We start from the raw sequence: 144,179 nt of genomic DNA on the forward strand, positions 1-144,179 counted from the left end.
CCGTGAAATTATGAAAAATTTACTTCGAATTTTCAAAATAATTTACTGAGGACTTACTAGGAATTTACTGAGTAATTAATTGAGAACTTACAGAATAATTTACTGAGAATTTCTTGGGAATTTAATTAGTAATTTAGAGAGAATTTTCTGAGTAATTTAATGAGAAGTTACTGAGTAACTTATCGAGTAATTTACTGGGAATTTACTGAGTGATTTACTCAGATTTTACTAAGTTAGTTATTTAGCGATTTACTAGGTAATGTTCTGAGTAATTTACTGAGAATTTAATGAGTAATTTTCTGAGATTTTATTGTGTAATTTACCGTGAAATTATGAAAAATTTGCTTCGAATTTTCTAAATAATTTACTGAGGATTTACAAGGAATTTACTAAGTAATTAATTGAGAATTTACTGAATAATTTTCTAGGAATTTCTTCAGAATTTAATTAGGAATTTACTGAGAATTTACTAAATAATTTACTGAGAATATACTGGGAATTTATTAAGAATTTTCAAAGTAATTTACTTTATAATTTACTGAGAATTTTATGAGTAATTTAATGAGAATGTACAGAGTAATTTACTTAGCAATTTACTGGGTAATGTTCTAAGTAATTTACTCAGATTTCTTGAGTAATTTACCGTGAAATTATGAAAAATTTCCTTCGATTTTTCTAAATAATTTTCTGAAGGTGTACTAGGAATTTACTGAGTAATTAATTGAGAATTTACTGAATAATTTACTGAGAATTTCTTGGGAATTTAATTAGTAATTTACTGAGAATTTACTGAGAATTTATTGAGAATTTTCTAAGTAATTTACTTTTTAATTTACTGAGAATTTTCTGAGTAATTTAATGAGATGTTATTGAGCAATTTACCGAGTAATTTACTGGGAATTTACTGAGTGATTTACTCAGAATTTACTGAGTAATTTATTTAGCGATTTACTAGGTAATGTTCTGAATAATGTACTGAGAATTCAATGAGAAATTCACTGAGATTTTATTGTGTAATTTACCGTGAAATTATGAAAAATTTGCTTCGAATTTTCTAAATAATTTACTGAGGATTTACAAGGAATTTACTGAGTAATTAATTGAGAATTTGCTGCATAATTTTCTGAAAATTTCTTGGGAATTTAATTAGGAATTTACTGAGTAATTTATTGGGAATTTATAGAGTGATTTACTTAGCAATTTACTGAGTAATGTTCTGAGTAATTTACTGAGAATTCAATGAGTAATTTATTGAGATTTTATTGAGTAATTTACCGTGAAATTATGAAAAATTTACTTCGAATTTTCTAAATAATTTACTGAGGACTTATAAGGAATTTACTGAGTAATTAATTGAGAATTTACTGAATAATTTTCTGAGAATTTCTTGGGAATTTAATTAGGAGTTTACTGAGAATTTACTAAGTAATTTACTGAGAATTTACTGGGAATTTTCTATGTAATTTACTTTATAATTTACTGAGAATTTTCTGTGTAATTTAATGAGAATTTACTGAGTAATTTACTTAGATTTTATTGATTAATTTACCGTGAAATTATGAAAAATTTACTTCGAATTTTCTAAATAATTTACTGAGATTTGCTCGGAATTTATTGAGTAATTAATTGAGAACTTACTGAATAATTTACTGAGAATTTCTTGGGAATTTAATTAGTTATTTACAGAGAATTTACTTAGTAATTTACTGAGAATTTACTGGGAATTTATTGAGAATTTTCTAAGTAATTTACTTTTTAATTTACTGAGAATTTTCTGAGTAATTTAATGAGAAGTTACTGAGTAACTTACCGAGTAATTTACTGGAAATTTACTGAGTGATTTACTCAGATTTTACTAAGTTAGTTATTTAGCGATTTACTAGGTAATGTTCTGAGTAATTTACTGAGAATTCAATGAGTAATTTACTGAAATTTTATTGTGTAATTTACCGTGAAATTATGAAAAATTTGCTTCGAATTTTCTAAATAATTTACTGAGGATTTACAAGGAATTTACTAAGTAATTAATTGAGAATTTACTGAATAATTTTCTAGGAATTTCTTCAGAATTTAATTAGGAATTTACTGAGAATTTACTAAATAATTTACTGAGAATATACTGGGAATTTATTAAGAATTTTCAAAGTAATTTACTTTATAATTTACTGAGAATTTTCTGAGTAATTTAATGAGAATTTACCAAGTAATTTACTTAGCAATTTACTGGGTAATGTTCCAAGTAATTTACTCAGATTTTCTTGAGTAATTTACCGTGAAATTTTGAAAAATTTCCTTCGATTTTTCTAAATAATTTTCTGAAGGTGTACTACGAATTTACTGAGTAATTAATTGAGAATTTACTGAATAATTTACTGAGAATTTCTTGGGAATTTAATTAGTAATTTACTGAGAATTTACTAAGTAATTTACTGAGAATTTTCATTGTAATATAATGAGAATTTACTGAGTAATTTACTTGGCAATTTACTGGGTAATGTTTTTAGTAATTTACCGAGATTTTATTGAGTAATTTACCGTGAAATTATGAAAATTTTACTTCAAATTTTCTAAATAATTTACTGAGGATTTATAAGGAATTTACTGAGTAATTAATTGAGAATTTACTGATTAATTTTCTGAGAATTTCTTGGGAATTTAATTAGGAATTTACTGGGAATTTTTTAAGTAATTTACTTTATAATTTACTGAGAATTTTTTGTGTAATTTAATGAGAATTTACTGAGTAATTTACTTAGATTTTATTGAGTAATTTACCGTGAAATTTTGAAAAATTTACTTCGAATTTTCTAAATAATTTGCTGAGGATTTACTAGGAATTTACTGAGTAATTAATTGAGAACTTACTGAATAATTTACTGAGAATTTCTTGGGAATTTAATTAGTTATTTACAGAGAATTTACTGGGAATTTATTGAGAATTTTCTAAGTAATTTAATGAGATGTTATTGAGCAATTTACCGAGTAATTTACTGGGAATTTACTGAGTGATTTACTCAGAATTTAGTAAGTAATTTATTTAGCGATTTACTAGGTAATGTTCTGAATAATGTACTGAGAATTCAATGAGAAATTCACTGAGATTTTATTGTGTAATTTACCGTGAAATTATGAAAAATTTGCTTCGAATTTTCTAAATAATTTACTGAGGATTTACAAGGAATTTACTGAGTAATTAATTGAGAATTTGCTGCATAATTTTCTGAAAATTTCTTGGGAATTTAATTAGGAATTTACTGAGTAATTTATTGGGAATTTACAGAGTGATTTACTTAGCAATTTACTGAGTAATGTTCTGAGTAATTTACTGAGAATTCAATGAGTAATTTATTGAGATTTTATTGAGTAATTTACCGTGAAATTATGAAAAATTTACTTCGAATTTTCTAAATAATTTACTGAGGACTTATAAGGAATTTACTGAGTAATTAATTGAGAATTTACTGAATAATTTTCTGAGAATTTCTTGGGAATTTAATTAGGAGTTTACTAAGAATTTACTAAGTAATTTACTGAGAATTTACTGGGAATTTTCTATGTAATTTACTTTATAATTTACTGAGAATTTTCTGTGTAATTTAATGAGAATTTACTGAGTAATTTACTGAGATTTTATTGATTAATTTACCGTGAAATTATGAAAAATTTACTTCGAATTTTCTAAATAATTTACTGAGATTTACTCGGAATTTACTGAGTAATTAATTGAGAACTTACTGAATAATTTACTGAGAATTTCTTGGGAATTTAATTAGTAATTTAGAGAGAATTTACTTAGTAATTTACTGAGAATTTACTGGGAATTTATTGAGAATTTTCTAAGTAATTTACTTTTTAATTTACTGAGAATTTTCTGAGTAATTTAATGAGAAGTTACTGAGTAACTTACCGAGTAATTTACTGGGAATTTACTGAGTGATTTACTCAGATTTTACTAAGTTAGTTATTTAGCGATTTACTAGGTAATGTTCTGAGTAATTTACTGAGAATTCAATGAGTAATTTACTGAAATTTTATTGTGTAATTTACCGTAAAATTATGAAAAATTTGCTTCGAATTTTCTAAATAATTTACTGAGGATTTACAAGGAATTTACTAAGTAATTAATTGAGAATTTACTGAATAATTTTCTAGGAATTTCTTCATAATTTAATTAGGAATTTACTGAGAATTTACTAAATAATTTACTGAGAATATACTGGAAATTTATTAAGAATTTTCAAAGTAATTTACTTTATAATTTACGGAGAATTTTTTGAGTAATTTAATGAGAATTTACCGAGTAATTTACTTAGCAATTTACTGGGTAATGTTCCAAGTAATTTACTCAGATTTTCTTGAGTAATTTACCGTGAAATTTTGAAAAATTTCCTTCGATTTTTCTAAATAATTTTCTGAAGGTGTACTACGAATTTACTGAGTAATTAATTGAGAATTTACTGAATAATTTACTGAGAATTTCTTGGGAATTTAATTAGTAATTTACTGAGAATTTACTAAGTAATTTACTGAGAATTTTCATTGTAATATAATGAGAATTTACTGAGTAATTTACTTGGCAATTTACTGGGTAATGTTTTTAGTAATTTACCGAGATTTTATTGAGTAATTTACCGTGAAATTATGAAAATTTTACTTCAAATTTTCTAAATAATTTACTGAGGATTTATAAGGAATTTACTGAGTAATTAATTGAGAATTTACTGATTAATTTTCTGAGAATTTCTTGGGAATTTAATTAGGAATTTACTGGGAATTTTTTAAGTAATTTACTTTATAATTTACTGAGAATTTTTTGTGTAATTTAATGAGAATTTACTGAGTAATTTACTTAGATTTTATTGAGTAATTTACCGTGAAATTTTGAAAAATTTACTTCGAATTTTCTAAATAATTTGCTTAGGATTTACTAGGAATTTACTGAGTAATTAATTGAGAACTTACTGAATAATTTACTGAGAATTTCTTGGGAATTTAATTAGTTATTTACAGAGAATTTACTGGGAATTTATTGAGAATTTTCTAAGTAATTTAATGAGATGTTATTGAGCAATTTACCGAGTAATTTACTGAGAATTTACTGAGTGATTTACTCAGAATTTAGTAAGTAATTTATTTAGCGATTTACTAGGTAATGTTCTGAATAATGTACTGAGAATTCAATGAGAAATTCACTGAGATTTTATTGTGTAATTTACCGTGAAATTATGAAAAATTTGCTTCGAATTTTCTAAATAATTTACTGAGGATTTACAAGGAATTTACTGAGTAATTAATTGAGAATTTGCTGCATAATTTTCTGAAAATTTCTTGGGAATTTAATTAGGAATTTACTGAGTAATTTATTGGGAATTTACAGAGTGATTTACTTAGCAATTTACTGAGTAATGTTCTGAGTAATTTACTGAGAATTCAATGAGTAATTTATTGAGATTTTATTGAGTAATTTACCGTGAAATTATGAAAAATTTACTTCGAATTTTCTAAATAATTTACTGAGGACTTATAAGGAATTTACTGAGTAATTAATTGAGAATTTACTGAATAATTTTCTGAGAATTTCTTGGGAATTTAATTAGGAGTTTACTAAGAATTTACTAAGTAATTTACTGAGAATTTACTGGGAATTTTCTATGTAATTTACTTTATAATTTACTGAGAATTTTCTGTGTAATTTAATGAGAATTTACTGAGTAATTTACTGAGATTTTATTGATTAATTTACCGTGAAATTATGAAAAATTTACTTCGAATTTTCTAAATAATTTACTGAGATTTACTCGGAATTTACTGAGTAATTAATTGAGAACTTACTGAATAATTTACTGAGAATTTCTTGGGAATTTAATTAGTAATTTAGAGAGAATTTACTTAGTAATTTACTGAGAATTTACTGGGAATTTATTGAGAATTTTCTAAGTAATTTACTTTTTAATTTACTGAGAATTTTCTGAGTAATTTAATGAGAAGTTACTGAGTAACTTACCGAGTAATTTACTGGGAATTTACTGAGTGATTTACTCAGATTTTACTAAGTTAGTTATTTAGCGATTTACTAGGTAATGTTCTGAGTAATTTACTGAGAATTCAATGAGTAATTTACTGAAATTTTATTGTGTAATTTACCGTAAAATTATGAAAAATTTGCTTCGAATTTTCTAAATAATTTACTGAGGATTTACAAGGAATTTACTAAGTAATTAATTGAGAATTTACTGAATAATTTTCTAGGAATTTCTTCATAATTTAATTAGGAATTTACTGAGAATTTACTAAATAATTTACTGAGAATATACTGGAAATTTATTAAGAATTTTCAAAGTAATTTAATTTATAATTTACGGAGAATTTTCTGAGTAATTTAATGAGAATTTACCGAGTAATTTACTTAGCAATTTACTGGGTAATGTTCCAAGTAATTTACTCAGATTTTCTTGAGTAATTTACCGTGAAATTTTGAAAAATTTCCTTCGATTTTTCTAAATAATTTTCTGAAGGTGTACAACGAATTTACTGAGTAATTAATTGAGAATTTACTGAATAATTTACTGAGAATTTCTTGGGAATTTAATTAGTAATTTACTGAGAATTTTCATTGTAATATAATGAGAATTTACTGAGTAATTTACTTGGCAATTTACTGGGTAATGTTTTTAGTAATTTACCGAGATTTTATTGAGTAATTTACCGTGAAATTATGAAAATTTTACTTCAAATTTTCTAAATAATTTACTGAGGATTTATAAGGAATTTACTGAGTAATTAATTGAGAATTTACTGATTAATTTTCTGAGAATTTCTTGGGAATTTAATTAGGAATTTACTGGGAATTTTTTAAGTAATTTACTTTATAATTTACTGAGAATTTTTTGTGTAATTTAATGAGAATTTACTGAGTAATTTACTTAGATTTTATTGAGTAATTTACCGTGAAATTTTGAAAAATTTACTTCGAATTTTCTAAATAATTTGCTGAGGATTTACTAGGAATTTACTGAGTAATTAATTGAGAACTTACTGAATAATTTACTGAGAATTTCTTGGGAATTTAATTAGTTATATACAGAGAATTTACTGGGAATTTATTGAGAATTTTCTAAGTAATTTACTTTTTAATTTACTGAGAATTTTCTGAGTAATTTAATGAGATGTTATTGAGTAATTTACCGAGTAATTTACTGAGAATTTACTGAGTGATTTACTCAGAATTTAGTAAGTAATTTATTTAGCGATTTACTAGGTAATGTTCTGAATAATGTACTGAGAATTCAAGGAGTAATTCACTGAGATTTTATTGTGTAATTTACCGTGAAATTATGAAAAATTTGCTTCGAATTTTCTAAATAATTTACTGAGGATTTACAAGGAATTTACTGAGTAATTAATTGAGAATTTGCTGCATAATTTTCTGAAAATTTCTTGGGAATTTAATTAGGAATTTACTGAGTAATTTATTGGGAATTTACAGAGTGATTTACTTAGCAATTTACTGAGTAATGTTCTGAGTAATTTACTGAGAATTCAATGAGTAATTTATTGAGATTTTATTGAGTAATTTACCGTGAAATTATGAAAAATTTACTTCGAATTTTCTAAATAATTTACTGAGGACTTATAAGGAATTTACTGAATAATTAATTGAGAATTTACTGAATAATTTTCTGAGAATTTCTTGGGAATTTAATTAGGAGTTTACTAAGAATTTACTAAGTAATTTACTGAGAATTTACTGGGAATTTTCTATGTAATTTACTTTATAATTTACTGAGAATTTTCTGTGTAATTTAATGAGAATTTACTGAGTAATTTACTGAGATTTTATTGATTAATTTACCGTGAAATTATGAAAAATTTACTTCGAATTTTCTAAATAATTTACTGAGATTTACTCGGAATTTACTGAGTAATTAATTGAGAACTTACTGAATAATTTACTGAGAATTTCTTGGGAATTTAATTAGTAATTTAGAGAGAATTTACTTAGTAATTTACTGAGAATTTACTGGGAATTTATTGAGAATTTTCTAAGTAATTTACTTTTTAATTTACTGAGAATTTTCTGAGTAATTTAATGAGAAGTTACTGAGTAACTTACCGAGTAATTTACTGGGAATTTACTGAGTGATTTACTCAGATTTTACTAAGTTAGTTATTTAGCGATTTACTAGGTAATGTTCTGAGTAATTTACTGAGAATTCAATGAGTAATTTACTGAAATTTTATTGTGTAATTTACCGTAAAATTATGAAAAATTTGCTTCGAATTTTCTAAATAATTTACTGAGGATTTACAAGGAATTTACTAAGTAATTAATTGAGAATTTACTGAATAATTTTCTAGGAATTTCTTCATAATTTAATTAGGAATTTACTGAGAATTTACTAAATAATTTACTGAGAATATACTGGAAATTTATTAAGAATTTTCAAAGTAATTTACTTTATAATTTACGGAGAATTTTCTGAGTAATTTAATGAGAATTTACCGAGTAATTTACTTAGCAATTTACTGGGTAATGTTCCAAGTAATTTACTCAGATTTTCTTGAGTAATTTACCGTGAAATTTTGAAAAATTTCCTTCGATTTTTCTAAATAATTTTCTGAAGGTGTACTAGGAATTTACTGAGTAATTAATTGAGAATTTACTGAATAATTTACTGAGAATTTCTTGGGAATTTAATTAGTAATTTACTGAGAATTTACTAAGTAATTTACTGAGAATTTTCATTGTAATATAATGAGAATTTACTGAGTAATTTACTTGGCAATTTACTGGGTAATGTTTTTAGTAATTTACCGAGATTTTATTGAGTAATTTACCATGAAATTATGAAAATTTTACTTCAAATTTTCTAAATAATTTACTGAGGATTTATAAGGAATTTACTGAGTAATTAATTGAGAATTTACTGATTAATTTTCTGAGAATTTCTTGGGAATTTAATTAGGAATTTATTGGGAATTTTTTAAGTAATTTACTTTATAATTTACTGAGAATTTTTTGTGTAATTTAATGAGAATTTACTAAGTAATTTACTTAGATTTTATTGAGTAATTTATCGTGAAATTTTGAAAAATTTACTTCGAATTTTCTAAATAATTTGCTGAGGATTTACTAGGAATTTACTGAGTAATTAATTGAGAACTTACTGTATAATTTACTGAGAATTTCTTGGGAATTTAATTAGTTATTTACAGAGAATTTACTGGGAATTTATTGAGAATTTTCTAAGTAATTTACTTTTTAATTTACTGAGAATTTTCTAAGTAATTTAATGAGATGTTATTGAGTAATTTACTGAGAATTTACTGAGTGATTTACTCAGAATTTAGTAAGTAATTTATTTATCGATTTACTAGGTAATGTTCTGAATAATGTACTGAGAATTCAATGAGTAATTCACTGAGATTTTATTGTGTAATTTACCATGAAATTATGAAAAATTTGCTTCGAATTTTCAAAATAATTTATTGAGGATTTACAAGGAATTTACTGAGTAATTAATTGAGAATTTGCTGCATAATTTTCTGAAAATTTCTTGGGAATTTAATTAGGAATTTACTGAGTAATTTATTGGGAATTTACAGAGTGATTTACTTAGCAATTTACTGAGTAATGTTCTGAGTAATTTACTGAGAATTCAATGAGTAATTTATTGAGATTTTATTGAGTAATTTACCGTGAAATTATGAAAAATTTACTTCGAATTTTCTAAATAATTTACTGAGGACTTATAAGGAATTTACTGAATAATTAATTGAGAATTTACTGAATAATTTTCTGAGAATTTCTTGGGAATTTAATTAGGAGTTTACTGAGAATTTATTAAGTAATTTACTGAGAATTTACTGGGAATTTTCTATGTAATTTACTTTATAATTTACTGAGAATTTTCTGTGTAATTTAATGAGAATTTACTGATTAATTTACCGTGAAATTATGAAAAATTTACTTTGAATTTTCTAAATAATTTACTGAGATTTACTCGGAATTTACTGAGTAATTAATTGAGAACTTACTGAATAATTTACTGAGAATTTCTTGGGAATTTAATTAGTAATTTAGAGAGAATTTACTTAGTAATTTACTGAGAATTTACTGGGAATTTATTGAGAATTTTCTAAGTAATTTACTTTTTAATTTACTGAGAATTTCTGAGTAATTTAATGAGAAGTTACTGAGTAACTTACCGAGTAATTTACTGGGAATTTACTGAGTGATTTACTCAGATTTTACTAAGTTAGTTATTTAGCGATTTACTAGGTAATGTTCTGAGTAATTTACTGAGAATTCAATGAGTAATTTACTGAAATTTTATTGTGTAATTTACCGTAAAATTATGAAAAATTTGCTTCGAATTTTCTAAATAATTTACTGAGGATTTACAAGGAATTTACTAAGTAATTAATTGAGAATTTACTGAATAATTTTCTAGGAATTTCTTCAGAATTTAATTAGGAATTTACTGAGAATTTACTAAATAATTTACTGAGAATATACTGGGAATTTATTAAGAATTTTCAAAGTAATTTACTTTATAATTTACGGAGAATTTTCTGAGTAATTTAATGAGAATTTACCGAGTAATTTACTTAGCAATTTACTGGGTAATGTTTCAAGTAATTTACTCAGATTTTCTTGAGTAATTTACCGTGAAATTATGAAAAATTTCCTTCGATTTTTCTAAATAATTTTCTGAAGGTGTACTAGGAATTTACTGAGTAATTAATTGAGAATTTACTGAATAATTTACTGAGAATTTCTTGGGAATTTAATTAGTAATTTACTGAGAATTTACTAAGTAATTTACTGAGAATTTTCATTGTAATATAATGAGAATTTACTGAGTAATTTACTTGGCAATTTACTGGGTAATGTTTTTAGTAATTTACCGAGATTTTATTGAGTAATTTACCATGAAATTATGAAAATTTTACTTCAAATTTTCTAAATAATTTACTGAGGATTTATAAGGAATTTACTGAGTAATTAATTGAGAATTTACTGATTAATTTTCTGAGAATTTCTTGGGAATTTAATTAGGAATTTATTGGGAATTTTTTAAGTAATTTACTTTATAATTTACTGAGAATTTTTTGTGTAATTTAATGAGAATTTACTAAGTAATTTACTTAGATTTTATTGAGTAATTTATCGTGAAATTTTGAAAAATTTACTTCGAATTTTCTAAATAATTTGCTGAGGATTTACTAGGAATTTACTGAGTAATTAATTGAGAACTTACTGTATAATTTACTGAGAATTTCTTGGGAATTTAATTAGTTATTTACAGAGAATTTACTGGGAATTTATTGAGAATTTTCTAAGTAATTTACTTTTTAATTTACTGAGAATTTTCTAAGTAATTTAATGAGATGTTATTGAGTAATTTACCGAGTAATTTACTGAGAATTTACTGAGTGATTTACTCAGAATTTAGTAAGTAATTTATTTAGCGATTTACTAGGTAATGTTCTGAATAATGTACTGAGAATTCAATGAGTAATTCACTGAGATTTTATTGTGTAATTTACCATGAAATTATGAAAAATTTGCTTCGAATTTTCAAAATAATTTATTGAGGATTTACAAGGAATTTACTGAGTAATTAATTGAGAATTTGCTGCATAATTTTCTGAAAATTTCTTGGGAATTTAATTAGGAATTTACTGAGTAATTTATTGGGAATTTACAGAGTGATTTACTTAGCAATTTACTGAGTAATGTTCTGAGTAATTTACTGAGAATTCAATGAGTAATTTATTGAGATTTTATTGAGTAATTGACCGTGAAATTATGAAAAATTTACTTCGAATTTTCTAAATAATTTACTGAGGACTTATAAGGAATTTACTGAATAATTAATTGAGAATTTACTGAATAATTTTCTGAGAATTTCTTGGGAATTTAATTAGGAGTTTACTGAGAATTTATTAAGTAATTTACTGAGAATTTACTGGGAATTTTCTATGTAATTTACTTTATAATTTACTGAGAATTTTCTGTGTAATTTAATGAGAATTTACTGAGTAATTTACTGATTAATTTATCGTGAAATTATGAAAAATTTACTTCGAATTTTCTAAATAATTTACTGAGATTTACTCGGAATTTACTGAGTAATTAATTGAGAACTTACTGAATAATTTACTGAGAATTTCTTGGGAATTTAATTAGTAATTTAGAGAGAATTTACTTAGTAATTTACTGAGAATTTACTGGGAATTTATTGAGAATTTTCTAAGTAATTTACTTTTTAATTTACTGAGAATTTTCTGAGTAATTTAATGAGAAGTTACTGAGTAACTTACCGAGTAATTTACTGGGAATTTACTTAGTGATTTACTCAGATTTTACTAAGTTAGTTATTTAGCGATTTACTAGGTAATGTTCTGAGTAATTTACTGAGAATTCAATGAGTAAATTACTGAAATTTTATTGTGTAATTTACCGTAAAATTATGAAAAATTTGCTTCGAATTTTCTAACTAATTTACTGAGGATTTACAAGGAATTTACTAAGTAATTAATTAAGAATTTACTGAATAATTTTCTAGGAATTTCGTCAGAATTTAATTAGGAATTTACTGAGAATTTAGTAAATAATTTACTGAGAATATACTGGGAATTTATTAAGAATTTTCAAAGTAATTTACTTTATAATTTACTGAGAATTTTCTGAGTAATTTAATGAGAATTTACCGAGTAATTTACTTAGCAATTTACTGGGTAATGTTCTAAGTAATTTACTCAGATTTTCTTGAGTAATTTACCGTGAAATTATGAAAAATTTCCTTCGATTTTTCTAAATAATTTTCTGAAGGTGTACTTGGAATTTACTGAGTAACTAATTGAGAATTTACTGAATAATTTACTGAGAATTTCTTGGGAATTTAATTAGTAATTTACTGAGAATTTACTAAGTAATTTACTGAGAATTTTCATTGTAATATAATGAGAATTTACTGAGTAATTTACTTGGCAATTTACTGGGTAATGTTTTTAGTAATTTACCGAGATTTTATTTAGTAATTTACCGTGAAATTATGAAAAATTTACTTCAAATTTTCTAAATAATTTACTGAGGATTTATAAGGAATTTACTGAGTAATTAATTGAAAATTTACTGATTAATTTTCTGAGAATTTCTTGGGAATTTAATTAGGAATTTACTGGGAATTTTTTAAGTAATTTACTTTATAATTTACTGAGAATTTTTTGTGTAATTTAATGAGAATTTACTGAGTAATTTACTTAGATTTTATTGAGTAATTTACCGTGAAATTTTGAAAAATTTACTTCGAATTTTCTAAATAATTTGCTGAGGATTTACTAGGAATTTACTGAGTAATTAATTGAGAACTTACTGAATAATTTACTGAGAATTTATTGGGAATTTAATTAGTTATTTACAGAGAATTTAATGGGAATTTATTGAGAATTTTCTAAGTAATTTACTTTTTAATTTACTGAGAATTTTCTGAGTAATTTAATGAGATGTTATTGAGTAATTTACCGAGTAATTTACTGGGAATTTACTGAGTGATTTACTCAGAATTTAGTAAGTAATTTATTTAGCGATTTACTAGGTAATGTTCTGAATAATGTACTGAGAATTCAATGAGTAATTCACTGAGATTTTATTGTGTAATTTACCGTGAAATTATGAAAAATTTGCTTCGAATTTTCAAAATAATTTACTGAGGATTTACAAGGAATTTACTGAGTAATTAATTGAGAATTTGCTGCATAATTTTCTGAAAATTTCTTGGGAATTTAATTAGTTATTTACAGAGAATTTACTTTGAATTTATTGAGAATTTTCTAAGTAATTTACTTTTTAATTTACTGAGAATTTTCTGAGTAATTTAATGAGATGTTATTGAGTAATTTACCGAGTAATTTACTGAGAATTTACTGAGTGATTTACTCAGAATTTAGTAAGTAATTTATTTAGCGATTTACTAGGTAATGTTCTGAATAATGTACTGAGAATGCAATGAGTAATTCACTGAGATTTTATTGTGTAATTTACCGTGAAATTATGAAAATTTTGCTTCGAATTTTCTAAATAATTTACTGAGGATTTACAAGGAATTTACTGAGTAATTAATTGAGAATTTGCTGCATAATTTTCTGAAAATTTCTTGGGAATTTAATTAGGAATTTACTGAGTAATTTATTGGGAATTTACAGAGTGATTTACTTAGCAATTTACTGAGTAATGTTCTGAGTAATTTACTGAGAATTCAATGAGTAATTTATTGAGATTTTATTGAGTAATTCACCGTGAAATTATGAAAAATTTACTTCGAATTTTCTAAATAATTTACTGAGGACTTATAAGGAATTTACTGAGTAATTAATTGAGAATTTACTGAATAATTTTCTGAGAATTTCTTGGGAATTTAATTAGGAGTTTACTGAGAATTTACTAAGTAATTTACTGAGAATTTACTGGGAATTTTCTATGTAATTTACTTTATAATTTACTGAGAATTTTCTGTGTAATTTAATGAGAATTTACTGAGTAATTTACTGAGATTTTATTGATTAATTTACTGTGAAATTATGAAAAATTTACTTCGAATTTTCTAAATAATTTACTGAGATTTACTCGGAATTTACTGAGTAATTAATTAAGAACTTACTGAATAATTTACTGAGAATTTCTTGGGAATTTAATTAGTAATTTAGAGAGAATTTACTTAGTAATTTACTGAGAATTTACTGGGAATTTACTGAGAATTTTCTAAGTAATTTAATGGGAAGTTACTGAGTAACTTACCGAGTAATTTACTGGGAATTTACTGAGTGATTTACTCAGATTTTACTAAGTTAGTTATTTAGCGATTTACTAGGTAATGTTCTGAGTAATTTACTGAGAATTCAATGAGTAATTTACTGAAATTTTATTGTGTAATTTACCGTAAAATTATGAAAAATTTGCTTCGAATTTTCTAAATAATTTACTGAGGATTTACAAGGAATTTACTAAGTAATTAATTAAGAATTTACTGAATAATTTTCTAGGAATTTCTTCAGAATTTAATTAGGAATTTACTGAGAATTTACTAAATAATTTACTGAGAATATACTGGGAATTTATTAAGAATTTTCAAAGTAATTTACTTTATAATTTACTGAGAATTTTCTGAGTAATTTAATGAGAATTTACCGAGTAATTTACTTAGCAATTTACTGGGTAATGTTCTAAGTAATTTACTCAGATTTTCTTGAGTAATTTACCGTGAAATTATGAAAAATTTCCTTCGATTTTTCTATATAATTTTCTGAAGGTGTACTAGGAATTTACTGAGTAATTAATTGAGAATTTACTGAATAATTTACTGAGAATTTCTTGGGAATTTAATTAGTAATTTACTGAGAATTTACTAAGTAATTTACTGAGAATTTTCATTGTAATATAATGAGAATTTACTGAGTAATTTACTTGGCAATTTATTGGGTAATGTTTTTAGTAATTTACCGAGATTTTATTGAGTAATTTACAGTGAAATTATGAAAATTTTACTTCAAATTTTCTAAATAATTTACTGAGGATTTATAAGGAATTTACTGGGTAATTAACTGAGAATTTACTGATTAATTTTCTGAGAATTTCTTGGGAATTTAATTAGGAATTTACTGGGAATTTTTTAAGTAATTTACTTTATAATTTACTGAGAATTTTTTGTGTAATTTAATGAGAATTTACTGAGTAATTTACTTAGATTTTATTGAGTAATTTACCGTGAAATTTTGAAAAATTTACTTCGAATTTTCTAAATAATTTGCTGAGGATTTACTAGGAATTTACTGAGTAATTAATTGAGAACTTACTGAATAATTTACTGAGAATTTCTTGGGAATTTAATTAGTTATTTACAGAGAATTTACTGGGAATTTATTGAGAATTTTCTAAGTAATTTACTTTTTAATTTACTGAGAATTTTCTGAGTAATTTAATGAGATGTTATTGAGTAATTTACCGAGTAATTTACTGAGAATTTACTGAGTGATTTACTCAGAATTTAGTAAGTAATTTATTTAGCGATTTACTAGGTAATGTTCTGAATAATGTACTGAGAATTCAATGAGTAATTCACTGAGATTTTATTGTGTAATTTACCGTGAAATTATGAAAAATTTGCTTCGAATTTTCTAAATAATTTACTGAGGATTTACAAGGAATTTACTGAGTAATTAATTGAGAATTTGCTGCATAATTTTCTGAAAATTTCTTGGGAATTTAATTAGGAATTTACTGAGTAATTTATTGGGAATTTACAGAGTGATTTACTTAGCAATTTACTGAGTAATGTTCTGAGTAATTTACTGAGAATTCAATGAGTAATTTATTGAGATTTTATTGAGTAATGTACCGTGAAATTATGAAAAATTTACTTCGAATTTTCTAAATAATTTACTGAGGACTTATAAGGAATTTACTGAATAATTAATTGAGAATTTACTGAATAATTTTCTGAGAATTTCTTGGGAATTTAATTAGGAGTTTACTGAGAATTTATTAAGTAATTTACTGAGAATTTACTGGGAATTTTCTATGTAATTTACTTTATAATTTACTGAGAATTTTCTGTGTAATTTAATGAGAATTTACTGATTAATTTATCGTGAAATTATGAAAAATTTACTTCGAATTTTCTAAATAATTTACTGAGATTTACTCGAAATTTACTGAGTAATTAATTGAGAACTTACTGAATAATTTACTTAGAATTTCTTGGGAATTTAATTAATAATTTAGAGAGAATTTACTTAGTAATTTACTGAGAATTTACTGGGAATTTATTGAGAATTTTCTAAGTAATTTACTTTTTAATTTACTGAGAATTTTCTGAGTAATTTAATGAGAAGTTACTGAGTAACTTACCGAGTAATTTACTGGGAATTTACTGAGTGATTTACTCATATTTTACTAAGTTAGTTATTTAGCGATTTACTAGGTAATGTTCTGAGTAATTTACTTAGAATTCAATGAGTAATTTACTGAAAATTTATTGTGTAATTTACCGTGAAATTATGAAAAAATTGTTTCGAATTTTCTAAATAATTTACTGAGGATTTACAAGGAATTTACTAAGTAATTTGTTGAGAATTTACTGAATAATTTTCTAGGAATTTCTTCAGAATTTAATTAGGAATTTACTGAGAATTTACTAAATAATTTACTGAGAATGTACTGGGAATTTATTAAGAATTTTCAAAGTAATTTACTTTATAATTTACTGAGTAATTTAATGAGAATTTACCGAGTAATTTACTTAGCAATTTACTGGGTAATGTTCTAAGTAATTTACTCAGATTTTCTTGAGTAATTTACCGTGAAATTATGAAAAATTTCCTTCGATTTTTCTAAATAATTTTCTGAAGGTGTACTAGGAATTTACTGAATAATTTACTGAGAATTTCTTGGGAATTTAATTAGTAATTTACTGAGAATTTACTAAGTAATTTACTGAGAATTTACTGAGTAATTTACTGGGTAATGTTTTTAGTAATTTACTGAGATTTTATTGAGTAATTTACCATGAAATTATGAAAAATTTACTTCCAATTTTCTAAATAATTTACTGAGGATTTATAAGGAATTTACTGAGTAATTAATTGAGAATTTACTGATTAATTTTCTGAGAATTTCTTGGGAATTTAATTAGGAATTTACTGAGAATTTACTGGGAATTTTTTAAGTAATTTACTTTATAATTTGCTGAGAATTTTTTGTGTAATTTAATGAGAATTTACTGAGTAATTTACTTAGATTTTATTGAGTAATTTACCGTGAAATTTTGAAAAATTTACTTCGAATTTTCTAAATAATTTGCTAAGGATTTACTAGGAATTTACTGAGTAATTAATTGAGAACTTACTGAATAATTTATTGAGAATTTCTTGGGAATTTAATTTGTAATTTACAGAGAATTTACTTAGTAATTTACTGGGAATTTATTGAGAATTTTCTACGTAATTTACTTTTTAATTTACTGAGAATTTTCTGAGTAATTTAATGAGATGTTATTGAGTAATTTACCGAATAATTTACTGGGAATTTACTGAGTGATTTACTCAGAATTTACTGAGTAATTTATTTAGCGATTTACTAGGTAATGTTCTGAATAATGTACTGAGAATTCAATGAGTAATTCACTGAGATTTTATTGTGTAATTTACCGTGAAATTATGAAAAATTTGCTTCGAATTTTCTAAATAATTTACTGAGGATTTACAAGGAATTTACGGAGTAATTAATTGAGAATGTACTGAATAATTTTCATGTAATTTCTTCAGAATTTAATTAGAAATTTACTGAGAATTTACTAAATAATTTACTGCGAATATACTGGGAATTTAATTAAAATATTCGAAGTAATTTACTTTATAATTTATTGAGAATTTTCTGAGTAATTTAATGAGAATTTACCGAGTAATTTACTTTGCAATTTACTGGGTAATGTTCTAAGTAATTTACTTAGATTTTATTGAGTAATTTACCGTGAAATTATGAAAAATTTCCTTCAATTTTTCTAAATAATTTTCTGAGGATGTACTAGGAATTTACTGAGTAATTAATTGAGAATTTACTGAATAATTTACTGGGAATTTCTTGGGAATTTAATTAGTAATTTACTGAGAATTTACTAAGTAATTTCCTGAGAATTTACTTAGAATTTTCTAAGTAATTTACTTTTTAATTTACTGAGAATTTTCTGTGTCATTTAATGAGAATTTACTGAGTAATTTACTTGGCAATGTACTCGATAATGTTCTGAGTAATTTACTGAGATTTTATTGAGTAATTTATCGTGAAATTATGAAAAATTTACTTCGAATTTTCTAAATAATTTATTGGGGATTTATGAGGAATTTACTGAGTAATTAATTGAGAATTTACTGAATAATTTTCTGAGAATTTCTTTGGAATTTAATTAGGAATTTACTGAGAATTTACTAAGTAATTTACTGAGAATTTAATGGGAATTTTCTAAGTAATTTACTTTATAATTTACTGAGAATTTTCTATGGAATTTAATGAGAATTTACTGTAACAACCCTCACCTTATTCTTGTCATACTTGCATACATTCTTGCATGGTCTTGCTTGTCATGTTAATTTGAAGGTTTTATCTTGCCTTGATTCGTTTAAGTTGCTTGCATGATTTTGTTCCTTGCTTAGTGTGTGTGTGTGCGTAGCCGAGATCATCTTGAGCTTAGTCCACCTTTGACCCTTGTGCTTAGAACTATCTTGTGATCTTGTTCAACCCCATCTTCACCTCGGGCATTATTTGCCGAGATGTTTTGCACTTGAACCTTGTCCGCAGGCAGGTATGGCCTAGGCCGAGATGTGGTACACCCCGGCCAAGGTGTGGCACAGCTTAGTCAAGCGTCGTCCTCCCTAGCCGATGTTTTTCTATCCTATTGCTGGATCCTTGTTTTGAGCCGATGTCATCTTGTTGCCGATGTGTCTTACCCGAGCTTGCTGCATACGCCTTGTCAGAAACTTGTCTTGTCTATCAATCACCTTTTTGGAGCTGAACCAACCCGATAACGCCACGTGTCCGAGCTGACTGTTAAGGCAGCCGGCAGACCTAGAAACAAATCATTTTGTCTCAAATCCTTGTTTTAGAGAGAGAAGCTCTAGAGAAGAGTTCTTGAGTGAGAGTAGTCTTCCAAGCTTGATCTTCGTGGCTTGAACCGTTGGATCCGAGTTTTGAGGTTAGAATCTTGATCTCCTTTGGTTACTCTTGCTGATTATCTAGCTGCATTGCATGATCGGATTTGTTTTGCATGTCATGCATTGTTTTGAAGTTGGTTTCGGAAAGAGAAAATGGTTTTTCATGTGTTCTTAAAGAAAAGTCCCATTTTGATCGAATAGATTGGAACAAAAACCATGTTTTGTGTTTATTCTTGCATGACTCTCTTTAATGGGTACCCAGGCTCTATATTTTGAACTCTTGGCTTGAAACCTCAGATTTTGTGGCGAGTTTTGAACTTACATCCACATTCCTCATGATCATATCTTCATATTCTTCAAAGGAAAACCCAGGTTCCTCCTGACCTTGTTTAGCGGGACCTCGGCTTAGCCCCGGATGGTACCCAGTGTGTTTTCGAAGAACGGGAGCAGTGATTAAGCTCCCAGCTTGTTTTGTTTTGTCTTTGACTTGGATCTGGCAAGAGTGCCGAGATCATTTGCATGTATGTATAGAGCTTGCTTTAAGATGTGACTTGCCATGTGATTGTAGGTCCTTGATATTTGCTTTGAGTCTACACCTGAAGAACTAGGTGAGTGGTATTATTGATAAAGCTATGTTATACTTGTTTTGATAAATCTTGCTTGCCTTGTTTTGACAAAAGTATTTTTGTTAGCATGAATGAATAGCTCTTGTTTTGATGTGTCAAGTATACTCCTTGTTTTGATGCCATCTTTGAAAAGGATACGGTCCTTGTTAAATCGGGCTACGGGCCTAAGTAACATAAGTCCCTTGTGCTGGAGGACTCTAAACTTTCGCAGTACTGAGTACAAAAGGATACGGTCCTTGTTAAATCGGGCTACGGGCCTAAGTAACACAAGTCCCTTGTACTGGAGGACTCTAAACTTTCGCGGTACCAAGTGCACAAGTCCCTTGTATTGGAGGACTCTAAACTTTCGCAATACTTTTGACTAAACGATTACGGATCGTACAGCCTTGATATTTGATCGATGAATACGGTTCATCCCTTGCTTCGCCGATGTTATGATACTTGTGATACTTGATGATGAATACGGTTCATCCCTTGCTTCGCCGATGTTGTGATATTTGATCGATGAATACGGTTCATCCCTTGCTTCGCCGATGTTATGATACTTGTGATACTTGATGATGAATACAGTTCATCCCTTGCTCCGCCGATGTTATGATACTTGTGATACTTGATGATGAATACGGTTCATCCCTTGCTTCGCCGATGTTGTGATATTTGATCGATGAATACGGTTCATCCCTTGCTTCGCCGATGTTATGATACTTGTGATACTTGATGATGAATACGGTTCATCCCTTGCTTCGCCGATGTTATGATACTTGTGATATTCGATGATGAATACGGTTCATCCCTTGCTTCGCCGATGTTATGATACGTGTTTGATGAATACGGTTCATCCCTTGTCCTGATAAAGTTCGATTCGTTGTTTCGAAAGACTTCGGCTATATTCATGCTAAAACCTTTATTATTAGTATCATTCACTGAGTTTTGTACTCACCCCTCTATATATATGTAGGTGATGAGCAGGACGGCGGCGACGCCTAGTTCGTTTCGGATGTTTGTTTTGGATTCGTGCTCATGTCGGCTTACTTTTGTATTTACGTCGGCGATGCCCTGCCTTGCATGTCGGCAAATCTTGAAAATCATGCTTCTTGACTTGTATTCGTTGTGTATTTTGTATATGTCAGCTCGAGAAGCCTTTTGATCAAGATGTAATGTGTAATTTTACTCGTTGTATTCAAGTTGTAAATTTAATTGAAATGTTTGGCATTGCTTTTGATCTACGCACAGCTCTTATGGACCACTTGTATTTGATTTATTGCTTCCGCATTTGTGAGCCCCTATATCCATACTCTGATTGTGTTAAGTTTTGAAAAGTTGGCCTTCGGTAATTACGGATTACTGGCCATCACGGCACCAAACTACTAGGGGCGGTTTGGGGTCGTGACAGAGTGGTATCAGAGCGCACAAGTTCCTCAGTATACGCTAATCACACACTTTGAGTCCTAAAGAGCATAGGATTTCCCTTAGAAAGATGTTAGGGTTGCATCATGGTATTTGTTATTTGAACGAGGTGTGCATTGTCTTGATATGCTTAATTGTTGCTTGCCTACGGGGTTATCTGTTTAACTGTTTTAAAGTCATATTCTGCATACTCATAGCATTATGAGGAGAGGTAGACCACCGCTTGGCCGAGATCAACCCGAAGATAGAATGGACAGACTGGAAAGATTGGTTGAAGGTTTGGCCCGTGAGTTGAGGCAAACCAGGCAGCAGTTCGCTAGTGCTACGTCGACTCAGGCCGAGCAGACCAACGGCCGAAACGTAGTTCCACCTCCACCTCCGCCAGTGCCGCAAATTCCCCCGCAACCAGCCTTATATGGGGACGGCACGATCGCTTTGATCAGGGAGTTCAAGAAAATGAGGCCACCGAGATTCTCTGGAGGTATAGAGCCGATGAAGGCCGAGGCATGGGTTTTAGAAATGGAGAAGTTGTTTGAGATCTTCCCTAGCACCGACGCTCAGAAAGTGACGTTGGCAGCATTCACATTAGATGATGACGCTCGCAGATGGTGGATGATGGTTAGAGGAAGCAATCCAGACCTGACCTGGACCCGATTCTTAGAGTTGTTCTACAAGAAACATTTTCCCCTAAGTGTTCGAAACCGCAAGGCTACCGAATTTCATACTCTGACGCAAGGCAACAGAACAGTGGCGGAATATGACCGCGCTTTTACTGAACTGGTAAGGTTTGTACCTCACATGACCAACGACGAATATATGAAGGCCAGGAAGTTCGAGTGTGGGCTTCGTGGACCGATTCAAGACCGGGTCAACTTGCTTGATATGCCGACCTATGCCGAGGTATTGGACAAAGCCATTCAGGCCGAAGCTAATCTGAACCGATACCAGAACTCGGGAGAAAACCAGCGAAAGAGGCAGAACTATGACAATCGCCGAGGACAGCTGAGCACCAAGAAGAGAACGAACATGGGCAGTACTAGTAATGTAAGGCAAGAAGGGAGTGCTAAACCGATGTGTTTGGATTGTGGGAAACAGCATTTCGGGATTTGTCGACGAACGTCTGGAGCTTGCTATGAATGTGGCGATATGGGCCATTATGTGAGGGATTGCCCCAAAGCAAAGGCTGATAACGACAAGAAAGGAGAGAATACCTCGGGTTCCGTTCAGAAGGGAAATGCTGGGAAAGGACAGATGAGACAGGGCAGAGTGTTTGCATTAGTACCAGGAGACACTCAGAATGCTGAGACAGTAGTGTCAGGTACACTTCTAATTTGCTCCCAAGATGCTTATGTGTTGATTGATTCGGGTTCTACTCATTCGTTTATATCTACTAAGTTTGCCGAGAAAATTAATAGGGAACTAGAGCCCCTTGATTTCGTATTATCTGTGTCCACTCCATCTGGGAAATCTATGATTGTTGCATCCATTTACAGAGCATGTATTGTTGTGATTGAAAATGTTGAACTGTTAGTAGATCTGATGCCTCTAGACATAGCTCATTTTGATATTATACTGGGAATGGACTGGTTAGTCGCGAACAATGCATCTATTAATTGTGTTTCGAAAAGTGTCACCTTGAGACCCCCAAACCTAGCCGAGGTTATTTTCCAGGGAAAAGGGATAGTGCCCCCACCTTATTTGATTTCGTCCATTAAAGCCTATAAGTTAATTCAGAAGGGGTGCCGAGGTTATTTGTGTAGTATACTGAGTGGTCAGAATGGAAACGTTAGTTTAGCCGACATCCCAGTTGTGAATGAATTTTCCGACGTCTTTCCAGACGAGTTGCCTGGCCACCTAACCGATAGAGAAATAGAGTTTACTGTTGACATCATATCGGGAACACAGCCGATCTCCAAAACACCTTATAGGATGGCCCCAGCTGAACTTAGAGAATTGAAACTGCAATTGCAAGAGTTGTTAGATAAGGGATTTATCAGGCCGAGTACTTCACCATGGGGAGCACCTGTTTTATTTGTTAAGAAGAAGGACGGCACACTCCGTCTTTGTATTGACTATAGAGAACTTAATAAGGTCACCATTAAGAACAAGTACCCGTTACCTAGAATTGATGATTTGCTTGATCAATTGCAAGGAGCACGAGTCTTTTCTAAGATCGACCTTCGGTCTGGTTACCATCAGCTCAAGGTTAAAGCCGAAGATGTTGAGAAGACTGCTTTTCGAACAAGATATGGCCACTACGAGTTTTTAGTAATGCCGTTTGGAGTAACTAATGCCCCTGCTGCATTTATGGATTTAATGAACAGAATCTTCAAACCATATTTAGATGAATTTGTAGTTGTTTTCATTGATGACATACTGATCTATTCCAAGAGTGATATTGAACATGAAAACCATTTAAGACTTGCCTTACAGATTTTGAGAGAACGGGAGTTGTATGCTAAGTTTAACAAGTGTGAGTTTTGGCTTTCTACCATCTCATTTTTGGGTCATATGATTAATGAAGAGGGTATTTCAGTAGATCCTAGCAAAGTTGAAGCCGTAGTAAATTGGCCGAGGCCGACTAATGTATCCGAGATTCGTAGTTTTCTGGGTTTGGCAGGTTACTATAGAAAGTTTGTGAAAGATTTCTCAAGAATTGCAATTCCATTAACGCAATTGACTAAGAAGGGAACACTGTATGAATGGACTGAAGATCGGGAATCAGCCTTTCAGGAACTGAAGACGAGGTTAGTTACAGCGCCAGTACTCGTACTTCCATCAGGTAACGAAGAGTTTCATGTCTATAGTGATGCATCGCATAAGGGCTTGGGTTGTGTATTAATGCAAAAGGGTAAGGTTATAGCTTATGCATCTCGTCAATTGAAACCTCATGAGAAAAACTATCCTACCCATGACTTAGAATTAGCAGCCGTAGTATTTGCTTTGAAGATTTGGCGTCACTATTTGTACGGAGCAACTTGTTAGGTTTTTACAGATCATAAGAGCTTAAAGTACCTATTCACCCAGAAGGAATTGAATTTGAGGCAGAGACGGTGGCTTGAGTTGTTGAAGGACTACGATATGAAAATTCAATATCACCCGGGTAAAGCTAACAGTGTAGCCGACGCTTTGAGCAGAAAGTCAGATGGAAATTTGGCGTGTTTGACCGTGATGACAGTGGAGCCGACGATTATTAATGAGGTAAAGACAAAACAGATGGAGGATGAACACTTCAAGAAAATAACCGAGGAGATTGTCACAAGGCCGAGGTTAGGATATACCTTCGAAAATCAAGTGCTTAAGTTTGAAGGAAGGCTATGCGTGGCCGACATCCCAGAGCTGAAGAAAAAGATTTTGCAGGAAGCTCATGGTTCTAAGTTTGCAATTCATCCAGGGAACACTAAGATGTATCAAGATGTGAAGCAGACCTTCTGGTGGCCAAATATGAAGAGAGAAATAGCCGAATTCGTGTCCCAATGTTTACATTGTCAACAAGTAAAAGCAGAACATCAAAGACCAGCAGGACTTCTTCAACCTTTGCCGATTCCTGAGTGGAAATGGGAGCACATCTCCATGGATTTTGTGATTGGGTTGCCGAAAACACCTAAGGGTATGGATTCAATTTGGGTTGTTGTGGATAGATTAACTAAGTCAGCACACTTTCTACCCGTTAAGACTACCTTCAACGCCAATCAACTTGCCTTGCTATATGTGAACGAGATTGTCAGACTTCATGGGGTGCCGATGTCAATTGTTTCAGACCGAGATCCTAAATTTGTTTCTAGATTTTGGCAGAGTCTACAGAGGGCTTTTGGAGCCGAGCTGAGATTTAGTACAGCCTTTCATCCCCAGACAGATGGGCAGACAGAGAGGACAATTCAGACACTCGAAGATATGCTTAGACTTTGTGTATTAGACTTCCAAGGAAGTTGGGGAACACATTTACCCTTAGTGGAATTCGCTTACAATAACAGTTATCAAGCTAGCATTGGCATGGCGCCGTATGAGGCTTTGTACGGAAGGAAATGTAGATCGCCGACATGTTGGACCGAAGTCGGAGATAGAGCTCTGCTTGGTCCCGAATTGATTCAAGTAACAACAGAAAAGATTAAACTTATCCAACAGAGGATTAAAACTGCCCAGAGCCGACAAAAGAGCTACGCCGACCAGAGAAGGAATGAGTTAGAGTTCGAAGTTGGGAATCCCGTATTCCTGAAGGTCTCACCAATGAAAGGAGTTTCCAGATTTGGAAGGAAAGGTAAGTTAGCACCTCGCTATATTGGGCCATTTGAAATTCTTGAGAGAATTAACCCCGTTGCCTACAGGCTTGCTTTACCGCCAGATTTGAGCCAAGTCCACAACGTGTTTCACGTTTCGATGTTAAGAAAGTACATCCGAGATCCACTGCATATAATCGAACATTCCGAGATCGCAGTCAATGAGGATTTGGGCTACGAGGAGATGCCAATGCGGATTATTGGCAGACAAGTGAGGCAATTGAGAAACAGATCGATACCAATGGTAAAGGTCGAATGGAAGGAGCATTATGGCACAGAGGCCACATGGGAAAAGGAAGAGGATGTAAGAATCCGTTATCCAGAGTTGTTCCTGGAACAAGGTAATTCAAGTTTGGGGACCAAACTTCTTTAAGGGGGGTAGGATGTAACAACCCTCACCTTATTCTTGTCATACTTGCATACATTCTTGCATGGTCTTGCTTGTCATGTTAATTTGAAGGTTTTATCTTGCCTTGATTCGTTTAAGTTGCTTGCATGATTTTGTTCCTTGCTTAGTGTGTGTGTGTGCGTAGCCGAGATCATCTTGAGCTTAGTCCACCTTTGACCCTTGTGCTTAGAACTATCTTGTGATCTTGTTCAACCCCATCTTCACCTCGGGCATTATTTGCCGAGATGTTTTGCACTTGAACCTTGTCCGCAGGCAGGTATGGCCTAGGCCGAGATGTGGTACACCCCGGCCAAGGTGTGGCACAGCTTAGTCAAGCGTCGTCCTCCCTAGCCGATGTTTTTCTATCCTATTGCTGGATCCTTGTTTTGAGCCGATGTCATCTTGTTGCCGATGTGTCTTACCCGAGCTTGCTGCATACGCCTTGTCAGAAACTTGTCTTGTCTATCAATCACCTTTTTGGAGCTGAACCAACCCGATAACGCCACGTGTCCGAGCTGACTGTTAAGGCAGCCGGCAGACCTAGAAACAAATCATTTTGTCTCAAATCCTTGTTTTAGAGAGAGAAGCTCTAGAGAAGAGTTCTTGAGTGAGAGTAGTCTTCCAAGCTTGATCTTCGTGGCTTGAACCGTTGGATCCGAGTTTTGAGGTTAGAATCTTGATCTCCTTTGGTTACTCTTGCTGATTATCTAGCTGCATTGCATGATCGGATTTGTTTTGCATGTCATGCATTGTTTTGAAGTTGGTTTCGGAAAGAGAAAATGGTTTTTCATGTGTTCTTAAAGAAAAGTCCCATTTTGATCGAATAGATTGGAACAAAAACCATGTTTTGTGTTTATTCTTGCATGACTCTCTTTAATGGGTACCCAGGCTCTATATTTTGAACTCTTGGCTTGAAACCTCAGATTTTGTGGCGAGTTTTGAACTTACATCCACATTCCTCATGATCATATCTTCATATTCTTCAAAGGAAAACCCAGGTTCCTCCTGACCTTGTTTAGCGGGACCTCGGCTTAGCCCCGGATGGTACCCAGTGTGTTTTCGAAGAACGGGAGCAGTGATTAAGCTCCCATCTTGTTTTGTTTTGTCTTTGACTTGGATCTGGCAAGAGTGCCGAGATCATTTGCATGTATGTATAGAGCTTGCTTTAAGATGTGACTTGCCATGTGATTGTAGGTCCTTGATATTTGCTTTGAGTCTACACCTGAAGAACTAGGTGAGTGGTATTATTGATAAAGCTATGTTATACTTGTTTTGATAAATCTTGCTTGCCTTGTTTTGACAAAAGTATTTTTGTTAGCATGAATGAATAGCTCTTGTTTTGATGTGTCAAGTATACTCCTTGTTTTGATGCCATCTTTGAAAAGGATACGGTCCTTGTTAAATCGGGCTACGGGCCTAAGTAACATAAGTCCCTTGTGCTGGAGGACTCTAAACTTTCGCAGTACTGAGTACAAAAGGATACGGTCCTTGTTAAATCGGGCTACGGGCCTAAGTAACACAAGTCCCTTGTACTGGAGGACTCTAAACTTTCGCGGTACCAAGTGCACAAGTCCCTTGTATTGGAGGACTCTAAACTTTCGCAATACTTTTGACTAAACGATTATGGATCGTACAGCCTTGATATTTGATCGATGAATACGGTTCATCCCTTGCTTCGCCGATGTTATGATACTTGTGATACTTGATGATGAATACGGTTCATCCCTTGCTTCGCCGATGTTGTGATATTTGATCGATGAATACGGTTCATCCCTTGCTTCGCCGATGTTATGATACTTGTGATACTTGATGATGAATACGGTTCATCCCTTGCTCCGCCGATGTTATGATACTTGTGATACTTGATGATGAATACGGTTCATCCCTTGCTTCGCCGATGTTGTGATATTTGATCGATGAATACGGTTCATCCCTTGCTTCGCCGATGTTATGATACTTGTGATACTTGATGATGAATACGGTTCATCCCTTGCTTCGCCGATGTTATGATACTTGTGATATTCGATGATGAATACGGTTCATCCCTTGCTTCGCCGATGTTATGATACGTGTTTGATGAATACGGTTCATCCCTTGTCCTGATAAAGTTCGATTCGTTGTTTCGAAAGACTTCGGCTATATTCATGCTAAAACCTTTATTATTAGTATCATTCACTGAGTTTTGTACTCACCCCTCTATATATATGTAGGTGATGAGCAGGACGGCGGCGACGCCTAGTTCGTTTCGGATGTTTGTTTTGGATTCGTGCTCATGTCGGCTTACTTTTGTATTTACGTCGGCGATGCCCTGCCTTGCATGTCGGCAAATCTTGAAAATCATGCTTCTTGACTTGTATTCGTTGTGTATTTTGTATATGTCGGCTCGAGAAGCCTTTTGATCAAGATGTAATGTGTAATTTTACTCGTTGTATTCAAGTTGTAAATTTAATTGAAATGTTTGGCATTGCTTTTGATCTACGCACAGCTCTTATGGACCACTTGTATTTGATTTATTGCTTCCGCATTTGTGAGCCCCTATATCCATACTCTGATTGTGTTAAGTTTTGAAAAGTTGGCCTTCGGTAATTACGGATTACTGGCCATCACGGCACCAAACTACTAGGGGCGGTTTGGGGTCGTGACATTTACTGAGTAATTTACTTGGCAATTTACAGGGTAATGCTCTGATTAATTTACTGAGATTTTATTGAGTAATTTACCGTGAAATTATGAAAAATTTACTTCGAATTTTCTGAATAATTTACTGAGGATTTACTAGGAATTTACTGAGAAATTAATTGAGAACTTACTGAATAATTTTCTGAGAATTTCTTGGGAATTTAATTAGTAATTTACAGAGAATTTACTAAGTAATTTACTGAGAATTTGCTGGGAATTTATTGAGAATTTTCTAAGTAATTTACTTTTTAATTTACTGAGAATTTTCTGAGTAATTTAATGAGAAGTTACTGAGTAATTTACCGAGCAATTTACTGGGAATTTACTGAGTGATTTACTCAGAATTTACTGAGTAATTTACTTAGCGATTTACTGGGTAATGTTCTGAGTAATTTACTGAGAATTCAGTGAGTAATTTACCGTGAAATTATGAAAAATTGACTTCGAATTTTCTAAATAATTTACTAAGGGTTTACAAGGAATTTACTGAATAATTTTCTAGGAATTTCTTCAGAATTTAATTAGGAATTTACAGAGAATTTACTAAGTAATTTAATGAGAATTTTCTGAGTAATTTACTAAGTGATTTACTCAGAATTTACTGAGTAATTTACGTAGCAATTTACTGGGTAATGTTCTTAGTAATTTACTGAGAATTCAATGAGTTATTTACTGAGATTATATTTAGTAATTTACCGTGAAATTATGAAAAATTTACTACGAATTTTCTAAATAATTTACTGAGGATTTACAAGGAATTTACGGAGTAATTAATTGAGAATTTACTGAATAATTTTCTAAGAATTTCTTGGGAATTTAATTGGGAATTTTCTGAGAATTTACTAAGTGACTTATTGAGAATTTACTGGGAATTTATTGAGAATTTTCTAAGTAATTTACTTTATAATTTACTGAGAATTTTTTGAGTAACTTAATGAGAATTTTCTGAGTAATTTACTTGGCAAGTTACTGGGTAATGCTCTGGGTAATTTACTGAGAATTCAATGAGAAATTTACTGAGATTTTATTGAGCAATTTACCGTGAAATTATGAAAAATTTACTTCGAATTTTCTAAATAATTTGCTGAGGATTTACTAGGAATTTACTGAGTAATTAATTGAGAATTTACTGAATAATTTACTGAGAATTTCTTGGGAATTTAACTAGTAATTTACTGAGGATTTACTAAGTAATTTACTGAGAGTTTACAGGGAATTTATTGAGAATTTTGTAAGTAATTTACATTTTAATTTACTGACAATTTTCTGAGTAATTTAATGAGAATTTACTGCGTAATTTACCGAGTAATTTACTGGGAATTAACAGAGTGATTTATTCGAAATTTACTGAGTAATTTACTTAGAAATTTACTGGGTAATGTTTTGAGTAATTTACTGAGAATTCAATGAGTAATTTATTGAGATTTTATTGAGTAATTTTCCTTGAAATTATGAAAAATTTACTTTGAATTTTCTAAGTAATTTACTGAGTATTTAGAAGGAATTTACTGAATAATTTTCTGAGAATTTCTTGGGAATTTAATTAGGAATTTACTGAGAATTTACTAAGTAATTTAATTAGAATTTACCGAGTAATTTACTGGGAATTTATTGAGTGATTTACTCAGAATTTACTGAGTAATTTACATAGCAATTTACTTAGTAATGTTCTGAGTAATTTACTGAGAATTCAATGAGTAATTTACAGTGAAATTATGAAAAATTTACTTCAAAATTTCTAAATAATTTACTAAGGAATTTACTGAGTAATTAATTGAGAATTTACTGAATAATTTTTTGAGAATTTCTTGGGAATTTAATTAGGAATTTACTGAGAATTTACTAAGTAATTTATTGAGAATTTACTGGGAATTTTCTAAGTAATTTACTTTATAATTTGCTAAGAATTTTCTGTGTAATTTAATGAGAATTTACGGAGTAATTTACTTGGCAATTTACTGGGTAATGTTCTAAGTAATTTTCTGAGATTTTATTGAGTAATTTACAGTGAAATTATGAAAAATTAACTTTGAATTTTCCAAATAATTTACTAAGGATTTTCTCGGAATTTACTTAGTAATTAATTGAGATCTTACTGAATAATTTACTGAAAATTTCTTGGGAATTTAATTAGTAATTTACAGATAATTTACTGAGAATTTACTGGGAATTTATTGAGAATTTTCTAAGTAATTTACTTTTTAATTTACTGAGAATTTCTGAGTAATTTAATGAGGAGTTACTAAGTAATTTACCGAGTAATTTACTGGGAATTTACTGAGTGATTTTCTCAGAATTTACTGAGTAATTTACTTAGCGATTTACTGTGTAATATTCTGAGTAATTTACTGAGAATTCAGTGAGTAATTTACTGAGATTTTATTGTGTAATCTACCGTGAAATTATGAAAATTTTGCTTCAAATTTTCTAAATAATTTACTAAGAATTTACAAGGAATTTACTGAGTAATTAATTGAGAATTTACTGAATAATTTTCTAGGAATTTCTTCAGAATTTAATTAGGAATTTACTGAGAATTTACTAAGTAATTTAATGAGAATTTTCTTTGTAATTTACTGAGTGATTTACTCGGAATTTACTAAGTAATTTACTTAGCAATTTACTGGATAATGCTCTTAGTAATTTACTGAGAATTCAATGTGTTATTTATTGAGATTATTTTGAGTAATTTACCGTGAAATTATGAAAAATTTACTTCGAATTTTCTAAATAATTTACTGAGGATTGACAAGGAATTTACTGAATAATTTTCTAAGAATTTCTTGGGAATTTAATTAGGAATATTCTGAGAATTTACTAAGTGACATACTGAGAATTTACTGGGAATTTATTGATAATTTTCTAAGTAATTTACTTTATAATTAGCGGAGAATTTTCTGAGTAATTTAATTATAATATATTACGTAATTTACTTAGTAATTTACTGGGTAATGTTTTGAGTAATTTACTGAGAATTCAATGAGTAATTTACTGAGATTTTATTGAGTAATTTACTGTGAAATTATGAAAAATTTACTTCAAATTTTCTAAATAATTTACTGAGGATTTACTAGGAATTTATTGAATAATTTTCTGAGAATTTTTGGGAATTTAATTAGTAATATCTTGAGAATTTACTGAGTAATTTAATGAAAATTTACTGAGTGATTTACTCAGAATTTACTGAGTGATTTACTTGGAATTTACTGACTAATTTACTTTGCAATTTACTGGGTAATATTCTGAGTGATATACTGAGAATTCAATGAGTAATTTACTGAGTAATTAATTGAGAATTTACTGAATAATTTTCTAGGAATTTCTTCGGAATTTCATTTGGAATTTACTGGGAATTTACTAAGTAATTTAATCAGAATTTACTGAGTAATTTACTGGGAATTTACTGAGTAATTTACTCGAAATTTAATGAGTAATTTACTTAGCAATTTACTGGGTAATGTTCTTAGTAATTTACTGAGAATTCAATGAGTAATTTATTGAGATTATATTGAGTAATTTACCGTGAAATTATGAAAAATTTTCTTCGAATTTTTGAAATAATTTACTGAGGATTTACAAGGAATTTACTGAGAAATTAATTGAGAATTTACTAAATAATTTTCCAAGAATTTCTTGGCAATTTACTTGGAATGTATTGAGAATTTTCTAAGTAATTTACTTTATAATTTACTGAGAATTTTTTGAGTAATTTAATGATAATTTACTGAGTAATTTACTTAGCAATATACTGGGTAAGGTTCTGAGTAATTTACTGAGATTTTCTTAAGTAATTTACCGCGAAATTATGAAAAATTTACTTCAAATTTTCTAAATAATTTACTGAGGATTTACTAGGAATTTACTGAGTAATTAATTGAGAATTTCCTGAATAATTTACTGAGAATTGCTTGGGAATTAAATTAGTAATTTACTGAGAATTTGCTAAGTAATTTTCTGAGAATTTTGTATGTAATTTACTTTTTAATTTACTGAGAATTTTCTGAGTAATTTAATGAGAATTTATAGACTAATTTATCGAGTAATTTACTGGGAATTTACTGAGTGATTTACTCGAAATTTACTGAGTAATTTACGTAGCAATTTACTGAGAATTCAATGAGTAATTTACTGAGATTTTATTGAGTAATTTACCATGAAATTATGAAAAATTTACTTCGAAATTTCTAAATAATTTACTGACGATGTACACGGAATTTACTGAGTACTTAATTCAGAATTTGCTGAATAATTTTATTAGAATTTCTTTGGAATGTAATTAGGAATTTACTGAGAAGTCACTAAGTAATTTAATGAGAATTTACTAAGTAAATTACTGGGAATTTACTGAGTGATTTACTCAGAATTTACTGAGTAATTTACTTAGCAATTTACTGGCTAATGTTCTGAGTAATTTACTGAGAATTCAATGAGTAATTTATTGAGATTTTATTGAGTAATTTACCGTGAAATTATGAAGAATTTACTGCGAATTTTCTAAATAATTTACTAAGGATTTACAAGGAATTTACTGAGTAATTAATTGAGAATTTACTGAATAATTTTCTGAGAATTTCTTGGGAATTTAATTAGGAATTTACTAAGTAATTTACTGAGAATTTACTGGAAATTTATTGAGAAATTTCTGACTAATTTACTTTATAATTTATAGAGAATTTTCTGAGCAATTTAATGAGAATTTAGTGAGTAATTTACCGAGTACTTTAATGGGAATTTACTGAGTGATTTACTCCGAATTTACGAAGTAATTTACTTAGCAATTTACTGGGTAATGTTCTGAGTAATTTACTGATTAATTTACTGAGAATTTACTAAGTATTTACTGGGAATTTTCTGTGTAATTTAATGAGAATTTACTGAGTAATTTACTTGGCAATTTACTGAGAATTCAATGAGTAATTTATTGAGATTTTATGGAGTAATTTACCGTGAAATTATGAAAAATTTGCTTCGAATTTTCTAAATAATTTACTGAGGATTTACTGGGAATTTACTGAGTAATTAATTGAGAATTTAATTAGTAATTTACTGGGAATTTACTAAGTAATTTACTGAGAATTTAATGAGAATTTACTAAGTAATGTTCTGAGTAATTTATTTAGCAAGTACTTTAATGGGAATTTACTGAGTGATTTACTCAGAATTTACGTGGTAATTTATTTAGCGATTTACTAGGTAATGTTCTCAGTAATTTACTGAGAATTCAATGAGTAATTTACTGTGATTTTATTGTGTAATTTACCGTGAAATTATGAAAAATTTACTTCAAATTTTCTAAATAATTTACTGAGGATTTACAAGGAATTTTCTGAGTAATTGATTGAGAATTTACTGAATAATTTTCTAGGAATTTCTTCAGAATTTAATTAGGAATTTTCTGAGAATTTACTAAATAATTTATTGAGAATTTACTGGGAATTTATTAAGAAATTTCAAAGTAATTTACATTATAATTTACTAAGTAATTTAATGAGAATTTACCGAGTAATTTACTTAGCAATTTACTGGGTAATGTTCTAAGTAATTTTCTCAGATTTTATTGAGTAATTTACCGTAAAATTATGAAAAATTTCCTTCGATTTTTCTAAATAATTTTCTGAGGATGTACTAGGATTTTATTGAGTAATTGTAACAACCCTCACCTTACTCTTGTCATACTTGCATACATTCATGCATGATCTTGCCTTGTTATATTGCTTTGAAGGTTTTGTCTTGCCTTGATTTGCTTGAAGTGCTTGCATGTTTTTGTTTGTTGCTTGGTTTGTGTGCGGCCGAGGTCGCCTTGAGCTTAGTTCGCCTTTGAACCTTTGTACTTAGAACCGTTTTGAGACCTTGGTCGACCCCCACCTTCACCTCGGGCGTTTATTGCCGAGATGTTTTGCACTCAGTGAACCTTGTCCGCAGGCAGGTATGGCCTAGGCCGAGATGTGGTACACCCCGGCCAAGGTGTGGCACAGCTTAGTCAAGCGTCGTTCTCCCTAGCCGATGTTCTTGTTATCCTATTGCCAGATCCTTGATTTGAGCCGATGTCATTTCTTGCCGATGTGTCATACCCAGCTTGCTGCGTACGCTTTGTCAGAGACTTGTCTTATCTATCAATCACCTTTTTGAGTTGAACCAACCCGGTAGCGCCACGTGTCCGAGCTGATTGTTAAGACCGCCGGCAGGCCTAGAAACAAATCATTTCCTTGTCTCAAATCTTTGCCTTTAGAGAGAGAAGCTCTAGAGAGGAGGAAGAGAAGTTCTTGAGTGAGAGTAAGTCTTCCAAGCTTGATCTTCGTGGTTTGATCCGTTGGATCCGAGTTTTGAGGTAAGAACCTTGACCTACCTTGATTGTTGATATTGATCATCTAGCTGCATTGCATGATCGGATCTGTTTTGCATATCTTACATCGATTTGAAGTTGGATTCGGAAGAAAAAGATAGTGTTCATGTGTTTTGAAGAAAAATCTCATTTTGATCCGAAAGTTTGGAGCGAAAGCTACGTTTTTGTGTTTGTGCTTGCATGACTTTCTTGTGTGGGTACCCAGGTCTACGTTTTGAACTCAGGGCATGAAATCTCAGATCCTTGTAACAAGTTTTGACCTTGCATTCATCTTTCTCATGATCATGTTCATCATGAACTGCATGTGCTCCAAAGGGGAAGCTAGGTTTCCCTGACTTTGTTTTGGTTAAGGCCAGCGGGACCACACCTCGGCAAGGATGTGTGGGACCTCGGCAAAGACCTGGTTGGTACCCAGTGTGTTTTCATGGGGCGGGAGCAGTGTTTAAACTCCCAGCGTGTTTTGCTTTGTTATTGACTTGGATCTGGCAAGAATGCCGAGATCATTCGTATATATATATATATATATAGCTTGTTTTGAGAATGTGATCTGCCATGTGATTGTAGGATCTTGATCCTTGCTTTGAGCCTACACCTGAAGAACTAGGTGAGTGGTATTTCTAATAAAGCTATGTTACACTTGTTTTTGACAAATCTTGCTTTGTTTTGTTTTGACGAAAGTATTTGCTAAGCATGAATGAATAGCCTGTTTTGATGTATCAAGTTTAAGCCTTATTTCGATGTCATTCTTGAAAAGTCCCTTGTACTGGAGGACTCTAAACTTTCGCAGTACCAAGTGCAAAAGTCCCTCGTGCTGGAGGACTCTAAACTTTCGCAGCACTAAGTACAAAAAGGATACGGTCCTTTCTTGAAAAGACTATATTGTTAAAACGGGCTACGGGCCTAAGTAACACAAGTCCCTTGTGCTGGAGGATTATAAACTTTGGTAGTACCTTTGAATAAACGATTACGGATCGTACAGTCCTTGATTGATGAATACGGTTCATCCCTTGTTTCGCCAATGTCAGGAAGCATCCCTTGATACTTGTAATATTAGATTGATGAATATGGTTCATCCCTTGTCTTGATAAAGTTTGATGTGCTTGTTTTAAAAGAGACTTCGGCTATATTCATGCAAACCTTTATCATTAGTACCATTCACTGAGTATCCAAGCTCACCCTCTCTATATATATGTAGGTGATGAGCAGGACGTCGGCGATGCCTAGACTGTTTTGAAAGCTTATTTGGATTCATGTTTATGTCGGCTTTGTTTTTGTATTCACGTCGGCGCTGCCATTTATTTCATGTCGGCGAATCTTGAAAATCATGCTTCTTGGCTTGTATTTGCTGTATTTCGTGTATGTCGGCTCGAGAAGCCTTTTGATCAAGATGTAACACATATTTTACCTTGTTGTATTCAAGCTTGTAAAGATGTATGCCATTACATTAGATCTATGCACTGCTCTTATGGACCACTTGTATTTTGATTTATTGCTTCCGCATTTGAGAGCCCCGTGTATTATACTCTGATTTTGTCAAGTTTTGAAAGTTGGCCTTCGGTAATTATGGATTACTGACCATCACGGCACCAAACTACTAGGGGCGGTTTGGGGTCAAAACAGTAATTAATTGAGAACTTACTGAATAATTTACTGAGAATTTCTTGGGAATTTAATTAGTAATTTAATGAGAATTTACTGGGAATTTATTGAGAATTTTCTATGTAATTTACTGGTAATGTCCTTTGTAATTTATTGCAAATTCAATGAGTTATTTATTGAGATTATGTTGAGTAATTTATCGTGAAATTATGAAAAAATTACTTCGAATTCTCTAAATAATTTACTGAGGATTTACAAGGAATTTACTGAGTAATTAATTGAGAATTTACTGAATAATTTTCTAAGAATTTCTTGGGAATTTAATTAGGAATTTTTTGAGAATTTACTAAGTGACTTACTGAGAATTTAGTGGGAATTTATTGAGAATTTTCTAAGTAATTTACTTTATAATTTACTGAGAATTTTCTGAGTAATTTAATGAGAATTTACTGAGTAATTTACTGAGAATTCAATGAGAAATTTACTGAGATTTTATTGAGTAATTTACCGTGAAATTATGAAAAATTTACTTCGAATTTTCTAAATAATTTGCTGAGGATTTACTAGGAATTTATAGAGTAATTAATTGAGAATTTATTGAATAATTTACTGAGAATTTCTTGGGAATTTAATTAGTAATTTACTGAGAATTTACTAAGTAATTTCCTGAGAATTTACAGGGAATTTATTGAGAATTTTGTAAGTAATTTACATTTAAATTTATTGAGAATTTTCTGAGTAATTTAATGAGAATTTACTGCGTAATTTACCGAGTAATTTACTGGGAATTTACGGAGTGATTTGCTCGGAATTTACTAAGTAATTTACTTAGCAAATTACTTGGTAATGTTTTGAGTAATTTACTGAGAATTCAATGAGTAATTTACTGAGATTTTATTGAGTAATTTACCGTGAAATTATGAAAAATTTACTTCGAATTTTCTAAATAATTTACTGAGGATTTACAAGGAATTTACTGAGTACTTAATTGAGAATTTGCTGAATAATTTTCTGAGAATTTCTTGGGAATTTAATTAGGAATTTACTGGGAATTTACTAAGTAATTTAATGATAATTTACTGAGTAATTTACTGGGAATTTACAGAGTGATTTACTGAGAATTCAATGAGTAATTTACCAAGTAATTTACTGGGAATTTACTGAGTGATTTACTCGGAATTTACTGAGTAATTTACTTAGCGATTTACTGGGTAATGTTCTGAGTAATTTACTAAGAATTCAGTGAGTAATTTACTGAGATTTTATTGTGTAATTTACTGTGAAATTATGAAAAATTTGCTTCAAATTTTCTAAATAATTTCCTTAGGATTTATAAGGAATTTACTGAGTAATTAATTGAGAATTTACAGATTAATTCTCTAGGAATTTCTTCAGAATTTAATTAGGAATTTACAGAGAATTTACTGAGTAATTTAATTAGAATTTTCTAAGTAATTTACCGAGTAATTTACTGGGAATTTACTGAGTAATTTACTTAGCAATTTACTAGGTAATATTCTGAGTAATTTACTGAGAATTAAATGAGTAATTTACTGAGATTTTATTGAGTACTTTACCATGAAATTATGAAAAATTTACTTCGAATTTTCTAAATAATTTACTGAGGATTTACGAGGAATTTACTGAATAATTTTCTAAGAATTTCTTGGGAATTTAATTAGGAATTTTCTGAGAATTTACTAAGTGACTTACTGAGAAATTACTGGGAATTTATTGAGAATTTTCTAAGTAATTTACTTTAAAATTTACTGAGAATTTTCTGAGTAATTTAATGAGAATTTACTGAGTAATTTACTTGGCAATTTACTGGGTAATGTTCTAAGTAATTTACTGAGATTTTATTGAGTAATTTACCGTGAAATTATGAAAAATTTACTTCGAATTTTCTGAATAATTTACTGAGGATTTACTAGGAATTTACTGAGTAATTAATTGAAAACTTACTGAATAATTTACTGAGAATTTCTTGGGAATTTAATTAGTAATTTACAGAGAATTTACTAAGTAATTTACTGAGAATTTACTGTGAATTTATTGAGAATTTTCTAAGTAATTTACTTCTTAATTTACTGAGAATTTTCTGAGTAATTTAATGAGAAGTTACTGAGTAATTTACCGAGTAATTTACTGGAAATTTACTGAGTGATTTACTCAGAATTTACTGAGTAATTTACTCGGAATTTACTGAGTAATTTACTTAGCGATTTACTGGGTGATGTTCTGAGTAATTTACTGAGAATTCGGTGAGTAATTTACTGAGATTTTATTGTGCAATTTACTGTGAAATTATGAAAAATTTGCTTCAAATTTTCTAAATAATTTCCTTAGGATTTATAAGGAATTTACTGAGTAATTAATTGAGAATTTACAGATTAATTCTCTAGGAATTTCTTTAGAATTTAATTAGGAATTTACAGACAATTTACTAAGTAATTTAATTAGAATTTTTTGAGTAATTTACCGAGTAATTTACTGGGAATTTACTGAGTAACTTACTTAGCAATTTACTAGATAATATTCTGAGTAATTTACTAAGAATTCAACGAGTAATTTACTGAGATTTTATTGAGTACTTTACCCTGAAATTATGAAAAATTTACTTCGAATTTCCTAAATAATTTACTGAGGATTTACGAGGAATTTACTGAGTAATTAATTGAGAATTTACTGAATAATTTTCTAAGAATTTCTTGGGAATTTAATTAGGAATTTTCTGAGAATTTACTAAGTGACTTACTGAGAATTTACTGGAAATTTATTGAGAATTTTCTAAGTAATTTACTTTATAATTTACTGAGAATTTTCTGTGTAATTTAATGAGAATTTACTTGGCAATTTACTGGGTAATGTTCTAAGTAATTTACTGAGATTTTATTGAGTAATTTACCGTGAAATTATGAAAAATTTACTTCGAATTTTCTAAATAATTTACTGAGGATTTACTAGCTATTTACTGAGTAATTAATTGAGAACTTACTGAATAATTTACTGAGAATTTCTTGGGAATTTAATTAGTAATTTACAGAGAATTTACTAAGTAATTTACTGAGAATTTACTGTGAATTTATTGAGAATTTTCTAAGTAACTTACTTTTTAATTACTGAGAATTTTCTGAGTAATTTAATGAGAAGTTACTGAGTAATTTACCGAGTAATTTACTGGGAATTTACTGAGTGATTTACTCGGAATTTACTGAGTAATTTACTTAGCGATTTACTGGGTAATGTTCTGAGTAATTTACTGAGAATTCGGTGAGTAATTTACCGAGATTTTATTGTGTAATTTACCGTGAAATTATGAAAAATTTGCTTCAAATTTTCTAAATAATTTCCTGAGGATTTATAAGGAATTTACTGAGTAATTAATTGAGAATTTACAGATTAATTCTCTAGGAATTTCTTCAGAATTTAATTAGGAATTTATAGAGAATTTACTACGTAATTTAATTAGAATTTTTTGAGTAATTTACTTAGCAATTTACTTGGTAATATTCTGAGTAATTTACTGAGAATTCAATGAGTAATTTACTGAGATTTTATTGAGTACTTTACCGTGAAATTATGAAAAATTTACTTCGAATTTTCTAAATAATTTACTGAGGATTTACGAGGAATTTACTGAGTAATTAATTGAGAATTTACTGAATAATTTTCTAAGAATTTCTTGGGAATTTAATTAGGAATTTTCTGAGAATTTACTAAGTGACTTACTGAGAATTTACTGGGAATTTATTGAGAATTTTCTAAGTAATTTACTTTATAATTTACTGGGAATTTTATGAGTAATTTAATGAGAATTTACTTAGTAATTTACTGAGATTTTATTGAGTAATTTACCGTGAAATTATGAAAAATTTACTTCGAATTTTCTAAATAATTTACTGTGGATTTACTAGCAATTTACTGAGTAATTAATTGAGAACTTACTGAATAATTTACTGAGAATTTCTTGGGAATTTAATTAGTAATTTACAGAGAATTTACTAAGTAATTTACTGAGAATTTACTATGAATTTATTGAGAATTTTCTAAGTAATTTACTTTTTAATTTGCTTTCAATTTTCTGAGTAATTTAATGAGAAGTTACTGAGTAATTTACTGAGTGATTTACTCAGAATTTACTGAGTAATTTACTTAGCGATTTACTGTGTAATGTTCTGAGTAATTTACTGAGAATTTAGTGAGTAATTTTCTGAGATTTTATTATGTAATTTACCATGAAATTATGAAAAGTTTGCTTCAAATTTTCTAAATAATTTCCTGAGGATTTATAAGGAATTTACTGAGTAATTAATTGAGAATTTACAGATTAATTTTCTAGGAATTTCTTCAGAATTTAATTAGGAATTTACAGAGAATTTACTAAGTAATTTAATTAGAATTTTCTGAGTAATTTACCGAGTAATTTACTGGGAATTTACTGAGTAATTTACTTAGCAATTTACTAGGTAATATTCGGAGTAATTTACTGAGCATTCAATGAATAATTTACTGAGATTTTATTGAGTACTTTACCATGAAATTGTGAAAAATTTACTTTGAATTTTCTAAATAATTTACAGAGGATTTACGAGGAATTTACTGAGTAATTAATAAAGAATTTACTGAATAATTTTCTAAGAATTTCTTGGGAATTTAATTAGGAATTTTTTGAGAATTTACTGGGAATTTATTGAGAATTTTTTAAGTAATTTACTTTATAATTTACTGAGAATTTTCTGAGTAATTTAATGAGAATTTATTGTGTAATTTACTTGGCAATTTACTGAGTAATTTACTGAGAATTCAATGAGAAATTTACTGATATTATATTGAGTAATTTACCGTGAAATTATGAAAAATTTACTTCGAATTTTCTAAATAATTTGCTGAGGATTCACTAAGTAATTTACTAAAAATTTACTAGGAATTTATTGAGAATTTTGTAAGTAATTTACATTTTAATTTACTGTGAATTTTTTGACTAATTTAATGAGAATTTACTGCCTAATTTACCAAGTAATTTATTGGGAATTTACGGAGTGATTTTCTCAGAATTTACTGAGTAATTTACTTAGCAATTTACTGGGTAATGTTTTGAGTAATTTACTGAGATTTTATTGAGTAATTTACCGTGAAATTATGAAAAATTTACTTCGAATTTTTTAAATAATTTACTGAGGATTTAGAAGGAATTTACTGAGTAATTAATTGAGAATTTGCTGAATAATTTTTTGAAAATTCTTGGGAATTTAATTAGGAATTTACTGAGAATTTACTAAGTAATTTAATGAGAATTTACAGAGTAATTTACTGGGAATTTACTGAGTGATTTACTCAGAATTTACAGAGTAATTTACTTAGCAATTTACTGAGTATTGTTCAGAGTAATTTACTGAGAATTCAATGAGTAATTTATTGAGATTTTATTGAGTAATTTACCGTGAAATTATGAAAAATTTACTTCAAATTTTCTTAATAATTTACTGAGGATTAATATGGAATTTACTGAGTAATTAATTGAGAATTTACTGAATAATTTTCTGAGATTTTCTTGGGAATTTAATTAGGAATTTACTAAGAATTTACTAAGTAATTTACTGAGAATTTACTGGGAATTTTCTAAGTCATTTACTTTATAATTTACTGAGAATTTTCTGAGTAATTTAATTAGATTTTACTGAGTAATTTACTTGGCAATTTACTGGGTAATGTTCTGAGTAATTTACTGAGATTTTATTGAGTGATTTACCGTGAAATTATGAAAAATTTACTTCAAATTTTCTAAATAATTTACTGAGGATTTACTAGGAATTTACTAAGTAATTAATTGAGAACTTACTAAATAATTTACTGAGAATTTCTTGGGAATTTAATTAGTAATTTACTGAGAATTTACTGGGAATTTATTGAGAATTTTCTAAGAAATTTACTTTTTAATTTACTGAGAATTTTCTGAGTAATTTAATGAGAAGTTACTGAGTAATTTACCGAGTAATTTACTGGGAATTTACTGAGTGATTTACTCAGAATTTACTGAGTAATTTACTTAGCGATTTACTGGGTAATGTTCTGAGTAATTTACTGAGAATTCAGTGAGTAATTTACCGTGAAATTATGAAAAATTTGCTTCGAATTTTCTAAATAATTTACTGAGGATTTACAAGGAATTTACTGAGTAATTAATTGAGAATTTACTGAATAATTTTCTAGGAATTTCTTTAGAATTTAATTAGGAATTTACAGGGAATTTACTAAGTAATTTAATGAGAATTTTCTGAGTAATTTACTGAGTGATTTACTTATAATTTACTTTGCAATTTACAAGGTAATGTTCTTAGTAATTTACTGAGAATTCAATGAGTTATTTATTGAGATTATATTGAGTAATTTACCGTGAAATTATGAAAAATTTACTACGAATTTTCTAAATAATTTACTGAGGATTTACAAGGAATTTACGGAGTAATTAATTGAGAATTTATTGAATAATTTTCTAAGAATTTTGTGGGAATTTAATTAGGAATTTTCTGAGAATTCACTAAGTGACTTACTGAGAATTTACTTGGAATTTATTGAGAATTTTCTAAGTAATTTACTTTATAATTTACTGAGAATTTTCTGAGTAACTTAATGAGAATTTACTGATTAATTTACTTGGCAATTTACTGGGTAATGTTCTTTGTAATTTACTGAGAATTCAATGAGAAATTTACTAAGATTTTATTCAGTAATTTACCGTGAAATTATAAAAAATTTACTTCGAATTTTCTAAATAATTTGCTAAGGATTTACTAGGAATTTACTGAGTAATTAATTGAGAATTTGCTGAATAATTTACTGAGAATTTCTTGGGAATTTAACTAGTAATTTACTGAGGATTTACTAAGTAATTTACTGAGAATTTTCTGAGTAATTTAATGAGAATTTACTGCATAATTTACCGAGTAATTTACTGGGAATTTACGGAGTGATTTACTCTGAATTTACTGAGTAATTTACTTAGAAATTTACTGGGTAATGTTCAGAGTAATTTACTGAGAATTCAATGAGTAATTTACTGAGATTTTATTGAGTAATTTACCGTGAAATTATGAAAAATTTACTTCGAATTTTCTAAGTAATTTACTGAGGATTTACAAGGAATTTATTGAGTACTTAATTGAGAATTTGCCGAATAATTTTCTGAGAATTTCTTGGGAATTTAATTAGGAATTTACTGGGAATTTACTGAGTGATTTACTCAGAATTTACTGAGTAATGTACTTAGCAATTTACTTAGTAATGTTCTGAGTAATTTACTGAGAATTCAATGAGTAATTTATTGAGATTTTATTGAGTAATTTACCGTGAAATTATGAAAAATTTACTTCGAAATTTCTAAATAATTTACTGAGGAATTTACTGAGTAATTAATTGAGAATTTACTGAATAATTTTCTGAGAATTTCTTGGGAATTTAATTAGGAATTTACTGAGAATTTACTGGGAATTTATTGGAAATTTTCTAAGTAATTTACTTTATAATTTACTAAGAATTTTCTGTGTAATTTAATGAGAATTTACTGAGTAATTTACTTGGCAATTTATTGGGCAATGTTCTAAGTAATTTTCTGAGATTTTATTGAGTAATTTACCGTGAAATTATGAAAAATTAACTTTGAATTTTCCAAATAATTTACTGAGGATTTACTTGGAATTTACTTAGTAATTAATTGAGAACTTACTGAATAATTTACTGAGAATTTCTTGGGAATTTAATTAGTAATTTACAGATAATTTACTAAGTAATTTACTGAGAATTTACTGAGAATTTATTGAGAATTTTCTAAGTAATTTACTTATTAATTTACTGAGAATTTCTGAGTAATTTAATGAGGAGTTACTAAGTAATTTACCGAGTAATTTACTGGGAATTTACTGAGTGATTTACTCAAAATTTACTGAGTAATTTACTGAGAATTCAGTGAGTAATTTACCGAGATTTTATTGTGTAATTTACCGTGAAATTATGAAAAATTTGCTTCAAATTTTCTAAATAATTTACTGAGGATTTACAAGGAATTTACTGAGTAATTATTTGAGAATTTACTGAATAATTTTCTACTAATTTCTTCATAATTTAATTAGAAATTTACTAAGAATTTACTAAGTAATTTAATGAGAATTTTCTTTGTAATTTACTGAGTGATTTACTTGGAATTTACTAAGTAATTTACTTAGCAATTTACTGGATAATGTTCTTAGTAATGTACTGAGAATTCAATGTGTTATTTATTGAGATTATATTGAGTAATTTACCGTGAAATTATGAAAAATTTACTTCGAATTTTTTAAATAATTTACTAAGGATTTACAAGGAATTTACTGAATAATTTTCTAAGAATTTCTTGGGAATTTAATTAGGAATTTTCTGAGAATTTACTAAGTGACTTACTGAGAATTTACTGGGAATTTATTGAGAATTTTCTAAGTAATTTACTTTATAATTTGCGGAGAATTTTCTTAGTAATTTAATTAGAATATATTACGTAATTTACTTAGTAATTTACTGGGTAATGTTTTGAGTAATTTACTGAGAATTCAATGAGTAATTTACTAAGATTTTATTGAGTAATTTACTGTGAAATTATGAAAAATTTACTTCAAATTTTCTAAATAATTTACTGAGGATTTACTAGGAATTTACTGAATAATTTTCTGAGAATTTTTGGGAATTTAATTAGTAATTTCTGGAGAATTTACTAAGTAATTCAATGAGAATTTACTGAGTGATTTACTCGGAATTTACGGAGTGATTTACTCTGAATTTACTGAATAATTTACTTAGAAATTTACTGGGTAATGTTCAGAGTAATTTACTGAGAATTCAATGAGTAATTTACTGAGATTTTATTGAGTAATTTATCGTGAAATTATGAAAAATTTACTTCGAATTTTCTAAGTAATTTACTGAGGATTTACAAGGAATTTATTGAGTACTTAATTGACAATTTGCCGAATAATTTTCTGAGAATTTCTTGGGAATTTACTGGGAATTTACTGAGTGATTTACTCAGAATTTACTGAGTAATGTACTTAGCAATTTACTTAGTAATGTTCTGAGTAATTTACTGAGAATTCAATGAGTAATTTATTGAGATTTTATTGAGTAATTTACCGTGAAATTATGAAAAATTTACTTCGAAATTTCTAAATAATTTACTGAGGAATTTACTGAGTAATTAATTGAGAATTTACTGAATAATTTTCTGAGAATTTAATTAGGAATTTACTGAGAATTTACTGGAAATTTATTGGGAATTTTCTAAGTAATTTAATGAGAATTTACTGAGTAATTTACCTGGCAATTTACTGGGCAATGTTCTAAGTAATTTTCTGAGATTTTATTGAGTAATTTACCATGAAATTATGAAAAATTAACTTTGAATTTTCCAAATAATTTACTGAGGATTTACTCGAAATTTACTTAGTAATTAATTGAGAACTTATTGAATAATTTACTGAGAATTTCTTGGGAATTTAATTAGTAATTTACAGATAATTTACTAAGTAATTTACTGAGAATTTATTGAGAATTTTCTAAGTAATTTACTTATTAATTTACTGAGAATTTAATGAGGAGTTATTAAGTAATTTACCGAGTAATTTACTGGGAATTTACTGAGTGATTTACTCAAAATTTACTGAGTAATTTACTGAGAATTCAGTAAGTAATTTACCGAGATTTTATTGTGTAATTTACCGTGAAATTATGAAAAATTTGCTTCAAATTTTCTAAATAATTTACTGAGGATTTACAAGGAATTTACTGAGTAATTATTTGAGAATTTACTGAATAATTTTCTACTAATTTCTTCAGAATTTAATTAGAAATTTACTGAGAATTTACTAAGTAATTTAATGAGAATTTTCTTTGTAATTTACTGAGTGATTTACTTGGAATTTACTAAGTAATTTACTTAGCAATTTACTGGATAATGTTCTTAGTAATTTACTGAGAATTCAATGTGTTATTTATTGAGATTATATTGAGTAATTTACCGTGAAATTATGAAAAATTTACTTCGAATTTTCTAAATAATTTACTGAGGATTTACAAGGAATTTACTGAATAATTTTCTAAGAATTTCTTGGGAATTTAATTAGGAATTTTCTGAGAATTTACTAAGTGACTTACTGAGAATTTACTGGGAATTTATTGAGAATTTTCTAAGTAATTTACTTTATAATTTGCGGAGAATTTTCTTAGTAATTTAATTAGAATATATTACGTAATTTACTTAGTAATTTACTGGGTAATGTTTTGAGTAATTTACTGAGAATTCAATGAGTAATTTACTAAGATTTTATTGAGTAATTTACTGTGAAATTATGAAAAATTTACTTCAAATTTTCTAAATAATTTACTGAGGATTTACTAGGAATTTACTGAATAATTTTCTGAGAATTTTTGGGAATTTAATTAGTAATTTCTGGAGAATTTACTGAGTAATTTAATGAGAATTTACTGAGTGATTTACTCGGAATTTACTGAGTGTTTTACTCGAAATTTACTGACTAATTTACTTAGCAATTTACTGGGTAATGTTCTGAGTGATATACTGAGAATTCAATGAGTAATTTACTGAGTAATTAATTGAGAATTTACTGGATAATTTTCTAGGAATTTCTTCGGAATTTCATTAGGAATTTACTGAGAATTTACTAAGTAATTTAATGCGAATTTGCTGAGTAATTTTATGAGAATTTACTGAGTGATTTACTCGAAATTAAATGAGTAATTTACTTAGCAATTTACCGGGTAATGTTCTTAGTAATTTACTGAGAATTCAATGAGTAATTTATTGAGATTATATTGAGTAATTTACCGTGAAATTATTTTAAAAATTCTTCAAATTTTCGAAATAATTTACTGAGGATTCACAAGGAATTTACTGAGAAATTAATTGAGAATTTACTGAATAATTTTCCAAGAATTTCTTGGGAATTTACTGTGAATTTTCTGAGTAATTTACTTTATAATTTGCTGAGAATTTTTTGAGTAATTTAATGAGAATTTACTGAGTAATTTACTTAGCAATATACAGGGTAAGGTTCTAATTAATTTACTGAGAATTCAATGAGTAATTTACTGAGATTTTATTGAGTAATTTACCGCGAAATTATGAAAAATTTACATCAAATTTTCTAAATAATTTACTGAGGATTTACTAGGAATTTACTGAGTAATTAATTGAGAATTTCCTGAATAATTTACTGAGAATTTCTTGGGAATTCAATTAGTTATTTACTGAGAATTTACTAAGTAATTTCCTGAGTATTTACAGGGAATTTACTGAGTGATTTACTCGAAATTTACTGAGTAATTTACTTAGCAATTTACTGGGTAATGTTTTGAGTAATTTACTGAGAATTCAATGAGGAATTTACTGAGATTTTATTGAGTATTTTACCATGAAATTATGAAAAATTTACTTCAAATTTTCTAAATAATTTACTGACGATGTACAAGGAATTTACTGAGTACTTAATTCAGAATTTGCTGAATAATTTTATGAGAATTTCTTAGGAATGTAATTAGGAATTTACTGATAATTTACTAAGTAATTTAATGAGAATTTACTAAGTAATTTACTGGGAATTTACTGAGTGATTTACTCAGAATTTACTGAGTAATTTACTGAGAATTCAATGAGTAATTTATTGAGATATTATTGAGTAATTTACCGTGAAATTATGAAGAATTTACTGCGAATTTTCTAAATAATTTACTGAGGATTTACTAGGAATTTACAGAGTAATTAATTAAGAATTTACTGAATAATTTACTAAGTAATTTATTGAGAATTTACTAAGTAATTTATTGAGAACTTACTGGGTATTTATTGAGAACTTTCTAAGTAATTTACATTTTAATTTACTGAGAATTTTCTGAGTAATTTAACGAAAATTTACTGAGTAATTTACCGAGTAATTTACTGGGAATTTACTGAGTGATTTACTCGGAATTTACTGAGTAATTTACATAGCAATTTTCTAGGTAATTTTCTGAGTAATTTACTGAGAATTCAATGAGTAATTTATTGAGATATTATTGAGTAATTTACCGTGAAATTATGAAGAATTTACTGCGAATTTTCTAAATAATTTACTGAGGATTTACAAGGAATTTACTGAGTAATTAATTGAGAATTTACTAAATAATTTTCTGAGAATTTCTTGGGACTTTAATTAGGAATTTACTAAGTAATTTACTGAGAATTTACTGGAAATTTATTGAGAAATTTCTGAGTAATTTACTTTATAATTTATAGAGAATTTTCTGAGCAATTTAATGAGAATTTAGTGAGTAATTTACCGAGTACTTTAATGGGAATTTATTGAGTGATTTATTCGGAATTTACGGAGTAATTAACATAGCAATTTACTGGGTAATGTTCTGAGTAATTTGCTGAGAATTCAATGAGTAATTTACTGAGATTTTATTGAGTAATTTACCGTGAAATTATGAAAAATTTACTTTAAATTTTCTAAATAATGTACTGAGGATTTATAAGGAAATTACTGAGTAATTAATTGAGAATTTACTGAATAATTTTCTAAAAATTTCTTGGGAATTTAATTAGGAATTTACTGGGAATTTATTGGAAATTTTCTAAGTAATTTACTTTATAATTTACTGAGAATTTTCTGTGTAATTTAATTAGAATTTACTGAGTAATTTACTTGGCAATTTACTGGGTAATGTTCTGAGTAATTTACTGAGAATTCAATGAGTAATTTACTGAGATTTTATGGAGTAATTTACCGTGAAATTATGAAAAATTTACTTCGAATTTTCTAAATCATTTACTCAGGATTTACTAGGAATTTACTGAGCAATTAATTCAGAATTTAATTAGTAATTTACTGAGAATTTACTAAGTAATTTACTGAGAATTTACAGGGAATTTATTGAGAATTTTCTAAGTAATTTATTTTTAATTTACTGAGAATTTTCTGAGTAATTTAATGAGAAGTTACTGAGTAATTTACAGAGTAATTTACTGGGAATTTACTGAGTGATTTAATCAGAATTTACTGAGTAATTTATTTAGCGATTTACTACGTAATGTTCTAAGTAATTTACTGAGAATTCAATGAGTAATTTATTGAGATTTTATTGTGTAATTTACCGTGAAATTATGAAAATTTTGCTTCAAATTTTCTAAATAATTTACTGAGGATTTTACAAGGAATTTACTGATTAATTGATTGAGAATTTACTGAATAATTTTCTAGGAATTTCTTCGAAATTTAATTAGGAATTTACTGAGAATTTACAAAATAATTTACTAAGAATTTTCTGGGAATTTATTAAGAATTTTCTGAGTAATTTAAAGGGAATTTACTGAGTAATTTACTTAGCAATTTACTGGTAATGTTCTAAGTAATTTACTCAGATTTTATTGAGTAATTTACCGTGAAATTATGAAAAATTTCCTTCGATTTTTCTAAATAATTTTCTGAGGATGTACTAGGAATTTACTGACTAATTAATTTAGAATTTACTGAATAATTTACTGAGAATTTCTGGGGAATTTAATTTGTAATTTACTGAGAATTTACTAAGTAATTTGCTGAGAATTTTCTATGTAATTTCCTTTTTGTGTTACTGATAATTTTCTGAGTAATTTAAAGAGAATTTTCTAAGTAATTTACCGAGTAATTTATTGGGAATTTGCTGAGTGATTTACTTAGAATTTACTGAGTAATTTACTTAACAATTTACTGGGTAATGTTTTGAGTAATTTACTGAGAATTCAATGAGTAATTTATTGAGATTATATTGAGTAATTTACCGTGAAATTATGAAAAATTTACTTCGAATTTTCTAAATAATTTACTGAGGATTTACAAGGAATTTACTGAGTAATTAATTGAGAATTTACTGAATAATTTTCTGAGAATTTCTTGAGAATTTAATTAGGAATTTACTGAGAATTTTCTGAATAATTTAATGAGAATTTACTGAGTAATTTACAGAGAATTCAATGAGTAATTTACTTAGATTTTGTTGAGTAATTTGCCGTGAAATTATAAAAAATATACTTTAAATGTTCTAAATAATTTACTGGGGATTTACTAGGAATTTGCTGAGTAATTAATTGAGAATTTACTGAATAATTTACTGATAATTTCTTGGAAATTTAATTAGTAATTTACTAAGAATTTACTAAGTAATCTACTGAGAATTTCTGGGGAGTTTATTGCGAATTTTCTAAGTAATTTACTTTATAATTTACTGAGAATTTTTTGAGTAATTTAATGAGAATTTACTGAGTAATTTACTGGGAATTTACTGAGTGATTGACTCTGAATTTACTGAGTAATTTACTTAGCAATTTACGGGGTAATGTTCTGAGTAATTAACTGAGAATTCAATGAGTAATTTACTGAGATTTTATTGTGTAATTTACCGTGAAATTATGAAAAATTTGCTTCGAATTTTCTAAATAATTTACTAAGGATTTACAAGGAATTTACTAAGTAATTAATTGAGAATTTATTGAATAATTTTCTGAGAATTTCTTGGGAATTTAATTAGGAATTTACTGAGAATTTATTAAGTAATTTGATGAGAATTTACTTTAGAATTTACTGGGAATTTACTTAGTGATTTACTCAGAATTTACTGAGTAATTTACTTAGCAATTTACTGGGTAAAATTCTGAGTAATTTACTGAGAATTCAATGAGTACTTTATTGAGATTATATTGAGTAATTTACCGTGAAATTATGAAAATTTTACTTTGAATTGTCTAAATAATTTACTGAGGATTTACTAGGAATTTACTGAGTAATTTATTGAGAATTTTCTAAGTAATTTACTTTTTAATTTACTGAGAATTTTCTGAGTAATTTAATGAGAATTTACTAAGTAACTTACCGAGTAATTTACTGGGAATTTACTGAGTGATTTACTCGGAATTTACTGAGTAATTTACTTAGCAATTTACTGGGTAATGTTCTGAGTAATATATTGAGAATTCAATGAGTAATTTACTGAGATTTTATTGAGTAATTTATCGTGAAATTATGAAAATTTTACTTCGAATTTTCTAAATAATTTACTGAGGATTTACAAGAAATTTACTGAGTACTTAATTGATAATTTGCTGAATAATTTTTTGAGAATTTCTTGGGAATTTAATTAGGAATTTACTGAGAATTTACAGAGTAATTTACTAGGAATTTACTGAGTGATTTACACATAATTTACTGAGTAATTTACTTAGCAATTTACTGGGTAATGTTCTGAGTAATTTACAGAGAATTCAATGAGTAATTTATTGAGATTTTATTGAGTAATTTACTGTGAAATTATGAAAAAATTACTTCGAATTTTCTAAATAATTTACTAACGATTTACAAGGAATTTACTGAGTAATTAATTGAGAATTTACTGAATAATTTTCTGAGAATTTCTTGGGAATTTAATTAGAAATTTACTGAGAATTTACTAAGTAATATATTGAGAATTTACTTGGAATTTATTGAGAATTTTCTAAGTAATTTACTTTAAAATTTACTGAGAATTTTCTGAGTAATTTAATGAGAATATACTGAGTAATTTACTTGGCAATTTACTGGGTAATGTTCTGAGTAATTTACTAAGAATTCAATGAGAAATTTACTGAGATTTTATTGAGTAATTTACCGTGAAATTATGAAAAATTTACTTTGAATTTTCTAAATCATTTGCTGAGGATTTACTAGGAATTTACTGAGTAATTAATTGAGAATTTTCTAAGTAATTTACTTTTTAATTTACTGAGAATTTTCTGAGTAATTTAATGAGAATTTACTTAGTGATTTACTTAGCAATTACTGGGTAATTTTCTAAGTAATTTACTGAGAATTCAACGAGTAATTTACTAAGATTTTATTCAGTAATTTACCGTCAAATTATGAAAAATTTATTTCGAATTTTCTAAATAATTTACTGAGGATATACAAGGAATTTACTGCGTACTTAGTTCAGAATTTGCTGAATAATTTTCTTAGAATTTCTTAGGAATTTAATTAAGAATTTACTGAGAATTTACTAAGTAATTTAATGAGAATTTACTAAGTAATTTACTGGGAATGCAATTTATTGGGTAATGTTCTGAGTAATTTACTGAGAGTTCAATGAGTAGTTTATTGAGATTTTATTGAGTAATTTATCGTGAAATTATGAAGAATTTACTTCGAATTTTCTAAATAATTTACTGAGGATTTACGAGGAATTTACTGAGTAATTAATTGAGAATTTACTGAATAATTTTCTGAGAATTTCTTGGGAAGTTAATTAGGAATTTACCGAGAATTTACTTAGTAATTTACTGAGAATTTACAGGGAATTTTCTAAATAATTTACTTTATAATTTACTGAGAATTTTTTGTGTAATTTAAGGAGAATTTACTGAGTAATTTACTTGCAAATTTACTGGGCAATGTTCTGAGTAATTTACCGTGAAATTATGAAAAATTTACTTCCAATTTTCTCAATAATTTACTGAGGATTTACTAGGAATTTACTGAGTAATTAATTGAGAATTTATTGAATAATTTACTGAGAATTTACTAAGTAATTTACTGAGAATTTAGTGGGAGTTTATTGAGAATTTTCTAAGTAATTTACTTTTTAATTTACTGAGAATTTTCTTGGCAATTTAATGAGAAGTTATTAAGTAATTTACTGAGTAATTTACTGGAAATTTACTGAGTGATTTACTCAGAATTTACTGAGTAATTTATTTAGCGATTTACTGGGTAATGTTCTAAGTAATTTATTGAGATTTTACTGTGTAATTTACCGTGAAATTATGTAAAATTTGCTTCGAATTTTCTAAATAATTTTCTGAGGATTTACAAGGAATTTTCTGAGTAATTAATTAAGAATTTACTGAATAATTTTCAAGGAATTTCTTCAGAATTTAATTAGGAATTTACTGAGAATTTATTGAGAATTTTCTAAGTAATTTACTTTATAATTTACTGAGAATTTTCTGAGTAATTTAATGAGAATTTACCGAGTAATTTACTTAAAAATTTACTGGGTAATGTTCTAAGTAATTTACTCAGATTTTATTGAGTAATTTACCATGAAATTATGAAAGATTTCTTTCGATTTTTCTAAATAATTTACTGAGGATGTACTAGGAATTTACTGACTAATTAATTGAGAATTTACTGAATAATTTACAGAGAATTTCTTGGGAATTTAATTAGTAATTTACTGGGAATTTACTAAGTAATTTACTAAGAATTTACAGGGAATTTATTGAGAATTTTCTAAGTAATTTTCTTTTTAATTTACTGAGAATTTTCTGAGTAATTTAATGAGAAGTTACTGAGTAATTTACCGAGTAATTTACTGGGAATTTACTGAGTGATTTACTCGGAATTTACTAAGTAATTTATTTAGCGATTTACTAGGTAATGTTCTGAGTAATTTACTGAGAATTCAATGTGTAATATACCGTGAAATTATGAAAAATTTGCTTCGAATTTTCTAAATAATTTACTGAGGATTTACAAGCAATTTACTAAGTAATTAATTGAGAATTTACTGAATAATTTTCTAGGAATTTCTTCAGAATTTACTAAGAATTTACTAAATAATTTACTGAGAATTTACTGGGAATTGATTAAGAATTTTGAAAGTAATTTACTTTATAATTTACTGAGAATTTTTTGAGTAATTTAATGAGAATTTACCGAGTAATTTACTTCGCAATTTACTGGGTAATGTTCTAAGTAATTTACTCAGATTTTATTGAGTAATTTACCGTGAAATTATGAAAAATTTCCTTCAATTTTTGTAAATAATTTTCTAAGGATGTACTAGGAATTTACTGACTAATTAATTGAGAATTTACTGAATAATTTACTGAGAATTTCTTGGGAATTTAATTAGTAATTTACTGAGAATTTACTAAGTAATTTCCTGAGAACTTACTGGGAATTTATTGAGAATTTTCTATGTAATTTTCCGAGTAATTTATTGGGAATTTACTGAGTGATTTACTTAGAATTTACTGAGTAATTTACTTAGCAATTTACAGGGTAATGTTCTTAGTAATTTACTGAGAATTCAATTAGTAATTTATTGAGATTATATTGAGTAATTTACCATGAAATTATGAAAAATTTACTTCGAATTTTCTAAATAATTTACTGAGGATTTACAAGGAATTTACTGAGTAATTAATTGAGAATTTACTGAATAATTTTCTAAGAATTTCTTGAGAATTTAATTAGGAATTTACTGAGAATTTATTGAGAACTTTCTAAGCAATTTACTTTATAATTTACTGAGAATTTTCTGAGTAATTTAATGAGAATTTACTGAGTAATTTACTTGGCAATTAACTGGGTAATGTTCTGAGTAATTACACAGAATTCAATGAGTAATTTACTTAGATTTTGTTGAGTAATTTACCGTGAAATTATGAAAAATTTACTTCAAATGTTCTAAATAATTTACTGAGGATTTACTAGGAATTTGCTGAGTAATTAATTGAGAATTTACTGAATAATTTACTGAGAATTTAATTAGCAATTTACTGAGAATTTCTGGGAAATTTATTGCGAATTTTCTAAGTAATTTACTTTATAATTTACTGAGAATTTTTTGAGTAATTTAACGAGAATTTACTGAGTAATTTACTGGGAATTTACTGAGTGATTGACTCGGAATTTACTGAGTAATTTACTTAGCAATTTACTGGGGTAATGTTCTGAGTAATTTACTGAGAATTCAATGAGTAATTTACTGAGATTTTATTGTGTAATTTACCGTGAAATTATGAAAAATTTGCTTCAAATTTTCTAAATAATTTACTGAGGATTTACAAGGAATTTACTGAGTAATTAATTTAGAATTTACTGAATAATTTTCTGAGAATTACTTGGGAATTTAATTAGGAATTTACTGAGAATTTACTAAGTAATTTAATGAGAATTTACTTTATAATTTACTGGGAATTTACTGAATGATTTGCTCAGAATTTACTGAGTAATTTACTTAGCAATTTACTGGGTAATGTTCTGAGTAATTTATTGAGATTATATTGAGTAATTTGCCATGAAATTATGAAAAATTTACTTCGAATTTTCTAAATAATTTTCGAGGATTTGCTAGGAATTTACTGAGTAATTAATCGAGAATTTACTAGGAATTTATTGAGAATTTTCTAGGAATTTATTGAGAATTTTCTAAGTAATTTACTTTTTAACTTACTGAGAATTTTCTGAGTAATTTAATGAGATTTTACTGAGTAATTTACTGAGTAATTTACTGGGAATTTACTGAGTGATTTACTCGGAATTTACTGAGTAATTTACTTCGCAATTTACTGGGTAATGTTTTGAGGAATATATTGAGAATTGATGAGTAATTTACTGAGATTTTAATGAGTAATTTATCGTGAAATTATGAAAAATATACTTCAAATTTTCTAAATAATTTACTGAGGATTTACAAGGAATTTACTGAGTACTTAATTGATAATTTGCTGAATAATTTTCTGAGAATTTCTTGGGAATTTAATTAGGAATTTACTGAGAATTTACCGAGTAATTTACTGGAAATTTGCTGAGTGATTTACTCAGAATTTACTGAGTAATTTACTTAGCAATTTACCGGGTAATGTTCTGAGTAATTTACAGAGAATTCAATGAGTAATTTATTGAGATTTTATTGAGTAATTTACCGTGAAATTATGAAAAATTATTTCGAATTTTCTAAATAATTTGCTGAGGATTTACCAGGAATTTACTGACTAATTAATTGAGAATTTACTGAATAATTTTCTGAGAATTTCTTGGGAATTTAATTAGGAATTTACTGAGAATTTACTAAGTAATTTACTGAGAATTTACTGGGAATTTATTGAGAATTTTCAAAGTAATTTACTTTATAATTTACTGAGAATTTTCTGAGTAATTTACTTGGCAATTTCCTGGGTAATGTTCTGAGTAATTTACTGAGAATTCAATGAGAAATTTACTGAGATTTTATTGAGTAATTTACCGTGAAATATGAAAAATTTACTTTGAATTTTCTAAATAATTTGCTGAGGATTTACTAGGAATTTACTGAGTAATTAATTGAGAATTTACTGAATAATTTACTGAGAATTTCTTCAGAATTTAATTAGTAATTTACTGAGAATTCAATTAGTAATTTACTAAGATTTTATTGAGTAATTTACCGTGAAATTATGAAAAATTTACTTGAAATTTTCTAAATAACTTACTGAGGATTTACTAGGAATTTACTGAGTAATTAATTGAGAATTGATTGAGTAATTTACTGAGAATTTCATAGGAATTTAATTAGTAATTTACTGAGAATTTACCAAGTAATTTCCTGAGAATTTCCTGGGAATTTATTGAGAATTTTGTATGTAATTTACTTTTTAATTTACTGAGCATTTTCTGAGTAATTTAATGAGAATTTATAGAGTAATTTACCGAGTAATACTAATCACTTCCCACGTACCCAAAGTATTCGAACACGGTACGCTCTGATACCAAGTTGTAACGCCCTCAAAATAATAACATTAAACCATCAATTAAGACATTCATTGACATACAAAATATCCACATTCTTCCATAAATCAGAGTTTCATTACAAAAGTATTACATGTTAACAACAAAAGCAAAGTGCCCTACGGGCTTACAGCTTTCCAAGTTAACACTTGGCTACAACAAAAGAGTGCTAACTCATCTACACATTAAGCCCTCGGCTTGAATATACATGTAATACATCAAAAGGGAACTTAAACAACAAAAATCTGCCCGTCTCTAGCCTCCCAAGCTATGACCTTGGAGGTGGCATGCTACCTGTACCTGAAAATGATATTCCCATATAGGGTGAGCCACAGCCCAGTAGAAATACACTAAACCAACCATGAACAATGACTAAAAGATTAGCAATTGATAGATGGCCAACACTGATACATCCACATAAATCACATTTTATGTCATACGACTTATGAGTCCAAGTTACTTTTCATTTTCCCTTTTTCAACAGATAAGCATATTAGCTCTATCATCATCACAACAGATATGTATCAGAACTATATCCCACATTCACAGATAAGCATATAAGCTACATCCACATTTCACAAAGATAAGCATATTAGCCCTATCTTCACTTCTCTAGACAAGCATATGAGCTGTATCTACACTTCTCAAAGATAAGCATATGAGCTCTATCTTCATTTCTCTAGACAAGCATATGAGCTGTATCTACGGAGTTCATCCCCCATCTCCTCCCAACACTATCCGATTTAGAGGTACATCCCCCATCTCCTTCTCTACACATAACGTATACAAACACATTGGTTCTATATACCATCATTCAATACATACAGTTAATGTATTCTATCAACCGTCAAATTCCATGACACATTCCATTGATTAGTTTTCGTTTGCCTAATCATCATGCATTGTCTACAACAATCACGACTATCCTCCACCGATAGTGTGATGCCCCTGTTCCGTAATATGCTAATTGGTCCATAATACGTATGTGATTATGTGTTTCGATATGATTTTTGTATGCCATTATGTGAATATATGCGACTTTGGAATTCTACCTGTTCACCGTAGGAATATCTGTTTGAATAATCTGCTCAGGAAATTAAATTGAGGGCCTTATCGGCCATAGAACCCGAAATTGATTGCGCCATTGTGATTGGCATAATTTTTAGAGCCTACGGTGAAATTTAATTAGAAATTGATTCGGGTCAGATTAAGTTGATTAAATTGATAATTTAGTGCCCAATTGTTTATTATTATTATTATTATTATTTTGGAATAGTGGGGGTTTGATGTAAAAAGGGCACTACACCCTCAATTCCTTTCCTTATGTGGTTTTGGCTGATTAAACTCTCTAGAGAGAGAGTGAGAGACCCGAAATTGAGAGAGAAAGGGGGAAATCATCTAAGTTTGCTCTTGAAGCTTTGGAGTCTTGAAGGCTAGCTCAAGAATTGACCATAGTTGCGAAGATTAAAGCTCTTTGGTGAGTAATTTTGTAAATTCAGAGTTGAATAAGAATAAAGAACATGAATTTAACTGAGTATGATGAAATTGAATAGGTTTTGTTGGATTACAGCTTGATATATGCATGCATGTAAGGAAATGTTTTGAAATAGCATGTATAAGCTTAAAGTGCATGATTCATGTAGAGTTTTGGTTGAAACTCATGTTTTGATCAGCATTTGTGCTATCTAAGTTGAGAATGTGGCTGATTCATCACATGCATGTGCAATTCGAGAAGATATGAGCTTGAATGTATGAATTTGTTATGTTGGTGTTGAGTTTGACATATTTTGGGCCATGCATGTAGATAAATCAAGAAATTGAGCTTCATAATGTTATAATCTTGCATTGGTACCATGTTGGTATGATCATATTTGAGATTTGAGCCATTGCATGTAAGTAATGTAGCTGGAAAATCGAATTGGAGCTCAAGAACACAGTTCTGGGTTTTCCAGAATTTTGAGGTCCGCTCGAGCGGGGAACATGACGCTCGAGCGAGAAATGCGTGCTCCCAGTACTTTTGCAGACTTGATGTCCGCTCGAGCGGGGTAATTCACGCTCGAGCGGGGGAGCTACTTTGGCAGGCCTTCCGCTCGAGCGTCCTATTTCACGCTCGAGCGTATTTTTGATGCAACCAGCACTTTTGCAGGCCTATAGGATCCGCTCGAGCGGGGAAGTCCACGCTCGAGCGGGGACCCTGTTTTCTGAAATTTTGTTCATGCGTTCTGTGTTTCGTTTTCCGTTCTCTTTCACTTGTAAGCACTCTTAGGCATATGTTAAGCATTGTAAATGAGTTAATGAGATAAGAATAAAGCCTAAAGAGGAATATGTGAATTAAGGAACGGATTGAACTGTTAATGACCCTTTTGTGTTCATGAAATGTGTAGGGTCAAGCTGCAGGGCAAATCCACAAGCCGATCACTGTGAGTAATATCGATATTTGAATGATTGTGAATGACCAATTATTACTCCCTTATATGCTTTGTAAGTTGCTAATTGGGATTGTGGACAAAAGTCTGACAGGAATAAACATAAATGGACCAAAGGTCGTTTTGACATGAATGAATGGGCCGAAGGCCATTTTGACAGAAATGAATGGGCCGAAGGCCGTTTTGACATAAATGAATGGGCCGAAGGCCGTTTTGACAGAAATGAATGGGCCGAAGGCCGTTTTGACAGAAATGAATGGGCCGATGGCCGTTTTGACAGAAATGAATGGGCCGATGGCCGTTTTGACATAAATGAATGGGCCGAAGGCCGTTTCGACATGAATGGAAACCCGAATGGGCCAAGGGCCAGAATGTTTGGAACTACAGTTACTTGATTTGCATTTCGTATAGTTATATATATATCTGTTAAATACAAGTATGAATTGGGCCCAAGGCCATTTGGAACATGTTGTTCTACATTGTTATGTAACTTCTGTATTTGATTTGATATTATTCACTGGGCTATCGCTCACGCTCATTCATGTGTTTGTAGGTGAGCCAAGAGAAGTTCAAACCCAGCCCCAGTGAAGTCTGCCTGGAACAACTAAGGTTTTGAGAGAGTCAGCCCTTGTGTCTCACGCACGAGACCCGACTTCGCCCTTTTGTTATGTATTTACATTTTGTCAAGTTGGCGAAGTTTTGTATATGTCTGCTTATAGTATTTATGGGTTGACTTAGTTTTGGATGATTCTGTCTGTACAGAACCTATGTCGCTATGTTTCTGTTGTGAGTTATTAACGTACATATGTATGGTTTGTTTTGATGTGCCATGTAAGCACAGCTCTATGGACAAAGTTTTAAATTTTGCTTCCCTTTTGGCCCCTTTACTCTGATGTGTTAAGTCTGTTTTGGTTTGAGGTCGTAGGTAATCTTAGGATTACTGGCCGGTTACGTCCTTAACCCATGGGGGCGGGAATGGGTCGTGACAGAGTGGTATCAGAGCACGAGTTAATAACTCACGCACTTGTCCAGAAGAGCAATGAGCGTCTAGAAAAGATCTAGGATGCATTCATGTGATAAGTATGAATTCGAAAGCATCAAGAATACGCTTAAGTGTTTTGATTTGGGCAATTATGTGCTATAAGTTGTGCTGTACTTGCATTGCCAATTGTTTGACTACATATGCTCTCTAGTATATGCATATTTGTAGAATCTTTTGTATATTGTATAATGCAAGTTTAATCAGATGGTGAGTAAGAACTCCGTAAAGTTATGTTTAACTTTAAATATTTGTTGATGATATGAAATGACAAGTACCCTGGAATGCTATGTTTTGTATGAATGATTGTCCAAATTTTCCTGGAACGTAATTGTGGTATCCTTAGCGGAGGCCCTCGCCCAGGGGATATAATACTGTGGCTTATGGTCATGAAGCCCTAGCCCGGGAGAAATAATACCGTGGCACAGGCCCTCGCCCGGGGGAAATAATACCGTGGCCTATGTATGAGATATGCTGATATGCTGGACCAACATGATATGTCACGCTAAAAGAAGTACCACACATGATTCGAATATGAGATATAAATTGTTACACTAATGTGTACAACAAGTTTGTTTTGTAATAATGCACATACATGAAAAGTTGTTTATGTGCATTCAATTCTGCCTACGGGTGTCTATTTGAAATATAAACATGATTTGAGTATATAATTACTTAGTAAATGTTCAGCATGCGATAGTTGATAAATATGCAATTATTTGTTACGTAAGTGATTAATTGCGTACGATATGTGAAAGGAGAATATAACAATGTGCCTATGTGCGAATGTACTCATGTGATTTTATGTTTAATTTCGTATTGGGCATCCTAGTATTTGGTAAAGTTTGATAAGAATTTGTGTAGAGTATGGGCAAATTAAGGGCATACGGTTGGAAGGTTCTTCCACAGCCCGACTTGATAGTCCGGAAAGAGTAGTACAAGAATTGGCAGAGAGCTTGAGACAACAGCGTCAGTTGCCGCTACGGCAAGAACCTTTGCCACCACCAGTGTGAGAAACACCGAGGAGTTGTTATCAGACTTCTGGGGCTCGTTATAGATATGGTAAAATGGACCATACGGCAAGGAACTGTCCCCGGATTGAACGAAATGTGAATGAATCCTCTGCCTTGGCTAAATCCGTACCAGTGGTAGGAATTGCTACTCAGGATGGAGTAATCACACTTATCCCAGAAAGCACTCAGAATGTTGTAACCATTATCCCAGGTATCTATACTGTTTACAAATGAATGCTTATGTGTTGATTGATTCTAAATTAGTACGTTTGTACATTTCGCTTGGGATATTATTTGATTCGGATCGGCATATATTTCATATCTGCTGCATGTGTATCTAGATTGGTTAGACCCACATGATCGAGACTGTATTCATTGGAGGTATATGCCCCGTTGGGAAATTTGTGAAATACGTTTTGGGATATTGATTGACCCTGCACATGCACATATATATCTACACCTATGCTTAGGGTGATTTATTATGTTACCGTCTTCAATGAATAAACCACTGGAATTATGATTCTGTAATCGTGTGACCAAGTTGAGCGCCCTAAATGATGAACTCTATAATTGTGAGACCATATATTTTGATTGGTAGAAAGTTGACTGGGTGATGTGACTAATTTGGGACTTTTGCGTAACAATCCCATACTATGTGTACCCGAGGAACTTTGTATAATGTATTACTGTGCACCATGTTCTTGCATATAAGGCTTATTTGGGAACTGTTATACTGATTATGATACGTACCTCCTGATATGAACACTTGCATGCTTATGTAACTATACCTGAACTTATGTGGACAATACCGTATTGTACGTGATTTGAAACACTTTGATATGAACAGTTGTGATGAATGATTCTGATACGACCTTGAGAACTGATAAATTTAGGGCAGTTATGAAACTATCAGCCATGTGCCTAAACAAACGAAGTGAGCTTTACAGAATCAAATGTACCCTATTTGAGAAAACTTCTATCTGACTTGATCCAATAGAACCTTTGTCTGACTTGACCCGATAGAACCCTCATCGGATATAATTTGACGGGACCTTTGTTTGATTTAATCTGACAAGACCTTTGCTTGGATTGATTGATAAGAACCTCTATCTAAGTTGATTTTGAAAAAGGGGGGTTAAGAATTGTCTATAAATGAATGACCAGATTATTCTTGGCAGAAAAACTGATAGACCCAAAACTTGAATTCGTTTGGAATACTTGACCTATTTGAAAGACCTTTTGTGGGCTATCAATAGATTGATCTACCTATGAACACCATTGAGAACCAACCTTCAACTATTGAGGACATATGTGTTATAGATGAATTGAATTGTACAAATCCCGTGAGTGGGTGTCTTAAGGAACGATGCTTGTGTATTGTCCCATCCTGGTTGGTTTGATGCTATGGGGACTGATGATGGCAGATTGATTTGACTATAAGTAGTGCTGAACAGTTGTCCTTGACTAATCAGAATATGTGGTGTATGGGAGAATGGTTGCTTTAGTGTTATCGGATTTTGGAAGATCAAGTTACGGTGAGTGGTATTATGTTTATTTTGATGACATTCTTGGGGCGTCCTTTCGTGCTAGGGGACGTTAAGCCTATGTAGCACCTTTGATCGAGATACCTTTTGCCACTGACGGTTTCGTACGGGTGGATTTGACTAATCGATCTCGAGTCGGCCACCGACGGTTGTGAACGGGTGTGCTTGATTTCGAGACGATTATTCCTTTGTTTGTCTGGAATGTCATCCTTTGGTATTATGCAGATGTTATGGACATCCAAGAAGCTTTGAAAATTCCTGATTATCCATAAGGGTGCGAATTCAGTACACCTTGTGAACGCCTGCCCAGCGCCATTATATTCTGTAATTGGGGCCCTGAGGATGTGTAAATTGAGCTTAACATGTGGTTGACTCCTTTGATATTACCTTTGCCTTTATGGAGGTTTATATATGAATTGCCTTATGCTTTTGACGACTATCAGATAATGTGGAAAGACTCGATAGAACAGGGAATTGAATATTGAACTGAATTGTGAACTGTAAACTGTTGAATGAATTGAGAACACGTGTATTATGTCAGAAATTGCATGCTTCGATGTTATTGTACTTTACAATCAGTATTATGGGGATGTCTGGACTATGTGTATTGTGTAGGTAATTACTTCGACATTACCTTTGTTGTTTCGGGAATCAGTATCCGGATCCACCTTATATTCTTGAGGACTTTTAATTGACCTTGGACAATTGTGATGAGTCACCGGACTAAATACTGAATCAGATCGTGAATTGGGGAATTATTGAAGAACGAATTGAACTTTTGTGACACGGAATAGACCAAACTTCTGTGATATAGTTAGCTGACATTGAAATAAATATGTTGGTGACCTACCTTGAAGAGGGTAGTTGGTGAATATGTCTAAATATTTTTCGGTGCCAACAGGTCGAAGTTGAATTTCAGATAGTGGCGGGACTACTTCAACCTCTCTCTATTTTGGAATGGAAATGGGAATATGTGGCTATGAATCTCGTTGTGGGGCTACCTTGAGCACCCAAGGTATAAGTCCCATTTGGGCTATTGTAGGTAAAATTATTGAGGTTGCCCATCTCTCCCTGTAAAATTTTGTATGATGCTTGTAGACTAGCCACTGTTTACATCGATAAGATCGCTTGTTTACATGGGGTCCCAGTATCTATTGTTTAGACAGAAATTCTAAAATGTGTTTGAATTCTGAAAAGCCTTCAAGAGGCAATGGGGGCTCAGCTTCTGTTCTGTTAGGTTACCCGGACCCGGAGGTTCCCTTATGGAACTGGTTATCCGTAACCTCACGTGTATATGTTCTGTTTTGTTCCGTTCTGTTTTGTTCTGTTAATGCTAATGAATGTATCACGTAAGCTTAATCATGACTTATGACTCCTGTACTTGACCTGGACAAATTATGAATTTGATACGAAACTGAATTATGATTCGGCGCTGTTTTCCACCCGCAAATTGATGTATGATCAGAAAGAACTTGTTAGATTTTTGGGAGAAATACTCCAAATTTATGCAGTAGATTTTTCAGGGGATTTGAAAGATCTATCCATTGTTGGCAAACTTTGCTTACGACCACAGCCCACCCTCTAGTTTTGGCATGGCACCATACAAGCCTTGTATGGCGGAAAAAGGTAAATCTATGACTGATTGAGAATAAAGCGTTGCTTGATTTCAAGACTAAGTGAATGACCATTAAGAAGGGTTGGAACCGTTGAATGAAAAGTGTTCCGAATTGTTTCGACTGAAGGTAAAATGAGTTTGGAGGACCAAACTTCCTAAAGGAGGGAAGACTGTGATGCCCCTGTTCCGTAATATGCTAATTGGTCCATAATACGTATGTGATTATGTGTTTCGATATGATTTTTGTATGCCATTATGTGAATATATGCGACTTTGGAATTCTACCTGTTCACCGTAGGAATATCTGTTTGAATAATCTGCTCTGGAAATTAAATTGAGGGCCTTATCGGCCATAGAACCCGAAATTGATTGCGCCATTGTGATTGGCATAATTTTTAGAGCCTACGGTGAAATTTAATTAGAAATTGATTCGGGTCAGATTAAGTTGATTAAATTGATAATTTAGTGCCCAATTGTTTATTATTATTATTATTATTATTATTTTGGAATAGTGGGGGTTTGATGTAAAAAGGGCACTACACCCTCAATTCCTTTCCTTATGTGGCTTTGGCTGATTAAACTCTCTAGAGAGAGAGTGAGAGACCCGAAATTGAGAGAGAAAGGGGGAAATCATCTAAGTTTGCTCTTGAAGCTTTGGAGTCTTGAAGGCTAGCTCAAGAATTGACCATAGTTGCGAAGATTAAAGCTTTTTGGTGAGTAATTTTGTAAATTCAGAGTTGAATAAGAATAAAGAACATGAATTTAACTGAGTATGATGAAATTGAATAGGTTTTGTTGGATTAAAGCTTGATATATGCATGCATGTAAGGAAATGTTTTGAAATAGCATGTATAAGCTTAAAGTGCATGATTCATGTAGAGTTTTGGTTGAAACTCATGTTTTGATCAGCATTTGTGCTATCTAAGTTGAGAATGTGGCTGATTCATCACATGCATGTGCAATTCGAGAAGATATGAGCTTGAATGTATGAATTTGTTATGTTGGTGTTGAGTTTGACATATTTTGGGCCATGCATGTAGATAAATCAAGAAATTGAGCTTCATAATGTTATAATCTTGCATTGGTACCATGTTGGTATGATCATATTTGAGATTTGAGCCATTGCATGTAAGTAATGTAGCTGGAAAATCGAATTGGAGCTCAAGAACACAGTTCTGGGTTTTCCAGAATTTTGAGGTCCGCTCGAGCGGGGAACATGACGCTCGAGCGGGAAATGCGTGCTCCCAGTACTTTTGCAGACTTGATGTCCGCTCGAGCGGGGTAATTCACGCTCGAGCGGGGGAGCTACTTTGGCAGGCCTTCCGCTCGAGCGTCCTATTTCACGCTCGAGCGTATTTTTGATGCAACCAGCACTTTTGCAGGCCTATAGGATCCGCTCAAGCGGGGAAGTCCACGCTCGAGCGGGGACCCTGTTTTCTGAAATTTTGTTCATGCGTTCTGTGTTTCGTTTTCCGTTCTCTTTCACTTGTAAGCACTCTTAGGCATATGTTAAGCATTGTAAATGAGTTAATGAGATAAGAATAAAGCCTAAAGAGGAATATGTGAATTAAGGAACGGATTGAACTGTTAATGACCCTTTTGTGTTCATGAAATGTGTAGGGTCAAGTTGCAGGGCAAATCCACAAGCCGATCACTGTGAGTAATATCGATATTTGAATGATTGTGAATGACCAATTATTACTCCCTTATATGCTTTGTAAGTTGCTAATTGGGATTGTGGACAAAAGTCTGACAGGAATAAACATAAATGGACCAAAGGTCGTTTTGACATGAATGAATGGGCCGAAGGCCATTTTGACAGAAATGAATGGGTCGAAGGCCATTTTGACATGAATGAATGGGCCGAAGGCCGTTTTGACAGAAATGAATGGGCCGAAGGCCGTTTTGACATAAATGAATGGGCCGAAGGCCATTTTGACAGAAATGAATGGGCCGAAGGCCGTTTTGACATAAATGAATGGGCCGAAGGCCGTTTTGACAGAAATGAATGGGCCGAAGGCCGTTTTGACAGAAATGAATGGGCCGAAGGCCGTTTTGACATAAATGAATGGGCCGAAGGCCATTTTGACAAAAATGAATGGGCCGAAGGCCGTTTCGACATGAATGGAAACCCGAATGGGCCAAGGGCCAGAATGTTTGGAACTACAGTTACTTGATTTGCATTTCGTATAGTTATATATATATCTGTTAAATACAAGTATGAATTGGGCCCAAGGTCATTTGGAACATGTTGTTCTACATTGTTATGTAACTTCTGTATTTGATTTGATATTATTCACTGGGCTATCGCTCACGCTCATTCATGTGTTTGTAGGTGAGCCAAGAGAAGTTCAAGCCCAGCCCCAGTGAAGTCTGCCTGGAACAACTAAGGTTTTGAGAGAGTCAGCCCTTGTGTCTCACGCACGAGACTCGACTTCGCCCTTTTGTTATGTATTTACATTTTGTCAAGTTGGCGAAGTTTTGTATATGTCTGCTTATAGTATTTATGGGTTGACTTAGTTTTGGATGATTCTGTCTGTACAGAACCTATGTCGCTATGTTTCTGTTGTGAGTTATTAACGTACATATGTATGGTTTGTTTTGATGTGCCATGTAAGCACAGCTTTATGGACAAAGTTTTAAATTTTGCTTCCCTTTTGGCCCCTTTACTCTGATGTGTTAAGTCTGTTTTGGTTTGAGGCCGTAGGTAATCTTAGGATTACTGGCCGGTTATGTCCTTAACCCATGGGGGCGGGAATGGGTCGTGACAGATAGCCCAAGCAGTTATTTCTAAACAGAAAATAAATGCACAATGGATATTCAATCAACATTTCATTTCGGTGAGTGATAAATAATTCAACTACACCCTTTAACCCCATACATTCCCAACCTCAACATTCCTATTTCATAACCTCATTTCTTACGATTAATTAACCCAATTAATCAAACAATGTAATTAGGGCATTTTCCATAATCAACATTACAACCCTTAAGGTCCCATTTTCATCAATGGTTCAACATTTATTCCATTTCTCTATGCCAAACATGCATCTAGGTTTATTATAAATAAAACCCCAACTTTTGTAAAATTACACAAAAGCCCCAAACTTTCACAAAATTACCAAACCAACCCCAACATCTCAAAATACTAAAATTTAAAGACAAAATCCATAGAGAGGAGTAGGATATCCTTACCTCAAATCCGGAGCCCCAAGGGAGAAGATGACAAAACCCAACGTGCTCCAAATCCCGAAATTTTCAGATTAAAATGTAGCCCTCGACGATCAACAACTTTTTTGTAAAGGCCAAAGATGAGCAAATCACTCCTACTAGATCAAAACCTAGAGAGAAGGTAGAGTTCTAGAGTGAGAGGCTCAACAATGGTGTTTTTGGAAAAGTAGGAGAGAGAAGAGAAAGTGAAAAAGTGATTTGAAAAGTCAAAACTCGAAACTTAAACCCAGTCACCCCGCTCGAGCGTCCAAACCCCCGCTCGAGCGGCACTCACAGACTCCCGCTCGAGCGACCAGACTCCCGCTCGAGCGCCGGATGCACTCTCCCAGCATCTCGACACAACAGGTCCCCGCTCGAGCGTCACTCACAACCTCCAGCTCGAGCGGCCAATCCCCCGCTCGAGCGTCCAACACTGCACAGGAAATACTGGATGGGTGTATTCCCCGCTCGAGCGTCAAACTCCCCGCTCGAGCGGACAGGCCAAAATCTGGGCAACTAGTTTTGGTTTCTAAACTCAACCAACCAGTAACAAACCTGCCCAACACATCCTATAACTCAAATACGAAGTAAAAAGGATGTAAACAAGATAATAATCAACTACCAACATCCACGGACACATGTCCGGATCACTGTTCAACAAGGGTAAATCCGGGATGGCTATAACCTCCCCCCCTTAAAGAATTTCGTCCCCGAAATTAAGCACAAGTTTTCAAAAAAAAAAAAAAAACAGGTTTTCCTCCATTTTAAACAATGTTACATTTTAACATTCAACAATTCAACCCATTACCGGCCATCCCATCCCTTTAACAAGAGGCAATTCACAATATGTAAACAACATATGTACTTTCAACATGCATCAACATTACGCATTTCCTTTCCAATTTCAACAATATATTCAACATATATAATGTTACATTCAACTTCCATACGAGGCAAGTTCCAAAACATACTTCCAATAAACCAAAACATTTTCAATGTTTCACAACCTAAGACATATATAAAAGCTCTTAAGTTCAACAATAGTTCCAAAATCTAAATACAAGATTACATATCAACAAACAAGTCCGGATATTTCTCACGGACTTCCAACTCACGTTCCCAAGTGGCTTCCTCCACTCCGTGATGTTTCCATAAGACTTTCACCAAAGGAATGGTCTTGCCACGCAGGACCTGATCCCGCCTATCCAAGACCCGAACCGGTCTCTCCTCATACGAGGCATCCGCATCTACCTCTAAATCGGTCCAATCCAATACATGCGATGGATTTGGATCATACTTCCGAAGCATACTAACATGAAAGACGTCATGCACCCCAGACAACTGCGGCGGTAAAGCCAAACGGTAAGCGACTTCCCCAATCCTCTCAAGGATCTCAAAAGGGCCAATAAACCGAGGGGATAACTTCCCACTCTTCCCAAACCTCATCAAACCTCGCCTAGGTGATATTTTCAAGAAAACATGATCACCTACCTCAAACACCAAAGGCCTCCTCCTACGGTCAGCATAAGATTTCTGACGACTCTGGGCTGTAACAAGCCTCCTACGGATAAGTTCAACCTTCTCCGTCGTCTCCCTAACCAACTCTGGACCCAACAAAGGTGCATCACCCACCTCGGCCCAACAAACTGGAGACCTACACGGTCGGCCATACAAGGCCTCAAACGGTGCCATACCGATGCTAGACTGAAAACTGTTGTTGTAGGCAAACTCTACCAAGGGTAAGTGCCTCTCCCACGTCCCACTGAAGTCCAGGACATAACCCCGAAACATGTCCTCGAGGATTTGAATAGTACGCTCGGACTGCCCGTCAGTCTGAGGATGATAAGCCATACTAAAGGTCAACTTAGTACCCAAGGCACTCTGCAAACTTTGCCACAACCTAGCAGTAAAACGAGGATCTCTATCCGAGACGATCGTCACTGGGACCCCGTGCAATCTCACTATGTCCCGAATATACAAGTCGGCAAGATGGTCTACCGAATCTCTCACGCGCATAGGAATGAAGTACGCCGACTTAGTCAACCGGTCTACAACCACCCAAATGGCGTCACTACCCCGCTGAGTCCTCGGAAGACCTACAACAAAGTCCATAGTGACATGCTCCCACTTCCACTCAGCAATAGGCAAGGGTTGCAACAAACCCGCTGGCCTCTGATGCTCGGCCTTCACTTGCTGGCAAGTAAAGCACTTCGATACGAAAATAGCCACATCTCTCTTCATACCCCGCCACCAAAACTGGCGACCCAAATCCCGATACATCTTAGTGCCTCCCGGATGCACCGCAAGACGTGAATGGTGAAACTCTCGGAGTACTTCCTCTCGGCAAGACTCCGGCACAAACAAACGGTCTCGGTATCTCACACTCAGGTCGGGATACACCGTCAAACCCTTCTCAACCTTCCCACCTGAGATTTTCTCTCGAAGGGATTCTACCTCAAGGTCACCTCTCTGTGCCTCTAACACTCTAGTCACAAGTGTAGGCTGCGCGACAACGGAAAACAAGGCCGCAGCCTCAACAGATTCGCCCAGTAGCTAATCAAACTTGCCAAGAGCTCCCAACACCTCCCATTCTCAGATGGCAATACAAGCAACATCACTAATGGATTTTCCTACTAAGGGCATCGGCCACAACATTGGCCTTTCTCGGGTGATAATGCAACTCAAAGTCGTAGTCCTCAATGAACTCCATCCATCTCCTCTGTCTCAAATTCAAGTCTCTCTGTGTAAACAGATACTTCAAACTCTTGTGGTCCGAGAACACCTCGAACTTCTCACCATAAAGGTAGTGCCTCCAAATCTTCAAGGCAAAGATCACTGCTGCTAACTCTAGGTCGTGTGTGGGGTAATTCTTCTCGTGAGTTTTTAACTGGCGTGAGCCATAAGCTACCACTTTCCCTTTCTGCATCAACACACAACCCAAACCCTCTCGCGAGGCATCACAATAAACCGCATAACCCAACCCTCTCTCCGGAATGATCAAAACCGGAGCGGTGGTCAATCTACCCTTCAACTCTTGGAACGACTTTTCACAAGTCTCATTCCACACAAACTTGACCCCTTTCCGCGTCAATCTAGTCAATGGCGAAGCTAGCCTGGAGAAATCCTTCACAAACCGACGGTAATACCCAGCTAATCCCAAAAAACTGCGGATCTCAAACACACTCTTAGGCTGTGCCCAATCTTGCACTGCCTCTACCTTGGATGTATCAACAGACACTCCTTCCCCGGATACCACGTGGCCTAAGAATTTCACCTCTCCTAGCCAGAACTCACACTTCCCAAACTTGGCATACAGCCTATGGGCTCTAAGCAACTCAAGCACCGCTCTCAAGTGTTCCTCGTGCCCCTCCTCTGAAGGCGAATAGATAAGAATGTCGTCCACGAAAACGACCACAAATCGATCTAAGAATTCCCGGAAGATCCGGTTCATCAAGTCCATAAAGACTGCCGGTGCATTGGTAAGCCCAAATGGCATCACCAGAAACTCATAATGGCCGTACCGCGTTCGGAATGCCGTCTTAGGAATATCCTCCTCCCTGACCTTCAACTGGTGGTAACCCGATCTCAAGTCTATCTTAGAGAAACAACGGGAACCCTTCAACTGGTCAAACAAATCATCTATACGGGGCATAGGGTACTTATTCTTAACCGTAGCCCGATTCAACTTCCGGTAGTCAATACACAATCTCAAGGCACCATCTTTCTTTTTAGCAAAGAGGGCCGGTGCCCCCCACGGCGAAACACTAGGGCGAACAAAGCCCTTATCTAGCAATTCCTGGAGCTGAACTTTCAACTCAACCAACTCTGCTGGAGCAAAATGGTAAGGTGCCATAGAAATCGCGCCGTGCCGGGCACTAAATCAATGGAGAACTCGATCTCCCGATGAGGTGGCAAACTACCGAGATCCTCGGGAAAGACGTCCGAGTACTCACAAACTACCCTCGGCAAAATAACCTGGTTTTCATCACACTCACCACTCTCAAAGCTAGCAAGTAAACCACTAAGCTCACTCTGCCCTCGCGAATCATACCCCGGTGGCAAAACGCTACCAACCCGGTCTCCCAAGAAATGGAACCACTCCCCGCTCAAGGTACATAACGTGACCCTCTGGCAGTAGCAATCGATAACAGCCCGGTATGACGATAGCCAGTCCATACCCAAAATAATATCAAAGCCCTTCACGGGCATGACAACAAACGGAAAAGGAAGCCTATGGTCGGCGACCTCTATATCACAACCTCTAACACCTTGTTTCAAGATCAGTTCACCCCCAAGAGGCGACACCACACAAATAGGAGATGCTAACTGTGCTAACTCCAATTCCAAAACAGATGCAAATGCAGCAGATACAAAAGAATGAGATGCACCCGTGTCAATCAACACATTAGCAACCGAGTTGCAAAACAGAAAAGTACCTCTCACTACCGATGGAGCCGGTACTAAATCCTGCGCGGTAACAGCATACACGCGCCCTGTGGGCCCCTGATCCCCCTGCTCACCTCTAGGAGCATACGACTGCTGTACTGACTGGGACGACGAAGCCCCCGAGTTGGCCCTCGAGGCCTGCACAGACTGAGCTGGTTGAAAACTCTGCGTCTGCCTGGAACCAGACGCTCCCGAAGTGGCACACAACTGCGGACAAAACCTCTTCAGGTGCCCAGGCTGTCCACACTGATAACAAGACAAGGGCTGCCCCCTGCCCAAACTCTGACCCTGCGGTCTAGCTGAAGAAGAAGCAGCTCTCTGACCCCTACCCTTCTACGGGCAAACCGAAACCTTGTGACCCAGTTGGCCACACTTGTAACAAGCAAACTCCCCCTGATTGCCTCTCCCTGAGCCTGCACTCGGCACTGGAAAGGTCGATCTAGAAACTACACCCTGAGGCTGCTGAGGGTTATAACCCCTCTGTCTCCTGCCATCACCCTGACCATCCTGGCTCCTCTTGGAGCCCCTTTGCTCTTCCTCCTCTTCCTGCATCATAATTTCCATATGAGCAACAGCATCTACTAGGTGTCTATACTCTCGGATGTAAGACCCACCAACTCTCAACTTGAGGCCCCGCCTCAACTTCCGCTCAAACTCATAGCAACGGCGTTCCTCGGACGCCACCAGTTCAGGTGCAAACCTGGACAGACTGGTAAAAGTAGCCTCAAACTCGGCCACTGACAAACCCTGCTGTTTAAGCCGGCTAAACTGATCCCTCAGCTTCTCCCTAGCTGCTGCAGACAAAAACCTCTCCTGAAAAGCATTTACAAACGCCTCCCATGTACCCCCAACACAAGTCTTCTCGTACTTCCACCATTGACCCGCATCTCCCTTCAGCTGGAAGGATGCCAAGGTCACTTTCAGTGCTCCGTCCTCGATGCCAAGCATCTCGAACGTCTTACTCATTTGCTCTAGCCACTTATCAGCCTTTAGCGGCTCCTTCGGATCACCAATAAACTCATCCGGGTTAGACCAGAAAAACTCCCTCTTCAAGAAAGAAGGCCCTGCCTCAGCTGCCTGATTCCCAGCTCTAAGAATACCCAAAGCTCCTGCTATCTCTCTGGCCAAGGCACCCATGGCCTGCTGACCCGCTGGCTTAGCCACATTGGCCTGGCCAACTCCCTCCTACACTGCCGGAATCTCATTCGGTAAAGGTACTTCCTGCCTCGTAGGTCTACCACGCCTAGCACCTCTTCCTCGTCCTGACATCCTAATAAAGGTAGCACTGAACGTTAGCACACTCACAAATGTGCCGAAACTAAACACTCACGTCCTAACGCATGGACAACTGTAATTCACTCCACGTAAGCACATAAACACATAAGCACCTAAGAATTTCGTTTCCGGATAATGATAGTCCCGAGGCGTTACTAGAGTTCTGGTCAGAAACGGCATTGATCAAGTGCCTTTCCAATGAGACTCCCAGAAACCCAAGGATCCAATCAACATCCTAGAAATTAAATCCCATACCAAAATAAACACATAAGCATGCTATCAATTAAACACATAGCATATGACACTACATCTAAGTCTCTACCAAGCGAGACAAACCCATTGTGATACTAATCACTTCCCACGTACCCAAAATATTCGAACCCGGTACGCTCTGATACCAAGTTGTAACGCCCTCAAAATAATAACATTAAACCATCCATTAAGACATTCATTGACATACAAAATATCCACATTCTTCCATAAATCAGAGTTTCATTACAAAAGTATTACATGTTAACAACAAAAGCAAAGTGCCCTACGGGCTTACAGCTTTCTAAGTTAACACTTGGTTACAACAAAAGAGTGCTAACTCATCTACACATTAAGCCCTCGGCTTGAATATACATGTAATACATCAAAAGGGAACTTAAACAACAAAAATCTGCCCGCCTCTAGCCTCCCAAGCTATGACCTTGGAGGTGGCATGCTACCTGTACCTGAAAATGATATTCCCATATAGGGTGAGCCACAGCCTAGTAGAAATACACTAAACCAACCATGAACAATGACTAAAAGATTAGCAATTGATAGATGGCCAACACTGATACATCCACATAAATCACATTTTATGTCATACGACTTATGAGTCCAAGTTACTTTTCATTTTCCCTTTTTCAACAGATAAGCATATTAGCTCTATCATCATCACAACAGATATGTATCAGAACTATATCCCACATTCACAGATAAGCATATAAGCTACATCCACATTTCACAAAGATAAGCATATTAGCCCTATCTTCACTTCTCTAGACAAGCATATGAGCTGTATCTACACTTCTCAAAGATAAGCATATGAGCTCTATCTTCATTTCTCTAGACAAGCATATGAGCTGTATCTACGGAGTTCATCCCCCATCTTCCCCTAAACCGCGGAGTACATCCCCCATCTCCTCCTCTACACATAACGTATACAAACACATTGGTTCTATATACCATCATTCAATACATACAGTTAATGTATTCTATCAACCGTCAAATTCCATGACACATTCCATTGATTAGTTTTCGTTTGCCTAATCATCATGCATTGTCTACAACAATCACGACTATCCTCCACCGATAGCCCAAGCAGTTATTTCTAAACAGAAAATAAATGCACAATGGATATTCAATCAACATTTCATTTCGGTGAGTGATAAATAATTCAACTACACCCTTTAACCCCATACATTTCCAACCTCAACATTCCTATTTCATAACCTCATTTCTTACGATTAATTAACCCAATTAATCAAACAATGTAATTAGGGCATTTTCCATAATCAACATTACAACCCTTAAGGTCCCATTTTCATCAATGGTTCAACATTTATTCCATTTCTCTATGCCAAACATGCATCTAGGTTTATTATAAATAAAACTCCAACTTTTGTAAAATTACACAAAAGCCCCAAACTTTCACAAAATTACCAAACCAACCCCAACATCTCAAAATACTAAAATTTAAAGACAAAATCCATAGAGAGGAGTAGGATATCCCTACCTCAAATCCGGAGCCCCAAGGGAGAAGATGACAAAACCCAACGTGCTCCAAATCCCAAAATTTTCAGATTAAAATGTAGCCCTCGACGATCAACAACTTTTTTGTAAAGGCCAAAGATGAGCAAATCACTCCTACTAGATCAAAACCTAGAGAGAAGGTAGAGTTCTAGAGTGAGAGGCTCAACAATGGTGTTTTTGGAAAAGTATGAGAGAGAAGAGAAACTGAAAAAGTGATTTGAAAAGTCAAAACTCGGAACTTAAACCCAGTCACCCCGCTCGAGCGTCCAAACCCCCGCTCGAGTGGCACTCACAGACTCCCGCTCGAGCGGCCAGACTCCTGCTCGAGCGCCAGATGCACTCTTCCAGCATCTCGACACAACAGGTCCCCGCTCGAGCGCTCGAAGCCCCGCTCGAGCGTCACTCACAACCTCCAGCTCGAGCGGCCAATCCCCCGCTCGAGCGTCCAACACTGCACAGGAAATACTGGATGGGTGTATTCCCCGCTCGAGCGTCAAACTCCCCGCTCGAGCGGACAGGCCAAAATCTAGGCAACTAGTTTTGGTTTCTAAACTCAACCAAACAGTAATAAACCTGCCCAACACATCCTATAACTCAAATATGAAGTAAAAAGGATGTAAACAAGATAATAATCAACTACCAACATCCACGGACACATGTCCGGATCACTGTACAACAAGGGTAAGTCCGGGATCGCTATAACTGAGATTTTATTGTGTAATTTATCGTGAAATTCTGAAAAATTTGCTTCGAATTTTCTAAATAATTTACTGAGGATTTACAAGGAATTTTCTGAGTAATTAATTGAGAATTTACTGAATAATTTTCAAGGAATTTCTTCAGAATTTAATTAGGAATTTACTGAGAATTTACTAAGTAATTTACTGAGAATTTACTAGGAATTTATTGAGAATTTTCTAAGTAATTTACTTTATAATTTACTGAGAATTTTCTGAGTAATTTAATTAGAATTTACCGAGTAATTTACTTAACAATTTACTAGGTAATGTTCTAAGTAATTTACTCAGATTTTATTGAGTAATTTACCGTGAAATTATGAAAAATTTCCTTCGATTTTTCTAAATAATTTACTGAGGATGTACTAGGAATTTACTGAGTAATTAATTGAGAATTTACTAAATAATTTACAGAGAATTTCTTGGGAATTTAATTAGTAATTTACTGAGAATTTACTAAGTAATTTACTGAGAATTTACAGGGAATTTATTGAGAATTTTCTAAGTAATTTATTTTTAATTTACTGAGAATTTTCTGAGTAATTTAATGAGAAGTTACTGAGTAATTTACGGAGTAATTTACTGGGAATTTACTGAGTGATTTACTCAGAATTTACTGAGTAATTTATTTAGCGATTTACTAGGTAGTGTTCTGAGTAATTTACTGAGATTTTATTGTGTAATTTACCGTGAAATTATGTAAAATTTGCTTTGAATTTTCTAAATAATTTACTGAGGATTTACAAGGAATTTACTGAGTAATTAATTGAGAATTTACTAAATAATTTTCTAGGAATTTCTTCGGAATTTAATTAGGAATTTACTAAGAATTTACTAAATAATTTACTGAGAATTTACTGAGAATTGATTAAGGATTTTCAAAGTAATTTACTTTTTAATTTACTGAGAATTTTCTGAGTAATTTAAACAGAATTTACCGAGTAATTTACTTAGCAATTTACTGGGTAATGTTTTAAGTAATTTACTCAGATTTTATTGAGTAATTTACCGTGAAATTATGAAAAATTTCCTTCGATTTTTCTAAATAATTTTCTGAGGATGTACTAGGAATTTACTGACTAATTAATTCAGAATTTACTGAATAATTTACTGAGAATTTCTTGGGAATTTAATTAGTAATTTACTGAGAATTTACTAAGTAATTTCCTGAGAATTTACTGGAAATTTTCTATGTAATTTCCTTTTTGAGTTACTGATAATTTTCTGAGTAATTTAAAGAGAAGTTTCTAAGTAATTTACTGAGTAATTTTTTGGGAATTTACTGAGTTATTTACTTAGAATTTACTGAGTAATTTACTTAACAATTTACTGGGTAATGTTTTGAGTAATTTACTGAGAATTCAATGAGTAATTTATTGAGATTATATTGAGTAATTTACCGTGAAATTATGAAAAATTTACTTCGAATTTTCTAAATAATTTACTGAGGATTTACAAGGAATTTACTGAGTAATTAATTGAGAATTTACTGAATAATTTTCTGAGAATTTCTTGAGAATTTAATTAGGATTTTACTGAGAATTTACTAGGAATTTATTGAGAATTTGCTAAGTAATTTATTTTATAATTTACTGAGAATTTTTTGAATAATTTAATGAGAATTTACTGAGTAATTTACTTGGCAATTAACTGGGTAATGTTCTGAGTAATTTACAGAGAATTCAATGAGTAATTTACTTAGATTTTGTTGAGTAATTTACTGTGAAATTATGAAAAATTTACTTCAAATGTTCTAAATAATTTACTGAGGATTTACTAGGAATTTGCTGAGTAATTAATTGAGAATTTACTGAATAATTTACTGAGAATTTCTTGGGAATTTAATTAGTAATTTACTAAGAATTTACTAAGCAATTTACAGAGAATTTCTGGGGAATTTATTGCGAATTTTCTAAGTAATTTACTTTATAATTTACTGAGAATTTTTTGAGTAATTTAACGAGAATTTACTCAGTAATTTACTGGGAATTCACTGAGAGATTGACTCGAAATTTACTGAGTAATTTACTTAGCAATTTACTGGGTAATGTTCTGAGTAATTTACTGAGAATTCAATGAGTAATTTATTGAGATTTTATTGTGTAATTTACTGTGAAATTATGAAAAATTTGCTTCGAATTTTCTAAATAATTTACTGAGGGTTTACAAGGAATTTACTGAGTAATTAATTGAGAATTTACTGAATAATTTTCGGAGAATTTCTTAGGAATTTAATTAGGAATTTACTGAGAATTTACTAAGTAATTTAATGAGAATTTACATTAGAATTTACTGGGAATTTACTAAGTGATTTACTCAAAATTTACTGAGTAATTTACTTAGCAATTTACTGGGTAATGTTCTGAGTAATTTACTGAGAATTCAATGAGTAATTTATTGAGATTTTATTGTGTAATTTACTGTGAAATTATGAAAAATTTGCTTCGAATTTTCTAAATAATTTACTGAGGGTTTACAAGGAATTTACTGAGTAATTAATTGAGAATTTACTGAATAATTTTCGGAGAATTTCTTGGGAATTTAATTAGGAATTTACTGAGAATTTACTAAGTAATTTAATGAGAATTTACATTAGAATTTACTGGGAATTTACTAAGTGATTTACTCAAAATTTACTGAGTAATTTACTTAACAATTTACTGGGCAATGTTCTGAGTAATTTACTGAGAATTCAATATTGAGATTATATTGAGTAATTTACCGTGAAATTATGAAAAATTTACTTCGAATTTTCTAAATAATTTACTGAGGATTTACTAGGAATTTACTGAGTAATTAATTGAGAATTTACTGGGAATTTATTGAGAATTTTCTGGGAATTTATTGAGAATTTTCTAAGTAATTTACTTTTTAATTTACTGAGAATTTTCTGAGTAATTTAAGGAGAATTTTCTGAGTAATTTACAGAGTAATTTACTGGGAATTTATTGAGTGATTTACTCGGAATTTACTGAGTAATTTACTTAGAAATTTACTGGGTAATGTTCTGAGTAATATATTTAGAATTCAATGAGTAATTTAGTGAGATTTTATTAAGTAATTTACCGTGAAATTATCAACAATTTATTTCAAATTTTCTAAATAATTTACTGAGGATTTACAAGGAATTTACTGTGTACTTAATTGATAATTTGCTGAATAATTTTCTCAGAATTTCTTGAGAATTTAATTATGAATTTTCCGAGTAATTTACTGGGAATTTATTGAGTGATTTACTTAGCAATTTACTGGGTAATGTTCTGAGTAATTAACAGAGAATTCAATAAGTAATTTTTTGAGATTTTATTGAGTAATTTACCGTGAAATTATGAAAAAATTACTTCGAATTTTCTAAATAATTTACTGAGGATTTACAACGAATTTACTGAATAATTAATTGAGAATTTACTGAAAATTTACTAAGTAATTTACTAAGAATTTACTGAGAATTTTCTAAGTAATTAACTTTATAATTTACTGAGAATTTTCTGAGTAATTTAATGAGAATTTATTGAGTAATTTACTTGGCAATTTACTAGGTAGTATTCTGAGTAATTTACTGAGAATTCAATGAGAAATTTACGGAGATTTTATTGAGTAATTTACCGTGAAATTATGAAAAATTTACTTTGAATTTTCTAAATAATTTGCTGAGAATTTATTAGAAATTTACTGAGTAATTAATTGAGAATTTACTGAATAATTTACTGAGAATTTCTTGGGAATTTAATTAGTAATTTACTGAGAATTTAGTAAGTAATTTACTGAGAATTTACAGGGAATTTATTGAGAATTTTGTAAGTAATTTACTTTTTAATTTACTAAGACTTTTCTGAGTAATTTAATGAGAGTTTACTGAGTAATTTACTTAGCAATTTACTGGGTAATGTTCTGAGTAATTTACTGAGAATTCAATGAGTAATTTACTAAGATTTTATTGAGTAATTTACCGTGAAATTATGAAAAATTTAATTCAAATTTTCTAAATGATTTACTGAGGATTTACTAGGAATTTACTGAGTAATTAATTGAGAATTGATTGAGTAATTTACTGAGAATTTCTTGGGAATTTAATTAGTAATTTACAGAGAATTTACTAAGTAATTTCCTGAGAATTTACTGGGAATTTATTGAGAATTTTGTATGTAATTTACTAAGTAATTTAATGAGAATTTATAGAGTTATTTACCGAGTAATTTACTGGGAATTTACTGAGTGATTTACTGTAAATTCCCAGTAAATTACTCGGTAAATCACTCAGTAAATTCTCATTAAATTACTCAGAAAATACTTAGTAAATTATAAAGTAAATTACTTAGAAAATTCTCAATAAATTCCCAGTAAATTCTCAGTAAATTACTAATTAAATTTCCAAGAAATTCTCAAAAAATTATTCAGTAAATTCTAAATTAATTACTCAATAAATTCCTTATAAATCCTCAGTAAATTATTTAGAAAATTCGAAGTAAATTTTTCATAATTTCACGGTAAATTACTCAATAAAATCTTAGAAAATTACTCATTGAATTCTCAGTAAATTACTTAGAATATTACCCGGTAAATTGCTAAGTAAAATACTCAGTGAATTCCCAGTAAATTACTCGGTAAATTACTCAGTAAATTCTTATTAAATTACTCAGAACATTCTCAGTAAATTATAAAGTAAATTACTTACAAAATTCTCAATAAATTCTCAGTAAATTCTTAGTAAATTACTTTGTAAATTCTCAGTAAATTACTAATTAAATTCCCAAGAAATTCTTAGTAAATTATTCAGTAAATTCTCAATTAATTACTCGGTAAATTTCTAGTAAATCCTCAGTAAATTATATAGAAAATTCGAAGTAAGTTTTTCATAATTTCACGGTAAATTACTCAATAAAATCTCAGTAAATTACTCATTGAATTCCCAGTAAATTACTCATAACATTACCCAGTAAATTGCTAAGTAAATTACTCAGTAAATTCTGAGTAAATCACTCAGTAAATACCCAGTAAATTACTCGGTAAATTACTTAGTAAATTCTCATTAAATTACTTAGAAAATTCTCAGTAAATTATAAAGTAAATTACTTAGAAAATTCTAAATAAATTCCCAGTAAACTCTCAGTAAATTACGTAGTAAATTCTCAGTAAATTATTCAGTAAATTCTCAATTAATTACTCAGTAAATTCCTTGTAAATCGTTAGTAAATTATTTAGACAATTCGACGTAAATTTTTCATAATTTCACGGTAAATTATACAATAAAATCTCAGTAAATTACTCAGAACATTACCCGGTAAATTGCGAAATAAATTACTTAGTAAATTCTGAGTAAATCACTCAGTAAATTCCCAGTAAATTACTCGGTAAATTACTCAGTAAATTCTCATTAAATTACTCAGAAAATTCTCAGTAAATTATAAAGTAAATTACTTAGAAAATTCTCAATAAATTCCCAGTAAATTACTTAGTAAATTCTCAGTAAATTTCTAATTAAATTTCTAGTTAAATCGTTAGTAAATTATTTAGAAAATTCGAAGTAAATTTTTCATAATTTCACGGTAAATTACATAATAAAATCTCAGTAAATTACTCATTGAATTCTCAGTAAATTACTCAGAACATTACCCGATAAATTGCGAAGTAAATTACTCAGTAAATTCTGAGTAAATCACTCAGTAAATTCCTAGTAAATTGCTCGGTAAATTACTTAGTAAATTCTCATTAAATTACTCAGAAAATACTTAGTAAATTATAAAGTAAATTACTTAGAAAATTCCCAATAAATTCTCATTAAATTACTAATTAAATTCCCAAGAAATGCTCAGTAAATTCTCAATTAATTACTCAGTAAATTCCTAGTAAATCCTCAGTAAATTATTTGGAAAATTTGAAGTAAATTTTTCATAATTTCACGGTAAATTACTCAACAAAATCTTAGTAAATTACTCATTGAATTCCCAGTAAATTACTCAGAACATTACCTAGTAAATTGCTAAGTAAATTCCGAATGAATCACTCAGTAAATTCCCACTAAATTACTCGGTACATTACTCAGTAAATTCTCATTAAATTACTCAGAAAATTCTCAGTAAATTATAAAGTGAATTACTAAGAAAATTCTGAATAAATTTCCAGTAAATTCTCAGTAAATTGCTTAGTAAATTACTAATTAAATTCCCAAGAAATCCTCAGTAAATTATTTGGAAAATTCAAAGTAAATGTTTCATAATTTCACAGTAAATTACTCAATAAAATCTCAGTAAATTACTCATTGAATTCTCAGTAAATTACTTAGAATATTACCCAGTAAATTGCTAAGTAAATTACTCAGTAAATTCCCATTAAATTACTCAGAACATTCTCAGTAAATTATAAAGTAAATTACTTACAAAATTCTCAATAAATTCCCAGTAAATTCTCAGTAAATTACTTAATAAATTCTCAGTAAATTACTAATTAAATTCCCAAGAAATTCTCAGAAAATTATTCAGAAAATTCTCAATTAATTACTCAGTAAATTCCTTGTAAATCCTCAGTAAATTATTTAGAAAATTCGAAGTAATTTTTTCATAATTTCACGATAAATTACTCAACATAATCTCAATAAATAACTCATTGAATTTGCAGTAAATTACAAAGGACATTACCAGTAAATTACATAGAAAATTCTCAATAAATTACCAGTAAATTCTCAGTAAATTACTAATTAAATTCCCAAGAAATTCTCAGTAAATTATTCAGTAAATTCTCAATTTATTACTCAATAAAATCCTAGTACATCCTCAAAAAATTATTTAGAAAAATCAAAGGAAATTTTTCATAATTTTACGGTAAATTACTCAATAAAATCCGAGTAAATTAGTTAGAACATTACCCAGTAAATTGCTAAGTAAATTACTCGGTAAATTCTCATTAAATTACTCAGTAAATTATAAAGTAAATTACTTGAAAATTCTCAGTAAATTATTTAGTAAATTCTCAGAAAATTCCTAATTAAATTCCGAAGAAATTCCAAGAAAATTATTCAGTAAATTCTCAATCAATTACTCAGTAAATTCCTTGTAAATCCTCAGTAAATTATTTAGAAAATTCGAAGTAATTTTTCATAATTTCACGGTAAATTACTCAATAAAATCTCAGTAAATTACTCATTGAATTCTCAGTAAATTACTCAGAATATTACCAAGTAAATTGCTAAGTAAATTACTCAGTAAATTCTCATTAAATTACTCAAAACATTCTCAGTAAATTACTTAATAAATTCTCAGTAAATTACTAATTAAATTCCCAAGAAATTCTCAGTAAATTATTCAGTAAATTCACAATTAATTACTCCGTAAATTTCTAGTAAATCCTCAGTAAATTATATAGAAAATTCGAAGTAAATTTTTCATAATTTCACGAAAAATTACACAATAAAATCTCAGCAAATTACTCATTGAATTCTCAGTAAATTACTCAGAACATTACCCGATAAATTGCGAAGTAAATTACTCAGTAAATTCTGAGCAAATAACTCAGTAAATTCCTAGTAAATTACTCGGTAAAGTACTCAGTAAATTCTCATTAAATTACTCAGATAATTCTCAATAAATTCCCAGTAAATTCTCAGTATATTACTTAGTAAATTTTCAGTAAATTTCTAATTAAATTCCCAAGAAATTCTCAGAAAATTATTCAGTAAATTCTCAATTAATTACTCAGTAAATTCCTTGTAAATCGTTAGTAAATTATTTAGAAAATTTGAAGTAAATTTTTCATAATTTCAAGGTAAATTACTCAATAAAATCTCAGTAAATTACTCATTGAATTCTTAGTAAATTACTCAAAATATTTCCTAGTAAAGTGCTAAGTAAATTACTCAGTAAATTCTCATTAAATTACACAGAACATTCTCAGTAAATTATAAAGTAAATTACTTACAAAATTCTCAAAAAATTCCCAGTAAATTCTCAGTAAATTACTTAGTAAATTCTCAGTAAATTACTAATTAAATTTCCAAGAAATTCTCAGTAAATTATTCCGTAAATTCTCAATTAATTACTCGGTAAATTTCAAGTAAATCCTCAGTAAATTATATAGAAAATTCGAAGTAAATTTTTCATAATTTCACGATAAATTACTCAATAAAATTTCAGTAAATTACTCATTGAATTCTCAGTAAATTACTCAGAACATTATCCAGTAAATTGCTAAAAAAATTACTCAGTAAATTCTGAGTAAATCACTTAGTAAATATCCAGTAAATTACTCAGTAAATTATTCAGTAAATTCTCATTAAATTAAAAGAAAATTCTCAGTAAATTACAAAGTAAAGTACTTAGAAAATTCTCAAAAAATTCCCAGCAAATTCTCAGTAAATTTTAAATTAATTACTCAGTAAATTCCTTGTAAATCCTCAGTAAATTATTTAGAAAATTCGAAGTAAATTTTTCATAATTTCACGGTAAATTACACAATAAAATCTCAGTAAATTACTCATTGAATTCTCAGTAAATTACTCAGAACATTACCCGGTAAATTACGAAGTAAATTACTCAGTAAATTCTGAGTAAATCACTCAGTAAATTCCCAGTAAATTACTCGGTAAATTACTCAGTAAATTCTCATTAAATTACTCAGAAAATTCTTAGTAAATTATAAAGCAAATTACTTAGAAAATTCTCAATAAATTCCCAGTAAATTCTTAGTAAATTACTAATTAAATTCCCAAGAAATTCTCAGTAAATTCTCAATTAATTACTCAGTAAATTCCAAGTAAATCCTCAGTAAATTATTTAGAAAATTCAAACTAAATTTTTCATAATTTCACGGTAAATTACTCAATAAAATCTCAGTAAATTACTCATTGAATTCTCAGTAAATTACTCAGAACAATACCCTGTAAATTGCTAAGTAAATTCCAAATGAATCACTCAGTAAATTCCCACTAAATTACTCGGTACATTACTCAGTAAATTCTCGTTCAATTACTCAAAAAATTCTCAGTAAATTATAAAGTAAATTACATAGAAAATTCTGAATAAATTCCCAGTAAATTCTCAGTAAATTACTTAGTAAATTCTCGGTAAATTAATAATTAAATTCCCAGGAAATTCTCAGTAAATTATTCAGTAACTTCTCAGTTAATTACTCAGTAAATTTCTAGTAAATCCTCAGTAAATTATTTGAAAAATTCAAAGTAAATGTTTCATAATTTCACGGTAAATTACTCAATAAAATCTCGGTAAATTACTCAGTAAATTCTCATCAAATTACTCAGAACATTCTCAGTAAATTATAAAGTAAATTACTTACAAAATTCTCAATAAATTACCAGTAAATTCTTAGTAAATTACTAATTAAATTCCCAAGAGATTCTCAGTAAATTATTCAGTAAATTCTCAATGAATTACTCGGTAAATTTCTAGTAAATCCTCGGTAAATAATATAGAAAATTCGAAGTAAATTTTTCATAATTTCACAGTAAATTACTAAATAAAATCTCCGTAAATTACTCATTGAATTCTCTGTAAATTACTCAGAATATTACCTTGTAAATTGCTAAGTAAATTACTCAGTAAATTCCCCGTAAATTACGAGGTAAATTACACAGTAAATTATAAAGTAAATTACTTAGAAAATTCTTAATAAATTCCGAGTAATTTCTCAGTAAATTATTTAGTCAATTCTCAATGAATTACTAATTAAATTCTCAAGAAATTCTCAGTAAATTATTCAGTAAATTCTCAATTAATTACTCAGTAAATTCCTAGAAAATCTTCAGTAAATTATTTAGAAAATTCGAAGTAAATTTTTCATAATTTCACGGTAAATTACTCAGTAAAATCTCAGTAAATTACTCATTGAATTCTCAGTAAATTAGTCAGAACATTACCCAGTAAATTGCGAAGTAAATTACTCAGTAAATTCTGACTAAATCACTCAGGAAATTCCCAGTAAATTACTCAGTAAATTCTCATTAAATTACTCAAAAAATTCTCAGTAAATTCTAAAGTAAATTACTTAGAAAATTCTCAATAAATTCCCAGTAAATTCTCAGTAAATTACTAATTAAATTCCCAAGAAATTCTCAGTAAATTCTCAATTAATTACTCAGTAAATTCCTAGTAAATCCTCAGTAAATTATTTAGAAAATTCGAAGTAAATTTTTCATAATTTCACGGTAAATTACTCAATAAAATCTCAGTAAATTACTCATTGAATTCTCAGTAAATTACTCAGAACATTACCTAGTAAACTGCTAAGTGAATTACTCAGTAAATACCTAGTAAATTTCTCTGTAAATTACACAGTAAATTCTCATTAAATTACTCAGAAAATTCTTAGTAAATTATCAAGCAAATTACTTAGAAAAAAATCAATAAATTCTTAGTAAATTACTAATTAAATTCCCAAGAAATTCTCAGTAAATTATTCCGTAAATTCTAAATTAATTACTCAGTAAATTTCTAGTAAATGCTCACTAAATTATATAGAAAATTCGAAGTAAATTTTTCATAATTTCACGGTAAATTACTCAATGAAATCTCAGTAAATTCTGAGTAACTCACTCCGTAAATTCCCAGTAAATTACTCGGTAAATTACTCAGTAAATTATCATTAAATTACTCAGAAAATTCTTAGTAAATTATAAAGTAAATTACTTAGAAAATTCTCAATAAATTCCCAGTAAATTACGAATTAAATTCCAAAGAAATTCTCAGTAAATTCTCAATTAATTACTCAGTAAATTCCTAGTAAATCCCCAGTAAATTATTTAGAAAATGCGAAGTAATTTTACATAATTTCACGGTAAATTACTCAACAAAATCTTAGTAAATTACTCATTGAATTCCCAGTAAATTACTCAGAACATTACCTAGTAAATTGCTAAGTAAATTCCGAATGAATCACTCAGTAAATTCCCACTAAATTACTTGGTACATTACTCAGTAAATTCTCATTAAATTACTCAGAAAATTCTCAGTAAATTATAAAGTGAATTACTAAGAAAATTCTGAATAAATTCCCAGTAAATTCTCAGTAAATTACTTAGTAAATTGTCAGTGAATTACTAATTAAATTCCCAAAAAATTCTCAGTAAATTTCTAGTAAATCCTCAGTAAATTATTTGGAAAATTCAAAGTAAATGTTTCATAATTTCACGGTAAATTACTCAATAAAATCTCAGTAAATTACTCATTGAATTCTCAGTAAATTACTGAGAATATTACCAAGTAAATTGCTAAGTAAATTACTTACAAAATTCTCAATAAATTCCTAACAAATTCTCAGTAAATTACTAATTAAATTCCCAAGAAATTCTCAGTAAATTCTCAATTAATTACTAGGTAAATTTCTAGTAAATCCACAATAAATTATATAGAAAATTTGAAGTAAATTTTTCATAATTTCACGGTAAATTGCACAATAAAATCTTAGCAAATTACTCGTTGAATTCTCAGTAAATTACTCAGAACATTACCCGGTAAATTGCGAAGTAAATTACTCGGTAAATTCTGAGTAAATCACTCAGTAAATTCCCAGTAAATTACTCAGTAAAGTACTCAGTAAATTCTCGTTAAAGTACTCAGAAAATTCTCAGTAAATTATAAAGTAAATTACATAGAAATTCTCAATAAATTCCCAGTAAATTCTCAGTATATTACTTAGTAAATTCTCAGGAAATTTCTAATTAAATTCCCAAGAAATTCTCATAAAATTATTCAGTAAATTCTAAATTAATTACTCAGTAAATTCCTTGTAAATCATTAGAAAATTATTTAGAAAACACTAAGTAAATTTTTCATAATTTCACGGTAAATTACACAATAAAATCTCAGTAAATTACTCAAAACATTACCTGGTAAATTGCGAAGTAAATTACTCAGTAAATTCTGAGTAAATCACTCGGTAAATTACTCAGTAAATTCTCATTAAATTACTCAGAAAATTCTCAGTAAATTATAAAGTAAATTACTTAGAAAATTCTCAATAAATTCTCAGTAAATTCTCAGTAAATTCTCAGTAAATTACTAATTAAATTCCCAAGAAATTCTCGGTAAAATCTCAATTAATTACTCAGTAAATTCCTAGTAAATCCTCAGCAAATTATTTAAAAAATTCGAAGTAAATTTTTCATAATTTCACGGTAAATTACTCAACAAAATCTCAGTAAATTACTCATTGAATTCCCAGTAAATTACTCAGAACATTACCCAGTAAATTGCTAAGTAAATTCCGAATGAATCACTCAGTAAATTCCCACTAAATTACTCGGTACATTACTCAGTAAATTCTAATTAAATTACTCAGAAAATTCACAGTAAATTACTTAGAAAATTCTCAATAAATCCTCAGTAAATTCTCAGTAAATTACTTAGTAAATTCTCAGTAAATTACTAATTAAATTCCCAAGAAATTCTCAGTAAATTATTTTGTAAGTACTCAATTAATTACTCAGTAAATTTCTAGTAAATCCTCAGTAAATTATTTGGAAAATTCAAAGTAAATGTTTCATAATTTCACAGTAAATTATTCAATAAAATCCCAGTAAATTACTTATTTAATTCTTAGTAAATTACTCAGAATATTACCCAGTAAATTGCAAAGTAAATTAGTCCGTAAATTCTCATTAAATTACTCAGAACTTTCTCAGTAAATTATAAAGTAAATTACTTACAAAATTCTCAATAAATTCCCAGTAAATTCTCAGTAAATTATTTAGTAAATTCTCAGTAAATTACTAATTATATTCCCAAGAAATTCTCAGTAAATTATTCCGTAAATTCTAAATTAATTACTCAGTAAATTTCTAGTAAATCCTCAGTAAATTATATAGAAAACTCGAAGTAAATTTTTCATAATTTCACGGTAAATTACTCAATAAAATCTCAATAAATTACTCATTGAATTCTCAGTAAATTACGAGTAAATCACTCAGTAAATACCAAGTAAATTACTCGGTAAATTACTCAGTAAATTCTCATTAAATTACTCAAAAAATTCTCAGTAAATTATAAAGTAAAGTACTTAGAAAATTCTCAATAAATTCCCAGTAAATTCTCAGTAAATTACTTAGTAAATTGTCGGTAAATTATATAGTAAATTCTCAATTAATTACTCAGTAAATTCCTTGTAAATCCTCAGTAAATTATTTACAAAATTTGAAATAAATTTTCCATAATTTCACGGTAAATTACACAATAAAATCTCAATAAATTACTCATTGAATTCTCAGTAAATTGCTCAGAAAATTACCCGGTAAATTGTGAAGTAAATTACTCAGTAAATTCCCAGTAAATTACTCGGTGAATTACCCCGTAAATTCTCATTAAATTACTCAGAAAATTCTTAGTAAATTATAAAGTAAATTACTTAGAAAATTCTCAATAAATTCCCAGTAAATTCTTAGTAAATTACTAATTAAATTCCCAAGAAATTCTCAGTAAATTCTCAATTAATTACTCAGTAAATTCCTAGTAAATCCTCTGTAAATTATTTAGAAAATTTGAACTAAATTTTTCATAATTTCACGGTAAATTACTCAATAAAATCTCAGTAAATTACTCATTGAATTCTAAGTAAATTACTCAAAACATTACCCGGTAAATTGCTAAGTAAATTCTGAATGAATCACTCAGTAAATTCCCACTAAATTACTCGGTACATTACTCAGTAAATTCTCATTAAATTACTCAAAAAATTCTCAGTAAATGATAAAGTAAATTACTTAGTAAATTCTGAATAAATTCCCAGTAAATTCTCAGTAAATTACTTAGTAAATTCTCGATAAATTACTAATTAAATTCTCAGGAAATTCTAAGTAAATTATTCAGTAAGTTCTCAATTAATTACTCATTAAATTTCTAGTAAATCCTCAGTAAATTATTTGGAAAATTCAAAGTAAATGTTTCATAATTTCACGGTAAATTACTCAATAAAATCTCGGTAAATTACTCATTGAATTCTTAGTAAATTACTCAGAATATTACCCAGTAAATTGCTAAGTAAATTATTCAGTAAATTCTCATTAAATTACTCAAAACATTCTCAGTAAATTATAAAGTAAATTACTTACAAAATTCTCAATAAATTCCCAGTAAATTCTCAGTCAATTACTTAATAAATTCTTAGTAACGTATTCAGTAAATTCTCAATTAATTACTCGATAAATTTCTTGTAAATCCTCAGTAAATGATATTGAAAATTTGAAGTAAATTTTTCATAATTTCACGGTAAATTACTCAAGAAAATCTCAGTAAATTACCCATTGAATTCTCAGTAAATTACTCAGAACATTACCTTGTAAATTGCTAAGTAAATTACTCAGTAAATTCTGAGTAAATCACTCAGTAAATTCCCACTAAATTACTCGGTACATTACTCAGTAAATTCTCATTAAATTACTCAAAAAATTCTCAGTAAATGATAAAGTAAATTACTTAGTAAATTCTGAATAAATTCCCAGTAAATTCTCAGTAAATTACTTAGTAAATTCTCGATAAATTACTAATTAAATTCTCAGGAAATTCTAAGTAAATTATTCAGTAAGTTCTCAATTAATTACTCATTAAATTTCTAGTAAATCCTCAGTAAATTATTTGGAAAATTCAAAGTAAATGTTTCATAATTTCACGGTAAATTACTCAATAAAATCTCGGTAAATTACTCATTGAATTCTTAGTAAATTACTCAGAATATTACCCAGTAAATTGCTAAGTAAATTATTTAGTAAATTCTCATTAAATTACTCAAAACATTCTCAGTAAATTATAAAGTAAATTACTTACAAAATTCTCAATAAATTCCCAGTAAATTCTCAGTCAATTACTTAATAAATTCTTAGTAACGTATTCAGTAAATTCTCAATTAATTACTCGATAAATTTCTTGTAAATCCTCAGTAAATGATATTGAAAATTTGAAGTAAATTTTTCATAATTTCACGGTAAATTACTCAAGAAAATCTCAGTAAATTACCCATTGAATACTCAGTAAATTACTCAGAACATTACCTTGTAAATTGCTAAGTAAATTACTCTGTAAATTCTGAGTAAATCACTCAGTAAATACCCAGTAAATTACTCGGTAAATTACTCAGTAAATTCTAATTAAATTACTCAGAAAATTCTCAGTAAATTATAAAGTAAATTACTTAGAAAATTCTCAATAAATTCCCAGAAAATTCTCAGTAAATTACTTAGTAACTTTCTAATTAAATTCCCAAGAAATTCTCAGAAAATTATTCCGAAAATTCTCAATTAATTACTCAGTAAATTCATTGTAAATCCTCAGTAAATTATTTCGAAAATTCGAAGTAAATTTTTAATAATTTCACGGTAAATTACACAATAAAATCTCAGTAAATTACTCAGAACATTACACAGTAAATTGCGAAGTAAATTACTCAGTAAATTCTGAGTAAATCACTCAGTAAATTCCCAGTAAATTACTCGGTAAATTAGTCAGTAAATTCTCATTAAATTACTCAGAAAATTCTCAGTAAATTATAAAGTAAATTACTTATAAAATTCTTAATAAATTTCCTGTAAATTCTCAGTTAATTACTAATTAAATTCCCAAGAAATTCTCAGTAAATTCTCAATTAATTACTCAGTAAATTCCTAGTAAATTCTCAGTAAATTATTTAGAAAATTCGGAGTAAATTTTTCATAATTTCACGGTAAATTACTCAATGAAATCTCAGTAAATTACTCAGAACATTACCCAGTAAATTGCTAAAAAAATTACTCAGTAAATTCTTACTAAGTCACTTAGTAAATACCCAGTAAATTACTCGGTAAATTACTCTGTAAATTCTCATTAAATTACTTAGAAAATTCTCAGTAAATTATAAAGTGAATTACTGAGAAAATTCTCAATTAATTCCAATTAAATTCCTAGTAAATTACTTAGTAAATTCACAGTAAATTACTAATTAAATTCGCAAGAAATTCTCAGAAAATTATTCAGTAAATTTTCAATTAATTACTCGGTAAATTTCGTTTAAATCCTCCGTAAATTATTTAGAAAATTCGAAGTAAATTTTACATAATTTAACGGTAAATTACTCAATAAAATCTCAGTAAATTACTTAGAACATTACCCAGTAAATTGGTAAGTAAATTCCGAATGAATCACTCAGTAAATTCCCACTAAATTACTCAGTACATTACTCAGTAAATTCTCATTAAATTACTCAGAAAATTATAAAATTACTTAGAAAATTCTGAATAAATTCGCAGTAAATTCTCAGTAAATTACTTAGTAAATTCTCAGTAAATTACTAATTAAATTCCCAAGAAATTCTCAGTAAATTATTCAGTAAGTTGTCAATTTATTACTCAGTAAATTTCTAGTAAATCCTCAGTAAATTATTTGGAAAATTCAAAGTAAATTTTTCATAATTTCAAGGTAAATTACTAAATAAAATCTCAGTAAATTACTCATTGAATTCTCAGTAAATTACTCAGAATATTACCCAGTAAATTGCTAAGTAAATTACTCGGTAAAGTACTCAATCAATTCTCATTAAATTACTCAGAAAATTCTCAGTAGATTATAAAGTAAATTACTAAGAAAATTCTGAATAAATTCCCAGAAAATTCTCAGTAAATTACTTAGTAAATTACTAATTAAATTCCCAAGGAATTCTCAGTAAATTATTCAGTAAGTTCTCAATTAATTACTCAGTAAATTTCTAGTAATTCCTCAGTAAATTATTTGGAAAATTCAAAGTAAATGTTTCATAATTTCACAGTAAATTACTCAATAAAATCTCAGTAAATTACGCAGTAAATTCTCATTAAATTACTCAGAACATTCTCAGTAAATTATAAAGTAAATTTCTAAGAAAATTCTGAATAAATTTCCAGTAAATTCTCAGAAAATTACTTAGTAAATTCTCAGTAAATTACTAATTAAATTCCCAACAAATTCTCAGTAAATTATTCAGTAAGTTCTCAATTAATTACTCAGCAAATTTCTAGTAATTCCTCAGTAAATTATTTGGAAAATTCAAAGTAAATGTTTCATAATTTCATAGTAAATTACCCAATAAAATCTCAGTAAATTGCTCATTGAATTCTCAGTAAATTACTCAGAATATTACCCAGTAAATTGCTAAGTAAATTACGCAGTGAATTCTCATTAAATTACTCAGAACATTCTCAGTAAATTATAAAGTAAATTACTTACAAAATTCTCAATAAATTCCCAGTAAATTCTCAGTAAATTACTTAGTAAATTCTCAGTAAATTACTAATTAAATTCTCAAGAAATTCTCAGTAAATTATTCCATAAATTCTCAGTTAATTACTCGGTAAATTTCTAGTAAATCCTCAGTAAATTATATAGAAAATTCTAAGTAAATTTTTCATAATTTCACTGTAAATTACTCAATAAAATCTCAGTAAATTACTCATTAAATTCTCAGTAAATTTCTAAGTAAATTACTCAGTAAATTCTGAGTAAACCACTCAGTAAATACCCAATAAATTACTTGGTAAATTACTTAGTAAATTCTCATTAAATTACTCAGGAAATTCTTAGTAAATTATAAAGTAAAGTACAGAGAAAATTCTCAATAAATTTCCAGCAAATTCTCAGTAAATTACTTAATAAATTTTCAGTAAATTTCTAATTAAATTCCCAAGAAATTCTCAGAAAATTATTCAGTAAATTCTCAATTAATTACTCAGTAAATTCCTTCTAAATCCTCAGTAAATTATTTACAAAATTTGAAGTAAATTTTTCATAATTTCACGGTAAATTACACAATAAAATGTCAGTAAATTACTCATTGAATTCTCAGCAAATTACTCAGAACATTACCTGGTAAATTGCGAAGTAAATTACTCAGTAAATTCCCAGTAAATTACTCGGTAAATTACTCAGTAAATTCTCATTAAATTACTTAGAAAATTCTAAGTAAATTATAAAGTAAATTACTTAGAAAATTCTCAATAAATTTCCTCTAAATTCTCAGTAAATTACTAATTAAATTCCTAAGAAATTCTCAGTAAATTCTCAATTAATTACTCAGTAAATTCCTAGTAAATCCTCAGTAAATTATTTAGAAAATTCGAAATAAATTTTTCATAATTTCACGGTAAATTACTCAATAAAATCTCAGTAAATTACTCATTGAATTCTCAGTAAATTACTCAGAACATTACCCTGTAAATTGCTAAGTAAATTCCGAATGAATCACTTAGTAAATTCCCACTAAATTACTCGGGACATTACTCAGTAAATTCTCATTAAATTTCTCAAAAAATTCTCAAAAAATTATAAAGTAAATTACTAAGAAAATTCTGAATAAATTACCAGTAAATTACTTAGTAAATTCTCAGTAAATTATTCAGTAAGTTCTCAATTAATTACTTAGTAAATTTCTAGTAAATCATCAGTAAATTATTTGGAAAATTCAAAGTAAATGTTTCATAATTTCACGGTAAATTAATCAATAAAATCTCAGTAAATTACTCATTGAATTCTCAGTAAATTACTCAGAATATTACCCAGTAAATTGCGAAGTAAATTACTCAGTAAATTCTCATTAAATTACTCAGAACATTCTTAGTAAATTTTAAAGTAAATTACTTACAAAATTCTCAATAAATTCCCAGTAAATTCTCAGTAAATTACTTAGTAAATTCTCAATTAATTACTCGGTAAATTTCTTGTAAATCCTCAGTAAATTATATAGAAAATTCGAAGTAAATTTTTCATAATTTCACGGTAAATTACTCAAGAAAATCCCAGTAAATTACTCATTGAATTCTCAGTAAATTACTCAGAACATCACCCTGTAAATTGCTAAGTAAATTACTCAATAAATTCTGAGTAAATCACTCAGTAAATATCCGGTAAATTACTCGGTAAATTACTCAGTAAATTCTAATTAAATTACTCAGAAAATTCTCAGTAAATTATAAAGTAAATTACTTAGAAAATTCTCAATAAATTCCCAGTAAATTCTCAGTAAATTACTTAGTAAATTCTCAGTAAATTATTCAGTAAGTTCTCAATTAATTACTCAGTAAATTCCTAGTAAATCCTCAGTAAATTATTTGGAAAATTCAAAGTAAATTTTTTATAATTTCACGGTAAATTACTCCATAAAATCTCAGTAAATTACTCATTGAATTCTCAGTAAATTACTCAGAACATTACCCAGTAAATTGCTAAGTAAATTACTCAGTAAATACCCAGTAAATTAGTCAGTAAATTCTCATTAAATTACTCAGAAAATTCTCAGCAAATTATAAAGTAAATTACTTAGAAAATTCTCAATAAATTTCCAGTAAATTCTCAGTAAATTACTTAGTAAATTCTCAGCAAATTATTCAGTAAGTTCTCAATTAATTACTCAGTAAATTCCTAGTAAATCCTCAGTAAATTATTTGGAAAATTCAAAGTAAATTTTTCGTAATTTCACGGTAAATTACTCAATAAAATCTCAGTAAATTACTCATTGAATTCTCTGTAAATGACTCAGAATATTACCCAGTAAATTGCTAAGTAAATTACTCTGTAAATTCTCATTAAATTACTCAGAAAGTTCTCAGCAAATTATAAAGTAAATTACTTAGAAAATTCTCAATAAATTCCCAGTAAATTACTTAGTAAATTCTCAGTAAATTACTAATTAAATTCCCAAGAAATTCTCAGTGAAATATTCAGTAAATTCTAAATTAATTACTCGGTAAATTTCTAGTAAATCGTCAGTAAATTATATAGAAAATTCTAGTTAAATTTTTCATAATTTCACGATAAATTACTCAATAAAATCTCAGTATATTACTTATTGAATTCTCAGTAAATTACCAAGAACATTACCCAGTAAATTGCTAAGTAAATTACTCGTAAAATTACTCAGTAAAGTCAAATTAAATTACTCAAAAAATTCTTAGTGAATTATAAAATAAACTACTTAGAAAATTCTCAATAAATTCTCAGTAAATTATTCAGTAAATTCTCAATTAATTACTCAGTAAATTCTTAGTAAATCCTCAGTAAATTATTTAGAAAATTCGAAGTAAATTTTCCATAATTTCAAGGTAAATTACTAAATAAAACCTCAGTAAATTACTCATTAAATTCTCAGTAAATTACACAGAACATTACCCAGGTAAATTGCGAAGTAAATTACTCAGTAAATTCTGAGTAAATCACACAGTAAATTCCCAGTAAATTACTCGGTAAATTACTCAATAAATTCTCATTAAATCACTCAGAAAATTCACAGTAAATTATAAACTAAATTACTCAGAAAATTCTTAACAAATTCCCAGTAAATTCTCCGTAAATTACTAATTAAATTCCCAAGAAATTCTCAGTAAATTCCCAGTAAATCCTCAGTAAATTACTTAGAAAATTCGAAGTAATTTTTCTTAATTTCACGGTAAATTACTCAATAAAATCTCAGTAAATTACTCATTGAATTCTCAGGAAATTACGAGTAAATCACTCAGTAAATTACTCGGTCAATTACTCAATAAATTCTCATTAAGTTACTCAGAAAATTCTCAGTAAATTATAAAGTAAATTACTTAGAAAACTTTGAATAAATTCCCAGTAAATTCTCATTAAATTACTTAGTAAATTCTGAGTAAATTACTAATTAAATTCTCAAAAAATTCTTAGAAAATTATTCAGTAAATTCTTAATTAATTACTCAGTAAATTATTTAGAAAATTCGAAGTTAATTTTTCATAATTTCACGGTAAATTACTCAATAAAATCTCAGTAAATTACTCATTGAATTCTCAGTAAATTACTTAGAATATTACGCAGTAAATTGCTAAGAAAATTACTCAGTAAATTCTGAGTAAATCACTGCGTAAATTCCCAGCAAATTACTCGGTAAATTACTCCGTAAATTCAAATTAAATTACACAAAAAATTCTCAGTAACTTTTAAAGTAAATTACTTAGAAAATTCTCAATAAATTCCCTGTTAATTACTTAGTAAATAATCAGTAAATTACTAATTAAATTTCCAAGAAATCCTCAAAAAATTATTCAGTAAATTCTAAATTAATTACTCAGTAAATTCCTTATAAATCCTTAGTAAATTATTTAGAAAATTCGAAGTAAATTTTTCATAATTTCACGGTAAATTACTCAATAAAATCTCAGTAAATTACTCATTGAATTCTCAGTAAATTACTCAGAATATTACCCGGTAAATTGCTAAGTAAAATACTCAGTGAATTCCCAGTAAATTACTCAGTAAATTACTTAGTAAATTCTAATTAAATTACTCAGAAAATTCTAAGTAAATTATAAAGTAAATTACTTAGAAAATTCTCAATAAATTCTCAGTAAATTCTCAGTAAATTACTAATTAAATTTCCAAGAAATTCTCAGTAAATTATTCAGTGAAATCTCAATTAATTACTCGGTAAATTTCTGGTAAATCCCCAGTAAATTATATAGAAAATTCGAAGTAAATTTTTCATATTTTCACGGTAAATTACTCAATAAAATCTCAGTAAATTACTCAGAACATTATCCAGTAAATTGCTAAGTAGATTACTCAGTAAATTCTGAGTAAATCACTAGGTAAATTACTCAGTAAATTCAAATTAAATTACTCAAAAAATTCTCAGTGAATTATGAAGTAAATTACTTAGAAAATTCTCAATAAATTCCCAGTAAATTCTCAATAAATTACTTAGCAAATTATCAGTAAATTACTAATTAAATTCCCTAGAAATTCTCAGCAAATTATTTAATAAATTGCCAATTAATTACTCAGTAAATTCCTAGTGAATCCTCAATAAATTATTTAGAAAATTTGAAGTAAATTTTTCATAATTTCACGGTAAATTACTCCATAAAATCTCAGTAAATTACTCATTGAATTCTCAGTAAATTACTCAGAACATTACCCAGTAAATTGCTAAGTAAATTACTCAGTAAATACCCAGTAAATTAGTCAGTAAATTCTCATTAAATTACTCAGAAAATTCTCAGCAAATTATAAAGTAAATTACTTAGAAAATTCTCAATAAATTTCCAGTAAATTCTCAGTAAATTACTTAGTAAATTCTCAGCAAATTATTCAGTAAGTTCTCAATTAATTACTCAGTAAATTCCTAGTAAATCCTCAGTAAATTATTTGGAAAATTCAAAGTAAATTTTTCGTAATTTCACGGTAAATTACTCAATAAAATCTCAGTAAATTACTCATTGAATTCTCTGTAAATGACTCAGAATATTACCCAGTAAATTGCTAAGTAAATTACTCTGTAAATTCTCATTAAATTACTCAGAGAGGTCTCAGCAAATTATAAAGTAAATTACTTAGAAAATTCTCAATAAATTCCCAGTAAATTACTTAGTAAATTCTCAGTAAATTACTAATTAAATTCCCAAGAAATTCTCAGTCAAATATTCAGTAAATTCTAAATTAATTACTCGGTAAATTTCTAGTAAATCGTCAGTAAATTATATAGAAAATTCTAGTTAAATTTTTCATAATTTCACGATAAATTACTCAATAAAATCTCAGTATATTACTTATTGAATTCTCAGTAAATTACCCAGAACATTACCCAGTAAATTGCTAAGTAAATTACTCGTAAAATTACTCAGTAAAGTCAAATTAAATTACTCAAAAAATTCTTAGTGAATTATAAAATAAACTACTTAGAAAATTCTCAATAAATTCTCAGTAAATTATTCAGTAAATTCTCAATTAATTACTCAGTAAATTCTTAGTAAATCCTCAGTAAATTATTTAGAAAATTCGAAGTAAATTTTCCATAATTTCACGGTAAATTACTAAATAAAACCTCAGTAAATTACTCATTAAATTCTCAGTAAATTACTCAGAACATTACCCAGTAAATTGCGAAGTAAATTACTCAGTAAATTCTGAGTAAATCACACAGTAAATTCCCAGTAAATTACTCGGTAAATTACTCAATAAATTCTCATTAAATCACTCAGAAAATTCACAGTAAATTATAAACTAAATTACTCAGAAAATTCTTAACAAATTCCCAGTAAATTCTCCGTAAATTACTAATTAAATTCCCAAGAAATTCTCAGTAAATTCCCAGTAAATCCTCAGTAAATTACTTAGAAAATTCGAAGTAATTTTTCTTAATTTCACGGTAAATTACTCAATAAAATCTCAGTAAATTACGAGTAAATCACTCAGTAAATTACTCGGTCAATTACTCAGTAAATTCTCATTAAGTTACTCAGAAAATTCTCAGTAAATTATAAAGTAAATTACTTAGAAAACTTTGAATAAATTTCCAGTAAATTCTCATTAAATTACTTAGTAAATTCTGAGTAAATTACTAATTAAATTCTCAAAAAATTCTTAGAAAATTATTCAGTAAATTCTTAATTAATTACTTAGTAAATTTCTTGTAAATCCTCAGCAAATTATTTAGAAAATTCGAAGTTAATTTTTCATAATTTCACGGTAAATTACTCAATAAAATCTCAGTAAATTACTCATTGAATTCTCAGTAAATTACTTAGAATATTACGCAGTAAATTGCTAAGAAAATTACTCAGTAAATTCTGAGTAAATCACTCCGTAAATTCCCAGTAAATTACTCGGTAAATTACTCCATAAATTCAAATTAAATTACACAAAAATTCTCAGTAACTTTTAAAGTAAATTACTTAGAAAATTCTCAATAAATTCCCAGTAAATTACTTAGTAAATAATCAGTAAATTACTAATTAAATTTTCAAGAAATTCTCAAAAAATTATTCAGTAAATTCTAAATTAATTACTCAGTAAATTCCTTATAAATCCTTAGTAAATTATTTAGAAAATTCGAAGTAAATTTTTCATAATTTCACGGTAAATTACTCAATAAAATCTCAGTAAATTACTCATTGAATTCTCAGTAAATTACTCAGAATATTACCCAGTAAATTGCTAAGTAAAATACTCAGTGAATTCCCAGTAAATTACTCGGTAAATTACTTAGTAAATTCTAATTAAATTACTCAGTAAATTATAAAGTACATTACTTAGAAAATTCTCAATAAATTCCCAGTAAATTCTCAGTAAATTACTAATTAAATTCCCAAGAAATTCTCAGTAAATTATTCAGTGAAATCTCAATTAATTACTCGGTAAATTTCTAGTAAATCCCCAGTAAATTATATAGAAAATTCGAAGTAAATTTTTCATATTTTCACGGTAAATTACTCAATAAAATCTCAGTAAATTACTCAGAACATTATCCAGTAAATTGCTAAGTAAATTACTCAGTAAATTCAAATTAAATTACTCAAAAAATTCTCAGTAAATTATGAACTAAATTACTTAGAAAATTCTCAATAAATTCTCAGTAAATTCTCAATAAATTACTTAGCAAATTATCAATAAATTATTAATTAAATTCCCTTGAAATTCTCAGCAAATTATTTAATAAATTGCCAATTAATTACTCAGTAAATTCCTAGTGAATCCTCAATAAATTATTTAGAAAATTTGAAGTAAATTTTTCATAATTTCACGGTAAATTACTCAATAAAATCTCAGTAAATTACTCATTGAATTCTCAGTAAATTACTCAGTAAATTCTCATTAAATTACTCAGAAAATTCTCAGCAAATTATAAAGTAAATTACTTAGAAAATTCTCAATAAATTTCCAGTAAATTCTCAGTAAATTACTTAGTATATTCTCAGTAAATTACAAATTAAATTCTCAGTAAATTATTCAGTAAATTCTCAATTAATTACTCAGTAAATTCCTGGTAAATCCTCAGTAAATAATTGAGAAAATTCGAAGTAAATTTTTCATAATTTCACGGTAAATTACTCAATAAAATCTCAGGAAATTACTCATTGAATTCTCAGAAAATTACACAGAGCGTTACCCAGTAAATTGCTAAGTAAATTACTCGGTAAATTACTCAGTAAATTCTCATTAAATTACTCTGAAAATTCTCAGTGAATGATAAAGTAAATTACTTAGAAAATTCTCAATAAATTGCCAGTAAATTTTTAGTAAATTACTTAGTAAATTCTCAGTAAATTACTAATTAAATATCCAAGAAATTCTCAATAAATTATTCAGTAAATTCTCAATTAATTACTCGGTAAATTTCTAGTAAATCCTCAGTAAATTATATAGAAAATTCGAAGTAAATTTTTCATAATTTCACGGTAAATTACTCAATAAAATCTCAATAAATTACTCATCAAATTCTTAGTAAATTACTCAGAACATTACCCAGTAAATTGCTAAGTAAATTACTCAGCAAATTCCCAGTAAATTACTTGGTAAATTATTCAGTAAATTCAAATTAAATTACTCAGAAAATTCGCAGTAAATTACAAAGTAAATTACTTAAAAAATTCTCAATAAATTCCCAGTGAATTACTTTGCAAATTATCAGTAAATTACTAATTAAATTCCCAAGAAATTCTCAGCAAATTGTTCAGTAAATTCCCAATTAATTACTCAGTAAATTCCTAGTAAATCCTCAGTAAATTATTTGGAAAATTTGAAGTAAATTTTTCATAATTTCACGGTGAATTACTCAATAAAATCTTAGTAAATTACTCATTGAATTCTCAGTAAATTACTCAGAACATTACCCAGTAAATTGCTAAGTAAATCAGTTAGTAAATTCTGAGTAAATTACTCGGTAAATTACTCAGTGAATTCTCATTAAATTACTCAGAAAATTCTCAGTTAATTATAAAGTAAATTACTTAGAAAATTCTCAATAAATTCCCAATATATTTTCAGTAAATTACTAATTACATTCCCATGAAATTCTCAGTAAATTATTCAGTAAATTCTCAATTAATTACTCGGTAAATTTCTAGTAAATCCTCGGTAAATTATATAGAAAATTCGAAGTAAATTTTTCATAATTTCACGATAAATTACTCAATAAAATCTCCGTAGATTACTCATTGAATTCTCTGTAAATTACTCAGAATATTACCTAGTAAATTGCTAAGGAAATTACTCAGTAAATTCCCAGTAAATTACTCGGTAAATTACTCAGTAAATTATAAAGTAAATTACTTAGAAATTTCTCAATAAATTCCGAGTAATTTCTCAGTAAATTACTTAGTGAATTCTGAGTAAATTACTAATTAAATTCTCAAGAAATTCTCAGTAAATTATTCAGTAAATTCTCAATTAATTACTCAGTAAATTCCTAGTAAATCTTCAGTAAATTATTTAGAAAATTCGAAGTAAATTTTTCATAATTTCACGGTAAATTACTAAATAAAATCTCAGTAAATTACTCAGAACATTACCTAGTAAATTGCGAAGTAAATTCCTCAGTAAATTGCTCAGTAAATTCCCCGTAAATTACTCGGTAAATTACTCAGTAAATTGTCATTAAATTACTCAGAAAATTCTCAGTAAATTATAAAGTAAATTACTTAGAAAATTCTCAATAAATTCCCAGTAAATTACTTAGTAAATTCTAAGTAAATTCCTAATTAAATTTCTAACAAATTCTCAGAAAATTATTCAGTAAATTCTCAATTAATTACTCAGTAAATTCCTTATAAATCCTCAGAAAATTATTCAAAAAATTCGAAGTAAATTTTTCATAATTTCACGGTAAATTACTCAAGAAAATCTCAGTAAATTACTCATTGAATTCTCAGTAAATTACTCAGAACATTACCCTGTAAATTGCTAAGTAAATTACTCAGTAAATTCTGAGTAAATCACTCAGTAAATATCAGGTAAATTACTCAGAAATTACTCAGTAAATTCTAATTAAATTACTCAGAAAATTCTCAGTAAATTATAAACTAAATTACTTAGAAAATTCTCAATAAATTTCCAGGAAATTCTCAGTAAATTACGTAGTAAATTCTCAGTAAATTTCTAATCAAATTCCCAAGAAATTCTCAGAAAATTATTCAGAAAATTCTCAATTAATTACTGAGTAAATTCCTTGTAAATCCACTGTAAATTATTTAGAAAATTCGAAGTAAATTTTTAATAATTTCACGGTAAATTACACAATAAAATCTCAATAAATTACTCATTGAATTCTTAGTAAATTGCTCAGAACATTACCCTGTAAATTGCGAAGTAAATTACTCGGTAAATTCTGCGTAAATCAATCAGTAAATTCCCAGTAAATTACTCGGTAAATTACTCAGTAAATTCTCATTAAATTACTTAGAAAATTCTCAGTAAATTATAAAGTAAATTACTTAGAAATTTCTGAATAAATTTTCACTAAATTCTCAATTAATTACTCAGTAAATTCCTAGTAAATCCTCAGTAAATTATTTAGAAAATTCGAAGTAATTTTTTCATAATTTCACGGTAAATTACTCAATAAAATCTCAGTAAATTACTCATTGAATTCTCAGTAAATTACTCAGAACATTACCCAGTAAATTGCTAAGTAAATTACTCAGCAAATTCTTAGTAAATCACTCAGTAAATTCCCAGTAAATTACTCGGAAATTACTCAGTAAATTCTAATTAAATTACTTAGAAAATTCTCAGTAAATTATAATGTAAATTACTTATAAAATTCTCAATAGATTCCCAGTAAATTCTCAGTAAATTACTAATTAAATTCCTAACAAATTCTCAGTAAATTCTCAATTAATTACTCAGTAAATTCCTAGTAAATCCTCAGTAAATTATTTAGAAAACTCGAAGTAAATTTTTCATAATTTCACGGTAAATTACTCAATGAAATCTCAGTAAATTACTCATTGAATTCTCAGTAAATTACTCTGAACATTACCCAGTAAATTGCTAAGTAAATTACGCAGTAAATTCTGATTAAATCACTCAGTAAATACCCAGTAAATTACTCGGTAAATTACTCTGTAAATTCTCCTTAAATTACTTAGAAAATTCTCAGTAAATTATAAAGTAAATTACTTAGAAAATTCTCAATAAATTCCCAGTAAATTCTCAGTAAATTACTTTGAAATTCTCAGTAAATTACTAATTAAATGCCCAAGAAATTCTCAGAAAATTATTCAGTAAATTCTAAATTAATTACTCAGTAAATTCCTTATAAATCCTCAGTAAATTATTTAGAAAATTCGAAGTAAATTTTTCATAATTTCACGGTAAATTACTCAATAAAATCTCAATAAATTACTCATTGAATTCTCAGTAAAGTACTCAGAATATTACCCAGTAAATTGCTAAGTAAAATACTCAGCAAATTCCCAGCAAATTACTCGGTAAATTACTCAGTAAATTCTCAGTGAATTACTTAGTAAATTATCTGTAAATTACTAACTAAATTCCCATGAAATTCTCAGTAAATTATTCAGTAAATTCGCAATTAATTACTCGGTAAATTTCTAGTAAATCCTCAGTAAATTATATAGAAAATTCGAAGTAAATTTTTCATATTTTCAGGGTAAATTACTCAATAAAATCTCAGTAAATTACTCATTGAATTCTCAGTAAATTACTCAGAACATTACCTAGTAAATTGCTAAGTAAATTACTCAGAAAATTCCCAGTAAATTACTCGGTAAATTACTCAGTAAATTCAAATTAAATTACTCAGAAAATTCTCAGAAAATTATAAAGTAAATTACTTAGAAAATTCTCAATAAACTCCCAGTAAATTCTCAATAAATTACTTAGCAAATTATCAGTAAATTACTAATTAAATTCTCCAAAAATTCTCAGCAAATTATTCACTAAATTCCCAATTAATTACTCAGTAAATTCCTAGTAAATCCTCAGTAAATTATTCATAATTTCACCGTAAATTACTCAATAAAATCTCAATAAATTACTCATTGAATTCTCAGTAAATTACTTAGAACATTACCCAGTAAATTGCTAAGTAAATTCCGATTGAATCTGTCACGCCCCCAAACCGCCCCTAGTAGTTTGGTGCCGTGATGGCCAGTAACCCGAGGTTACCGAAGGCCGTCTTACAAAATCACACACAATCAGAGTATGAAATATGGGGCTTACAAGAGCGGGAGCAAAATATACATATAAACCGAGTTGTCCATGAGAGCCGTGCATAAGTCCAATGGAATGTCATACATCAAACATCTTTACAAGTCTTACAATTTTAGATATAATAAAATGGAACACAAAATACATCCTGACCAAAAGGCTTCTCAAGCCGACATATGCCAAAACAAACAAAGAAAGCATAAGCCGAGAAGCATAATCTTCAAGACGATGCAAAACGCAAATCCAAAACATGTCGGCTATGCGCCCAAAACACATCGGCAATCACGTCTAGGCCTCAATGCCTTCTTGTTCATCACCTACATATATATAGAGAGGGTGAGCTTGGATACTCAGTGAATGATACTAGAAATAAAGGTTTTGCATGATTGATATCCAAGATTTCTTACAAAACAATACATAGTATACTTTACGATCAAGAGGGAAATCCAGTTCATTTGCCGGCTTTCAAGTTCCTTGGATGTTAATAACATCTACTTATTTCAAGGGGTGATGACATATCAAGACAAGAGTTTCAAGACAAGCTGTGCTGCAAAAGTTTAGAGTCCTCTAGCACTAAGGACTGTAAAGACAAGCTGTGCTGCAAAAGTTTAGAGTCCTCTAGCACTAAGGACTGTCAAGACAAGCTGTGCTGCAAAAGTTTAGAGTCCTCTAGCACTAAGGACTGTCAAGACAAGCTGTGCTGCAAAAGTTTAGAGTCCTCTAGCACTAAGGACTGTCAAGACAAGTCATCAAAACAAGATAGCATTTGATATACAAAATAGGGATAGACATTCATGCTAGATCAAGTACTTTTCAAAACAAGGCAAGACGAGATTTATGAAAGCAAGTGTAACATAGCTTTATTAAAAATACCACTCACTTCGTTTCTTCACACGTCGGGGTCGAGACAAGCCCAAGTCCTACAACACATGGCAAAGCCTATTGAATGCGCTTTCAAACAAGTCTCTCATGTACACAAATGTTTTCGGAAAACATGCTGGGCACCAACCAGGTCTAGGCCAAGGTTCCACACCTCCTTGCCGAGGTGTGTTCCCGAGGGCCACATGCAAGGAAAAGAGGTCGGGAAACTCTGGGTTTCCCTCTGTTGATAAACTTGAAGAACATGAGTGTGAAAACATGAAAAATACGAATGTTTGATCATAATCTGCCATCACAAATCTGGGATTTTCGTGCTATGAGTTTGAAAACATGGACCTGGGTACCCGCAGTTGAAAATCATGCAAGAACAAACACAAAACTTGAGTCTAGGCGAAAAGCTTTCGGATCAAAACAAGACTTTCTTGAAGAACACATGAATGTCATTTTCTCTTTCTAGAATCGAGCTTCAAAACGATGCATGGCTTACAAATCATTTTCAATCATGCAATGCAATAACATAAGCATAAAGAACATCACGAGTAGATCAAGAATCTAACCTTAGAACGCGGATCTAACGGTTGGATCTCTAGAAATCAAGCTTGAAGATCTACTTCCTCACTCTAAAGCTCCTTCTTCCTCCTAGAGTTTCTCTCTCTCTACAAGACAAGGTTATGATACTAAATGATAGTTTTCTATATCCGGTTCTGGGGTTAACCCTCTGCTGGGACACGTGGCGGCGACTGATCGGGTTCTGACTGAAAAGGTGACTGAAAGACCAGACAAGGCATGGTGGAAGGGTGTTTAACAAGCAAAACGGTATGGGCTCTCTGACGGGGCAATGACATCGGCTACAACAAGGCGTATCTAACACGCTATACGGATTGGCACTCCGGCAAGGGGGTGACATCGGCTAACAAAAGACCTCGGTAACTAAGGTGACAATGACCTCGGCTAGGAAGGACAACACTTGACTAAGCTGTGCCACATCTTGGCCTAGATGCGCCACACCTCGGTCTAGGTCATACCACTCCAGGACGAGTTCACTGGGGTGCAAGGTAACATCTCGGCTAATGTGTTCAAGGCAAGAACGGAGGTCAGCAAGGGGTTCCAAGATACTACCACTAGACTAAGGATGACCTCGGCTTGGATTGATCTAGGCATAACGTCGGCTAAAAATAACTTAGACAAGCACATAACACTTAGACAAATCACAAAGGTATGAAATCAAGACATGGATCTCGCTCACTTAGGTAGGACAAGTCACAAAACACACATGCAAGCTTAACAAACCATAATCATACAAATACTCATGAACATGATTAAGATGAAAAATGTGGGTTCTCACAGAATCACTTAGTAAATTCCCACTAAATTACTCAGTACATTACTCAGTAAATTCTCACTAAATTACTCAGAAAATTCTCAGTAAATTATAAAGTAAATTACCTAGAAAATTCTGAATAAATTCCCAGTAAATTCTCAGTAAATTACTTAGTAAATTCTCAGTAAATTACTAATTAAATTCCCAAGAAATTCTCAGTAAATTATTTCATAAGTTCTCAATTAATTACTCAGTAAATTTCAAGTAAATCCTCAGTAATTTATTTGGAAAATTCAAAGTAAATTTTTCATAATTTCACGGTAAATTACTGAATAAAATCTCAGTAAATTACTCATTGAATTCTCAGTAAATTACTCAGAATATTACCCAGTAAATTGCTAAGTAAATTACTCAGTAAATTCTCATTAAATTACTCAGAACATTTTCAGTAAATTATAAAGTAAATCACTTACAAAATTCTCAATAAATTCCAAGTAAATTCTCACTAAATTACTTAGTAAATTCTCAGTAAATTCCTTATTAAACTCCCAAGAAATTCTTAGTAAATTATTCAGTAAATTCTCAATTAATTACTCGGTAAATTTCTAGTAAATCCTCAGTAAATTATATAGAAAATTCGAAGTAAATTTTTCATATTTTCACGGTAAATTACTCAATAAAATCTCAGTAAATTACTCATTGAATTCTCTGTAAATTACTCAGAATATTACCCAGTAAATTGCTAAGTAAATTACTCAGTAAATTACTCAAAAAATTACTCAGTAATTTCAAATTAAATTACTCAAAAAATTCTCAGTAAATTATAATGTAAATTACTTAGAAAATTCTCAATAAGTTCCCAGTAAATTCTCAATAAATTACTTTGCAAATTATCCGTAAATTACTAATTAAATTCCCAAGAAATTCTCAGCAAATTATTCAATAAATTCCCAATTAATTACTCAATAAATTCCTAGTAGGTCCTCAGTAAATTATTTAGAAAATTCGAAGTAAATTTTTCATAATTTCACGGTAAATTACTCAATAAAATCTCAGTAAATTACTTATTGAATTCTCAGAAAATTACTCAGAACATTACCCAGTAAATTGCTAAGTAAATTACTCAGTAAATTCTGAGTAAATCACTCAGTAAATACCCAGTAAATTACTCGGTAAATTACTCAGCAAATTTTCATTAAATTACTCTGAAAATTCTCAGTAAATTATAAAGTAAATTACTTAGAAAATTCCCAGTAAATTCTCAGTAAATTTCTAATTAAATTCACAAGAAATTCTCAGAAAATTATTCAGTAAATTCTCAATTAATTACTCAGTAAATTCCTTGTAAATCCTCAGTAAATTATTTAGAAAATTTGAAGTAAATTTTTCCTAAATTCACGGTAAATTACTTTATAAAATCTCAGTAAATTACTCAGAACATTACCCAGTAAATTGCTAAGTAAATTCTGAATGAATCACTCAGTAAATTCTCACTAAATTACTCGATACATTACACTGTAAATTCTCATTAAATTATTCAAAAAATTCTCAGTAAATTATAAAGTAAATTACTTAGAAAATTCTGAATAAATTCGCAGTAAATTCTCTGTAAATTACTAATTAAATTTTCAAGAAATTCTCAGTAAATTATTCAGTAAGTTCTCAATTAATTACTCAGTAAATTCCTAGTAAATCCTCAGTAAATTATTTGGAAAATTCAAAGTAAATTTTTCATAATTTTACGGTAAATTACTCAATAAAATCTCAGTAAATTACTCATTGAATTCTCTGTAAATTACTCAGATTATTACCCAGTAAATTGCTAAGTAAATTCCCAGTAAATTACTCAATACGTTACTCAGTAAATTCTCATTAAATTACTCAGAAAATTCTCAGTAAATTATAAAGTAAATTACTTAGAAAATTCTCAATAAATTCCCAGTAAATTCTCAGTAAATTACTTAGTAAATTCTCAGTAAATTATTCAGTAAGTTCTCAATTAATTACTCAGTAAATTCCTAGTAAATCCTCAGTAAATTATTTGGAAAATTCAAAGTAAAGTTTTCATAATTTCACGGTAAATTACTCAATAAAATCTCAGTAAATTAGTCAGAACATTAGCCTATAAATTGTTAAGTAAAATACTCAGTAAATTCCCAGTAAATTACTCGATACATTACTCAGTAAATTACTCAGAAAATTCTAAGTAAATTATAAAGTAAATTACTTAGAAAATTCTCAATAAATTTCAAGTAAATTCTCAGTAAATTACTTAGTAAATTCTCAGTAAATTATTCAGTAAGTTCTCAATTAATTACTCAGTAAATTCCTAGTAAATCCTCAGTAAATTATTTGGAAAATTCAAAGTAAATTTTTCATAATTTCACAGTAAATTACTCAATAAAATCTCAGTAAATTACTCATTGAATTCTTTGTAAATGACTCAGAATATTACCCAGTAAATTGCTATGTAAATTCTCAGTAAATTCTCATTAAATTACTCAGAAAGTTCTCAGTAAATTATAAAGTAAATTACTTAGAAAATTCTCAATAAATTCCCAATAAATTACTTAGTAAATTCTCAGTAAATTACTAATTAAACTGCCAAGAAATTCTCAGTCAATTATTCAGTAAATTCTAAATTAATTACTCGGTAAATTTCTAGTAAATCCTCAGTAAATTATATAGAAAATTCTAGTTAAATTTTTCATAATTTCACGGTAAATTACTCAATAAAATCTCAGTATATTACTTATTGAATTCTCAGTAAATTACCCAGAACATTACCCAGTAAATTGCTAAGTAAATTACTCGTAAAATTACTCAGTAAATTCAAATTAAATTACTCAAAAAATTCTTAGTGAATTATAAAATAAATTACTTAGAAAATTCTGAATAAATTCTCAGTAAATTATTCAGTAAATTCTCAATTAATTACTCAGTAAATTCCTAGTAAATCCTCAGTAAATTCCGAGTATGTAACGCCCTCAAAATAATAACATTAAACCCATCAAATAAGACATTCATTGACATATGAAGTAACCATAACCTTCTATTCAACAGAGTTTCATTACAAATGAATTACATGTTAACAACAAAAGCAAAATGCCCTACGGGCTTACAGCTTTCCAAGTTAACACTTGGTTGCAACAAAAGAGTGCTAACTCATCTACACATTAAGCTCTCGGCTTGAATATACATGTAATACATCAAAAAGGAACTAAAACAACAACAATCTGCTCGCCTCTAGCCTCCCAAGCTATGACCTTGGAGGTGGCATGCTACCTGTACCTGAAAATGATATTCCCATATAGGGTGAGCCACAGCCCAGTAGAAATACACTAAACCAACCATGAACAATGACTAAAAGATTAGCAATTGATAGATGGCCAACACTGATACATCCACATAAATCACATTTTATGTCACCCGACTTATAAGTCCAAGTTACTTTTCATTTTCCCCTTTTCAACAGATAAGCATATTAGCTCTACCTTCATCTCAACAGATACGTATAAAAACTATATCCCACATTCACAGATAAGCATATAAGCTATATCCCCATTCTCAACAAATATGTATAACAACAATATCTCACATTCACAGATAAGCAAATAAGCTATATCCACACTTCACAAAGATAAGCATATTAGCTCTACCTTCACTTTTCTAGACAAGCATATGAGCTGTATCTACGGAGTTCATCCCCTATCTTCTCCCAACACTATCCGGTTTAGAGGTACATCTCCCATCTTCCCCTAAACCGCGGAGTACATCCCCCATCTCCTCCTCTACACATAACGTATACAAACACATTGGTTCTATATACAATTCCTCAATACATACAGCTAATGTATTCTATCAACCGTCAATTTCTATGACACATTCCATTGATTAGTTTCCGTTTGCCTAATCATCATGCATTGTCTACAACAATCACGACTATCCTCCGCCGATAGCCCAAAGCAATTATTTCTAAACAGAAAATAAATGCACAATTGGATATTCAATCAACATTTCATTTCGGTGAGTGATAAATAATTCAACTATACCCTTTAACCCCATGCATTCCCAATCTCGACAATTCCATTTCATTTCCTCATTTCTCACAATTAATTATCCCAATTAATCAATCAATGTAATTAGGTCATTTTCCATAATTAACATTACAACCCTTAGGTCCCATTTTCATCAATGATTCAATATTAATTCCATTTCTCTATGCCAAACATGCATCTAGGTTTATTATAAATAAAACCCCAACTTTTGTAAAATAACACAAAAGCCCCAAACTTTCACAAAATTACCAAACCAACCCCAACATCTCAAAATACCAAAATTTAAAGACAAAATCCATAGAGAGGAGTAGGATATCCCTACCTCAAATTCGGAGCCCCAAGGAAGAAGATGACAAAACCCAACGTGCTCCAAATCCCGAAATTTTCAGATTAAAAAGTAGCCCTCGACGATCAACAACTTTTTTGTAAAGGCCAAAGATGAGCAAATCACTCCTACTAGATCAAACCCTAGAGAGAAGGTAGAGTTCTAGAGTGAGAGGCTCAACAATGGTGTTTTTGGAAAAGTAGGAGAGAGAAGAGAAAGTGAAAAAGTGATTTGAAAAGTCAAAACACGGAACTTAAACTCAGTCGCCCCACTCGAGCGTCAAACTCCTCGCTCGAGCGTCACTCACAGACTCCCGCTCGAGCGTCAACAATCCCGCTCGAGCGGCGGATACACACTCTCAGAACTTTTACAGAACCAGGTCTTCGCTCGAGCTTCCAACTCCCCGCTCGAGCGGCACTCACACAACCCCACTCGAGCGGCCAATCCCACGCTCGAGCGTCCAACACTGCACAGGAATACTGGATGGGTGCAATTCCCGCTCGAGCGCCAAAACCCCCGCTCGAGCTGACAGGTCAAAATCTGGGCAACTAGTTTTGGTTTCTAAACTCAACCAACCTGTAACAAACCTGCCCAACACATCCTATAACTCAAATACGAAGTAAAAAGGATGAAAACAAGATAATAATCAACTACCAACATCCACGGACACATGTCCGGATCACTATACAACAAGGGTAAATCTGGGATCGCTATAACCTCCCCCCCTTAAAGAATTTCGTCCCCGAAATTAAGCTCAAGTTTTCAAAAACAAGTTTTCCTCCATTTTAAACAATGTTACATTTTAACATTCAACAGTCCGACCCATTACTGGTCAACCCATCCCTTTAACAAGGGGCATTTCACAATATGTAAACAACATATGTACTTTTAACATGCATCACCATTACGCATTTCCTTTCCAATTTCAACAATACATTCAACATATATAATGTTACATTCAACTTCCATATGAGGCAAGTTCCAAAACATACTTCCAATAAACCAAACATTTTCAATGTTTTACAACTTAAGACGTATATAAAAGCTCTTAAGTTCAACAATAGTTCAAAATTTAAACACAAGATTACATATCAACAAACAAGTCCGGATATTTCTCGCGGACTTCCAACTCACGTTCCCAAGTGGCTTCCTCCACTCCGTGATGTTTCCACAAGACTTTCACCAAAGGAATGGTCTTGCCACGCAGGACCTGATCCCGCCTATCCAAGACCCGAACCGGTCTCTCCTCATACGAGGCATCCTCACCTACCTCTAAATCGGTCCAATCCAATACATGTGATGGATCTGGATCATACTTCCGAAGCATACTAACATGAAAGACGTCATGAACTCCGGACAACTGCGGCGGTAAAGCTAACTGATAAGCAACCTCGCCAATCCTCTCAAGGATCTCAAAGGGACCAATAAATTGAGGGGATAACTTCCCACTCTTCCCAAACCTCATCAAGCCTCGCCTAGGTGATATTTTCAAGAAAACATAATCACCTACCTCAAACGCCAAAGGCCTCCTCCTACGGTCAGCATAAGATTTCTGACGACTCTGGGCTGTAACAAGCCTCCTACGGATAAGCTCAACTTTCTCCGTCGTCTCTCTAACCAACTCCGGACCCAACAAAGGTGCATCACCCACCTCGGCCCAACACACTAGAGACCTACACGGTCGGCCATACAAGGCCTCAAACGGTGCCATACCGATACTAGACTGAAAACTGTTGTTGTAGGCAAACTCTACCAAGGGTAAGTGCCTCTCCCACGTCCCATTGAAGTCCAGGACACAACCCCGAAGCATATCCTCGAGGATCTGAATAGTACGCTCGGATTGCCCGTCAGTCTGCGGATGGTAAGCCGTACTAAAAGTCAACTTAGTGCCCAAGGCACTCTGCAAACTCTGCCACAACCTAGCAGTAAAACGAGGATCTCTATCTGAGACGATTGTCATCGTCACTGGGACCCCGTGCAACCTCACTATGTCCCGAATATACAAGTCGGCAAGATGATCTACCGAATCTCTCACGCGCATAGGGATGAAGTGCACCGACTTAGTCAACCGGTCTACAACCACCCAAATAGCATCACTACCCCGCTGAGTCCTCGGAAGACCTACAACGAAGTCCATAGTGACATTCTCCCACTTCCACTCGGCAATAGGCAACGGTTGCAACAAACCCGCTGGCCTCTGATGCTCGGCCTTCACTTGCTGGCAAGTAAGGCACTTCGATACGAAAACAGCAACATCTCTCTTCATACCCCGCCACCAAAACTGGCGACCCAAATCCCGATACATCTTAGTACCTCCCGGATGCACCGCAAGGCGCGAATGGTGAAACTCTCGGAGTACTTCCTCTCGGCAAGACTCCGGCACAAACAAATGGTCTCGGTATCTCACACTCAGGTCGGGATACACCGTCAAACCCTTCTTAACCTTTCCACCTGAGATTTTCTCTCGGAGGGATTCTACCTCAAGGTCACCTCTCTATGCCTCTAACACTCTAGTCACAAGTGTAGGCTGCGCAACAACAGAAAACAAGGCCGCAGCCTCAACGGATTCACTTAGAAGTAAATCAAACTCCCCAAGTGCACCCAACATCTCCCATTCTCGGATGGCAATACTAGCTACATCGCTAATGGATTTCCTACTAAGGGCATCGGCCACAACATTGGCCTTTCCCGGATGATAATGCAACTCAAAGTCATAATCCTCAATGAACTCCATCCATCTCCTCTGCCTTAGATTCAAGTCTCTCTGTGTAAACAGATACTTTAAACTCTTGTGGTCCGAGAACACCTCGAACCTCTCACCATAAAGGTAGTGCCTCCAGATTTTCAAGGCAAAGATCACTGCTGCTAACTCTAGGTCGTGAGTAGGGTAATTCTTCTCGTGAATTTTCAACTGACGTGAGCCATAAGCTACCACGCTCCCCTCTTGCATCAACACACAACCCAAACCCTCTCGTGAGGCATCACAATAAACCGCATAACCCAACCCTCTCTCCGGAATGATCAACACCGGAGCGGTGGTCAATCTAACTTTCAGCCCTTGGAACGACTTTTCACAAGTCTCACTCCACACAAACTTGACTCCCTTCCGAGTCAGTCTAGTCAACGGTGACGCTAGCCTGGAGAAATCTTTCACAAACCGGCGGTAATACCCAACCAATCCCAGAAAACTGCGGATCTCAAATACACTCTTAGGCTGTGCCCAATCCTGCACTGCCTCTACCTTGGATGTATCAACAGACACTCCTTCCCCGGATACCACGTGGCCTAAGAATTTGACTTCCCTCAGCCAGAACTCACACTTCCCAAACTTGGCATACAGCCTATGGGCTCTAAGCAACTCAAGCACCACTCTCAAGTGTTCCTCGTGCTCCTCCTCAAAAGGCGAATAAACAAGAATGTCGTCCACGAAAACGACTACAAATCGATCCAAGAATTCCTGGAAGATCCGGTTCATCAAGTCCATAAAGACTGGCGGTGCATTGGTAAGCCCGAATGGCATCACCAGAAACTCATAATGGCTATACCGCGTACGGAATGCCGTCTTAGGAATATCCTCCTCCCTGACCCTTAACTGGTGGTAACCCGATCTCAAGTCTATCTTAGAGAAACAACGGGAACCCTTCAACTGGTCAAACAAATCATCTATACGGGGCATAGGGTACTTATTCTTAACCGTAGCCCGATTCAACTTCCGGTAGTCTATACACAATCTCAAGGCACCATCTTTCTTTTTAGCAAAGAGGGCCGGTGCTCCCCACGGTGAAACACTAGGGCGAATAAAACCCTTATCTAGCAATTCCTGGAGCTGAACTTTCAACTCAACCAACTCTGCTGGAGCAAAACGATAAGGTGCCATAGAAATTGGCGCCGTGCCGGGCACTAAATCAATAGAGAATTCTATCTCTCGGTGAGGTGGCAAACTAACAAGGTCTTCGGGAAAGACATCCGAATACTCACAAACCACCCTCGGCAATACAAGCTGGGTCTCACCACTCTCACCACTCTCAAAGCTAGCAAGTAGGCCACTAAGCTCACTTCGCCCTCGCGAATCATACCCCGGTGGTAAAACACAACCAACCCGGTCTCCCAAGAAATGGAACCACTCCCCGCTCAAGGTACATAACGTGACCCTCTGGCGGTAGCAATCGATAACAGCCCGGTATGACGATAGCCAGTCCATACCCAAAATAACATCAAAGCCCTTCATGGGCATGACAACAAACGGAAAAGGAAGCCTATGGTCGGCGACCTCTATATCACAACCTCTAACACCATGTTTCAAGATCAACTCACCACCCAAAGGCGATACCACACAAATAGGAGATGCTAACTGTGCCAACTCCAATTCTAAAACAGATGCAAATGCAGCAGATACCAAAGAATGAGATGCACCCGTGTCAATCAACACACTAGCAACCGAGTTGCAAAACAGAAAAGTACCTCTCACTACTGATGGAGCCGGTACTAAATCCTGCGCGGTAACAGCATACACGCGCCCTGTAGGCCCCTGATCTACCTGCTCACCCCTCGAAGCAAAAGACTGCTGCACAGACTGGGATGACGAAGCTCCCGGATTGGCCCTCGAGGCTTGCACAGACTGAGCTGGCTGAAATCCCTGCGTCTGTCTAGAACCAGACGCTCCCGAAGTGGCACTCAACTGCGGGCAAAACCTCTTCAGGTGCCCAGGCTGTCCACACTGATAACAAGACAAGGGTTGTCCCCTGCCCAAACTCTGACTCTGCGGTCTAGCTGAAGAAGAAGCAGCTCTCTGACCCCCACCCTTCTGCGGGCAAACTGAAACCTTGTGACCCAGCTGGCCACACTTGTAACACGCAAACTCCCCCTGATTGCCTCTCCCCAAGCCTGCACTCGGCACTGGAAAGGTCGATCTAGAAACTGCACCCTGAGGCTGCTGAGGGGTTATAACCCCTCTGTCTCCTGCCATCACCCTGGCCATCTTGGCCCCTCTTGGAGCCTTTCTGCTCTTCCTCCTCTTCCTGCATCATAATTTCCATATGAGCAGCGGCATCTACCAGGTGTCTATACTCTCGGATGTAAGATCCACCAACTCTCAACTTGAGGCCCTGCCTCAACTTCCGCTCAAACTTATAGCAACGGCGTTCCTCAGACGCCACCAGTTCAAGTGCAAATCTGGACAGACTGGTAAAAGTAGCCTCAAACTCGGCCACTGACAAGCCCTGCTGTTTAAGCCGGTTAAACTGTTCTCTTAGCTTCTCCCTAGCTGCTGCAGACAAAAACCTCTCCTGAAAAGCATTTACAAACGCCTCCCATGTACCCCTAACACGAGCCTTCTCGTACTTCCACCATTGACCCGCGTCTCCCTTCAGCTGGAAGGATGCCAAGGTCACTTTCAGTGCTCCGTCCTCGATGCCAAGCATCTCGAACGTCTTACTCATTTGCTCTAGCCATTCATCAGCCTTCAGTGGCTCCTTCGGATCCTCGATAAACTCATCCGGATTAGACCGGAAAAACTCCCTCTTCAAGAAGGAAGGCCCTGCCTCAACTGCCTGATTCCCAGCCCTGAGAATACCCAAAGCTCCTGCTATCTCTCGTGCCAAGGCACTCATAGCCTGTTGACCCGCTGGCTCAGCCACATTGGCCTGGCCAACTCCCTCCTGCACTGCCGGAATATCATCTGGTAAGGGTACTTCCTGCCTCGCAGGCCTACCACGCCTAGCACCTCTTCCTCGTCCTGACATCCTAATAAAGGTAACACAAAACATTAGCACATTCACAATGTGCCAAAACTAAACACTCACGTCCTAATGCATGGACAACAGTAATTCACTCCACGTAAGCACATAAACACATAAGTACTTACGAATTTCATCTCCAGATAATGATAGTCCCGAGGCATTACTAGAGTTCCGGTTGGAAACAGCATTGATCAAGTGCTTTTCCAACAAGACTTCCAGAAATCCAAGGATCCAATCAACATCCTAGAAATCAAATCCCATACCCAAATAAACACATAAGCATGTTATCGATTTAAACACATAGCATATGACACTACATCTAAGTCTCTATCAAGCGAGACAAACCCAATGTGATACTAATCACTTCCCACGTACCCAAAGTATTCGAACCCGGTACGCTCTGATACCAAGTTGTAACGCCCTCAAAATAATAACATTAAACCCATCAAATAAGACATTCATTGACATATGAAGTAACCATAACCTTCTATTCAACAGAGTTTCATTACAAATGAATTACATGTTAACAACAAAAGCAAAATGCCCTACGGGCTTACAGCTTTCCAGGTTAACACTTGGTTGCAACAAAAGAGTGCTAACTCATCTACACATTAAGCTCTCGGCTTGAATATACATGTAATACATCAAAAAGGAACTAAAACAACAACAATCTGCTCGCCTCTAGCCTCCCAAGCTATGACCTTGGAGGTGGCATGCTACCTGTACCTGAAAATGATATTCCCATATAGGGTGAGCCACAGCCCAGTAGAAATACACTAAACCAACCATGAACAATGACTAAAAGATTAGCAATTGATAGATGGCCAACACTGATACATCCACATAAATCACATTTTATGTCACCCGACTTATAAGTCCAAGTTACTTTTCATTTTCCCTTTTTCAACAGATAAGCATATTAGCTCTACCTTCATCTCAACAGATACGTATAAAAACTATATCCCATATTCACAGATAAGCATATAAGCTATATCCCCATTCTCAACAGATATGTATAACAACAATATCCCACATTCACAGATAAGCATATAAGCTATATCCACACTTCACAAAGATAAGCATATTAGCTCTACCTTCACTTCTCTAGACAAGCATATGAGCTGTATCTACGGAGTTCATCCCCTATCTTCTCCCAACACTATCCGGTTTAGAGGTACATCTCCCATCTTCCCCTAAACCGCGGAGTACATCCCCCATCTCCTCCTCTACACATAACGTATACAAACACATTGGTTCTATATACAATTCCTCAATACATACAGCTAATGTATTCTATCAACCGTCAATTTCTATGACACATTCCATTGATTAGTTTCTGTTTGCCTAATCATCATGCATTGTCTACAGCAATCACGACTATCCTCCGCCGATAGCCCAAAGCAATTATTTCTAAACAGAAAATAAATGCACAATTGGATATTCAATCAACATTTCATTTCGGTGAGTGATAAATAATTCAACTATACCCTTTAACCCCATGCATTCCCAATCTCGACAATTCCATTTCATTTCCTCATTTCTCACAATTAATTATCCCAATTAATCAATCAATGTAATTAGGTCATTTTCCATAATTAACATTACAACCCTTAGGTCCCATTTTCATCAATGATTCAATATTAATTCCATTTCTCTATGCCAAACATGCATCTAGGTTTATTATAAATAAAACCCCAACTTTTGTAAAATAACACAAAAGCCCCAATCTTTCACAAAATTACCAAACCAACCCCAACATCTCAAAATACCAAAATTTAAAGACAAAATCCATAGAGAGGAGTAGGATATCCCTACCTCAAATTCGGAGCCCCAAGGAAGAAGATGACAAAACCCAACGTGCTCCAAATCCCGAAATTTTCAGATTAAAAAGTAGCCCTTGACGATCAACAACTTTTTTGTAAAGGCCAAAGATGAGCAAATCACTTCTACTAGATCAAACCCTAGAGAGAAGGTAGAGTTCTAGAGTGAGAGGCTCAACAATGGTATTTTTGGAAAAGTAGGAGAGAGAAGAGAAAGTGAAAAAGTGATTTGAAAAGTCAAACACGGAACTTAAACTCAGTCGCCCCGCTCGAGCGTCAAACTCCCCGCTCGAGCGTCACTCACAGACTCCCGCTCGAGCGTCAACAATCCCGCTCGAGCGGCGGATACACACTCCCAGAACTTTTACAGAACCAGGTCTCCGCTCGAGCTTTCAACTCCCCGCTCGAGCGGCACTCACACAACCCCGCTCGAGCGGCCAATCCCACGCTCGAGCGTCCAACACTGCACAGGAATACTGGATGGGTGCAATTCCCGCTCGAGCGCCAAAACCCTCGCTCGAGCGGACAGGTCAAAATCTGGGCAACTAGTTTTGGTTTCTAAACTCAACCAACCTGTAACAAACCTGCCCAACACATCCTATAACTCAAATACGAAGTAAAAAGGATGAAAACAAGATAATAATCAACTACCAACATCCACGGACACATGCCCGGATCACTATACAACAAGGGTAAATTCGGGACCGCTATAGAGTAAATCACTCAGTAAATACCCAGTAAATTGCTCGGTAAATTACTCAGTAAATTCTCATTAAATTACGCAGAAAATTCTCAGTAAATTATAAAGTAAATTAATTAGAAAATTTTCAATAAATTTCCAGTAAATTCTCAGTAAATTACTAATTAAATTCCCATGAAATTCTCAGTAAATTATTCTATAAATTCTCAATTAATTACTCAGTAAATTCGTAGTAAATCCTCAGTAAATTATTTAGAAAATTCGAAATAAATTTTTCATAATTTCACCGTAAATTACTTAATAAAATCTCAGTAAATTACTTATTGAATTCTCAGTAAATTACTCAGAACATTACCCAGTAAATTGTTAAGTAAATTACTCACTAAATTCTGAGTAAATCACCCTGTAAATTCTAAGTAAATTGCTCGGTAAATTACTCAGTAAATTCTCATTAAATTACTCAGAAAATTCTCAGTAAATTATAAAGTAAATTAATTAGAAAATTTTCAATAAATTCCCAGTAAATTCTCAGTAAATTACTAATTAAATTCCCATGAAATTCTCAGTAAATTATTCTATAAATTCTCAATTAATTACTCAGTAAATTCGTAGTAAATCCTCAGTAAATTATTTAGAAAATTCGAAATAAAATTTTCATAATTTCACCGTAAATTACTTAATAAAATCTCAGTAAATTACTTATTGAATTCTCAGTAAATTACTCAGAACATTACCCAGTAAATTGTTAAGTAAATTACTCACTAAATTCTGAGTAAATCACCCTGTAAATTCTAAGTAAATTGCTCGGTAAATTACTCAGTAAATTCTCATTAAATTACATAGAAAATTCTCAATAAATTTCCAATAAATTCTCAATAAATTACTTAGTAAATTCTCAGTAAATTATTCAGTAAATTCTCAATTAATTACTCAGTAAATTCCTAGTAAATCCTCAGTAAATTATTTAGAAAATTCGAATTACCCAGTAAATACCTAAGTAAATTACTCTTTAAATTCCCGGTAAATTACTAAGTAAATTCAAATTAAATTACTCAGAAAATTCTCAGTAAATTATAAAGTAAATTACTTAGAAAATTCTCAATAAATTCCCAGTAAATTACTTAATAAATTCCCAGTAAATTACTAATTAAATTCCCAAGAAATTCTCAGAAAATTATTCAGTAAATTCTCAATTAATTACTCGGTAAATTCCTTGTAAATCCTCAGTAAATTATTCAGAAAATTCGAAGTAATTTTTTCATAATTTCACGGTAAATTACTCAATAAAATCTCAGTAAATTACTCATTGAATTCTTAGTAAATTACTCAGAACATTACCCAGTAAATTGCTAAGTAAATTACTCAGTAAATTCTGAGTAAATCACTCAGTAAATACCCAGTAAATTACTCGGTAAATTACTCAGTAAATTCTCATTAAATTACTCAGAAAATTCTCAGTAAATTCTAAAGCAAACTACTTAGAAAATTCTCAATAAATTCGCAGTAAATTCTCAGTAAATTACTTAGTAAATTCTCAGTAAATTACTAATTAAATTCCTAAGAAATTCTCAAAAAATTATTCAGTAAATTCTAAATTAATTACTCAGTAAATTCCTTGTAAATCCTTAGTAAATTATTTAGAAAATTCGAATTAAATTTTTCTTAATTTCAAGGTAAATTTCTCGATAAAATCTCAGGAAATTACTCATTGAATTCTCAGTAAATTACTCAGAACATTACCCAGTAAATTGCTAAGTAAATTACTCGGTAAATTCAAATTAAATTACTTAGAAAATTCCCAGTAGATTATAAAGTAAAATTTCATAGAAAATTCTCAACAAATTTCTAGTAAATTACTTAGTAAATTCTCAGAAAATTATTCAGTTAATTCTCAATTAATTACTCAGTAAATTCCTTGTAAATCCTTAGTAAATTATTTAGAAAATTTGAAGTAAAATTTTCATAATTTCACAGTAAATTACTCGATAAATTCTCAGTAAATTACTCAATGAATTCTCAGCAAATTACTCAGAACATTACCCAGTAAATTGCTAAGTAAATTACTCAGTAAATTCTCATTAAATTACTCAGAAAATTCTAAGTAAATTCTAAAGTAAATTACTTAGAAAATTCTTAGTAAATTCTCAGTAAATTATTCAGTAAATTCTCAATTAATTACCCGGTCAATTTCTAGTAAATCCTCAGTAAATTATATAGAAAATTCGAAGTAAATTTTTCATAATTTCACGGTAAATTACTCAATAAAATCTTAGTAAATTACTCATTGAATTCTCAGTAAATTACTCAGAACATTACCCAGTAAATTGCTAAGTAAATTACTCTTTAAATTCCTGGTAAATTGCTCAGTAAATTCAAATTAAATTACTCAGAAAATTCTCAGTAAATTATAAAGTAAATTACATAGAAAATTCTCAATAAATTCCCAGTAAATTACTTAGTAAATTCTCAGTAAATTACTAATTAAATTTCCATGAAATTCTCAGAAAATTATTCAGTAAATTCTCAATTAATTACTAATTAAATTCCTTGTAAATCCTCAGTAAATTATTTAGAAAATTCGAAGTAAATTTTTCATAATTTCACGGTAAATTACTCAATAAAATCCCAGTAAATTACTCATTGAATTCTCAGTAAATTACTCAGTAAATTCTGAGTAAATCACTCAGTAAATTCTCATTCAATTACTCAGAAAATTCTCAGTAAATTCTAAAGTAAATTACTTAGAAAATTCTCAATAAATTCCCGGTAAATTCTCAGTAAATTACTAATTAAATTCTCAAGAAATTCTCAGAAAATTATTCAGTAAATTCTCAATTAATTACTCAGTAAATTCCTTGTAAATCCTTAGTAAATTATTTAGAAAATTTGAAGTAAATTTTTCTTAATTTCATGGTAAATTTCTCAATAAAATCTCAGGAAATTACTCATTGAATTCTTAGTAAATTACTCAGAACTTTACCCAGTAAATTCAAATTAAATTACTCAGAAAATTCTCAGTAAATTATAAAGTAAATTACTTAGAAAATTCTCAACAAATTCCCCGTAAACTACTTAGTAAATTCTCAGTAAATTACTAATTAAATTTCCAAGAAATTCTCAGAAAATTATTCCCTAAATTCTCAAATAATTACTCAGTAAATTCCATTTAAGTCCTCAGTAAATTATTTAGAAAATTCGAAGTAAATTTTTCATAATTTCACGGTAAGTTACTAAATAAATTCTCAGTAAATTACTCAACGAATTCTCAGCAAATTACTCAGAACATTACCCAGTAATTGCTAATTAATTACTCAGTAAATTCTGAGTAAATCACTCAGTAAATACCCAGTAAATTACACTGCAAATTCTCATTAAATTACTCAGAAAAATCTCAGTAAATTCTAAAGTAAATTACTTAGAAAATTCTTGGTAAATTCTCAGAAAATTACTAATTAAACTCCCAAAAGATTCTCAGTAAATTATTCAGTAAATTCTCAATTAATTACTCGGTAAATTTCTAGTAGACACTCAGTAAATTATATAGAAAATTCGAAGTAAATTTTTCATAATTTCACGGTAAATTACTAAATAAAATATGTAAATTACTCATTGAATTCTCAGTAAATTACTCAGAACATTACCCAGTAAATTGCTAAGTAAATTACTCATTAAATTCCCGGTAAATTACTCAGTAAATTCAAATTAAATTACTCAGAAAATTCTCAGTAAATTATAAAGTAAATTACTTAGAAAATTCTCAATAAATTCCCAGTAAATTACTTAGTAAATTCTCAGTAAATTACTAAGTAAATTCCCATGAAATTCTCAGAAAATTATTCAGTAAATTCCTTGTAAATCCTCAGTAAATTATTTAGAAAATTCGAAGTAAATTTTTCATAATTTCACGGTAAATTACTCAATAAAATCTCAGTAAATTACTCATTGAATTCTCAGTAAATTACTCAGAACATTACCAGTAAATTGCTAAGTAAATTACTCAGCAAATTCTGAGTAAATCTGTAACAACCCTCACCTTACTCTTGCCATATTTGTGTACATTCTTGCATGGTCTTGCTTGTTATGTTAATTTGAAGGTTCTACCTTGCCTTGGTTCGCTATAGTTGCTTGCATAAGTTTGTTCTTTGCTTAGTGTGTGTGTGGCCGAGGTCACCTTGAGCTTAGTCCGCCTTTGAACCCTTCGTACTTAGAACTATCTTGAGATCTTGATCAACCCCATCTTCACCTCGGGCATTATTTGCCGAGATGTTTTGCACTTGAACCTTGTCCGCAGGCAGGTATGGCCTAGGCCGAGATGTGGTACACCCCGGCCAAGGTGTGGCACAGCTTAGTCAAGTGTCGTCCTCCCTAGCCGATGTTCTGCTATCCTGTTGCTGGATCCTTGTTTTGAGCCGATGTCATTTCTTTGCCGATGTGTCTTACCCGAGCTTGCTGCATACGATTTGTCAGAGACCTGTCTTGTCTATCAATCACCTTTTTGGAGCTGAACCAACCCGTTAATGCCACGTGTCCGAGCTGTTTGTTAAGGCAGCCGGCAGACCTTGAAACAAATCATTTTCCTTGTCTCAAATCTTCGTTTTAGAGAGAGAAGCTCTAGAGAGGAGGAAGAAGAGTTCTTGAGTGAGAGTAGTCTTCCAAGCTTGATCTTCGTGGCTTGAGCCGTTAGATCCGAATTTTGAGGTCCTTGATATTTGCTTGAGTCTACACCTGAAGAACTAGGTGAGTGGTGCTTCTAATAAAGCTATGTTATACTTGTTTTGATAAAACTTGCTTGCTTGTTTTGACAAAAGTATTTTGTTAGCATGAATGAATAGCTCTTGTTTTGATGTGTCAAGTATACTCCTTGTTTTGATGCCATCTTTGAAAGGATACGGTCCTTGTTAAATCGGGCTACGGGCCTAAGTAACACAAGTCCCTTGTGCTGGAGGACTCTAAACTTTCGCAGTACTAAGTATAAAAGGATACGGTCCTTGTTAAATCGGGCTACGGGCCTAAGTAACACAAGTCCCTTGTATTGGAGGACTCTAAACTTTCGCAATACTTTTGACTAAACGATTACGGATCGTACAGCCTTGATATTTGATGATGAATACGGTTCATCCCTTGCTACGCCGATGTTATGATACTTGTGATATTTGATGATGAATACGGTTCATCCCTTGCTACGCCGATGTTATGATACTTGTGATATTTGATGATGAATACGGTTCATCCCTTGCTACGCCGATGTTATGATACTTGTGATATTTGATGATGAATACGGTTCATCCCTTGCTACGCCGATGTTATGATACTTGTGATATTTGATGATGAATACGGTTCATCCCTTGCTACGCCGATGTTATGATACTTGTGATATTTGATGATGAATACGGTTCATCCCTTGCTACGCCGATGTTATGATACTTGTGATATTTGATGATGAATACGGTTCATCCCTTGCTACGCCGATGTTATGATACTTGTGATATTTGATGATGAATACGGTTCATCCCTTGCTACGCCGATGTTATGATACTTGTGATATTTGATGATGAATACGGTTCATCCCTTGCTACGCCGATGTTATGATACTTGTGATATTTGATGATGAATACGGTTCATCCCTTGCTACGCCGATGTTATGATACTTGTGATATTTGATGATGAATACGGTTCATCCCTTGCTACGCCGATGTTATGATACTTGTGATATTTGATGATGAATACGGTTCATCCCTTGCTACGCCGATGTTATGATACTTGTGATATTTGATGATGAATACGGTTCATCCCTTGCTACGCCGATGTTATGATACTTGTGACACTTGATGATGAATACGGTTCATCCCTTACCTTGCTAAGTTTGATGTGTTTCGTTTTGAAGGACTTCGGCTATATTCGTGCTAAAACCTTTATTGTTAGTATCATTCACTGAGTTTTGTACTCACCCCTCTATATATATGTAGGTGATGAGCAGGACGGCGGCGACGCCTAGATCGTTTGGATGCTTGTTTTGGATTGTACTTATGTCGGCTTGCTTTGCATTTACGTCGGCGATGCCCTGTTTTGCATGTCGGCAAATCTTGAAAATCATGCTTCTTGAATTGTATTAGCTGTGTTTTGTATATGTCGGCTCGAGAAGCCTTTTGATCAAGATGTAATATGCAATTTTACTTGTTGTACTCAAGCTGTGAAGTTAATTGGAATGTTTGGCATTGCTTTGATCTACGCACAGCTCTTATGGACCACTTGTATTTGATTTATCGCTTCCGCATTTGTGAGCCCCCTATATATCCATACTCTGATTGTGTTAAGTTTCGAAAAGTTGGCCTTCGGTAATTACGAATTACTGGCCATCACGGCACCGAACTACTAGGGGCGGTTTGGGGTCGTGACAAAATCACTCAGTAAATACCCAGTAAATTACTCGGTAAATTACTCAGTAAATTCTAAAGTAAATTACTTAGAAAATTCTCAATATATTCCCAGTAAATTCTCAGCAAATTACTTAGTTAATTCTCAGCAAATTACTAATTAAATTCCCAAGAAATTCTCAGGACATTATTCAGTACATTCTCAATTAATTACACAGTAAATTCCTTGTAAATTCTTAGTAAATTATTTAGAAAATTCGAAGTAAATTTTTCATAATTTCACGGTAAATTACTCGATAAATTACTCAATGAATTCTCAGCAAATTACTCAGAACATTACCCAGTAAATTGCTAAGTAAATTACTCAGTAAATTCTGAGTAAATCACTCAGGAAATACCCAGTAAATTACTCAGTAAATTCTCATTAAATTACTTAGAAAATTCTCAGTAAATTCTAAAGTAAATTACTTAGAAAATTCTTAGTAAATTCTCAGTAAATTACTAATTAAACTCCCAAGAAATTCTCAGTAAATTATTCCGTAAATTCTCAATTAATTACTCGGTAAATTTCTAGTAAATCCTCAGTAAATTATATAGAAAATTCGAAGTAAATTTTTCATAATTTCACGGAAAATTATTCAATAAAATCTCAGTAAATAAGTCATTGAATTCTCAGTAAATTACTCAGAAAATTCTCAGTAAATTATAAAGTAATTACTTAGAAAATTGTCAATAAATTCCTAGTAAATTACTTAGTAAATCCACAGTAAACTACTAATTAAATTCCCAAGAAATTCTCAGAAAATTATTCAGTAAATTCTAAATTAATTACTCGGTAAATTCCTTGTAAATCCTCAGTAAATTATTCAGAAAATTCGAAGTAATTTTTTCATAATTTCACGGTAAATTACTCAATAAAATCTCAGTAAATTACTCATTGAATTCTCAGTAAATTACTCAGAACATTACCCAGTAAATTGCTAAATAAATTACTCAGTAAATTCTGAGTAAATCACTCAGTAAATACCCAGTAAATTACTCAGTAAATTCTCATTAAATTACTCAGAAAATTCTCAGTAAATTCTAAAGTAAACTACTTAGAAAATTCTGAATAAATTCGCAGTAAATTCTCAGTAAATTACTTAGTAAATTCTCAGTAAATTACTAATTAAATTCCTAAGAAATTCTCAAAAAATTATTCAGTAAGTTCTCAATTAATTACTCAGTAAATTCCTTGTAAATCCTTAGTAAATTATTTAGAAAATTCGAAGTAAATTTTTCTTAATTTCATGGTAAATTTCTTAATAAAATCCCAGGAAATTACTCATTGAATTCTCAGTAAATTACTCAGAACATTACCCAGTAAATTGCTAAGTAAATTGCTCGGTAAATTACTTAGTAAATTCAAATTAAATTACTCAGAAAATTCTCAGTAAATTATAAAGTAAATTTCTTAGAAAATTCTCAACAAATACCCAGTAAATTACTAATTAAATTCCCAAGAAATTCTCAGAAAATTATTCGGTAAATTATCAATTAATTACTCAGTAAATTCCTTGTAACTCCTCAGTAAATTATTTAGAAAATTCGAAGTAAATTTTTCATAATTTCACGGTAAATTACTCGATAAATTCTCAGTAAGTTACTCAGAACATTATCCAGTAAATTGCGAAGTAAATTACTCAGTAAATTCTGAGTAAATCACTCAGTAAATACCCAGTAAATTACACTGCAAATTCTCATTAAATTACTCAAAAAATTCTCAGTAAATTCTAAAGTAAATTACTTAGAAAATTCTTTGTAAATTACTAATTAAACTCCCAAGAAATTCTCAGTAAATTATTCAGTAAATTCTCAATTAATTACTAGGTAAATTTCTAGAAAATCCTCAGTAAATTATATAGAAAATTCGAAGTAAATTTTTCATAATTTCACGGTAAATTACTCAATAAAATCTCAGTAAATTACTTATTGAATTCTCAGTAAATTACTCAGAACATTACCCAGTAAATTACTCATTAAATTCCCGGTAAATTACTAAGTAAATTCAAATTAAATTACTCAGAAAATTCTCAGTAAATTATAAAGTAAATTACTTAGAAAATTCTCAATAAATTCCCAGTAAATTACTTAGTAAATTCTCAGTAAATTACTAATTAAATTCAAATGAAATTCTCAGAAAATTATTCAGTAAATTCTAAATTAATTACTTAGTAAATTCCTCGTAAATCCTCAGTAAATTATTTAGAAAATTCGAAGTAAATTTTTCTTAATTTCATGGTAAATTTCTCAATAAAATTTCAGTAAATTACTCATTGAATTCTCAGTAAATTACTTAGAACATTACCCAGTAAATTGCTAAGTAAATCACCCAGTAAATACTGAGTAAATCACTCAGTATATACCCAGTAAATTACTCAGTAAATTCTAAAGTAAATTACTTAGAAAATTCTTAGTAAAGAATATTCTTAGTAAATTCTCAGTAAATTATTCAGTAAATTCTCAATTAATTACTCGGTAAATTTCTAGTAAATCCTCAGTAAATTATATAGAAAATTCGAAGTAAATTTTTAATAATTTCACGGTAAATTACTCAATAAAGTCTCTGTAAATTACTCATTGAATTCTCAGTAAATTACTCAGAACATTACCTAGTAAATTGCTAAGTAAATTACTCATTAAATTCCAGGTAAATTACTCAGTAAATTCAAATTAAATTACTCAGTAAATTCTCAGTTAATTATAAAGTAAATTACTTAGAAAATTCCCAATAAATTCTCAGTAAATTACTTAGTAAATTCTCTGTAAATTATTCAGTAAATTCTCAATTAATTACTAAGTAAATTCCTTGTAAATCCCCAGTAAATTATTTAGAAAATTCGAAGTAAATTTTTCATAATTTCACGGTAAATTACTCAATAAAATCTCAGTAAATTACTCATTGAATTCTCAGTAAATTACACAGTAAATTCTGAGTGAATCACTCAGTAAATTCTCATTAAATTACTCAGAAAATTCTCAGTAAATTCTAAAGTAAATTACTTAGAAAATTCTCAATAAATTCCTAGAAAATTCTCAATAAATTCCTAGTAAATTCTCAGTAAATTACTAATTAAATTCTCAAGAAATTCTCAGAAAATTATTCAGTAAATTCCTTGTAAATCCTTAGTAAATTATTTAGAAAATTCGAAGTAAATTTTTCTTAATTTCATGGTAAATTTCTCAATAAAATCTCAGGAAATTACTCATTGAATTCTCAGTAAATTACTCAGAACATTACCCAGTAAATTGCTAAGTAAATTACTCGGTAAATTACTCAGTAAATTCAAATTAAATTACTCAGAAAATTCTCAGAAAATTATATAGTAAATTTCTTAGAAAATTCTCAACAAATTCCCAGTAAATTACTTAGTAAATTCTCAGTAAATTACTAATTAAATTCCCAAGAAATTCTCAGAAAATTATTCCGTAAATTCTCAAATAATTACTCAATAAATTCCTTGTAAATCCTCAGTAAATTATTTAGAAAATTCGACGTAATTTTTTCATAATTTCATGGTAAATTACTCAATAAATTCTCAGTAAATTACTCAACGAATTCTCAGCAAATTGCTCCGAACATTACCTACTAAATTGCTAATTAATTACTCACTAAATTCTGAGTAAATCACTCAGTAAATACCCAGTAAATTACACTACAAATTCTCATTAAATTACTCAGAAAACTCTCAGTAAATTCTAAAGTAAATTACTTAGAAAATTCTTAGTAAATTCTCAGAAAATTACTAATTAAACTCCCAAGAGATTCTCAGTAAATTATTCAGTAAATTCTCAATTAATTACTCGGTAAATTTCTAGTAAGTCCTCAATAAATTATATTGAAAATTCGAAGTAAATTTTTCATAATTTCAGGGTAAATTACTAAATAAAATATGTAAATTACTCATTGAATTCTCAGTAAATTACTCAGAACATTACCCAGTAAATTGCTAAGTAAATTACTCATTAAATTCCCTGTAAATTACTCAGTAAAGTCAAATTAAATTACTCAGAAAATTCTCAGTAAATTATAAAGTAAATTACTTAGAAAATTCTCAATAAATTCCTAGTAAATTACTTAGTAAATTCCAAGTAAATTACTAAGTTAATTCCCATGAAATTCTCAAAAAATTATTCAGTAAATTCTCAATTAATTACTAAGTAAACTCCTTGTAAATCCTCAGTAAATTATTTAGAAAATTCGAAGTAAATTTTTCATAATTTCACGGTAAATTACTCAATAAAATCTGAGTAAATTACTCAATGAATTCTCAGTAAATTACTCAGTAAATTCTGAGTAAATCACTCATTAAATTACTCAGAAAATTCTCAGTAAATTCTAAAGTAAATTACTTAGAAAATTCTCAATAAATTCCCAGTAAATTCTCAGTAAATTACTTAGTAAATTCTCAGTAAATTACTAATTAAATTCTCAAGAAATTCTCAGAAAATTATTCAGTAAATTCTCAATAAATTACTCAGTAAATTCCTTGTAAATCCTTAGTAAATTATTTAGAAAATTTGAAGTAAATTTTTCTTAATTTCGTGGTAAATTTCTCAATAAAATCTCAGGAAATTACTCATTGAATTCTCAGTAAATTACTCAGAACATTACCCAGTAAATTGCTAAGTAAATTACTCGGTAAATTGATCAGTAAATTCAAATTAAATTACTCAGAAAATTCCCAGTAAATTATAAAGTAAATTTCTTAGAAAATTCTCAGCAAATTCTTAGTAAATTACTTACTAAATTCTCAGTAAATTACTAATTAAATTCCCAAGAAATTCTCAAAAAATTATTCCGTAAATTCTCAAATAATTACTCAGTAAATTCCTTGTAAATCCTCAGTAAATTATTTAGAAAATTCGAAGTAAATTTTTCATAATTTCATGGTAAATTACTCAACAAATTCTCAGCAAATTACTCAGAACATTACCCAGTAAATTGCTTATTAATTACTCAATGAATTCTGAGTAAATCACTCAGTAAATACCCAGTAAATTACACTGCAAATTCTCATTAAATTACTCAGAAAATTCTCAGTAAATTCTAAAGTAAATTACTTAGAAAATTCTTAGTAAATTCTCAGAAAATTACTAATTAAACTCCCAAGAGATTCTCAGTAAATTATTCAGTAAATTCTCAATTAATTACTCGGTAAATTTCTAGTAAATCCTCAGTAAATTATATAGAAAATTCGAAGTAAATTTTTCATAATTTCACGGTAAATTACTAAATAAAATATGTAAATTACTCATTGAATTCTCAGTAAATTACTCAGAACATTACCCAATAAATTGCTAAGTAAATTACTCAGTAAATTCAAATTAAATTACTCAGAAAATTCTCAGTAAATTATAAAGTAAATTACTTAGAAAATTCTCAATAAATTCCCAGTAAATTACGTAGTAAATTCTCAGTAAATTACTAAGTAAATTCCCATGAAATTCTCAGAAAATTATTCAGTAAATTCTCAATTAATTACTAAGTAAATTCCTTGTAAATCTCAGTAAATTACTCAGAACATTACCCGTAAATTGCTAAGTGAATTACTCAGTAAATTCTGAGTAAATCACTCAGTAAATACCCAGTAAATTACTCGGTAAATTACTCAGAAAATTCTAAAGTAAATTACTTAGAAAATTCTCAATAAATTTCCAGTAAATTCTCAGCAAATTACTTAGTAAATTCTCAGTAAATTAGTAATTAAATTCCCAAGAAATTCTCAGAACATTATTCAGTAAATTCTCAATTAATTAGACAATAAATTCCTTGTAAATCCTTAGTAAATTGTTTAGAAAATTCGAAGTGAATTTTTCTTAATTTCATGGTAAATTTCTCAATAAAATCTCAGGAAATTACTCATTGAATTCTCAGTAAATTACTCAGAACATTACCCAGTAAATTGCAAAGTAAATTACTCGGAAAATTATTTAGTAAATTCAAATTAAATTACTCAGAAAATTCTCAGTAAATTATAAAGTAAATTTCTTAGAAAATTCTCAATAAATTCCCAGTAAATTACTTAGTAAATTCTCAGTAAATTACTAATTAAATTCCCAAGAAATTCTCAGAAAATTATTCTGTAAATTCTGAATTAATTACTCAGTAAATTCCTTGTAAATCCTCAGTAAATTATTTAGAAAATTCGAAGCAATTTTTTTATAATTTCACGGTAAATTATTCAATAAATTCTCAGTAAATTACTCAATGAATTCTCAGCAAATTACTCAGAACATTACCCAATAAATAACTAAGTAAATTACTCAGTAAATTCTGAGTAAATCACTCAGTAAATACCCAGTAAATTCTCATTAAATTACTCAAAAAATTCTTAGTAAACTCTAAAGTAAATTACTTAGAAAATTCTCAGTAAATTCTAAAGTAAATTACTTACAAAATTCTTAGTAAATTCTCAATAAATTACTAATTAAATTCCCAAGAAATTCTCAGTAAATTATTCAGTGAATTCTCAATTAATTACTTGGTAAATTTCTAGTAAATCCTCAGTAAATTATATAGAAAATTCAAAGTAAATTTTCATAATTTCACGGTAAATTACTCAATATAATCTCAGTAAATTACTTATTGAATTCTCAGTAAATTACTCAGAACATTACCCAGTAAATTGCTAAGTAAATTACCCAGTAAATTCAAATTAAATTACTCAGAAAATTCTCAGTAAATTATAAAGTAAATTACTTAGAAAATTCTCAATAAATTCCCAGTAAATTACTTAGTAAATTCTCAGTAAATTACTAATTAAATTCCCATGAAATTCTCAGAAAATTACTCAGTAATTCTCAATTAATTGCTAAGTAAATTCCTTGTAAATCCTCAGTAAATTATTTAGAAAATTCGAAGTAAATTTTTCATAATTTCACGGTAAATTACTCAATAAAATCTCAATAAATTACTCATTGAATTCTCAGTAAATTACTCAGAACATTACCCAGTAAATTGCTAAGTAAATTACTCAGTAAATTATGAGTAAATCACTCAGTAAATACCCAGTAAATTACTCGGTAAATTACTCGGTAAATTCTAAAGTAAATTACTTAGAAAATTCTCAATAAATTCCCAGTAAATTACTTAATAAATTCTCAGTAAATTACTAATTAAATTTCCAAGAAATTCTCAGAAAATTATTTAGTAAATTCTCAATTAATTACATAGTAAATTCCTTGTAAATCCTTAGTAAATTATTTAGAAAATTCGAAGTAAATTTTTCTTAATTTCATGGTAAATTTCTCAATAAAATCTCAGGAAATTACTCATTGAATTCTCAGGAAATTACTCAGAACATTACCCAGTAAATTGCTAAGTAAATTACTCGGTAAATTCAAATTAAATTACTTAGAAAATTCTCAGTAAATTATAAAATAAATTTCTTAGAAAATTCTCAACAAATTCCCAGTAAATTACTTAGTAAATTCTCAGTAAATTACTAATTAAATTCCTAAGAAATTCTCAGAAAATTATTCAGTAAATTCTCAGTTAATTACTCAGTAAATTCCTTGTAAATCCTCAGTAAATTATTTAGAAAATTCGAAGTAAATTTTTCATAATTTCACGGTAAATTACTCAATAAATTCTCAGCAAATTACTCAGAACATTACCCAGTAAATTTCTAAGTAAATTACTCTTTAAATTTTGAGTAAATCACTTAGTAAATACCCATTAAATTCTCATTAAATTACTCAGAAAATTCTCAGTAAATTCTAAAGTAAATTACTTAGAAAATTCTCAGTAAATTAATTAAAAAATTCCCAAGAAATTCTCAGTAAATTATTCAGTAAATTCTCAATTAATTACTCGATAAATTTCTAGTAAATCCTCAGTAAATTATATAGAAAATTCGAAGTAAATTTTTCATAATTTCACGGTAAATTACTCAACAAAATCTCAGTAAATTACTCATTGAATTCTCAGTAAATTACTCAGAACATTACCCAATAAATTGCTAAGTAAATTACTCAGTAAATTCAAATTAAATTACTCAGAAAATTCCCAGTAATTTATAAAGTAAATTACTTAGAAAATTCTCAATAAATTCCCAGTAAATTACTTAGTAAATTCTCAGTAAATTACTAATTAAATTCCCATGAAATTCTCAGAAAATTATTCAGTAAATTCTCAATTAATTACTAAGTAAATTCCTTGTAAATCCTCAGTAAATTATTTAGAAAATTCGAAGTAAATTTTTCATAATTTCACGGTAAATTACTCAATAAAATCTCAGTAAATTACTGTAGCAACCCTCACCTTACTTTTGTCATACTTGCATACATCCATGCATGATCTTGTCTTGTTATGTTGTTTTGCAAGTTTTGCCTTGTCTTGCTTTGTTTAAGTATTGCTTGCATGATTTTTGTTCCTTGCTTGGAGTGTAGCCGAGGTCACCTTGAGCTTAGTTCACCTCTGAACCTTTGTACTTAGAACTGTTTTGGAACCACTTGGTCGACCCCATCTTCACCCCAGGCATGTTTGCCGAGATGTTTTGCACTTAGTGATCCTTGTCCTTGGGCAAGTATGGCCTAGACCGAGGTGTGGCACACCCCGGCCAAGGTGTGGCACAGCTTAGTCAAGTGTCGTCCTCCCTAACCGATGTCTTTGTTACCCTATTGCCGAAGCTTTAACTTTAGCCGATGTCATTACTTGTCGATGTGTCTTGCCTTAGCTTGCTGCATACGCTTTGTCATAGACTTGTCTTATCAATCAATCACCTTTTTGAGTTGAACCAACCCAGAAGCGCCACGTGTCCGAGCTGATTGTTAAGACAGCCGGCAGACCTAGAAACAAATCATTTTGTCTCAAATCTTTGCCTTTAGAGAGAGAAGCTCTAGAGAAAGGAGGAGAAGTTCTTGAGTGAGAATAGATCTTCCAAGCTTGATCTTCGAGGTTTGAACCGTTGGATTCGAGTTTTGAGGTTAGAATCTTAACCTACTCTTGTTGTTCTTATTGATCGTCTAGCTGCATTGCATGATCGAATCTGTTTTGCATGTCATGCATCGATCTGAAGTTGGTTTCGAAAGAGAAAGATAGTATTCACATGTTCTTGAAGAAAGTCTCGTTTTGATCCGAAAATTTGGAGCAAAAACCATGTTTTTGTGTTTGTTCTTGCATGACCTTCTTGTATGGGTACCCAGGTCCATGTTTTGAACTCATGGAATGAAATCTCAGATTTTTGTAACAAGTTATGATCTTGCATTCATCTTCCTCATGATCATGTTCATCATGTTCTTCATGTTCTTCAAAGGGAAACCCAGGTTTTCCCGACCTTGCTTTTGAATGAGGCCATCGGGACCACACCTCGGCAAGGACCTAGTTAGTACCCAGTGTGTCTTCGTGGGATAGAAGCAGTGTTTAAACTCCCAACATGTTTTGCTTTGTTATTGACTTGGATCTGGTGAGAATGCCGGGATCATCTACATGTATATAAAGCTTGTTTTGAGAATGTGATTGCCATGTGATTGTAGGTCCTTGATCTTTGCTTTGAGCCTACACCCGAGGAGATCTATGTGAGTGGTATTTTTAATAAAGCTATGTTATACTGTTTTGATAAATCTTGCTTTGCTTTGTTTTGACGAAAGTATTTGTTAAGCATGAATGAATAGCTCTGTTTTGATGTATCAAGTATAAGCTTTGTTTTGATGTCATTCTTGAAAAGTCTCTTGTACTGGAGGACTCTAAACTTTCGCAGTACCAAGTATAAAAAGTCCCTTGTGCTGGAGGACTCTAAACTTTCGCAGCACTAAGTATAAAAGGATATGGTCCTTTCTTGGAAGGACTATTGTGTTAAAACGGGCTACGGGCCTAAGTAACACAAGACCATCGTGTTAAAAAGAGCTACGGGCTTAAGTAACACAAGTCCCTTGTGCTGGAGGACTATAAACTTTCGCAGTACCTTCGACTAATCGATTACGGATCGTGCAGTCCTTGTTTTGCCACTGACGGTTTACCGCGTGGACTTGTTGTTCGGAAAGCTTGATTTGTGTTTTGCCGATGCCAGTAAGCATCCCTTGAGACTTGTAAGACTTGATAGATGAATACGGTTCATCTCTTGCTTTGGTAGAGTTTTGATGTGTTTTGCTCTGAAAGGATCTCGGCTAATATTCATATGATTTTGGCATGTTTTGTTTGGAATAGACTTCGGCTATATTCATGCAAAACCTTTATTACTAGTACCATTCACTGAGTATCCAAGCTCACCCTCTCTATATATATGTAGGTGATGAGCAGGACGTCGGCGACGCCTAGATGTGTTTTGAAAACTTGTTTTGGATCCATGATTTTGCCGGCTTTGTTTTGTATTCACGTCGGCGATGTCATTTTTATGTCGGTAATTCTTGAAAATTATGCTTCTTGGCTTGTATTCACCATGTTTTGTATATGTCGGCTTGAGAAGCCTTTTGATCAAGATGTAATACGTATTTTACTTTGTTGTATTCAAGTTTGTAAAGTCATGTAAAGATGTATGCCGTTCCATTTGATCTATGCACTGCTCTTAGGGACCACTTGTATTTTAGATTATCGCTTCCGCATTTGTGAGCCCTGTTTATTATACTTTGATTGTGTTAAACTTTTGAAAGTTGGCCTTCGATAATCTCGGATTACTGGCCATCACGGCACCAAACTACTAGGGGCGGTTTGGGGTCGTGACAGAATGGTATCAGAGCACAAGTTCCTCAGTATACGTTATTCACACACTTTGAGTCCTAAAGAGCATAGGATTTCCCTTAGAAAGATGTTAGGATTGCATCATGGTGCTTGCTATTTGAACGAGGTGTGCATTGTCTTGACATACCTATTTGTTACTTGCCTACGTGATTATTTGCTTACTTGTTTTAAAGTCACACTTTGCATGCTCATAGCATCATGAGGAGAGGTAGACCTCCAATTGGCCGAGATCAGCCTGAAGACAGATTCGACAGACTGGAAAGATTAGTTGAAGGTTTGGCCCGCGAGTTGAGGCAAACAAGACAGCAGTATGCTAGTGCTACGTCGACTCAGGCCGAGCAGACCAACGGCCGAAATGTAGTTCCGTCTCCACCTCCTCCAGTGCCGCAAGTTCCCCCGCAGCCAGCCTTATATGGGGATGGCACGATAGCTCTGATCAGGGAGTTCAAGAAAATGAAACCACCGGGATTCTTTGGGGGTATAGAGCCGATGAAGGCTGAAGCGTGGGTTTTGGAAATAGAAAAGTTGTTCGAAATCTTTCCTAGCACCGACGCTCAGAAGGTGACATTGGCAGCATTCACGTTAGATGATGACGCTCGCAGATGGTGGATGATGGTTCAAGAAAGCAATCCAGATCTGACCTGGACCCGATTCTTAGAGTTGTTCTACAACAAACACTTTTCCCTAAGTGTTCGAAACCGCAAGGCTACCGAATTTCAGACTTTGACGCAAGGCAACCGAACAGTGGCGAAATACGACCGCGCTTTTACTGAATTGGCGAGGTTTGCACCTCACATAGCCAACGATGAATACATGAAGGCCAGGAAGTTTGAGAGTGGGCTTCGCGGATCGATTCAAGACCGGGTTAACTTGCACAATATGCCGACTTACGCCGAAGTGTTGGACAAAGCCATTCTGGCCGAAGCTAACCTGAATCGATACCAGAGCTCGGGGGAGAACCAGCGAAAGAGACAGAACTATGACAACCGTCGAGCACAGCTGGGCACCAAGAAGAAGACGAACATGGGCAGTGCTGGTAACCTAAGGCAGGAAGGTAATGCTAAACCGACGTGTTCGGATTGTGGGAAGCAACATTTTGAGGTCTGTCGTCGGACGTCTGGAGCTTGCTATGAATGTGGCGAAATGGGCCATTATGTGAAAGATTGCCCTAAGACAAAGGCTGATAACAACAAGAAAGGTGAGAATATCTCAGGTTCCGTCTAGAAGGGTAATGTTGGAAAAGGACAGATGAGACAGGGCAGAGTATTTGCGCTAGTACCAGGGGACACTCAGAATGCTGAGACAGTGGTGTCAGGTATACTCCTAATTTGCTCCCAAGATGCCTATGTGTTGATTGATTCGGGTTCTACGCATTCGTTTGTATCTACTAAGTTTGCCGAGAAAATTAACGGAGAACTAGAGCCCTTTGATTCTATATTATCTGTGTCTACTCCATCTGGGAGATCTATGATTGCTGTATCCGTTTATAGAGCATGTGTTGTTGTGATTGAGAATGTTGAATTGTTAGTAGATTTAATGCCTCTGACATAACTCATTTTGATGTTATACTGGGAATGGATTGGTTAGTCGCAAATCATGCATCTATTGATTGTGTTTCGAAAAGTGTCACACTGAGACCCCCAAACCTAGCCGAGGTTATTTTCCAGGGTAAAGGGATAGTGCCCCCACCTTATTTGATTTCGTCCATTAAGGCCTATAAGTTAATTCAGAAAGGGTGTCGAGGCTACTTGTGTAGTATACTGGGTGATCAGAATGGAAATGTTAATTTAGCCGACATCCCAGTTGTTAATGAATTCCCCGACGTCTTCCCGAACGAATTGCCTGGCCACTTAGCCGATAAAGAGATAGAGTTTACTGTTGATATCATGCCGGGAACCCAGCCGATCTCCAAAACACCCTACAGGATGGCCCTAGCTGAACTTAGGGAATTGAAACTGCAATTACAAGAACTGTTGGATAAGGGATTTATTAGGCCGAGCACTTCACCATGGGAAGCACCTGTTTTATTTGTTAAGAAAAAGGATGGCACACTCCCCCTTTGCATCGATTACAGAGAACTTAATAAGGTCACCATTAAGAACAAGTACCCATTACCTAGGATTGATGATGTCACGACCCGAACCCACCCTCATGGGTTAAGGACGTAACCGGCCAGTAATCATGAGATTACCTACGGCTTCAAACCAAACCAAATGTATTTTAATAGAGTTAATGGGGGCCAAACGGAAGCAATTTAAAACTTTGTCCATAGAGCCGTGCTTACATGCACTTTAAAACAAACCATACGCATATACGTTAATAACCCACAACGAAATACAGCACTAGAAAATCTTTTACAGACAGGATCATCTAAACTGAGTCAACCTATATCACAACTACATACCGATATACACAAGATCCTTGCCAACAAGACAAAATGGAAATACAAAACAGAATGGCAAGGTTGAGTCTCGTGCGTGAGACACAAGGCTGACTCTCCAAACTCATGTTGTTCCTGGCAGATTTCACTGGGGCTGGGTTGGACTTCTCTTGGCTCACCTACAAACACATGAATGAGCGTGAGCGAAAGCCCAGTGAATAATATCAAATCAAATACGGAAGTTACATAACAATGTAGAACAACATGTTCCAAATGGCCTTAGGCCCAATTCCTATTTCTATTTAACAGATATATAACTATACGAAATTCAAATCAAGTGACTGTAGTTCCAAACATTCTGGCCTTTGGCCCATTCAGATTTCCATTCGTGTCAAAACGGCCTTCGGCCCGTTCATTTACGTCAAAACGGCCTTCGGCCCATTCATTTCTATCAAAATGGCCTTCGGCCCATTCGTTTACGTCAAAATGGCCTTCAGCCCATACATTTATGTCAAAACGGCCTTCGGCCCACTCATTCATGTCAAAACGACCTTAGGTCCATTCATATACGCCAAAACGACCTTCGGTCCACTCATTTCTATCACAACGACCTTTGGTCCATTCATTTCTGTCAAAACGGCCTTCGGCCCATTTATTTATGTCAAAACGACCTTTGGTCCATTTATATTCATCAAAACGACCTTGGGTCCATTTATGTTTATTCATATCAGACTTATGCCCATAATCCCAATTTAGCAATTCATAAAGCTTATAAGGGAATAGACAATTGGACATTCACAAGCATTCAAATATCGATATTACTCACAGTGATCGGCTTGTGGGTTTGCCTTGGAGCTTGACTCTACATATTTCATGAACACAAAAGGGTCATTAACAGTTCAATCCGTTCTTTAATTCACATATTCCTCTTTAGGCTTTATTATTATCTCATTAACTCATTTACAATGCTTAACATATGCCTAAGAGTGCTTGCAAGTGAAAGAGAACGGAAAACAGAACACAAAATGCAAAAACAGGATTTCAGAAAATAGGGTCCCCGCTCGAGCGTGGACTTCCCCGCTCGAGCGGACCCTTAGGTCTGCGAAAGTACTGGTTGCCTTTTATTCTAGCTCGAGCGTGAACTCGGCCGCTCGAGCGGACTGCCTGACTACATAGCTCCCCGCTCAAGCGTGGACTTCCCCACTCGAGCGGACATCTAGCCTGCACAAAAATACTGGGAGCACGAAATTCACGCTCGAGCGGCAGTTTCCCCGCTCGAGCGGACATCAAAATTCTGGAAAATCCAGAATGTGTTCTTGAGCTCGAACATCGAATTCAAAGGCCCCAAATGCATGATTTCGACTCAAACTTTATATATATGTATACTAACATGATACAAACACCAAATTACAACATGTTGAAACTCAATTCCCATGAATCAATCACATGCAAACCCAAATTATACCAAACTTACTTCCAATACATTAAATTCATGCCTTTAAGCTTCATATCTTCATCAATCATGCATGCATGTCAATTCTTGGCTCCATTTCTATTCCAATCAATGCAAATGGTGTTCATTCTCATGGAACACAACAAAAACACGCTTGCATGTAGGATTTAACACTCATATTTCCATATTCATCCCAATACATGCTTGATTATGCAAAACCATGGTGATCCTATATATGCATGTGCATTTTAACTTCAAATTCATCAATTAGAGTACAACTCTTGTTCTTGATCACCAATTAACCTTTAATTCACAAAATCACAAGTTCAAACTCATGAATTCATAAACAATCACTTACCTAGAAGCTCAATCTATGGTCAATTCTTGAGTTGGACTTCAAATTCAATACCTTGAGCCAAAAATTACACAACCTTCTCCCTCTCTCTCTCTAACAGCCGACCTCCTCCCTTTCTTAGAGTTTGATCAGCCAAAAATGAAGGTATAGGAGAGAAGGAGAAGTGTAGTGCTCAAATACAAGGAGCCCCACTAGCCACAATTAAAATATTAAACAATTTGAGCACAATGCCATTAAATAATTCAATTTAATCTGTTTAAATTGACCAGAATCAATTTTCAATTAAATTTCACCGTAGGCTCTAAAAATTATGCCAACCACAATGGCGTAATCAAATTCGAGTTCTGTGGCCGATAAGGCCCTCAATTTAATTCCAAAGCAGATTATTCAAACAGATATTCCTACGGTGGACAGATAGAATTCTAGAATCACATATATCACATAATGGCACACCAAATCATATCAACATATAATCAAATTCACATTAAGGGCCGATTAACGCATTACGGAACAGGGACATCACAGATGATTTGCTTGACCAATTACAAGGAGCACGAGTCTTTTCTAAGATCAACCTTAGGTCTGGTTACCACCAACTTAAAGTTAAAGCCGAAGATGTTGAGAAGATTGCTTTTCGGACAAGATATGGCCACTACGAGTTTTTAGTAATGCCTTTTGGAGTGACCAATGCCCCTGCTGCATTTATGGATTTAATGAACAGAGTCTTCAAGCCATATTTAGATGAGTTTGTAGTTGTCTTCATTGATGATATATTGATCTATTCCTGGAGTAAAGCTAAACATGAAAATCATTTGAGACTTGCCTTACAGATTTTGAGGGACCGAAAATTGTATGCTAAGTTTAACAAGTGTGAGTTTTGGCATCCTACTATCTCATTCTTGGGTCATGTGATTAATGAAGAGGGTATCTCGGTTGATCCTAGCAAAATTGAGGCCGTAGTAAATTGGCCGAGGCCGACTAATGTGTCCGAGATTCGTAATTTTCTGGGTTTGGCAGGTTATTACAGGAAGTTTGTGAAGGATTTCTCAAGAATTGCAATTCCATTGACGCAATTGACTAAGAAGGGAACACTGTATGAATGGACTAAAGATCGGGAGTCAGCTTTCCAGGAACTGAAGACGAGGTTAGTTACAGCACCAATACTCGTACTCCCATCAGGTAATGAAGAGTTTCATATCTATAGTGATGCATCACATAAGGGTTTGGGTTGTGTATTGATGCAAAAGGGTAAAGTCATAGCATATGCATCTCGTCAGTTGAAACCACATGAAAGGAACTATCCCACCCATGATTTGGAGCTAGCAGCCGTCGTATTTGCTTTAAAGATTTGGCGTCACTACTTGTATGGAGCTTCTTGTCAGGTTTTTACGGATCATAAGAGTTTAAAGTACCTGTTCACTCAGAAGGAATTGAATTTGAGACAGAGAAGGTGGCTTGAGTTGTTGAAAGACTATGATATGCAAATTCAATATCACCCAGGTAAAGCTAACAGCGTGGCTGACGCTTTAAGTAGAAAGTCAGATGGAAATTTGGCGTGTTTGACCATGGTAGCAGTGGAGCCGACTATTGTTGATGAGGTAAAGACAAGACAGATGGAGGATAAATTCTTCAAGAAAATAGCCGAGGAGATTGTCACAAAGCCGAGATCAGGGTACACCATCAAAAATCAAGTGCTCAAGTTTGAAGGAAGGTTATGTATGGCCGACATCCCAGAGTTGAAAAGGAAGATTTTGCAAGAAGCCCACAACTCCAAATTTGCCGTCCATCCAGGAAGCACCAAGATGTATCAAGATGTGAAGCGGACCTTTTGGTGGCCAAATATGAAAAGAGAAATAGCTGAGTTCGTATTTCAGTGTCTGAGTTGTCAGCAAGTGAAGGCAGAACACCAGAGACTAGCAGGGCTTCTACAACCCTTATCAGTTCCTGAGTGGAAATGGGAACACATCTCCATGGATTTTGTGGTGGGTTTGTCGAGGACGCAAAGAGGTATGGATTCAATTTGGGTTATTGTTGACAGGTTAACTAAGTCAGCACACTTCTTGCCAGTAAAAACTACGTTCAATGCCGACCGACTTGCCGAACTGTACATGAATGAGATTATTAGACTTCACGGTGTGCCGGTGTCCATTGTATCAGACCGAGATTCGAAATTCGTTTCTAGATTTTGGTAGAGCCTGCAAGGAACCTTGGGGACTGAGTTGAGGTTTAGCACAGCTTTTCACCCCCAGACTGATGGGCAAACAGAAAGAACCATTCAGACACTTGAGGACATACTCAGAATGTGTGTACTGGATTTCAAGGGAAGTTGGGAATCGCATCTGCCATTAGTAGAATTCACATACAACAACAGTTATCAAGCCAGCATTAGAATGGCGCCGTACGAAGCTTTGTATGGAAGGGAGTGCAGGTCGCCGATATGTTGGACCG

Source organism: Camellia sinensis, unplaced genomic scaffold (genome assembly GCF_055761805.1).
Source record: "Camellia sinensis isolate YWXY unplaced genomic scaffold, ASM5576180v1 Unanchor3, whole genome shotgun sequence".
Classification (NCBI taxonomy): Eukaryota; Viridiplantae; Streptophyta; class Magnoliopsida; order Ericales; family Theaceae; genus Camellia; species Camellia sinensis.